Below are 129,293 nucleotides of genomic sequence, written 5' to 3'. Positions count from 1 at the left end.
AGTGGGATGGGAATACCTTTTCAGTGACAGTAAACAGATCAGCTGAGCTGCAGGATGAATTCATGTTCAAAGGGAAAAATACACAAAGAACCCCAACAGATTCTGGAATGCATTTCCTAACAGAAACAACTTCTAAAGAGTCCAGATTTCGGCCACCTACTTCAATCAAAAGGGATAACATTGCTTTTAATATGATGTGAGGAATGGAATGCTGTTTATCCTGGTGTGTGGTTTTTAGATTTTAGTGAAACTTTATTAAATGGGGGATATCACTGAAATTTGATAAATTAGCTTTAAGCACCTCACTTGCAGAGGCACTGAAAGTAAGGAGAGTTTTAAACTACTTGATGTTGCTTGTTATTTTAAATTATGTTCCTTATCATAAATTTTTATATGTGAACTATATTCAATTGAGGTATGTAAATAATATAACCCTAGGACTTTTTGAAATTAGAATGTAGATGACAGAAATAATATTTAAATATGTGAAAGTAGTGGAAAATAAAAGGCTATAAGGAAGTATGATAATAAAAGCTTGCTGCTTTGTGTTGAGTTAGGAACATATTGATGTTGAGAAAAGATGGTGCAATTTTCCTGGTTTTTCACTGTTATAGAGGCTAATATTGCTATCTGGGAAAAAAAAATAAAAATCTGTAAGTAAAAATCTTAAGTAATTATAAAGCTACCAAGGATTATTCCCAGTCAAAGAGAGACAACCTCTTCTTTTCCTCCCCTCCTCCTTCCCCTGACATCCGTTCATTCTGGAGTCTTTTTACGGTGGCTTTCACTGCTTCATCCTCTTGTGGAGAATTTTGCTGTGTACCTGTGATGGAATGTGTATAGTTAAAATTCCCTGAAGATTCATTTACCAGATTGTCACACATGAAGTTTTGATGATGGTTGTGTGGTGTGTTTTCTACCTTTAGCAGAAGGCTCCCCCTCCCACGCTCCCATTCTGCCCCCTCTCCATTTTATTTCTGTCTCGGGAGCTGCAGAGGAGAAAGTGAAAATGGAAATGCTTGGTCATCATGCTTTCAGGTTAGATTACAAAAAAATCAGGATGGAAGCAAAAACGTTGAGAGGATCAAGCCTTCATCAACTGCAGTGTGCTGAAAGAGTATCCCAGTTAAATTATTCATAGAATTAGCTGTACAGCATGATAGGAAGAGGAAATTTAGGAAAGCTGTAATGAAGCAACCATAGAAAAGCAGGAGGGAAATCGGTAATACATTTTTTCCTTTCCTACCCTGTGAAATAAGTTTATGTCTGCCAAAACGATCTTGTAAATGTATAGGAAAAGCCACTCCATATAGCATTTTCCAAAACATAGCTGTGAACAGGAACGGATATTAATGCCTAGCAAACATTAAAGCCTCATTTTCTCCTGCCTCGCCCAACCTGTAGCTATTTAGCCAAGGACATAAAATATAAGGTCTTCCCTACTATCAAATTGTAATTTTTGAAGTTAAGGTTTTTATTTGATACTGTGTTATACTCGGTGGCTGTTACACTTGCAGAGATAGGTATGACTATACAATACAACGGTAATAAAGAAGCGGGTTCTTCAGCTGTGGTGAGAAATAACATTTTTTCAGCTGATGATTGTTACAACCATTCTAACTGGAAGCAGCAGCACTGCCAACAGCTTAACTACACACATGTACAAGAGTAAACTGCAGCAGCATCTCACTGGTGAAATAATGTAATTTTCTAATACAGACAAGCTCTTCATCCCTTTGTGAGCTGCCCTGGGGTAATGCCAAAGAGCAGATTCTGGGAGGGAGTCAGCTGTGCTGTGCTGACCAAGGAGGCATCAACAGGGAAAGACATCTCCTGTGCACAGCTGGCTGGTGATCCTGGGAGTGGAGCCTTGGTTTCTCTCACGTTATGTGCCTTTTCACTTTCTCATGTGTTTTGACTATACTGTGCTTGTTCTTAACAGGGAGCTCCTTGTTGCTTGTCTCTTTTCACATAAAAACTTTTGTCTGAGTTAGCAGTGTATGAAATTCAAGAAGTAATGGTCCAGCTTCCCTGTCTACATCTATTGTCAGTGGCCAAATGCTATAAAAATGGTTGCAAATTTAGAAGGCTTTTTTTTCATAAGCCTATGGAAATGAATTATTATAGTTCAATTACATTGAAAACATCCAGTTTAGGTTCTTAGAGAGACTTTTGCCTTAAAGGCAAAACCAGCTTCTTAGCAACGTTGACCCTGTTGTTGAAATCAAAATTACAGAGGTCACTGTGTTCAGTACGTACTTGTAGTTTGCTGTGCAAAAAGCTTCCCTTTGAAAAGGCAGCAATAAAGAAGCAGAATACATAATATTACAAAAAAAAAAAAAAAGTTTTGTTGCCTTTGACTGTAACATATTCAAAAATATAAAACTAGGCCTTCAAAAGAGAAAGACAGGGTAATTTGTCATTATTTGCTGATCGGAATTTGTGGGCAGTTAATATTCAGAAAGCATCCAAGAAGTTGGTAATGATTTTTGAAAGTGGCTTTTTTGTAATATTAACTGCCAGTCATCTGAAAATTAAACTTGAAAGTGAGTTACTAATCTTGTTTGCAACATTCAAATTATTCTGTCAAGAAATGAAAAAAACACTGTATGACTTACCTCAATAGTTGCAATAGCGCAAATTGCAAGTGGATTACTTTAGTACAGAATTAATATTTCAATCTGTATGCTGAAATTTGTTAATATAAACTGTATATATAATAATTAAGAATAACAAACCTGTCTCAGGAGCCTTAGTCTGGGATTAATCCTAAGAAATACTAGACTGACCAGTTTTGTGGATCACATTTCTATTTTTCATTTGACCAATATAAATCTTGTTATTCACCCAGTTATGGTTTGTGCTGGTTGGTAATATAAGCTCTGCAGACCATGCAGCTATACACCACTTACTGCTAAATTTATTTTCTACACACTGCACTGTAAATTTTTAGGGATGGTCAGGACTAGCTAACTGTGAAACAGTATATTACAGTCTGCTGCAAAGGAGACAAAAACTGGTTTATTTCACATGGACAATGTTTGATTTCTTGAATCTGAATTTGTTACCAGAGTATCTTAAATATATGTGTAAGTGCACCCTTAAATTTACTTGGAATCAGTGGGATTTAAAATGTGCTTTACATGTCTCATTGATGATTAAAAATATGTACTTACTGTGAATTTATAGAAGATAACTATGGAGGGTCTAATCAACCAAGATCTGAGTGCCTTTGTTTTCCATTGGGAGGCCTCTCAAGGTGTCTCTATTCTCTCTCAAGGCACATTCAGCTCTTTCAGGGCCACATGGTGTAAATACAATTGTTCTATTTGTTTGAGCAGGATAATTTCTTCCAAGAGAGAAATGTCTCAGGTTGGTTTGTTTTGTTTCTTTAATACAATACTCTTTATTCAGAAAAAAAAAAATATAAATGAATGAATAATTTCTCAGATTACTGTCGAGGCAGTCAGCAGCAGGTACTTCCTTGTATTTTATTAACAATTCTGCTTTTTCAGTGAGCTCTTTACCTCAGGGAGCTGAATGGCTGTTTCTCACGTAGCTGGTTTTCTTTATAGTGGCTTTTTGGTTGCCAGATGGCATGGATACTTGGATAGGCTAGCATAAAACAAGGAAGGATCTGTGTTTGTGTTGTGGCAGCTACTTCATGCTTGTTGTCTCAAGGTATCCTTAAGGATTTTGTGTTTGCTCTGCCTTCAGGAGGAGTAATAAGGTAAAATATCTTCCATTTGCTGCAAAATAAGTGATACATGTGATTTCCTCATTTTTTCCCTTTCACAGCCTAGTCTTTGAAGCCCTACAGGGTTCAAAAATATATATGTGTACTTCCTTAAACTACTGGGTTAGAAATCACAATTTTAACTAAGTGGCATGTTGTTTCACATGTTGGAGGAGGATATTCTCTTCTATATTACTCTTGATGTGAATGATATCTTTGGTGAGGATGATGTACTTTTCAATAAAATCACCTAAATGATTCCACAAAATCATCCTCCTCCTCAGAACTGCATAAATGGATGACTTTAGTTAATATAATCAAGTTATGAGTGTATGACTAAGCTGTACTGTACTCTCTGTGAATTGGTAGAATAACATAGCCCAAACAGAAAAAAAACCAAAAAGTGACAATATGAGGAACTGCCTTAGAATAGCTCTAAAATGCCTTAGGATGTCTAACCAAAAAATGGTTATTAATATGATAAGAGGTGAAATACTGGTGATGAGAGTTGAGAGTTCTCACTTGAAAGCAAAACTAAAAGAAATAATATTTTCTGTAAACAGAATTATGAAGGTTTTTTTTCATGGAAGGAGGCCTGATTGTTTTGGGGTTTTTTTGACTTTTATTTAAGTCCTGGCGAGATCTATCCTTATGTTGTATTGAGAGATGTGATGCACAAAAACAAGAAGCAGAACTGCCTGCAGAGTGCCAAGAATGTGTTATTGAGACACATTTTTAACACATAAGGCAACATTTGAAGATTAGGGAGGGGGATACCATGGCATGAGGGGAGAACATCACATCTCAGCACAAGGCATTTGTAGCTGTCCTTGAGATAAACAGAGCAATGGGACAGAGCCATCATGGCCCTTTGCCTGACTGGTTAAAAATAAGCGCCGTACACACTTTAGATGCAGCTCTCCCTTTAATGTGTGGGAGGAGAGAAAAATCCCCACAGGAACAGATGCTCTGTTCTTGTCCTGCCCATGGCACCCTCCCAGGTTCTTATCCCTGCCCTTCGCTCAGTGATGCCACACTTGAGGGAAAGGCCTCTGCTTGATTCTTAATCCCTGTGTGATGGGAGCAGCTCTATGGATATAGCTGAGGATTAACTGTTTTTTTAATAAATTTATTTACTCATAATAAAGGAATAAATCATGTCGTGGAACGTAAAAACAATTTCTCATTACTTAGGTAAGAATCTTGACAGGCTAAAGAGAAAGGATCAGATCTTAATTCAGGGAAGTACTGGTCTATGAAACTGATTCCCAGCAAATACACCTGAGTGGGTAAAAGTACCAAAGAAAAGTAAGGGAAGAAAAAATCTTGATTAATTCAACATTACATGTTTTCTAAGAAAATCAGTGCAGTTTTGTTTTTGTTTTTTTTCCCCAAAAAAAACCTTTATACTTGTCCAGCATTCTGTTTGTCACTGGGGCTTCCTGTGTTTGGTTTAATTTCATTCTCAAAATTCTTTGCAAACTCCCAACACAGCATCTATCTTTAAGATGAAAATTTGCTAACACTTAACTGTATGACTATGATGAAAGTACTTTAGCTAAGTACTCTGAAGGTTTTGAAATAAGTATTGATATTTATTAATGCAGTGTTCCATGCTTTGGAAAGAGATCAAGATCAGTTGAAGCATCTGTCTGGCTCACATCACATTGTATTCAGATTGCATCTGAAATCTCCAGTTGCTTTGCCTTTGGACAGGCATTCAGAAGATTAGTCAGGAATGTTAAGGCCATGTTGGATAGGTATATGGGCTGATTCTTCCCTTGACTTGAGCTAAATCAAGTGAAACCCCTATTAAGCCAGAGGTATTGCCACAAAGCAAAATGGGCATGAAAGGATGATCAAACACAGACTGTTTTCCTGCAGGCTTTTTCCTCATATTCATTCATTTCTTCAATGTGTGAGGAACACAGAAGCCAGGTACAGTGGCAATAGGACATTAGGATGGCAGAAAGGGAATGAGGAGGTGCCACTGTCCTGCTTTTCTTGCTAAGCAAACACAGATCTTTCTAATTACATAGTCTGATTTGAGATATGTGTAACAGATTTTCCAAATATATATTAGAGTATAAATTACTGCAAGGTAAAAATATGGTTTCATATTGGGGTAAATACATATAACTATATTCAACTTCAGTAGTATTTTACTTGCTTTCATCAGAATAAATATGCATACACAGCTATTATGTAGTGATGATATTCAATATATTTCTGCAGAAGGCCACACTTTTTTTAAAAAAAGAAATCTTCATTTTAAGTGTTTTTCAGTGTGTCCTTTCTCTTAAGCTACTTTGTCTTTCACAGCCCCTTTCTTACTCATCTATAAAACATGAATGCCTCTCATTCTCTCACCCACCAAGTCACTCTGGACCATTAAGGTCCTGGAGCTTCTGATGTTGTGACGCCTGGGGACATGATTTAGTGTCATCAGTGTTAGGTAAATGGTTGGACTCAATGATCTTGGTGATCTTTTCCCACCCAAAAGTGATTCTATGATACTATGTTTCATTTGCTCTGTGATAAAGCTCTTCTTATGGTATCCCCTTGTTTTGGAGCCCTTTTATGTCCTCAAATAGTTTTTTGGTTGTTTTTTTTGTTTGTTTTGAGGTTTATGTTAATCTTTATGCTGATCTTTCCTTCATGCTTGTGTCAGGATAGAATCCACTGTCTAAGCAATTTCCCTCATTCCCACTCCAGGACCCCTGCCCTTCCTGAATTCAGAAAAAGTGCTGATATGACAGTGAAGCACTCAGTGAGATAAGTGGTAGACTTCCTGGAACTGTGTTCTCTGTGCAGTCAGTGTCTGTTAGTAGGAGTGACTTGCAGCAACAAATCTGCAGTGTGGAATGGAGCCAGAGAAACCATGAGGAGTGAAAGATGTCCAGGTTACCTAAGCAAACTGGATTGTACAGGAGAAAGATTGGAACGTGTGAGATAGACTGCTCTTAAAAAGTGAAGAACCATTGTCAAGTGTTCTGTCAATCTTGATTTCCTGCTGGTTTAACTGCATTTCTTCCCTTCTCGGACATCTCTTAGGAGCTCGGTGATGTCAGTTACCTGCCACTACTATATAAATATGTTTCTCCCAAAATGATAAGAAGTGATGTCATTCTCAGAATTGTCACTAAGCTTCAGAGTCATTGCAGTGACTTGCAGGGCTCAGCATTCCAGCAAAGCCCTTAGTGCAAATGCTGAAAATCTTTTCAGTTTGTGTGTCAAAGATTATCATAGACTTTGAGATTTATGGAAAAACTGGAGTCTGTTCCATAGAAATTCTGCATTCCAGAAAGGCAAATCAGTACAGAGTCAGTGAGGAGAAAGAGCTTCGTGATCCATAGGATTGGAAGTGTACAATGGGAAACTAGGTGCATAAGTACACTACACAGTGAAGTACAGTATGTAACTAATTGACCTAACCACCATTAAACTATTTTCAGAAGTGAATTGGTGCAGCCACTTTAGTTTGGCTCTGAACACATGCTGAGGAAGACTGTCTGTCTCAGTGACAGGGGACATTGGCCTGAAAGGAATGTGCTAACCTATCTGCACAACTCTTGGGAGCAGGGGCATGTGGGTGTAGAATGCCTGCAGTGTCTGCTCTGACAGGCCTGGTGTCACAGACAGCTGGGACCTCTTCACATTGCATGCCATGGCAGGAGAGATGTGCTGTAAAAGAGCCAAGCTAAATGAGTATTAACAGATGATATAATGTCCTTCTCTGAATGTACCATCACAGAGGTAAAGTTCTCTTTAAGCCAAGGAACTGTGTTAGTAGAAGAGCATAAGTCATCAACTGACTAGGAATACACAGACTCTAAAAATCAGACAGAATTTTTGGTCAGGGAAGAGACACTTTGAGACTGCCATCTGATAGAATAGTTACAAAAGGGACTTTGGTCAGTTTCCGAAATAAATTAAGTGATACAACTGCAAGTGTAAGAGTTGAGTATTTGCAGTGATTCAGGAGTTCCCCTCTAGTTTTATGTTCCAAAGTCTCACAATTCTGTTCAAGCATCAGAGTCAACAATACATCCCACTATTGAATCATCTGGGAAGAGCAGGGTCCTAATTATAACTTTGTGGAGTAATATTCTGCTCTTATCTTTCATGTATCGCTTATCTACATATATGCCAACTTTATTTCAGTTAACACAGTTGAGGCATGAAAGCTGTGGTTTGTCTGGTAGCCAGAGTATATAACCATAAAAACATGTAGGGAATTAGGCTGCTTCAGTCAGGCAGTTAATGAAGCTATTTTGTTTTATCACCATTCTTTTTAAGTAGCAGTGATAGAAGCAGGGAGCTCTTGGCCAAATTTCTTGTAGCAATATGCCAAACAATATAAATAATGATTTCAGTCATTCTAGTCATGAGGATGTGAGGACTGCTGAATTCAGCCAGATGAAAAGTCTACCTAACCTGCTAAGTAGATACTTATGGAAAAAAAATGTCTGGAGGCAGTCATGCTTACAGTGATTTTTCCATCATGCTCTTCAGGCCTTCAGTGACTAGGACACTCTTTTGTTTAACAGTTAGTGCTGACCTACTGAATAGAACTGCTGAATCAATGAAGTAATGATTTTTCTGATCCATGTACAGTTTGTGCCTCACAATATCTAATGAAAGTTTTATTATTGCAAAAACCCCAAACAAACAAAAACACAAACAAACAAAACCCCACAACCAAAAAAACATGCCTTTCAATGTTTTTATTGTGAAAACTAGTGAATAACTATTTATTACCGGGTCACCTTTGAATAAGTTCATTACTTAACACATCACTCTTGTATTCTTCTCTAGATATTTTTCTTATTCTATTATAACCTTTTTGATAATGGAATGACAAAAGCTCCATATAGTATTCATAACGTGTTTGTGGTCTGAGTGTTTACAGGGAAGATTTTTCATGTTTTTCTCTGCTGATTTTTAAATAAATCCCAGTTACGTTTGTTCCTTTAAGCATCAAATGTTTTCAGATTTCTTTCCTGGTAATACTAACACCCCATATATATACACACATATATGTGTATTTTCTCGTCCCTTCTTGATGTGCATTGCACTTAATGACACTGAATAGCCTCTGGCATTTTATCACCCATTCACTATTGAACTGCCTCCAGAGCTTTTTCATAGCTAGCCTTAGATTTCCTCAGCCTAATAATTTTACATCATCTGATTTTTTTTTTTTTCCTTTGTCTTATTATGTATGTTTTTTTCCACATTGTTTATGAATATATTGGAGGCCCACATCTGTTAGCTGAGCCTAAGTCAGTGAATCCTGAAAAAGAACACAAGCAATAAAAAATGTGACCTTTAAAAATAATTTGGCCTTTTTTCTTCTTACTAAAATGAATGTTACCATTTTAGTTTTATTACTTATTTATTACATAAAGTAAGTACATCTACATAAGTGGATGGATTTTTATTTGTTTGTTTTCATTGTTTTCACAATGCAGTTCTGCATTTTTGCTTGTCAAACCACTTTATAGGGTAATGGAAATAGAAGATAACAGAAATTCACTGCTTTCTGATAACTTAAATATCACACATGTTGACATTAATGACTAACATTTTTATTTCATATTTCACTGTATGGGATTCTGGCATGTACTTGACAATTGAGGGTGTTTGTCAAGAAAGAACTATATAAAAGAAATTGTTCTTTTTATTCTTTTAATGTTAGTATGTAAAGGTTGTCTTTGAATGTCTACAATCTCCTATTGGCTTAATCCACTATACTTACTTATTAAGCTATGAATACCTGCAAATCCTTTAAAGGATTAACTGTATCTGCCTGCTAAGCTTTCCAAGGCAGTTAAAAATAACTACAGGCTGATTCTACTGACACACTAGAAACTGGACCTGCTCTACATTTTACGTTGTATTTGCTGCTGCTTTGACAGATGTGATACAGTCTGGAGGTACTTAAACCTTTTATGAAGTTGGGTTGACCAAGTGCTCTCAATACCCCAGTTCTGACTAGCAGCTGTTTTCTCTTGCAGCCCATAGAGGATCAGCATTTGCTTTGTCTCCTGAAAAATGCCAGTGACCAAGAACATACAAGATGGAGGAAGAAATTCAGCTTAATATCAATTCATGAAATAAAGGTGTCCTTCTCTGAAGAAAAGGCTTTGATGTATACATGTGGTCTGCAGTGCAGTCCTTCCTGTTTGATATGATTTTTTCTAGCTGTGCTCATTGACTTCAGAAAACGTGTCTCTTTTCCACAGTTACAAAATTGTTATATTCTAATACAGTATAAGCATGTATCCTGGATCCTGCTAGGCATTGTTAGGAAGGCAGCCAAACATATGAGATTCATCACAGTGGAAGGCTTACAGGGAATGCACAGTTTATCTCCATGGTCTGGAGGGTGCATGAGACAGCAGCACATTCAAATATGTACTGAATACCTCTATTCCTGGTCAAGGAAGAAGAGTTGAACTTCACCACCTTCCTTGATCAAGGCAGTTAAATAATGCAATATATAAAATGGAAACTTTGAGACAAGACTTTGCACTTTCTGTTGTCTTTTGCCAGATATTTTCTCTCAGAAGTCTTGTACAACAGAAATTTCTGGCTGCAAAAGGATACCATAAACACTGGTGTTTTCTTGCTGTCAGAGGACAGAATGGGACAGTGACTCTCTGCTAAAGTGATTCCTACCTTCATTAACAGGTTGTTTAGGTTCCTGCACAAAAAAAAATATAAGAGCGGAAGTTCAAGTGCACATAACAGCTGAAACTGATTCTCACACTTACATGAGCTGAAAGAATGTAACACAGCCTAAGTTTTTTTCCCCCCAAGTGACAGGGATCAGGCTAATTAATACTTAGCTGGGTGCATGAAGCCTGGGGTTTTTTTTGGTTGGTTGGCTTTTTTGTGTGTGTGTGTGTGGTTTTGTTGTTGTTGTTTGTTTTTGTGGGGTTTTTTTGTTTGTTTTGTGGGGTTTTTTTTGGTGTTTTTTTTTTGTTTGTTTGTTGGTTTGTTTTTTTGTTTGTTTGTTTTTTGGTTTTTGGTTTTTTTTTTCCTTTGAAAGCTGAAGGGGGAATATTGAAAACCAAATTCAGTGAGATGTAGGTACTCACAAGGGACAACTCTGTCAGCATTCCTTATAGCAAACTCTTGACTGTAAAACAATATATGAATATTGAATAATATGAACTTGGATTGGGGTTTGCCGGCCATCCTGTCTGAGTCTATAGCACTGACACAAGTGCAGAAGGAATACTGGATCCAGCAGTGTGGATTCAGCCTTCAATCCCCCAAATATGGCTGCTAGAATTCTTTAGCTTAGCTAGTCCAAGAGCTAAGTAGTTGCTGATTAATTACTTAATTATTATGCTATTTGGCACTAGGAGGGTTGTAGATTTTTCTGCTCTTCTAAATGTGTAAGCAAACTGCATAACCCAGGCTGAAGGTTCTAGCTCAGACAATAAACAATATAACTCCATTAACATTAATATATGCTAATTTATGTCTAAAATACGGATTAAAAATTGTGCTGAGACAACTTCATTATGCCTTTACTATTTCTAGCTAAGGAAAGTCAACAAAAACTTGGGAGAGTTACATTTTAACCCTTGTTCCAGTCAATGTCTGCCTGCGTGTGGCCCTGGTCTGCCTGAGGAAGCACCATGGGTAAGCAGATACATTGCTTGTGATAGTTGTGTTTCTTAGAACTAATTGCAGAATTTTTACTATTTTACTACTGTTTATACTATTTACTATTTTCACAGTGCCCTGTATTGCACTACTCAAGCAACAGGCATACCAGGTAGATTGTATGGTTCTATTTATTTCAATGCTAATTTTTCTAATTAGGCATATATTCCTTAATGTTTGGTTTTATCTGAACTTCACCACAAACTGTCAAGTTAAATTTTACTCAACGCGTCTTTTTGGAGGGAGGAAATGGACTTGTACAAAATGCACTTCCTAACATAAGCTATTTAATAATTTGTTGTGAAGAGAAAGTAGCATTCTTATGTTTTAAAAGAGAAATCTTGTGGAACCCAAGCTTGTCAATTTTTTTTGCCAGAAACTTGCTGGTTGCCTGCCAGCTCTCTCCCCATCCATGAACTTGGCAGGTGGCCCAGCCTTCCAAGAGTGGCAGCTGCCTCTGCGTCAGGGCTGGCAGCGCTTGCAGGGCTGCAGGTCCCTGAGCAGGTGTCCAGATGGACTCCCTCCCAAAGGGTCCCCGTCACCCTGGGGTGATGTGCTGGGCCTCCTGGCGGGGCTGGAAGCTAAGGAACTTCCAGGCCTGGAAATGTTTTATCTCCTGCCAGCTTTCAGTTGTTCTTCAAGGAATTGTTTCATAAGTGGATACCTTCTTTCTGTCACTAAGGAAGGCCTCGTACCTGGGAACAGGGATGGATGCCTTTAACACATCACTTTGTAGAAGTCCTGCGTCTGAGGAAGGTTCATGAAGTAATGACACAAAATGCAACAGCACGTCTAGAGGAATGTTACTTTTTAAGTTGAAATTTGGCTGCTGACATTAGCCTTGGGTTTTGTTGAGGTTTTGTGCTTTCCTTTTATCTTAACAGATATCCCCCCCCCCCCCAATATCTAATCTTATTTGAGATTCAATCAGACATCAGCATTATCTTGTGGACTACCATGCAATTTTTTAATCAGTTAAAAATTCAAGGTAGTTGATACAACCTTGGTATTAATAATGTATTGTGAAAGAACTGTAAGAATGAATAGAAGCTGATAAGCTTTATCTAGGTGTGTACATGGTTGTTGACCTTAGTAATTTTTATCCTATCTTTTTAGGGCTGAGAAAAGTACAATTTAAGAGCATGGAGCATTCTGGGGTGTGTAACTCTTTGTATAAAAGTAAGTGCCAACTCAGGTTAATAAATAATTAAAGTACGCAAAGCAATTTTTCTTCCTTTGCCTGATTATTCTTTAATATCTTGCTGCATTTTGAATAGCTTGCTAGAAAACTTATCTTTCCTAGCGGAGCTCTACTCCAAAAATAAGTCAATTCCACAATAATAGGCAGGGTTGGAGAAGAATTACATTTTCTGCTCCAGCTTGTAGATTGCTACTAAATGCCATGTAAATAAATAAATAAACAAACTTCATTTTTATTCAAGCTAAATCATGATATTGAAAAACGTGTGTGAATATAATGAAGCCAACTGTGATACACCAAGTTTATAGACTGTTGTCTGGAGATGATACCTTTTTTATGACTGCCCTCAAGGAAATGTAATGAAGAATTTTTGATAAGCATAATACAGTAGAGCATAAGAAAATCTTGTAATTAATTTGGCAAATAGAAACAGTGATACAATAGAAGATGACATTCTGATAAAATTTCTCTCAGTAACTTTTCCAGCAGATTTTCCTCGTGATTTTAGTTCAGACCTTGCCCCACTAAAGGCAATAAATCTATTCCTGAAGTTCCTAGGGAGGTAGAGTAACAGTTTCAGAGTCTAGGTGGATATTACGGGCTTATACAATGTTACCTCACAGTGCAAGATGTAAAGGACTAAACACAACTTTATTTAAAGAACCAATGGCCTGTCAAATCAGTACAAGTAGTACAATCAGCACAAAATCAGTATAGTGTTTCAGCTGGAAGCACTATAATTAAAAAAAAAAAAAAAAAAATCCTTTTCCTGTTTCTCAGCTAGTACAATATGTTGGAGTGGAGGTTAGTCTTGTGCATTTTGTAGAAGTTTCCAAATAGCTGCCCAAAATGAAACCAAGCTTGATTGAGTTGCCCCTGTGCTACTGCAGCTTTATGTGTACTGAAAGCACTGGGGGTCAGTTAATAATAAAATTAGAGTGAAATAGAAATAAATTGTACACACTCTTTCTTGCTGATATGATGACAAGTAGTTTCTCTTTGTTTTATTATTCTCTTGCACTAGTCAATATAAACATTTTGCCAATATGTTTTTCACAACACTTACAGATTACCAGTAACTGCCTAACTCCATTTCTGGTTACAAACTTAATAACAACATGCTTATGTAAAGTAGACTGTCTGTAAAGATGGTCACATCTTCAGCTACATCCTGGCATAGCTCCAATGGCATAGCTGTTGACTTCATGAGGATTTGGAAACAAACTTAAAGTTAAGCCCATGCTTAACTGCTTTGTCAATCTGTCTCTCTCTCTCTCTCTCCTCCTGCTGTACTATCATATAACATCTATGAAATTTAGCTCATGCTGAATGAATGAATGATTGTTCAGGTATTTCTATGCACTCTTTTTACACAAAGCTGTGGTTGATTTACTCTTGTTTCAAGCCTGAAGAAAAGGCTGCACCCACGGTGACTTCCAGAGCGTTGTGAGTGTGTGTGTGTTTATCTGTTCTCTAAGGTCACATGTGGGTCTCGCATCCAACCAAAACTCCTGTAAGAATGGAGACTGCATTTCAGAATAAGACCTTCTCTGGGATTCCATGCCAAAATTCATGCTTTTTGTAGTTGTAAATTAAGTCCTCTCCTTTTTTTTTTTTTTTTTTTATTTTTATTTATTTCAATATTTTAGAGGTATCAATAACTTGATAAACATTTTTTCATTGTATTTTAAAATATTTACAGCAAAATACTGCATCAGTAATAGTAGCAAATATTTAGAAAGTGACTACTATTATATATAATCTCACATACAAAAAAAAAGTTATTACACAAATGAAGGTATAATAAAATTATGACTGTAGGCACTGGCTTTCATGAAAAGTGTAAGCTTTTGAAAAACTTAATAAACTAAGAGATTTTACCAGAAGTGTAACCTTGTGTTTATGTGATTTATGTGCATTCTTCCCCAAAATATCATTCAGCTACAATAAGGTTGAGTTGGGCTTTTATACAAGGCAACATTAATGAATATGATATTTGACTGTCTAGAGAGCTGTGGATATATTTAAACAAAAGGTTTAATAACTGCTTTAATTATTGTGATAAATCAGAGCTAAGTGATAATATTGTCATAAATCAGAGGGAAAAAATATTTTAAGCACACATTTCCTTAGATTTTATCTCCTAAAAAGTTGGAAAGCATTTCTATCTATCTATTCACAGTTTAGGTTTGCTAGATGTACTGCTGTTTCCCCTGGCATATGTGTTCTGTAAGGCAAGGGACAACAGAATCAGGAAATAAACATCTGACCATGTCACAAATCCAATTAACTCTGACAAGGGCTAGTAAAGTCAAGTGAATAACAAAGCACTGCTGTCTGGAAGCAGCTTTGCAGACAGTAGGACACCAGCTGGACAAAGCAAAAGTACTTCAGGCAGCTGAATTTTCTGCCTCCACTAAGACCATCATATACTCCAGTGAGGTCATAGTGCTATAGTATTTTCAAGTGTCAGATTTCATCTCTTCACTGTTTCTAAGCAGCAGGGAGGAGGAGGAGGGAAGTGTTCCCCTCACAGAATGTAAAATATGTGCTGATGTCATGACAAGGTAATGCAGCGAAGCAGAAACTGCAGTTACCATTGCACAGCCTCTCCTCAGCCACCACCACAGCTTTGGGTTATGATAGAAACATCCAAGAGATTTCAGTGCAACAATCCTTGGGCAGAAATCGTGGTGGTTTTCTGATCCCAAGGCCTGTGCATGTTCAAAGTAGCTCTCCTTTCTCTAGCTTTTGACACATGTAGCTACCCTATGTCCCATTTAATGGAACTGAATGATTAAATGATTGCTTCACTGGTCTGCTGCGTTCATCCATGCTTGAGACTCAGAAATATGGGGGAATTTTTCATCTGGAGTATAGCAGTATCAACCTAGAGACAGTCCTCTGGCAAAGTTATTTTGGCTTTATCTTGAGAGGAGAATCCACTCCCTGCTTGTCTGACTGGAAATAGAAATTCTTCACTGTGTGTTTCCAGATAGAAAGGAAACACGTGCTCAGTTTACTTTATCTGTGTAACCCAAACAACACAATGTTACCCTTGGAATCTTTTCTTGCTTTAGCTTATTTCCCTTTCATGCAGCATCCTTAAGTGTAATGCTTTCCATTTACACTGTAGTAATGGAAGGAAACCTAGACCCATATACAATACTTAGTAGTTTTACTGTTAATTGTTAGCATTTTTTGCAGCTCCTAATAACCTATTTTCCTAGTACCCAGAAGAGTCAAATATGTAGTTTGTCAGCTTTAACGTGGGTTATAAAACTGAAATAAACAGACATCCTCAACTTCGGGATGGAGGAAGGAATATTTCTTAGGAAACAGCATGAGAATTGGGGTTAGCTCATAACTCACAGCTAGTATGCAGCTGAAATTTCTCAGCACATTTTTAATATTTCTATTTAATTGAAACTAAAATTATATTAAATTCAGCAAAAATTTCCAAAGGGAAATTTCTTTAGTTCAGAATAGGATTTCTGGGTTCCAGAAACCAGAAACAAATATACACAATGACTCAGTGATTAGGTTATTAAATTACTAGATTTAGAGCAGGAAATGGAAACTGTTTCCCCTCTTCTAATTCTTCATGCTTCTATACCACATCTTTTGAATCTTTCTCCTCCTGCAACATAAAGAAGTATTTGTTAATCTCGGAGTTGGTCCCAGTTTTCCTGATACTGAGAATTTAACATGGGGTGAGATGGGTAAATTGAAGCATCAACATGGCCTCTGAAATCAGAAAAAGGAGCAAGGAAAGAATAAAAATATACAGGATTGCTTCTACAGAAAATTAAAAATTAAACATGTCATCACGCTTGTACATTTTTCTAGCTGCATTGAAACTTGATCTTGCTACGACTCTGGACACAAATAGAATTTAGCAAATGGAGATATGCTGTAGAAGCAGCACAGGCATATGCTGACATACGATTACCATATGTCAGTCCACAGTGATTCTTGAGCTCCTGAGACATGTTTTGTTCTTTAAATAGTTTTCCATCTTTTTAACATTTTGGAGCACATTGACTGTTTTCATTATGCTTTTTTCCTCCTTCCTTTGAAGCCACATACATTTACAACTGACTTAGATTAGGCAGGAAGGACAGACAGAAAGAAGCTAAAATAGCTTTCAGAAATTGCTACTACAGTCAAATATATTTGGAACTTCTAGAGTCAACACAAACTATTGAAATAAAATAAAGTCTACATTAATCTTTATAAATGAAAAAAAATATGGGTTAGGATTTTTGTCCTGCTTTCATCCAGGATCACATGCAGTATTTTGTTCCTGGGATGTAACACAGCAAATAAAAATTTAATTAAAAAACAAACAAACAATCCACACACAAAAACAAACAAACAAAACCCAACCAACCAAACAACAACAACAACAAAACACAAAGCCACCCCCCCCACCTCTTTGTATTTAATCATTTATCATTAAAATCTGAAGTTTTGACTTGAACTGGAGACTGAGTCAGAACCTAACAGACTCACACAGAGAACAACAGTAGCTGCCAACAGGGTATTTCCCCTTGCTTTTCACAACAAACAAATATGGGATATCTGTATGATCTGCAGATGTGCAGCATGAAGGCATTTCAATGCAAGTTTTACAGAAGCCTACAATTTTAGGCATATAATTGGTAAAACCTCCTCCTATTTCTTAAAAAACAAAAACCAGAAAACAGAAAACCCCGCTCCATCACTATAGGCTTAACATCTTTCAATAAATTGTATGGCAGTCTTATGCTTCTAAAGTTTTGGAGGAAAAAATACTAAAAGTTTTGGAGGAAAAATACTTCAAATTTACTCAAATGCCTGTGAGAGCTTAAAAAATAAGGAAGAATAATGAGAACATACATAAAAATTCTACTGCACACTTAGGCAGAATTAAGATTAAAAAAAATTACTGAATGTATTTTTTGGCTTTTGCAACATCTCATATAGGCTTTATCAGCAAAATCATTTGTTTCTTTAGTGAAAAAAAAAAATTGCTTTATACTTCTCAAGAGAAAAATAATCTATTTCTGAATGTCTGGAGAAATGCTGAGAGTAATAACTACAACAAACAAGTCATTAGTAAGAATTTACTTTTTCACTGCCTGGAGACATAACATAATTTCCCAATAAGCTCCTAGCTGTTGCAAACCAAAGACATCCAGTATTAGACTTTCCTACTAAGTGTGCAAATCAGCTTGGGCCAGCACAGGAAGAATTCTTAAGGCTGGGCTGAACTAATGATTCCTCAAAGCCTCTGATTCAACACAGGTACATTTGTTTTCTAGTTCTGTGTCTTAAAAAGGGTCAAAGCTCTGCAATGTTGAAGGGCATAAACTAGTGCTTGGCCTATTGGACATAAGCACATATGTCATGCAGATATCCTCCTGCTAGGAATAAATCAATTCCTGCATGTATTAAAGGGCACTGATGTAATCACAAAATGTTTTAGAGACCTTTTACTCCTAACTGGGTAACACTGGAAATTTTGCCCCTCTGCATGTTATGGGTTGGGTCTTAGCATACTTTTGTTGAAAGAAAGGTAATCCTGTCAATTTGAGAGTTGAACTGGAAACCAAAGCTCTGTATGTAAGATTTATGTAAGATTTGTGCTGGCTTTCTCTACAGGAAAATAAACAAGCCAAAATGTTTGGTGATATGTAAATAGTTCTACTCCCACAACATCTTTGTTTGCCAAACTAATTGTAATTGGGTGGGCACATTTCTTCTGGATGACACCAGAAGAGAAAAAAGAATAAGATTATGCAAAACCATATTTTGTTTCTTATCCTAGGAAGGACTTACATGGCACAATTTGGATGGTCTCTGGACTTAAACACATTCCCACAAAAAGATAATGATGCTATTGCAAGAGCCAAATGATGGGAGAACACATAATACCACACACAAGGAAAATCAGAGATCTTGAATGAACAAAGAGGAGGTAAATGATGGAGTTATTCATCAGGTGTTATAACATGAAGAAAAACAGAGCACCTCTTCTCAGAAGGGAATTACAGAAATTTACTGAGGATATTGTGGCATCATTCCTCTAAATCCCTTATGCTCCACAGTTCCCTGTTTCTCAGTGGTACCCCCTTGCTCTCAGAAGTTTTGCACCCACTTGTTCTCTTTCCACATACTAACATACTGTCTAAGCTTGTCTCCTAGGCTCAGCATCTCTATCTGACTGTGAACAAAGCTGTCACAGTGGTAAACACTGTCAGAAAAATATCATGTCTTTTTTTTTTTTTTTTTTGTATATGAAAGCAAGGGGTGAGAAGGGTATACTCAAGGTGTTTTCCTGGCACTTTACTCTGAAAGTAAAAATACTGTATTTAAATGAAATTCACTGCAGTATGTTTTATTGACTTTGAGAGACAGATTCAGAAAAAGAGGATTACCAAGCTGAGACTAATAGCTACATTCAGCATACTTACACTAGTTTACATTGTAAACAAGAGCTCCACCAGCCCAGCAGAAAAGGCCCTGGGGGTGTTGGTTGACATCCAGCTGAACGGGAGCCAGCAGTGTTCCCAGGTGGCCAAGAGGGCCAATGGCATCCTGGCCTGTAAAAGAAATAATGTGGCCAGCAGGACCAGGGCAGGGATTGTCCTTCTGTACTCAGCACCTCAAGTTTTGTGTTTAGCCTTCGGCCCCTCACTGCAAGAAGGACATTGAGGTGCTGGAATGAGTCCAGAGAAGGGCAACAAAGCTGGTGAAGGGCCTGGAGCACAAGTCCTGTGAGGAGCAGATGAAGAAGCTGAGGGTGTTTAGCACGGAAAAGAGGAGGCTCGGGGGAGACCTTATCACTCTCTACAACCACCTGAAAGGAGGGTGTAGCCAGGTGGAGGTCCATCTCTTCTCCCAGGCAGCTGATGACAGGGCACCATAGGAGGTTCAGGATGGATATCAGGAAGAATTTTTTCACTGAGAGGGTTGTCAAGCATTGGTACAACCTGTCACTCCAGGTATTGGAGTCACCATCCCTGGAAGTGTTCAAAAAACGACTGGATGTGGCACTAAGTGCTATGGTTTAGTTGACATGGTGGTGTTTGGCCACAGGTTAATCTTGGAGGTCTTTTCCATCCTTACTGAGTCTTTATTAATGATCATTCTATATTTAAACATGCCTTGCCTTATTGTACAGTGCCACCTAGGGGGTAAAGGCTGTTAAACTGGAGTGGCAAAGGAGACGGAGCTTTATTAATAACATAGAAAGCATTCCTTCTATTAAATTCTCGTTTAGAATATACTAGGCAAACAAAGTGCTGCTGAGATTTTCATACTGTGGAATCTGGCCAAAGAATTGTAACTTTCACAGGTCCCTTTGGAGCTGGCCTTACTCTTTCCTCTCTTCCATAGCCTGGCAGTGATTGGGGATGACACAAATCCTGATTTTTTTCCTCTGCTAGTCAGGTCTTGCTGGTTGATCAGTGGAGAGGTTATCTACACCTCATTACAGCTGTAGGGCTGGGTAGGAGATTGCTGTATTGCTGGGTTTGGGTCTCCGAGGACTTGAAATAGAACCTTGAAAAGTTTGGGTTTTGAGGCCAAAAGCAGAGAGAAAACCCTGTTCTGCTTCTACTTAACCTAGTCTGCTAAAGGAAGGTAGTGTACAAGGAAGGAATGAGATGCTGAGACTACTCTTTCTGAGAGCAGATAGGTTTTATTCCTCCTGAAGCTTCCCCCACTCACCTCGAAATTACAAATTACAGTTGACTCCTCTGGGCTTCTAAGTTTAGCCTAGAAATAAGCAAAAGAAACCTAGAGAAACTGCATCTCCTGTACCATGTTTATTTTCTTCAGAATGAGGTTTCTTTTAAAAGCCTGAATTGTGGTAATTTCTTTCCTGAAAAACCAAAATTCCAGGAGAGGTAATATTTTAGGAGTGGTTTTTTGTTTTCTTTTTCCCCACAGAGTTGTTTTATTCTCTCAAATGGTATTTGATTTTATTCTGTATCTTTCACAGCAGATGGCGTGCCTGCCTCCCTGAGACCAGAGATCCCAAGCAGAATGCAAATGATAAAAGAAAGGTGTATAACATAGAAACAATTGTATAATATAAGAAACAATTATACAAGAAACTTGCCCCTCATTCCTCAGAGGAAAGTAATGATCCTATCACAATATTTTTGAAGGAAAAATGTCAACATTTTTGATTGTATGACTGTGTGTTTGAATTGTAATACAGGGCAGGTCCCTTCCTCCACTAACTGCCACACACATAAGCAATTGAGTATCCTCCACTAACTGCCACACACATAAGCAATTGAGTATTAATAAGAAGAGATTTTATTTAAGTTCCTTTTAAAAATAATCCACACTGGGGGAAAAAAAAAGGCCAGCTGACAAAAGCTGCTTTGTCTGTCCCCTAGAAATGGAAAAAGAGAAATTATTTTAGAACTACAAACCACAGACATGGCAAAATGATGATGGAAGTTATACCAAAGCTTGCTGTGTGTACCCCTCAGGTAAACAAGTCCTGTGGTAAAATCACGGCGTTATGGACAAAGCAAACTCTTACTGCTGGCCTCTAGATGTCATGATGTGGAGAGGAGCAGCTGGATACCAAGGCTGCCACACTTGAAGCTAAACAGGTTTTGACATGATTGTTAAAGAAAAGCTACAGTAGGGCACAGCAAATTCACCATGGTGCCCATCCTGATGTGACAGGCTCTGGAGCAAGCCGGCTCCTGCTCAGGTGCTGGCAATAAACACTGGACCAAGCCTGGGAGACAGGGATATGGGCATCCACGTCACGTTCACATTGGCCATTCTGGCTTGGTCACTCAGCAGGGATTTTTGGTGACTTCCTTGTTTTGATAAAATCAGAGAGAATATGCAGTTACACTTGTGCACAAGACCACAGTGCTCTTCCCATTACAGGTCTTATTTCTTACCAAAACGGCATGGGTTTTACACATATATGCACATATAAATAAATAGAATGGCAATATAAATTAATAATTAGAGTGTTAAGTATATACACACATTAGGAGGATTTGCTATTTCAACTTTACTTGATATTTGCAAATACATGCAGGTCTTGTCCAACAGCTTTTTCTTACAAAAGAAGATACAACAGATTAAGAGACTTGGAATAAGATACTTAAGAATAAGGATTGTATGATGCTTTCACATATATGTCTCTAGACATATAGAAAGAAAGCCTGAAGATCAGAGATGAGTGAAGATGAATTGGAAAAGCAGTGACAAATAGTACATTATTGGACATAATTTGGAATATTCAGAACTTACAAACTAGAAAGAATCTTCCTGCTCCTCAAATTCCTGAAATAAACCTGTTCCTTTTCAGAACCCTTCATGTTACAGGGCCTGTCTCATTAAAAGCTGTGATTTAAAGGTGTTCAGAGCTGGTGTGTGTTAGACTATGTTTCTTTACAACTGTATCCCTGTGTTAAATCTCTACTTACCTACAAACCTGACCTCTCTGAGGGGCCTGACAGCAGAGTTAGGGAGGACACTGTCACTGAAGGCCACTGCAAGAAGACTGCTAAGAAATCCTGCTTCCACTAAAGTTGTTGACTTCCCCAAGGACAACATTCCTCCTTAAACCTTTCATTAATGTACAAGAGGCACGCCATAGGTGCAGTGTGCATGAGACGCTCTGGGCTGTCTCGACAAGTGTTGTCTGCTGGCAACGAGGCAAAAACCATACAAGCTAAAATCTCTTAATCAGAACTGAGTGTATCTACACTTGCTTTCACAAGGTGATGTTTAACAGGAATAAATGAGGAAGGAGTGGGGGGAGGGGGAAATCTTGGAGAACCATGTCTGGAGAAATAGTAGGAGAAAGTGTTCCCATATCAACAGATGACTGTTGACTATCACTGTGGAAGAAGGGTCTGACAGGAACCCCACAGGGACACAGAAGAAGCACACAGGGCACGTAGATGATGGCCATTAAGGGTAACTGTTCCTGTGTCTCTAGAGCTTGACTCCAAGGGACAGACACAGGGAGGAGCCTTTTGGTGCTTGAAGGGGACACCTCTGGAGTGCCTTCTAACCTCATCCCACTTCCTGCTGTAAATGTAACTATGAGGGTTCAAAAGAGAACCCTCTACCTCCTCTGCACTTCAACCACAGAGCCCATGCTGGAGAATCAGAACAAGAAGTGGCAGCTGAGCCTACCAAGATACATCGTAGCAAAGGTGAATGCTTAAATACTATGTATAGCATATCCAAGTAATCACAGAAACACAGAATCCATTACCTCGGAAAAGCCCTTGAAATCAGCAAGTCGAGCCTAGTCTGTGACTGAACACCACCGTGTCAACCAGACCATGGCACTAAGTGCCATGTCCAGTCTTTCCTTAAACACTTCTGGGGCAGCAACTCCACCACCTCCCTGAGCAACCCATTAGAATGTTTAATTGCTCTTTCCATGAAGAAATTCCTTCTGATGCCCAACCTCCCCTGGCACAGCTTGAGGCTAGTCCTGTCACAGGTTTCCCAGGAGAAGAGCCTGACCTCCACTTCACTACACCCTCCTTTCAGGCAGTTGTAGAGAGTGGTAAGGTCACCCCTGAGCGTCCTTTTCTCCAGGCTAAACAGCCCTGGCTCCCTCGGCTGCTCCTCGTTATCCTCTAGACCCTTCTCCAGCTTCACTGACCTTTGCTGGACTCACTCCAGCACCTTTACATCCTTACAGAATTGAGGGGCCTTGAACTGGACACAAACACTTAAGAATCTTTAATACTCATGACTATGCCAGTACCATTTATCCCATGCCTGTTACTTTGATGAGAAATATAATAACGACCATCAAAAAGGCTAATTGGGGTCTTCAGTCTATGTGGGTTTTGTTTCCCCACCCAGGCTTTGGGTGTTCAGTGCCCAAACAGCCACTTAGGAAGGAATGTGGGCTGCAGATATCAAACCTGCACCGGGCACTTATTGCCATTAATTATCGTGGTGAGAAACACCTTAACAACACTTTAGATGGTCCACCCGATAAACCACATAAACTAGAGAATATATTGAACGGAAGCCTCCAGGTCACCACTACTGCTCCGGAGGGGATGACAGAACACATCGGGCTGGAAGGGACCACGATGGGTCAGCTGGTCCAACCTCTCTGCTCAAGCAAGACCACCCTAGACATTGCACAGGATTGTGTCTATTGTGTTCTTCAATATCCCTGGTGATGGAGACTCCTCAACCTCTCTGGACAATCTGTTCCAGTGCTCGGTCACCCACACAGTGAAGAAATTCATCTTCACGTTCAGGTGAAATTTCCCATGGATGAGTTTCTGAGCGTTGCCTCTTGTCTCATTGCTTGGCACAACCGAGCAGAGCCTGTCTCCATCCTCACCTTTAGATATTACTTACCACCCCACCTTTAGATATTTATACACATTGACGAGAGGCGGCACGTCTGAACGGAGCAGAAAGGACAAAACCCGTTCGAGACAGCGGCCGGCAGCTGCCAGCGAGCTCCGTGCCGCGGGAGGCCCGGGCACCGCCGCACCCCCGGCCCTCACACGCCAACATGGCGGCCCCGCCTCGCTCACCTCCCGCTCCCCCCGCCGCGTCCTGGCGTCACATCCGCGGTGCCCCGGCAACGGCCGGACGTGGCGGGCGCGCCGGGAACCCGGAAGCGGCGGGCGAATCGGGGCGGGCGGCGCAACCGGCGGGGCGGGCCCGGCGCGCGCAGGGCAGCGGCCAAGTGGTGCCGGGGGGCAGCGGCCGGTCGGTGGCGGCGGACGGACAGCGCTTGTGGCGCAGCGAGCGGGGGACTCTCGGCAACTACCGGCGAGCTCGGGCTGCGCGGTCCCGCACGGAGCTCCGGCCGAGGCGGAGATGGCGGCGGACAAGGCTGCGGGTGAGTGCGGGGGGCGGGCGGCCGCGGCCCCGCCGTGCCCGCCTCGGGCCTGCGCCGCCCGGCGCGGAGGGACGCGGGCCCCCGCCGGCGGCGACGAGCGCCGGGAAAAACGGTGGGGCCGTGTGCCGCGTCCTTCCGCCGAGAAGGCAGTGCCCCGCTGCCCGGCGGGCGCCGCGCCGCTGTGAGGGGCCCCTGTGACAGCTGCGGGTCACCGGCGGGGCCGTGTGCGCGGGGCCCTCCGTGCCCTCGGCAAGCCGCGCTGAGCTGTTGCCCCCTCCTGGCCGGGAAAGGCTCGGCGGGAAGGGCCCTGAGGACGTATCGCCGGGAGGGGTTCGTGTGTGTGTGTGTGTTTGCGTGTGTGTGTACGCGCGTGTGTCTTCCAGAGCTTAATAACCCCTACAGAAGTCGAGCTGCTGTGTTAATTTGTTAAACTGGGGCATGCGGAAGGTACGAGGGAGGTTATAACTCTTGGTGGTGCCGCTTAATCGCTGGAGTTCAGTCTGATTGCCTCAGGGATGCTGCTTTGGTTTCAGGGGATGAGTGCGTCCTCACTGAACTCGGACCTGAAAAGACACTGCAGAGAGAAATCACCGAGACTAAAAATTAAGCCATGTTCTGGTAAACAGACAGAATAAATCTGAAATACAGTTGCTGTGTAACATTGATAAGCTACTGCTCATCCATCTCCCCATCATGCAAGAAGTCTTCATTGCAGGAAAGGTCATTCTATCAGATGGCAACTTATGGGGGGACGGAGAAGAGGCTGATGTGGAGGAAAGCTGTACTTACAGAATTGTATGAGTCTACATAACAGAAGTGTAGGATTTCCTGAGTTAGAAGGGACTGATAGAGATTAGCCCATTCCAGTTCCTCACCCTGCACAGGACATCTCTAAGAATCACAGCACGTGCCTGTGAGTGTTTTCCAAACACTTCTTGAACTCTGTCAGCTTGGTGCCAAGTGGGGAATCCATTCCAGTGCCCAAAGACCCTCTGAATGAAGAGCCCTTTCCTAATATCCAGCCTAAACCTCACTGACACAGCTTCATGCTGTTTCCTTGGGTCCTGTTTCTGGTCACCTTTTTTTTTTTTTCTAGTTGTTTTTACATGTTGGGAGCATTATTTAAAATCACTGTAAGCATTTTTGTCTCTGGATGCTAAATATGAAATGCCTCACTACTTGGAAAAAATTACTGGGAAAAAAAGTATACTGTACAGAGTGGTATTTTCTAAACTCTTGTGTTTATTTATAAGAACTGTAAGTGACTGCTAAACTACAAGAACAAAAGATTGGCATTGAGTTTTTCATATTTTTTGCTGATGTTCTTTGGAGTGTTGAAGGAACTTTTCAGCTTTACTTTCTTAAAAGTATGTGCCAAATGAATCAAAGGTGTGAGCTGTGGCAAGATACTCTACATGCTGCACTTGTTCATAGTAGCGAGCTACAGGTAGCTTTCCACGGAGAAGTGTTTGCTTTTTATTGCACAGAACTGAAGAAGCCAATTGTACTGGTATTCAAGGGCTTCATACAAAAATTAAAATTAAGTCTTGGTGCCACAAACTGTTATCTCGTAACGGCTGAACACTGGCTGGCCTTCATACCCTTCAGAATTGTTTTGGAACAAGAGTAATGTGATAGATTCCTCCCCTTTCAAGAAAGAGATTATCCCTCTGCCTTCTGGAAATTAAAAATATCTCCCGAGATGCTCTGGTGCTCAACAGCGCAGTTCCTGCAAGATGTAATCTGCAGTGTTTAGGAACAAGAGAGCTCAGACCAGCAGTCCTTGGAGAAACGGAGAGCAGGTATGAGAAGGATAATGATTGCAGTCGCTCTCAGGTCTGTGTATGTGGGAGATGTGACTTCTTGTTGCTTTTATGAAATTCTGGCAGCAAGCCCACAAGGAGAGCAATGTTCCTTTTCAGGTGGCAGTCTTGTACTTTTCCTTGCTCTCCTCTCACAGAGCCAGTTTTCCTGAAGTTCTGCTGTCCACCATGATGTACCTCCTCCAGCAGGAGCAGCTTCCTGCTTGTACAAAGCAAACTAGCCTCCGTGACGTAGCGTTGGTGCTGCTCAGCCACAGGATCGATAGCTAGGAGGATAATTTCTGGCTTGATTCTTTAACTTAGTGCAGCAGCTTCCTCCAGATCAAAATCTGAGTGGTTGATTTTTGCATCCTTTTCTAGGCTGCCCCTTTGCCCCTCATCATGAGCCTACACAAGTTTTAGTTTTAGAGGTGGTCTGTGCACATGAAGGTTGGACAAATGAAAAATTTAACAAACAGGTCCATATTTAAATACAAATTACAGAGATAAATCAAGTTCTCTCACTTGTGAAGTAGAGAATCTGCACTGCTGTGGATATTTCAGCTGATAATTGTGGCTGCTGTACAGATGGGAGCATGTTGGAGATGATTGGTGTGCCCTGTGTTAGCCACACCCGGTGCTTCTGCAAGAATGCCAGAAGTCACAGGGGCCAAGTGAGCAAGGCGTGCTGTTTCTTTTGCCAGGGAACATGTTTTGCTTTCAAATGCTTCGAGGAAGATGGAAGTAACAGTTTTATTTGCAAGCACTGAGATAGCCTTTTGCAGCCAAGGGAACAGGCCCCTCCCCACCACCCCTGCCATTTCAGTGGAATTGGTGGGTTCTGTTCAGTATCTTGTGCCAGCCAGCTTTCAGGTGATTCCTCTTGGAGGATTCTCTGATAGTAAAGATCAGCTGAAGCAGTAGATCCCAGTTGAAACAAGAATGGCAGTTATCACATTAGACTAGAGTGGCTTTTAGGTCTCTAACCAGTTTCAGGTGTGTTGGGACAAAAAAGTGGTTTGTTGACCTTTTTTTCAAAGGAAGGAGTTGTGCTGTGAACCACATCAGCTGGATTTTAGTTTTTTCTTGATAAGCTTCCAGTTCAGATTTCACAAACCTGCTTTATTTACTAAGTAGTAGTAAGTGCAGTTGATTGGATTACAAAGACAGCTCTAGTTTTGCTTAAAGTAGTCCCCAGTTTCATTTTATGTTTCAGGTTTTTTTAATGTACCAACAAGCTTAGAGAGACAGTGATATTTGTAGACCTGTTCTGATTTTTCCTTAGGGATTACATTAACCAAGCTATATAAGTGTAGTTTTTATTGCAGACCGTAGACAAATGTCTCTTGGTTTATCTGTCACTTCACTGAAGGCATTTTACTTCAGAATTCAGACTTTGTTTGCTGGTCTTACAAACCTGCGTACAAAGGCAGTAATCAGTGATGTACGTGGTAGTTGACAGCTCTCTGCTAGGTGACCCCATATGTGAGGAACCTGATCAGATTGAGTTATCAGCTTCAAAAGCTTTAGAGTTTCCAGGCTCTACACTGTGGTTACCTTTACCAGCACAATCTGACAGGCATGCTGAGCAAGTAAAGCAGATAATGCCACTGTTAGTGTGAAAGTTTGAGGGAAGATGCATTTGTTTATTTGGTGCTGTTCTAGAGATCCTTGGAGGGTGAGAGCTTTCAGTTCATCTGTATAATCACAAGGTTTAGAGCTGGAATCAGATCTATGCTATATTTAGGCTGAAGCAGAGGTACTTCCTGTTCTTTTCCTCTTTCACTGTGGAAAGCTTTTGGCACATCACAAATGTTCTGAGCTTTTTTGTGGTTTAAATGTTTCTTTTGCCTTTCCTTTTGAAGGACAAGGCAGTGAAGTGGTGTTGATCAATGCATTATGCAGTCAGATTTCGTAGCAGGTGTAGCCCTTTGAGGATCCATCCCTCCAGAGTACTGAATCCTAAATTCTTCTGCTGGTGTAAGATTTGTTGAGATTTCAAAATAACTACTTTGTTGACATCTTAATGCAGGATGAATGTCCCAACCAAATATTTACAATTCTTTCTCAAATGCAGGGGTCAATAGTGTTAGTGCAGGTGGAAGGAATCTCACTATTTCCCAGCAACAGGCACAAACTTAATAGATTACTAAGTCTGTTTTGTTCTTACTGAGGATATTATTTGATGAATCTTCTGAGGTTTGGCTGCCCCTTACAGTTGTCATTTGTCCTTTATTTGTAAATTTTCATGGTCAATAGAAAATCCAGATACATTGGTGATGATGGGGAATGGATTTTGCAGAGGAGCTCACAGCTAAGTGTTTTCATCTGTTCAAAATGAAAACAAAATTAGTGGAGTTTGCATTGTGTCTCTAAATTATAGGGAAGAGAAAGCAGACACTGAGTTTACAAAGCCTACATAGTCTATTAAGATAGCAAAACATGTGTTAGAGCACATCTTCCACTGTGAAATTCAGGAAATAATTTTCTTCAGAAGCAGAAACCATTGCTGGTTTGTAAAGTCTTTGTTTCAAAAACGTGAACTTTTTTTGTATGTTCTAGCGCATTAATTAATGCTCCTAGAAATACTCTCTCCAGTGTGGTGTTTGTGTGGTTCTTTTATTTTTTCTTTGTAGTTTGTGTTCAGCACAAGGAAGGGCTTAGTGTTTTGGGGTTTTTTTGTGGTTTTTTTTTTTTTCAGGTTCTTTGACATGACTGTGCTTTTTAATGCAACTTCACTGAATTCTTAATTACATGATGACAAAAGGATTTAGTAGACTTTTTTTTTTCTGAAAAATATGCTCAATAGTGACTGAAACATAAATCATTAGAAATTCCCTGTTAAAAATTGAAGGCAATTAAGACCTTCTTACATTGCTATATAAATGCAAAAAGGGACCATCATTATAGTTGCTACATGTTGTTTTTGTCTTAATCTGGAAAAGGATATAATAGAACTGGAGAAGATTCTGGGGAAAAAATGTGAGGAAGATGGAGAATAAACTGCTCCTGCTCCCGTTGGAAGAGAGGTGAATCGAAGGAAGATCTGTAATATCTGGAATGAGGCTGAAAAAGTGAACAGGCAGCATGTGCTTGTGCCTTGCAATATAATCACCGGACAGCATTTGATGGAGTATATTGAAGAATACAAAAGTATACAGAGGTTTTTTAAAAAATATATTAGCTCTCAATGATTATTGCCAACAATGGTTCAAGTGCATTCTGTTATTTGGGGAGATACTCTTCCAAAGTAGGGAGCTGTGGGGAAGTTCCAGAGTTTACTCTGGTTTTTGTTGCACCCTGGAGTATCTCTTGCTTGCTGTTTAGGAAGCATTTTACAGGATTTTGTGTGGGTTTTCATCTAACCCACTGTGGTACGTACTTCATGATGCATGGCCTTCACTGCTGACTTTTGAGCAAAATAGGACAAACCTAGTGTATGGTTGCAGCTTTAAAGAGAAATCTAAAATATATGGCTTGTCAGTTAACTTGCAGCGCCTTGGTTATTTGTTGAGCACCTTAATTTACATTTTGTGGAGAGGAATTCACTAGGAGTATAGGACAACTTGATATATTGTGGTGGGAGATGTAACTTGGGATATAGATAGTGTAGTAGGGACACTGCTACAGTTATCTGGAAAATTACTTGGGTTGGCAGGAGGACCTTGAGAACTGGAAGAAACAAAGGTTTTAAACTGCACAGCTGTCGTCACGCTTGCAAGCTTTGTTGTAATCTTCTGTCCACTTTACAGATCAAGGTACTGAAAAACATGAAGGAGCAGGTACTTCTGGGATTACTGATCAGGAAAAGGAATTGTCAAGCAGTGCATTACAAGCTTTTCAGGTAAGACAAAGTCAAACTCTGAGACTTCTAAGTTACCACGTTACTGCTAAATGGGCTTGTGTAATTGTTTTTCCTGTTTTCTTAATACTGTTGCAAATACATTAAGAGACTGTTAAGTAGTGCTAGTTGTGTTATAAAGACAGCACATGCGTTTTCTGTCTGCTGTGATGTGAGAAGACTGAACAGGATACTTGAACAAGAGCACTTTAAAACTTGATTCTCAAAACTTAGTAATTCACCATATAGCTTTTAAGGTTACTTAGAAGAAGCAGGCTTCTCTTCTGCATCAGCATTAGAAATGCATGATCTCTTGGAAGAATTAATCACATCAAGCTAAAAAGGGTGTGTTAGTGTTTAAAAGAACCTCATGTATTTAAAAAACAGCAATGAAACAAACACTTGTGTTTTAGCATCGTGCTATATTCTTTCACAAAAAGTGTTGTATAATGCCCCATCACTTTGCATTAAAACATATTTCTGAATGTGTAACACCTACAGTCAGTACCTACTACTTGTTTTGTGTTTCTTGGAAGATTTTTTTTCTCCTGTGTTAGAGTTCAGGTACTGGATCTTTCAGTTTATTTCTTTCTTTGTATTGTCTTCTAATCTTATGTAGTGTGACAGGAAGTATAATTGCTTTTCCTTTCAATTGTATCTCTGTCTCCAAAATGCATTGCTTTAAATTCAGTTTTAGATTCTTGAAATAGTTCAGGGAAGAATTTAAGTGTTGAGTTTTGAGGTCCTTGCTTCAATGTTTCACTCAGTACTTCTATGTTTCACTCATTTTGTTACATGAAGTGCATGCAGTTGATTCTTAACACTGTGTTCTTCACTGATTTCTTGAACTCTAACTCACTCTTTTTCGTTAACATTTTAATTAGTGGCATTTGATCCTGAGAACCAGACACACATGAGAGAGTCATTTGTTTTCCACCTTGCTCACACATCTACATGCCTAAAATACTTTTGATCTGCTAATAATTTCACCTTTACTTTCATCCTGGTCCAGTGTATCTGGTTTATCTCATCAAATTTTTTCTTGCTTTAAGAAATCTCTGAATTCATGGAGTGAGGTGGCAACAGATGTGAGCAGAGTTAATTTGATGCCTTCTTTGCTAATTTCTTGCTATTGAGTAGCTCCACATAGCATTGTGGACTGCCTTGCATGCTGCTTTATCATGTTACACATCCAGTTTCAGTCTTGACAGAATTCCTATCAAATTGGGCATTATATTCCAGATCCTATCTAGTAGAGTGGCACAAAGGACTATTAGCTGATGAAAAACATCACAAAATAAGCTGAGCATTTAAAGGTTCAAGGTTTGTAGTCCAGCCACAGTTAGAAGCCTTGTTGCAGTGATCTGAAAGCTCCTACTGAAGAGAAGCCCCAAGTGTGAGCACGATGAGAGGGAGATGAACTGTCTCAAATAAAGAGCATGCCAGCAGCTGAGTTGCAAGTTCCTGTGTTTGTACACATGATCACAAGGCAATCCATGCTGTTGGTGCTTACAGCTGTGAAATGTGTCAATGTCCTGCTACATCTCATGTTGTATAACTGTGCCTACCTGGGAGACTGAAGGAACTGGAATGGTTCCATGGACAGGAGCTGCAGATTGGCAACTTTCTTGGGAAGAGCAGAAGGACCCCAGAGCTCTTCTCTGTTGCATTCTGCCCTTAATATATGACTCAGGAGTCTAGGAGGAGCCCTGTGGAACAGCACCTGAAAAGGAGGAGTAAGTGGAGGGTGGTACTCGAGAGCTTAGCTTTTGGCTGTGAACCACTGACAGAGATGGAAATGCGTTTGCTTATTTGCCTGACCACATGGGAAGTAACTCTTGACATAGGAAGAGGTGGAGTGTGATTATTATTGTGTAGGAATTGAGCAGTTGAAAAGGAAGCATCATTTAAGCCTAATGTAGTTGAAAGAGTGGGGAGTTCTCTTTCATTCCTTGATGACACCAAAGTCCTCCTGTACCAACACAGAAAAGACCAAAACTGAAAGCAGGCAGTGGTGCATGAATCTGAAGTCCTTATTTATTCCTGTGGTCAAAGAAAGTGATTTTTCCATTAAATCACACATGAGTGGAGAATCATGCTTGGCTCCTACTTTTTGTTTAAACATGCCTAGGTGATTTAATACTTCATCCAACAGCTAAACTTGTAAAAATGTTTTTTAAATCTATTCTGGGAAAGTGACACTTTTTTTACTATATATTTAGATGAACTGAACATAAAGACTGAACATAAAGTGTTGGGCTGGAACTTGTGTAAGCAACTGTAGCTGCTCACTAGTCATGAAATGGGGAAAGATTATGAAAACTGAGGAAACAGAGTCTTGAAACTTAATACGATAAAAAAAATGAGAATAACTCTTTTCATGGAAACATCTGTTAATAATAGTTAGCTACTTAGTTTGTCCCTACTCAGCCAAATTATTTTTGAAGTTTGAATATGGCTTCAACATTTAGACTTGCTTCTCATCCATGTTAATCTGCATAAATAACGATGTATGTAGTCCTTTAGTTCACTTGTATTGATAAAGGAAAGACTGTATCTTCTAATGCATGCTTCTGGTATGTGTGCAATTTACAGGCTGGAAACTATGATGCTTGTTTGCAACACCTAAATACCCTTCAAGACATAAACAAAGATGACTACAAAATAACTTTGAATACTGCTGTTGCAGAGTTCTGTAAAAGTAATCAGACTACCACAGACAATTTGAGACAAACCCTTAACCAGCTGAAAAACCAGGTAATGTAACTGTACTGACATGGTACTTGATTTTGTGTACTATTAATGGTGGTGGGATCTTTCAGTGAAGTAGGAGTTAAACTTCTGCCCCTTGTCCCATAGATTTAATAAAATAAGAAAGTAACATTACTTTAAAAATCTGAGTCAGTTTAATCTTGTAGGACAGTTTTTGTAGTTGAGTTTTTAACTATTGTTGAAATTGGTCTGAGATTATAACAGTAGAAGGACCTGCTATGTTCTTTCAGTAGGAAGTTCCTTAACATGGAATAGCTTGTGAAATAATAAAAAAATGAAAAAACTACTTTACTAATCAATGGACTAATTTCTATTTCATTGTATGTTTTTTTCTGTGTTAATGTGCAACAACAGTGAAGTTTATTAGGTCAGTAAGTTATAATTTACCATTGGAGAAATTCATAGGTTTGGAGGTTTTGTTTTTTTTAAATACTTGGTACTTTAAAATCATAGATCACAGGTACTGAAAGTTTAATGAAATGAGTGGGATTTTTTCAGGTACACTCTGTTGTTGAAGAAATGGATGGTTTGGATGATGTTGAGAACAGTATGCTGTACTACAATCAAGCTGTAATCCTGTACCATCTGCGTCAGTATACTGAAGCTATATCTGTTGGGGAGAAGCTGTACCAGTTCATAGAGCCTTTTGGTATGTAGGCAGAAAGAGGAATCTTGTTCATTCAAGAACTGCAGAGAGACAATTCAGTCTTTTTCACTATCAGACAAGTGATTTGTAATCTGTCTAATATGGTTTTAAGAAAATAGGTAGGGTTTGGAATGAAGAACATGTTTCACTTATATCAAGGACAACAAACAAATTTGGGGAAAGGTGCTTCAGAGCTTTAGCAGGCGAGTGCTATGAAACTGAAAGGGATTTTTTCAACTTGATAAGGTATTTATGTAAACTGTATGTATAAATGAATTAAATTGTTTTAAATCTAATGTTTTGAGTCATCATGCAGTTTCACAGGTGGGTGTCTGTTTTTCAGGGCGCTTATTTTTAAATACCTTTATGAGGTAATACATAATTGTATGTACTTATATCTGAGTACGAAGTCTGCAACTTTTATGAGCTATGATACTTTGTGTAGTGGAATTGCCATACTTGTATGAAATAATTTCATAATCCTTGTTAAATTTTAGAAGTGAGAAGGCTGAAGGATGTGTGTGTGGGTCTCAGTAAATTAAGTAATTGCTACTGTGTTTGTGCTTCAATTCCTCCCAGTTTTCAGTATGCATAATTGGGACTTACTCTGTGAAATCAGTTAGAGATGTGTTTGTACAGAATCTTTTTGAGTTCTGTGGGATTTTACATCTGAATATGGCTCTGTTTAGATGCTGCATCTTTGGTGCTGATCTGTTTAGATCAGTTCTTAGGACCTGTGAACATGGAATACTTGTTAAGCTGTCTCTAGTCTGTGCTTTTATGCTGATGCCATTTGAATGAATGAGCTTTCTTTTCAGTCTATGTATTTAACTGTGGGTTGGACATGGCTGCATTCTTTTTTTCTTATGTAATATATTGATTTTTCTCATCATGTTGCCTAGGTGGCGCTTTATAGTAATTTTTTTTTTCCATCCGTGTTTGGAGGGATTGGCATTACAGATGTAAAACATTTTTTTTCTTCTTTGCTTTTTGCAGAAGAGAAGTTTGCACAGGCTGTGTGCTTCTTGCTTGTAGACTTATACCTGTTAACTTACCAAGCTGAGAAAGCCTTGCATCTGCTAGCTGTTCTGGAAAAAATGATTTCACAGGGCAACAATAACAGTAAGAATGGAAAAAATGAGGTAAGCTTAAAATCACACAAATCTTAAATCTTTATCAGAAGTGTGCTTTAGCTTAATCCAAAATTAGTATCTTAAAAGACTTTTGAATTATAAAACTAGGTTAGATCACCTGTAAGTTAAGACAGCAGCTGAAATATGTTAGCAACTGAGTTAATTGTGTACAGCAGCTATTTATTCCCTCTCTTTTACCCTTTTCTCTTACTCCAGGGTGCTAAGATGTCTTTCTTCAGTCAGAGAATTGCATTGGAAAGACAATTGTCTCCAGGGTCAAATATTGTTTGTCTTTGTTTATGACTATATGAGACCCTAAGTTTGAAAGTGAAATCAGTGTCAGAGGAACTGCAGTTACATAGCATAGGATGGGAAATTAAGTATCTTTTTTACATAGTGTCTGAAAGTATGAGGCACACTTTCAAATGAAATCTTTCATGTGCCTTTTGGAAAAATCAGTAGAAACAGTGGTGGCTTAGAAGTGAAGAGAGGGCATTTCAGTGTTTTCCTGTTGATGGAATGTCACATTTAAGGTAAAATATTTTCTCCTTAAGTGTAGTAATCCTACTGAAGGAAGTATCAAAGAGGTACTCTAGAATGTGCATGACATCCTTTTAGGCAAACAAATTCTTCTTAACTGCAGAGCAACATAGTGTAACACTAATGTTAGTACAGAATTCAGGTCTTCATAGGCTGGTGTGGTTCAGGGATTTTGATTGTTAAACTCAAGTTAGTTTCTGGTGGGATGTGTATATTTTGATATTAAATACTCAGAACTATATTATTGTTAATTCTATTAAGTACTTGCTTTTCTTCATGTGAGTTGAATCTGTCAACTGAATTTAAAAGGTGACTAACAGTAACACTTCCTTTTTTTTTTTTGTTTGACAGTCAGGTAATAATACTAATAAAGATTCCTCGAATCAAAAAACTGAAAGTGGAGCTTTAATAGAAGTTGCTAAATCTAAGATACATCAGGTAAGGGTCTGCATGATTTTTGTACAAGAACATTACTTCAGGGCTTTTCTAAATCTGAGTGTTACCTTCAAATTTTAGTTCAACCCAAATTATGATGCTTTCTCTCTCCTTCTTATGAAACAAAACAATGAATTTATCTAAGTCTTCCATTTTGTAAGATCCATGTACAGGAAAAACTGACCCAACATCCTGCTCACCACCATCATTTCAGTCCCTGTGTGTTACAGTAATTTCTTTACATGGCAGTTCAATGCATTGAATTTGTCTTTTCAACCTCCAACAGTCTAAATCAGCTGAGGTTTTATTTCACTGTACTGTTCTGTTGAAAAATATGTGAAGAATCAGAGTTCTTCTTTATTAACATTCACTTACTGGTGTTTTCAGTTTAGTAGGTAAATGTCTGAGTTTAAGATACTAGATTATTTTAATTAGTTTGTCATTTTAAGTGCTCATATCTGTGTTTGAATATAGAGCAACTGTTGGCCATTGAACAAAATGTTCATCTGCTTATTGTAAATACAAATCCTATAAATGTGGTGTTTAAAGTCTGAGTAGAATTTTTTTTTGTGAATACTTTTTGAATAGCTTTTTGTTACTTATTTTAAAGACGTATGTAGTATATTCTGCAGTATGTATCTACATGCAGTTTTTCTTGCAAATCTGCAGAAATTATTGTATATTATTTAACAAACTTTTTTTTAACAGTATAAGGTGAGAGCCTATATCCAGATGAAGTCATTAAAAGCATGCAAAAGAGAGATCAAGTCTGTTATGAATACAGCTGGGAATGTAAGTATTCTTAAGACTGTTTTTCAACTCTAGATGTCATCTCTATCTTAAAACTGAATTTGCTAATGTTCTTTACAAAAAAAGTCTTGTTCAGGGCAGATGTTTGAAATAATTCTTTATGCAGTTGGGTTTGTAATCTCTTTGCAAATGTAATTAATGTAGAATTTTCTTACTTGTGCTGTTTTCAGTTGTTAAAAAAAGACTGCTTTGTGGTGCCAAAATAACAGTGAAACATTAGGTAATAAACAGGCTCAGCATTCTTTGTAATTGAAATAAATTTTAGTTTACTATAGATGTTATGCATATTACAAATTTGGTGTAATTGGTAGTTTAAACCCATTTATGAAAGATTAATTCTGGGATATGTGGGCATTTTATGGGGCTTTTTTTTTTTTCTTTCTGTTGGCATTTTTTGGAGGCTTATATCTTGCTGGAAGGCAAGTTTAACAGAAAACCTGGATCATGAGGTTTCTGTTGGCAGCCCAGGAAGATCACAGCCTATGAGGAACTCTGCAGCGAGGGGAAGTGTGGGGAGGAAGGTATTAGAAGACAGGTTAAAGATCCTCTGCCCATAGCCATTTCCATGACAGGGTTCTCTAAAGTTCATGACAGCTCTTGAAAGTATTGTGGCCTAAACGCAATTATTTTTAAACGGCAGCAGAGGCAAGTTTGTGAAGTGATGTAACACTAGTAGTAGAAATCATCACTGTTGTTTTCTCTTTCACAGTCAGCTCCTTCTCTCTTTCTTAAGAGTAATTTTGAGTATTTGAGAGGCAATTACCGTAAAGCTGTCAAACTTTTGAACAGTGCCAACATTGCTGAACATCCGGGCTTCATGAAAACAGGTAAAATAAAAACCCCTTCCTCCTGCAGGTGCTTCAATGTCTAGTACAATAGGACTACTTGTTGGTATCAGTTTTAAGGATATTAATGATTACTTAACAGTGTCATCTCTGAAAGTCATTGGTTTATATGCTAGATGTGTTTCATCTTTCTTCTTGTACTCTTTCACATAACACTGTGATGATTTTCATTGAACATTCTTCTAAAGAAGACTGTGATTGTCCATGAAAATGGATTTATGAAGCTGGGTTATATTTGCAAGGCCCATAATTGAGTCTCTTAATCAAGAAATGAAACAAAAGGCAACTTATTAGATCTAGAACTGAGACTTCTTGGGCAGTACTTAAAGTTCTCTTTATGATTTAAAATTTTTTTGAAAACTTTACCATCATATAATTCTTTGCGTTAGCTTTTTTGCACAGTATAATGTTCACTTAGTAGTCTTCCTAGGCTATGAGTAAAATAATGTCTGTTTAATTTGCTAAGGGTCTGATTATTTGAATTTTTAGGGTGGTTTTGGGTTTTGGGGTTTTTTTGCTTTTGCTTTATTATCCATGTTCACCCTGGAAAACTTTAATCACCAGCAGATAAGTGAAAAGTTGAATTTTTTTTGTCCTTTATTATTTAGAAAGAACTTCTCAGTGTTACCTAAACATATATTTAGGAAGAAGAGTGCATTTCCTGCTTGTATGGTTAGGTTGGCATAAATATATATGTATATTGGATATAACACCATCATCCATGAACATCTCACTGAAAAACATGTTTAATAGACTGCCATAATATGGTCACCCATGAGAAAGTGGTTGGAGCATTTCGTGGGCTTAGCAACAACTTTCACTTTCTGAAAATGGTCTTTTGTTGTTTTCTCAGGTGAATGCTTAAGGTGTATGTTCTGGAACAATCTTGGCTGCATCCACTTTGCAATGGGAAAGCACAATTTAGGAATTTTTTACTTTAAAAAAGCCTTGCAAGAAAATGATAATGCATGTGCACAGCTGGGAACGGGCAGCTCGGATCCAGGTAAGCAAGAGATTAAAACAGATGGTGGAAGAAGGGTTGGCAAATCTAGGGAATAGAGAACAGAAGGTTTCAGTAATTATCAGCAAAATTCCCCTTCCATCTCTCTGTGGAGGGCAGGGTAAGAGGGGTGAGAATTTTGATGACAATCTGATGTAAGAATATAGTTGCTGTTGCCAGAAATACATGATGATGATTAAATATGCTCTTTATTTTTTCGTTTTTCTTGATGTACCGTGGTACTGGGACAATTACTTCTCTCGTTTATAGACTTTGTCCATCAGTTAGGGAAGTATGACCAAAAAAAAGGTTTTGTGACCTATTTTGCATAGGTTATTTATAGTCCTGCTCACAATGTGTGGAATCATCAGGCATGAAGGATGCCTTCTCCATATTCTAGGTAACCAGCTCTTCTGTTTCCTTGTGTAGGGGGCTCACACTTTCCCTAGTCTTCCTTTTATCACCAACATACCTGTAGAAGATTTTGTTGTTGTCCTTGTTGTTGTCCCTGGTCAGATTTAATCCTGTTAGGACTTTAGCTTTCCAACCAGATTCCTGGTTGCTTGGTTTCTCTGTATTCCTTGCAGGCTACTGGTCCTTGCTTCCACCCTTTGTAGGCTTTCTTTTTGTATTTGAGTTTGTCAAGGAGCATCTTGTTCAGGAGGCCTCCTGGCATTTTTTGCCCGACTTCTTTGTTGGGATGCATCACTCCTGAGTTTGGGAGAGGTGATCCTTGAATATTAATCAGCTTTCTTAGGCTTCCGTTCAGGGCTTTATCCCATGGTATTGTACCAATCAGACCCCCAAAGATGCCAGAGTCTACTCGCCTGAAGTCCAGTGTAGTGAGCTGGCTGTGCATACTTCTTGCTGTCCTAAGGATCTTTAACTCCACTGTGTCATGGTCCCAACCAGTCTCTCCTTGTTGGTGAGAATGAGGTCCAGTATAGGACCTGTCCTCACTGGCTCCTTCAACATTTGGAGAAGGAAGTTATTAACACATTCCAGGAATCTCCTGGGTGTTTATGCCCCTCTGTGTTGTCCCGGAGAATGGGACCGGGGCTTGTGAATGTGAGACCTATCCTATCTGACTTTAGTGGGCCTCTTCACACAGTCTTCATCATTTCATGATGAACTTACAATTGTTTTCATTTCTTGTTTTCTTTAAAATATACTCACTATCGGGCATTTTGTTTTTTCCTATTCCTCCCCTAGGCCTAAGTGCAGCCTTAGGTATTAATGTGAAGACAGAAAGCGAAGTGGTTTTCTTCTCAAATCTGTGTTTTCTGGAATGTGTGCAGATGTGTATTCTCACAAATCTGGGATTCAGTATTATTGTATAACGCTTAGTTTGTGTGATAAGGTACATATGAGGTTAGCATTTAATGCACTTCAATCTTTATTAAGAATACAATCAGTTTTGAAATCAGTTTTGGTATGAAAGAAATTTACGGAGGGAGGCTAGTGGATTTCAGCAATGGGAGAGGGGGTTTTGGTAGCTTTAGGGTGTTTCTCACACCTTCCCTCTTCCTTTTAGAGTGTTGTGCTCTCTTGAACTGCTCATCCAATATGATGTAACCCTTTTCTGCAGGTAAAAAATTTTCAGGGAGACCCATGTGTACACTACTGACTAACAAACGATATGAGTTGCTCTATAACTGTGGAATTCAGCTCTTGCATATTGGCAGGCCCTTAGCTGCCTTTGAATGCCTGATTGAGGCAGTCCAGGTTTATCACTCAAACCCTCGTCTGTGGCTGAGAATAGCAGAATGCTGCATTGCTGCCAATAAAGGGGTAAGTAGCTTTGGAAAATTCTTCTAAAGAATGGCACGTGGTTACAGAAAAGTAGAACTAGTACCTAGAGTTAAGAGGTGTATTTTGAAGGCCTGATATTGTAACACCTCTGTAAATCCAGATTAATTATTGCTTGTGTATATGTATTTTTATGTGTTTAATCTGAAGCTGCAACAGGTGAAGGGAGCTCTTTGCATGTGGTCTTTTTCTCTTCATGCAGCCAAAGTTCACTTCAAGTTTCATGGTTTCCTCACTCATTGTCCACTGGAGATTAAGTGGGCTGAAACTTCGTAGTGTGGGTAGCCTGAAAGTGACAGAGGCTGAGGAAGCAGAGATCAGCCCTCTCCATCCTGAAGCTGTTGGGATCACACCTGCTGGGAAACTGAATCTCTAGTTGCTAAGTCTTCACTTTCTTCTCCTGGCAAAGTTGGTGGAAACCTGCTGATGCCAGGCATATTGCATGTCCTCTGGGACATCCTGTTCTCAACCTGTTGATCCCTGTATGTTCAGGAAAAACCCATATGATAAAATTCAGAGGGCTGAGGACAGGATCATTTGCTCTTACAAGAAAAAACTACACCTAAATAGTACATCTGTGAATTAAGATACACTGTACTTGATTCCTTGTAAAACTGTAATTCAGCCCTTGAGTGTGGGGGAACGATGATGTAATCTGTAATTGCATGATCCTATGCAGTTATTCCCACAGTATTGCCCATTTCACTCCATACACAGGATGTGTGGGATGAATTGAACAAATAGCTATATTCACTCTATTTTCCCCCCACCCCTGAATTCTGTTTTTCCACTCTGGGTGGCCTCTGTGCATTTATTTACTGCCCACTATCCAAATACAAAATTAATAACTTTTCCCTTGGGATTTTGAGTAGTACTCAGTATTTTGGTACCTCTATTTTAGAGAACTTAAGAAAGATACAACTTTATAGCTGAGGTTTGCTTGTATACTGCTTTCAGAGGCAGAGCACTAAAGATTGAAGGCTGTTGGGTCAAAACTGGACTGACTGTGATTTTGTATGTGCTACATACAAAATTGCCTGAGTTTTATAAAGCACAGCAAATGCAGGAAGAGCAGCTTTCTTCATACTTATTTTGCAATTTTCTGTATCAGTGCTACTGGGCTCAAGTCACACATAGATGAAGAGGACACATCTGATCATCTCTAGTGAAAAGTATGAGAGTGGATTAGCTTAGGTTTTGTGGCAAAAATCAAGAGATAGGATTGCATTTACAAGGACGGTGCTTAGCAGTCTGGAAAAGGGAAAGGATACTCTGGATACTGCAGAGTATCCAAAGTAGTAGATTATGCCAGGTTCCTGAGACTTTCTTCTTGTACAGTTATGATGATGTGTGGTGTACCAGAGAGCTTGAATTCATGTCAAAAAACCAGCTTGTTGTTCCCTAAATTTGTAATCTTTAAAAAAAATAAAACCAACTTTGGAGGCTATTAATATTACAGGCAAAGAGAAAGTGTCTTTGAATTGTTAGATTTGCAACATGACAAGTGAGGCCCTAAAGTCAATAATATGTTAAATTTGACCTTGTAACTCAATTTGCAGTAATATTCCTATATATCTAAGGATTCATATTTATACTAAGGATTCATATTTGTACTCTGAACACCATTGCAGAAAAGCAATTTCACTGAAGCTAATTTTCACCAGCTCTAGTATTTTAGTTTATAAAATATAAATAGAAGAAGATTCCCTTTTAAACACCTGCATTTCAAACACCTTTTATAAAATATGTGCTTCATATCCAAACCCAGTGTATGTATTTTTTATTTGGTGGTAAATGCTACTATGTCAATATTTTTTGCAATAGATTCTGATAAATTTTTTGAAAAGTGTTAACTGTTGAAAGTGCAGATTTAGGACAAGTTTTTTCCTAAAACTGCAACTCTTCATCACTCACTAAACTTACTAATGAAGTAAGTTAAGATGGCACATGGTAAAGCAGCCGAACAAACCCCAGTAAACATGGTGTAGAGATAATTCTTGGGACTGACAATTAGGGTCCTTTAAGTTCATTTGTCCCCCAGAATGTGTCTGCATACTCAACAATCCATTAAACAAGTTAATTTGATGTATCTTTGCATATATTGTTGTTCAGCTTTGTGCTCCCCATGGAACAGTTTGGGAGCAGCTTTTCCAAAGAGCATTTTGAGTGCTGTGTAAGCAGGGAGAGAAGATGGCAAGCGTTACAGTGCCAAGTCTGAATGTTATTTGGCAGATCAAATTATTTCTTCTTAGATATCCTGTCAGTTCTTTTAATATGACTTGGTTCATTGTTCTTTTGCTTTCAAAACAGAGGAGAAACTAGGTCAGTAGGCTATCAGACAAGCTGTCAGAACTAATCTGTGCTTACACTGTGTGCAGTAAAACCCCTCTGCAACACAAAGACAATAGAAGGTGCCTGATCCTTCATTGTGCTTTAGATTTAAAACGGTATCCATTATTCCTATATTTTAGCAGGGTTCAAGGTCTTCTTTCAGCCTTCACTTATTTTGTCAAGCTTTCATGCAATAGCCTTGATATTTAAGCTCTTTTTTTTTTCCCCTTTTCCTTTTAGACATCAGAACAAGAGACTAAAGGTCTTCCCAGCAAAAAGGGAATTGTGCAATCAATAGTAGGTCAAGGCTACCACCGTAAGATAGTCCTAGCATCCCAGTCCATACAGAATGTTGTCTATAAGTGAGTATGTTTCCCATGGGTTATGTATTTTGTTTTTATAGCTTTGTTAAGGCTATATATCTGTTTATGAGAGATTGTAAAACTGTTGTGAAATAACTGTTCATTGATGCAGTGAAGAGAGAGGTATGCTAAAATGCTTGGTGAGCCTTAAACATCATTTTGTGCCTTCTCTGTGATAGCCAGCAGAGGGCTGAACCGTGTGTTTATTGTAAGTAAGATGAGCATTATAGCTTAAAATTTCTTTATCTGAATTTTTTATTTTCAGATAGCTAAATATGTCCTCTCTTTCTCACTTATATAAAAATATATAGTTTCAGTAATCCACTTTAGAAAAATGCAGGAAGAGTCTAGTTGCTCTGCCATAGAACTTCAGTAAGTGAAATCAAGAAATTATGTAGTTGAATCTATTTGGGCATTGTGATGTAGTTTCAGTATGTAAAAATAACAAGATACTAGGTGCTCATAAATTAAATTTGGTCTATTAAAATGTTATTTAACATTTTTAGGGTGAAGTTCTCTCTGCATTCAGGTATTTCTGGAGCTCTGCTTTTATTTTTAATTTAGTAGGATTGCTACTTATTGGTCAACTTCTGTGTCTCTTTAAGTGACGGGCAATCCTCAGCAATACCTGTAGCCAGCATGGAGTTTGCAGCGATTTGTCTAAGAAATGCCTTGCTGCTACTGCCAGAAGATCAACAGGAGCCCAAGCAGGAAAATGGATCTAAAACTAGTAATCAGCTGGGGGGAAATACAGAAAACACTGAAAGCAGTGAAGCATGCAGGTAAACAGAATTGAATATAAACCTTTCTTTTTGTCCACAGTAACTCTGGGCCCACAGTCTGTGTCTGCTACTTATCTTGTTTGGCCAGCAGAAAAAGAGAACATATTTGTAAATTCTCTTAATAGTGCTGGACTGTTCAAGGAAATTGTTTAGCTGCTTGTTGTTTTAATGTAAGAATAAAATACTGAGTTGATTCCTCCTGTCCCTAACAACTTTTATTAAATTAGACAGTGAAATTATTTTTTCTCTTGGCCATCATTTTTTTTCCTGTGCTGCAAATGTTATGTTTTCCCACACCCTCCTGCTGTGCATATTGGTATTTCTCTAATTGTAAGTGAAGTTTCACATGTTCCAGTGATTTTGTGTGTGTGTGCACGTGCGCCGTGTACTTGATTCAATATATATATATATATATATATATATGAATGTCTGGAAACTCAGTTGTAAACATTTCCCCATGATCAGATTTGACATTCATCAGTCCTAGTATGCTTTGTTGTGTTTGCATTAAAATGTGAAACTAGATTTAGAAAGTAAGGAGGAAAGCAGCATGGAGCTATTGCTTAACAAATCATATTTTGCAGAAAAGAATTTAAGAAAAATTTTTTTTTGTCAATAAAGTTTCAGAAAAACTAATTTGTAGACAGGGTGTCTTAAAGGAAGTTAGTTTAATTTATTGCATCACCTCCTACAGTCTGGACTTCCTTTCGAAGAACAATTTTTGAGACCATTTTGAAGGGAAATGTTACAATAACTCATCTGGAAAAAGTGTCTGTGGTAGAACTTGAACTACTTAGACAGTAATTAAAAAAACACACTGGTTTTGCCAGACCTGAGTACAGATAAATGTTAAGAAGATAAGATCCGTTTGTCACAAGGCAGGATTTACTGCACACATACTGTGTTGTGTGGGTACAAGGTGCATCCTCATGTTCTCAGGCTGTCTGCAGATAGACTGGCTGGGAGTCAGTGGCTGTTACTGTTACAGCAATATCTGAAAGCTGTTCTCTATAATCCCGTTTTTCCAATTACAATCTATCTTGTCAAGTGACCAAATGATTTATAAGAGTCGGAGGGGGTAGGGGATGGTTGTAGGTTTTTATTTTTTGTTTGGTTGTTTGTTGTAGGCTTTCTTTTCTTTTTCTCTTTGCTAAGGTTCTCTGGCAAGTATACATACAGCCCATTGAGTGAAGCTTCTCTGGTTTAAATGGGACTTCAATTTTAAGCTTTTGGGGTTCACTAAGGGGCAGTGATGAAAACAAAATGGTGGCCCTTACTCAGACAAGACATCCTTTTTGTTTTCTATTGGGGTGGTTTTTGTTTATTTTTGTAGGAGTGAGGAAAGGAAAACATGCCCTGTATGGGAAGATCCTTTGCTACCTTCTGCTTTCAAAACCAGATGCTTCTTCAGCTGAAAAAAAGCTAAAGAAAGGACTCCCTCATATCTCCCAGTAGTCATTGCCAATTTCAAAATATCCAACAAAGGAGGCTGTTCTTGAATTTCTATGTCACATTCTGAAAGGTTCTCTAAGGATTTGTTCCTTCTGACAAGGGAACCTCTGTGAGAGAACAGTAAAACATACAGGGCATTTGAAGAAAATCACACTAATTGAACAGGATGGTTTTAAAGCAAATCCCACTAATTGAGCAAGCTGACTCTTAAGGCAGATTCTTCTCTTATTCACAAGAAAACAGTGAATACTTTTAGTGGTTAAGGGTATTTTTTAAAATTAGTTTTTGGTAAAGGCATGAAGCATATACTCTACAGCAGTATTGAGTATGGATTTCCTTGGAGTTTTCTGGTCTGTGTTTTGAATGTTGGAGTTATCTTACCTATTTGTAACAGACATGAAACTCATAAATTAAGTTCTTGCTAAGTGGACAGATTCAATTTCAATTCTGAATTTTCTTTTCAATCTTCTTCTAGACCTTGGTGTCTCTCTCTGCCAAGATACAGCCATTAGCTGTCTCTTCAATTCTCGTTCCAGAAGGAGGTTCTTTCAGCTTATGGGAGGGTGAAGTTTCATACTTCTTAAATAGAATGAATACTCCCCAAATGCTTGCCCCAAAAAAGCAAGGTGTAATTTTATTTGAAAAAAGGAGGAAAAAAGCAAAAAAAGAGACATTTTGTAATAAAGGGTAGCTAGAAGTCTAAAGGAAGCTGTAGTACTTTGTGGGTTATCTTTCTAGAATATTTATGTAACTAGTTTTTAAAGTGTCTAGGGAGAAAACTACTTTACTGCTTTTCTTACAGGCTAAAAGAAGAAAAGCTACAAATGCAGCAAATTCTGTGTCCCTCCAGTTAAAAATGTTTATCCTACACTGAACTTTAGAAATAGCTCAAGGCTGTGAAGAATTGTGTGGGTTGTTTGGTCTGTCAGTCAAATCCTTTCCAGCAAGTGTCCCACTTCTTCCTTCTCAAATAGAATGGTTAGGATAAGAGCATGTGCCTCAATAGCTGCATAACTTCAATTCCCTCCCTTTTAGGCTGCAGAATTTTTAATGTTCTTTTAAATGGACTAAATAAATACACTGAGAATTTTTAAACTGCTTATTATAATAATACTCTGTTTTTATTCTAGCAATAAAAGTCATGAAGGGGATAAATTCATTGCAGCTCCTCCTTCTTCGCCTTTGAAGAAACAGGAATTGGAGAATTTAAGGCAAGTAAATAATATAAAATATCCACCATTAAACAAGCCCCTTCCTTAACTGTTGGGTTTTTTTTTTTTTTTGGTAGGCATCTGTGATGTTGAATTGTAGCTGGTAATCTTTTTTTCAAATGTGTCTGCTTCCTTTCTTCTGGGCTTTGAATCTGAACAAATAGAAACCATCCAGAATGTCAGCTTACGTAGATCAGTCTGTTTGATCCCAGTATTGTAAGTTTGGCATTACATATTGGGCAAAGCTGAAAATATGAAGTCCCGTAAGGACAAATCTAAAAACCTGAGAATGGCTGTTGACCTTGGTGGAAGGGGATGGAAACTGCTGTATGTACCTTTTCCCTTGGAAGCCATTATAAGGCTAGTTTGGAATCCAGTCCCCACATTATATGTTTGTTGGATGGGAAAAAATGGAAGTGGAAAACAGCATAGCTGCTTTTACCAATGAGAATGGTGTTTGTTTCAGCAGGAATAAGTCCAGTTTGCATAAAGTAGAAAGCAAAAATGCCTCTGTCTAGGCATTTGACTTTCTCACAATGGAAAAACAGGTAAAATTTCACTGTAGATTTCTTATGTGTTCTCAAAGATCCTTAAACTGCTTGTTTAGGAGTCTGAGTGTTCTCCAGATAGAATAACTCGTGTGTGTAAATAAATCTCCTGTTATCTGGAGCCTCTTTACTTTTCCCCATCAAGATTGCCGTTTACTGGCAATGTTAATTATTTCAGGTGGCTTCCAGTCTGTTGAAAATCTCTTCCTATAAAGCTTGCACCTATTTAGAAAAAAGCAATCTGTTTTAGGTTTCCATTATGGACCAAGCATACAGTCATTTCCCACTTGAACTCTTAGGTAAACATTCTGTTTCAGCCTCACCCCAGGTAACCTATGTTTTATAACGACCAGCTTAACCTTTCCTTTGCTCCTACACGTAGCAAATCTTCTTGTACTCATTTAAAAGCACTTCAGGAGGAATCTGAGGCACCGTCGATTATTTATTCTGAAGTGGTACAAGAGTGCGCTACTCGAAATAGAATATGCTGGATTAAAAACAGTGATGTGGGTTGCTTGTGGGTTTTGTGGGTTTTTTCTCCTCCTGGCTGTTGGAAATGTGGCTGCCACATGTCAGAATTACACAGTGTCACTTTGTGATTTTTTTTTTTTAATATGTAATCTTATCTTTCACAATCAGCTGTTGTTATCTACTGATGAAATCTGACAACATGTCAGGAAAAACTTAGCAGTTCAGCAAGAAGTGAGCTGCTTCTAGTAAAGAACTTCATATAAGGAAAAGCATTGATTTTTTTTTTTTTTTTTTTTTTTTTTCACTACATGTTTTGGGTTGATCTAGAAGACTACACATTCCTAGAAAGTGATTCTGCTGAAACTGTTTCTAAGCTTCTGGAGATGTGAATAGCAAGATATCTTACACTCAAATAGTAGTCTTGTATATTTATATTGTAAATAGTAAATTCCTGTAGCCTTGCTCACTAAGGAGCTAAGTAAGAAAATTGAAATTCTTCTGGAGTTGGGGAAAACTAAGAAAAAAAAATCTGGATGTTGTCAAGGATTATCCTAAGGAATAGGTATCTGTTCAGTTTTTTCTTGGTAAGTCGCTGAGTTGAAAAACCTCTATTGCTTCTAGAACTGGAAGAGAACTGTGAATGCTTTTTTTGGATGATTTTATATAGTTGCTCATCCTTGTAAGAGTTCAAAATGCTTGACTTACCTTTGGCCCCAAACCGTTTTTAAAAGCTAAAAATATCATCTAGAAAAGGTTTACATGTCCCACATATTGCTTGATACTTCTGCGCAAATTGATTGAGTGGACTGTTCTCATAATAAGCAGTAATTCAATTGCAAGGTTTTAATAGCAACAAGCAGAAGTCTGAGGACACCAATCATTGCTAAGAATTTATGCATTGGAAGTAGAGACTCCAAGTTTTTCTTCTGAGTTTCTTCTAAACAATTTTCCTTGCTGCTTCTCATCTTTGGACAAGCCAATTCCCCTGCTCTGTATGTTCCACATACCACAACCACCTAACATTGTTTGGATACATCAAGAGAAAAGAAGTTCTGGTAGACCACAGTGCTACATTTGGAAAATTTTGTGGATTTTATTGTAAAAGTTGAGATGGAGGGCAACAGACCTTGTTGAAGTCTTTCTCCTTAGATTGAAGGTCTTTGTGTGAGTACATTAATTTCCCCCCTCAAAGCAGATAAAGGAATAATTTTGTCATTTGCTTTCTCCACACTTACCCAGTTTTGCCTCAGTTACCCATTTAAAGGTTGCAGTGGCCCTGTCACGATACTAGAAGCATATGGTGATCATCACCCATAGCTGATTCACTCTCTTCTTCCTCACTCTTAGCCATTGTGTAGTTCTTCCCCATCTCCCCTTTGCTGGTGCTGATTTTCCCCACGGAGTAAGCACAGTCTGCATTCTGTGTATTTCTTAATATTTTGTATCATTTGCCTGTGTTGAAACATAAAATGTTTGATAGTGTGTATCCATTGTTGGGCTTAGCTGTTTGAAATTATTTCAGATTAGTGAGGTTCTCAACAGTTTAGAAGTGTCATTTTTGGTGCTGTCGTACTAAGTTTGGAAGAACTGGATTTGCTCTGGCTTGCCATTTCCCTGAGAAATAAGGCAAGTCAGACGTGGAGTTTGGGTTCCATAAACTTACAGTCTGTGTGGGCTGACAAATCCTGTTGCCTAGACCTACGCAAGAGGCTGTTTGACATAATCTGGCAGTTTAAAAAAACATTTTTCTTTTTCCTAGTGCAAAGGCAGTTTTATTTAGGGCACGCGGAGGCTCGGTGATGCTGGAAGTCTGCCGTGCTCAAAGGCGACCTGTGGAGTTTTGTCAGAATCCTGACCAGGGTGAAAAACTAGTTTGTCTTTTCCCTTGTGGTGCAATTCTTCTGCTCCGCTTGGCTGTCAGCTCTCCTGAGCGTTTGCTTCAGCCAACTCAACAGTGGATCCAAGTGCAAGAACACAACTGCAGGGAAGGAACCCTGAATGTTTTCCTCCTTAGATGGCTGTTGCTGAAGGCTTTTGCCAGCTCTTACGTGGCCCAAACAGGGACTAGTGCTTAGAGCAGAGGAGTCGGTTTCATCCTGCTGTGTGATTGGAGTATGTGTTGTGTTTGAATTGACACTTGCAGAAATAAAAGCAGGTTTTTAAAAAGTTGTGGGAAATGTAAGACACACTGATGGGAAGGGCAGTAGCAACCAACTCTGCAGGCCCTAACCTGCGTCTAAGGGCATTTTGCTGGTGACAGCATCTCTGCCAGTTTAAAAGCTGTACTTCCTTGAGGCAGAGACAAAAAGAGGTTAGTTAGAAGCAGGCTGTTATCGCAGAGATTTTGTTTCTCCATTCCATCCCCCTCCCCAGTCGCAACCTTTCAGAAATATTTTAGGTTTGGGACTTGAGTTGGGGAAGCTTTCCTCTCCCTCTCTCAAGCTTTTGTATGTGTTCAGATTTGATGTGACATCTGGGCACGGTGGAGAGGAAGTGGGGGGTAGGGGGAAACACTGGAGAAGTTTCTTATCCTGCTTGTGCATAATTAAGGAGCATGCCTCCTGGGAAAGGGGAATAAAGGCACCCCAGGTCCTGCCATGAATTACATGACTTACTGCTGGACCGAAAGCGGGCTTGACAGTTGCCAGAAGGTTGGCGCAATAATAGCCCGCCTACCAGCGGGAGAGCCGACGGCTCTCCTCCCATCGCTCCCGACGTGAGACCCCACTCAGAGCATCCACTTGTCCTCCCTGGAGAAGAACAGAGTCCTGCTCACAGCAGGGCATCGTGGGCAGAGGCTTGCGCCCCGAGGACAAGGCAGCCTGCGCTGAATGATGTTTTACCAAGTGGAAAATATCCCCAAGAACGGTGCTTGGAGAGGGGGGTGGTTATTACAAAGTGTGAAGCTTGGCCTAATGATGGCGTCCTGATGTGGGGTTATTGTTTGAAGATGGAAAATGTGAGTAGTTCAGATTTCATTAAATGAACTGCCAGAGATTTTCTGGTTTTGGAAAGATAAGCAAGTCTGTGATGGCAACAAAATGCCATGGATCAATTAGAGTCTTGGCACTGGGTTACAGTCTTCAATTGAGCACAAAACTGGAAAGGCCAAATTCTCCAGCGTTTGTCTCCCTGTGTGCAGACATTGTGCAATAGAAGAGTGAAATATGTTACAGCTTAATTGATAGCTACTGTGTGTCTTGTAGCAATCTACAAATCTGCTGCTCTTCTCTGCAACAGAAGGTGAGGGCAGAGGAGTAAAAAATGAGAGTCCAAGGCAAGACCAGTAACAAGAGTGTGAGAAACTGAAACTGTCCATGAGAAAAATGACACATGGTGATGTCAGTCTTTTTTTAGTCTATTCTTTATTATGAAAACTGCCGAATTTTACTGAGTGCACCATGGTGATCCCTGTTTTATATTGGTAGGACAATTGAGCCCATAAATAAAGAAAACTAATTCTTTTACTTCGTTAGATGGGAAGTCATTGAAAGATTGATTTATTTCTTTAGCACTAAACAAGAAAGAAAATTTTAACAGGTGTGTTTGGAATCACAGAATTCTCCATTTCACATATTGTCTCTCTCCCGTCCCCCTTTTTTTTTCCTTTTTCGTCTGTTCCTTCCAGGTGCTCGATCCTTGCATGTAGTGCTTACGTGGCTCTGGCTTTGGGGGATAACCTTATGGCACTGAATCATGCAGATAAACTTCTGCAACAACCAAAGCTCTCAGGGTCTCTGAAGTAAGTCTGATGTGATTATTTCTTCTTTCTCAGTCCTGTTTTTTGCTGGAGAGTTCAGCGTTGAAGCTTCCAATGTCTAGTTGCTTGCCAAATCTGTGTCTGATGCAAAGAATTGCGTGGCCTGCTCCTGTTCTTTTTGAAGTCTTTTAAGAGGACTAAATGTCCATTGACACACGGGAACATGAATTCCCTCCTTTGTGTACGAATTCCTCATAATTTGGAATCAATTGCTGCTTTTATTGCTGTTTCTCCAGCTCTGGGTTCCATGCAGCAGCAGGACCATCAGGTCTCTGTCGTGATTCACAGTGGGGTTGCACATGCTTGGCACAGCACTAGGGGCAGGGATGTGCAGCTGTGGGTAGCCAACATCAGCCCAAATCCACACAGCTGAAAGGTTACTTATGAAACTACAGCCTCAGAGGGGAAGGTTTGTTCAATCACTCAGGGTAACAGATCTTGTGTGTGCAGGACTTTCACTTCACCTGCTACTGCTGCTTATGTAGGTTCCTTTCGTCAGTTTCTCTTGTCCACCTCTCATTTGGCACTGTATTTTTTTGAAAGATATTCAAAGCACATGCTTTTTCTATCCACTAGTTCTCATACAGGTCTACAAATTCAAAAAAGGCAACTTCAGTCCTATCCTTCTGACACTGTGCATTTAATGCACAGGATAAAGTATAGCAAAGGTTTTTACAGTAGTAATATTTTTCAAAACTGGTAATGTACTTGTGGAAGGCAAGTGCTTATCTTGTGCTTATCTTTATATGCCACCACCATGCTCTAAACAGGTCCATGCCAATTAAATTCTTTGGCTCCTGTTCTTCACACTACTGCAGGAGCTCATCCTTTTGCACAGCCATTGTATTAGCAAGATCTTTGAGGAGTTTGCAAGTAACACAATAATTTTGTGTTACTGTTATGTAATGAAGGAAATGGTAAATAACAGGTTTTTTGCAAAAACAGAGGTGTGTATCTTGGTCCCAAGAAAACAGGTGTTTAATTTTTATTCAATGTAAAATAATGTAACACTTTAAACTGTAGTCATATCCATATTCTGGGGTGGCTTTTCTGAATTCTTTGAATAAAGTCTCACCAAGGTACTTTCTCTGTAGAATGGCAACTACTGTGCATGGATGAATTGTCATTTTTCAGGTGTGGATTTTTTTAATAACTTTGGTGCCTAAAAGCAGTAACTGATAGAACTGTATTAAGACAATACCTTATGAGCCAGTTAACTTCCATGCAAGTGTTCCCAGTCAGTTCCCATGTGCTCACATTAAAGACTGCATTGTTTGTCTCACATAACACACTGTGGGGATTGTTGTGCTGACATTTGTACCCTGACCCTTTGCTGTTGTAGGTTTCTTGGACATTTGTATGCAGCAGAAGCTCTCATCTCTCTAGACAGAATATCTGATGCCATCACTCACTTGAACCCCGAGAATGTCACTGATGTTTCCCTTGGGATCTCTTCAAATGAGCAGGATCAAGGTTAATGCCTCCACACTTCATTATAACTGCTTATGCTTTCAACTGCTTTCCTGCTGTAACTTTGTAGACACAAATATAATGATGATTAAGACATCTTGTTTTAAGACCTGTAGGTTATTGCAGGATGGGGGAGGGTGTTGTTTGTATTTTTATTTTCCTGGCTTCAGTTCCTACTTTACGTTTGGTGTCTTTTCCATGTTTGTCATTCCTATGAGGTGGTTAATTCTGTAGCATTAATAGGGCTGTACATTGTAATATTCTGACTTGTTTGAAGGAAACTTTTGAAAGCTGCTTTTGTTAAATGTGCTATTATGGTCAAGTTTGTGTCTTATACCATCACTTCCAGCTTTTTGGTCTTTAAACCAGGCTTTGTCATACCACCGGAGTCTAGTGAGATATAGGAGTGGGGACAACTTAGTTAATCTGTGTCTTAGTGTTCTTGTTGGGAGTGTGTATTCTGTAAGAGAAAAGTACTTCAGAGCCATCTGTATAGTGAAGTCTACAGCAGCTCTGATTCCAGTGACATACCTGCAGTTTAAAATTCACTGTACTCATCTGCAAATCTAAAACCACAGCACTGAAGACAGGACGTCTTAAATGATGTAAACCCTTGAGCAAACTGATCTGTTTTCCCCTTTAATGTCAAACTGTGAAGAAAGCAGAAAATTTGTATCTTTATATTATTTTTGTAATAACTTTTAAAAAAGGTCACAGAACATGATGGGCTTGTGTTTGTTTTTGTTTTTTCTTTGCAGGGTCTGACAAAGGAGAGAATGAAGCAATGGAATCTTGTAAGTACCAGCCACTGAATTCAGCAGAGTATTAGAACTTATTTGGTCAGTTGGAACAAAAGTGTAAGTAAAAAAGCATAATTTTTTTTTTTTTTTTTTTAAATTGTAGCTGGCAAGCAGACACCACAGTGTTACCCCAGTTCAGTCACGTCTGCACGAACTATGATGTTATTTAACCTTGGAAGTGCTTACTGCTTGAGGAGTGAATATGACAAAGCTCGAAAGTGTCTTCATCAGGTATGTAAAACAAATCTCAAGGCAGCTTTAGGGACAAATGTACTTCCTCCAAAGTGCCATTCAGACCACAGTGAAATCTGGTGATTTCACAGCCCAGGCTTATTTGCAGACCCTGCTGAGATGGTGTCTTTCTTTTGTCTTTGTGAACAAAATAAAGACATTTTTCTTTATGTCTTTTCTCTATCAGAAACAAAATGAATTTGAAATTTCTTACTTGTGTAAAAAGTTCAGTATCACTATATATAGGCAGCATTTTATTTTCCTTAGGTCATATGAGAACAGTGGAAGATGGCTGGGAAGCCTTTTCACATTTTCTAAGTTTACTTGTTTGTTTGGGGTTTTGTATGGTCTTTTTAGTGATCTCATAGTAATTGTTATAATTCAAAGAAGGTCTTCTCCCTAGTCATTTAATAACTCGCCATCAGAACTATTATCTTTAGGGCTGTGAGAACAAACTGCATTTCTGCTGGAGGTATGCTCCTTGTCTGCCTCTTCTCCCAAGAATTCTCAAGTACTGCTTTTGAAATGCTGTCTCCACTTAGCTTGTGTCACATCACTTGGTCTTGCTCATGGCTGGGACCCATCTCTTTCAGTCGTGATGTTTCTCTTTTTGCAGCCACTGCTGTCTGTCAGGAAGACTGCTTGGATGCATTGTTGAGCTGCAAACTGAAACAGCAGCTTCCAAATTACTTCACAGTCATGTGTGTGAACAGATTCAAATCCTATGAGGCTCTCAGCTACTTAAGGCAGCTGTCTGGCTCTTTTTCCTCCTGAGGCTTCTTAGGACAGGTGTCTGTGCTTGGGCTCTGTAACACCTGTGTAAAGCCCAAAGGAGTGCAAGGCTATAGGCTCTGCATCTACAATAAATTCATTGACTTCATAGCTGAAAAATGAAAAAAAGGAAAAGCTAATGAACGATCCTTGTTAACTTTGTATTCTGAACTTTGGAGCAGTGGAGGTTACCTTCTTCACCTGTCACCTCACCAGCAAACCACGCTAGGCTGGCCCAAGAAATTCAGATCCATATGAACATAAGCACACAGCAGATGGTCCTGCTAATTAGCGTGAAACAATCTTGCTATGTTGACAATCTTGCAGTCTCTCCTTGCATGCTTAACCCTGGTGGAATGTATGAGTTTGAAAAAATCTGGTCTGAGTTGATGAATTGTTTAGTTTTGTTACCTAAGATGGTGGTAGCAATCTTGTCAAGGGACACTTTCTTTGTGCTGCATCTTTCTCTTAAGCACTCCTTCTCTCCACCCCCTTCTTTTTCCATCAGGCCGCTTCACTGATCCACCCCAAAGAGATCCCTCCAGAGGCCATCCTGCTGGCAGTGTACCTTGAATTGCAGAATGGTAAGTTGGGAAATGTTCCATCAACCTAAGTTTGGGATACAAAGGGAGGACGGCCATAGTCATCATTCCTACTCTATACAGAGTTGTGCCAGTATTTTGAATGATACCCTTTAGGCCCTGCCTCCATTTTACACTGCTGTGGATCCATGTATGTGCACCTTCACTTCCACAGTTTATTGCCATGCTGTTCTTACGCACTCCAGACCTCTTAAACATTCATTTCCGGAGCTGAAGTTTTCTATCCTGGTGCAGAAGTCAGCAGTCTTGGATAGTCTTAGTAAAACCCTTGATGAAGTTTATACTATAAAGAGGGTTTGAAAAGTTTTCTACATTAAAAGGCAGCCACAGTCCAAGTTTCCCAAAGAAGCTGTGTCAAGGCCTGTGTAGCAAGTATGGCAGCAAAGCTTGCAATACTGATAACTGTCTCTTCCACAATGCTTTCTTTTGAAAGTTCACTTGGTTTGTATGAGGGGAAAGCTGTACATAATGGGAAACTGGAAAGGTTGCACTTGAATTCTGCAGTGTGAGCAGACTGGAGCAGCTGCTGCTTGAAGCTGTCATGGTTGCAGACCTGTGCCCCTTGGGGGGGCACTTCATAATCAAGTGTTGTGAAATGTCTGTGTGTCCGTTCCCCTTCAGTGATGTTGCACTGCAGGCAGGCAAAGGATTTGAGCATTTGCATTTGAAATTGAGACTTCTACAAAGCTTTTCTTACAAAGATGCTTCTAAATTGGAATTTTGGAAACCTTTAATTCTGCAACAAAGATGTACAGAGCAGAAAAGAGTATAAAGTGGGATTTACATCCCTCACTCTCTTCTAAGTCTGTAACTAAAAGAGGCTAAAGACATTTTCTGTTCTATAAATGACAACAAAATGGTGCATCCCTTCTGAAACTTAAAGTATGAGGGAGAACTACTATCCTCAGAACTCAGTGTCTTTTCTCCTGTAATTTTACAAGTTTAATTTTTAACAAATAGTAAGTTTTCCGTGTATATTGGTGGTTATTTGATGGACCATGCATACAGCTGAAAATCAGATTTCTTCTTTTAAAAACGTCTTTCATCCCCTTGGCCTATACATTACTGTCTGCAATGTCATTGTGTGAGGGCATTTTGTGCGAGATCTAGCATCTCATTGTGCACCTGGGAGAGAGGAGAGGTGACTTTTGGGAAATGAGAAGGTGCTTTGGCATCTTCCAGCTCTAAGGTAAAAGCTTGATGTTTTTCAGACTCAATCAAAACTTTTTTTTTTTTTTTTTTTTTCCCAAATTTCCTGTTGTCTACTGCTCTTCTTCTACATGCCAGCATTTCACTGGAGAGGAAGGACTGCTGGTGTACCTGGTCTGGGCCCAAGGCTGGCTCATCAGCTCTGTCTCTGAACACTAATTATGTCATAAAATGGTATTTGGGGTTTTTAAAGTGAAACTTGTCTTACAGGTAACACGCAGCTGGCGCTGCAGATCATCAAGAGGAACCAGCTGCTCCCTTCTGTGAAAACACTCTCTGACATGCGGAAAAAGCCTGTTTTCCAGCCAGTCCACTCAATCCAGCCCATTCAGATGCCAGCTTTCACCACTGTTCAAAGGAAGTGATGGTTGTGCTTTAACCTGCTGCTGCCCTCATCACGGGGGCTTGGAATTTTGTATATTTTTTTAACCTAGGACACCTGAATACCCCAATTGCTGGAGTGTGTTTGTTTATGTAAATTTTTAATAAAAGATGTAAACCAAAAGATTTCTTTTGTAAAGGTTATTTCATAAATGGTGGGAGGTTGGTACCTGCTTTCAATGGGAGAAGGAGTTTATTTACAAAAACACCCCAAGGTTATCCAAGTGTGTAATTCAGTTCTTTTTGAAGAGAATAGAGGGGAGAGCAGTGAGTGGTAAGAAGCATTTACCTGAACTAAAGTCCTGTTGAAAGACCAGTGGAGCTGGTGTTGGCTGCTGTTTTGACACATATGAGCCATGCTCTTCCTCAAAGAAGAGGGAATCTGTTTCGTTTGTTTGGGATTTGATAATCAAGGACCTGCCGGTTATTTACTGTGAGCACAGGAGGGGAGGAGGCCTCCTGCCTTGCCACCTAATGCAGGTATAAGATAATTGGAGGCCAGCACTCCTTTCACAGTCCCTCCAGGGCTGTTTTGTGCCATTTCAGCTATCCTGATAATCTCCAGGGTAGAGCTGAGCCACCACCCCTTATCTCCCTGTGCTGCTGGCATTGTACTTTGCCTCCAGCCAGCCCCAGGTCACTTCTCCAAGCAGCACCTTGGATTCTGGGCCTGGCATGTCTGCTCTCACTAAGGTGAGTGTGAGGGAATGCAGATGGACCCAGGAGAGGAAGGGTTTGTATCCATCATCTTGAAGAAACTAGCTAACAGAAACAGAACAGCAGGTGTGGCAAACAATGTGCAAGTTGTGGTGTGAGCACAGGTGTGTCTCCAGCAGAAAGCTTGAGACCTGCTACTCTCTCTCGTGTCAGATACCTGCCTGCCCTGCTTTTCAGTCCTTTCAGAATACAACCCAATAGCTGCCTTTTCCAATAACTTTTCTATCACTGCAAGAGCTGCAGTGCACCTTGTCCTCAGGTAGAGGCAAAGGGTTTAGGAACACTAGGAATAAAAAAAGTAACAGGAAAAAGTAGGTAGCGATCACCTTTCTGAAAGAAGAAGGAAAGGGAGCTGATACATCCTTCACAGAGTAGATTAAATACAAAAAGGTTCAAGATGCTTCCTGTGTGGTCCCGGGCCCTGAATAGAGAAGATTCTTCCCCACCCCCCCAGGAATGCGGGGCATTCACATGCAAAAGATGCTCTGGCCGTGCCCGGGCTGGGTGAAGGATGCAGTTGTTTCCCAGATAAGGCACAGCTTATCGCAGCCCCAGCGCTCCCTGCTCCTGTGCCCTGGGGCGGGGCTCGGCCCCCACAGAGGCATGGATGAGCGGTGGCGACGGCTTTTGTCTTTACTATTAAAGGAAAGGAAAAAATAAATAGCAAAACACATCAAGTGGGGCAGCAGCCAAGGACCCGGCTTCTCCCTTCAATCCTTTTCCCTCTGCTGCTTTTAGTCTCCGGTAGGAAAGAGTGCCGGTCACATGAAACTGTGAGCTGTCCTTTGGTAGAAAAACGGGGAGCACGAGCAGGCCAGGCTCAGCAGTGTAAGTCAGTAAACCCAATGATGCTCAGCAGTTTGGTTTGGGTCACTTCTGAAGGAAAGGGTGCCGGTCCCTCTCCCCTCACCTCCAGATCTCCCTGCAGCCATGAACTGGCTCATATTCCCACAGCAGGAGAAAGGGGGTTGCATTCCCTTTTCCCCCACCACACCACAAGCCTTGCTGCTGCCTCAGGGCTGTTCCTGCACCATGGCCACTGCTGTTTCCTTCATCAGAACCTTTAGCTGTGCCCATGGGCCCGGTGCAAGGACTGGACAGCACTCACTCAGCAGTGTCCTGAGCCAGCTCCTGATGTTCAGAGAGCTTCTGGGTTCCAGTTGTCTTCCTGAAGAGGGCACAGAGAGCCAAGGGAATAGTGAGTAACAGAGAAAGCTGGGAAAACTCACCTGGGCAGCCTTTGTCCCCACCTCCCCTGGGCCTCCTCCCCTCCCTCCCCTCTCACTTGCTCTCTGTACTCCTGACATGTTGCCAGCTCCTCCAGCAGGAAGAAAGCAATGGCCTGGTCAAGGATTTTGATGAATAGAGCACAGCATGGTGCTGAGTGCCCTACAGTTGTACAGAAAGCATCTTGGCTTCAAAAAGCTAAAGTAGCCAGCACTTCCAAAGCCTAGAATCCACCTCCACTGCTACCCATGCTGGGAATTCATCTGGCTTTAATTCTCAAACCTTACTTGAAGAGCATCTCATCATTTCTTTTCAAACCTTTTCCAAGGTAGTGAGGAAAAACGGCAGCTTTCCACTCAGACAATTTTTGTTGACAGCCTGCCCTGTAAGGTGTCAGAGAGACTCATTAAATGTTCTGGTGGCTTTGCTTTACACTGCCATGCAGAAGAGGCATTCTTTCAGTGACCAAGGTGAAGGAATAGAAACCTAGAAATGGACTTAAAAAAGTAAAACCAGAAACTTTCTGTCATAATATTGGGAAAAAAGCATGGAGTTTGCAGCAGCAGTGAGTTCAATATCACAACTCTCTCCTCCAGTCATGACAAAGAGGAATTTTTCTAATAGCACAGACAACTAGGAGGGCTTTTCCTTTTTTGCATCCTGATAAAAGAGAAGGCCTTTTCTGGGTAGTACAGAAACACACACACACAAAGAGTTGCCGTGAAAAAACCCTCACATTTATTTGATTAAACAAAAATAAAATAAACTGCATAGGAACATTTTAAAGTCCAGAGAGACACTGACTTTGTTTTAAGGCTGCCAGTAGCTGATACATCGTCTCCTTGCTACATCTTTCAGCCTTCCCTATGGACCACAAAGATACATTCAGAAGCCTCCATTAACACAAGGGTTCTAACATTTTGTTCACTTATTCTATGTAAAAGTTTGCACATAACCTGTCATGCTTTTTTTTTCTCTGCAGTACTCAACATGTGACGAGTAAAACATATCACTTTTTGTCCAAGTAGAAATGTGATGCCCTTTTTGGAGCACAGCAATTCTTGTCACAGCCTGACTCATTTTCAATTAGGTACAAAAGCTCCGAGCAGCTCATTAGAAGCAGAGCACTGTCTGTCCTCCTGAGATATTTTATTGTTATTAGGAGAGCATGGTTAGTTACTAAAGTAGAAAACAAATAACAGAAGAGGAAATTAAGAAAATTAAAATAAATCAAGACGCCCAACATCCAAAGACTGACAAGATCAGCCTGGATCCTGATGCAAACCTGCATGGAGGCAACGCTACTTATGAATCAGTAGTGAACATTTTGTAAGATGGAGAATACATCTACAGCCAGTTAAAGGGCTGGAGGGGAAGAAAAACGCATGTTTGACATTTGGTTTAATGGGGCTTGAGCTTCATTTTGTCCAAGGCTTGCAATTTCTACTTGAGTTAAATCGCAGGCATGTGTTTCACACCCCCAACTCCTCCAAGGACCTGTGCACAAAGCGAGCAGGGCATGACAGGTAATGCACAGTACAAACGAGAGTCACAGACATAAGAAACCCCCAACAACTCAGGTGACTAAGCAAACCTTACAAACTAGTTAAAAACCTCTTAGTCATTTTAGAGAGAGAAAAAAAAAAGAAAACAAAAAAAACCAACAAACCAAAAAAAACCCCAACCCAACTAAAAACAAAACTCAGAAACAGACATGTCTCCCTCCGAAGGAAAACTACTACATTGTCTGAAAAGTACGCTACAAACCTAAAAAAGGACTTTTTTTTTTTAACTAGTCTGGTAGTTCAAAAGGAAGTTACTTAACTACATCAGTACACAGACACTTAACATTCAGTCAGTAAGGCTCTATGAAAAGAGCTTAAAAAATTATCTACCTGAGTTTGTAAGTTGATACAATCATTAATAGAAGGTCTAAGACCATGCAGGTACACAAAGCATTTTTAGAACCATTATTGGTTGAACAATGATGGAAAAGATGCCAGTCTGGCTTGTTAACCCGTAAGATCACTTAAAGACATCAATGTACATTTCCCACCACAACACTTACCAAACCCAACACAATCTATTGTTATTAGGGGGTCTCCTGTACCCACTTCTGCCACCCCTTAATATGAGCTGGGGAGGAAAAAGGACTTTTTTTTATCCCTCCAGTAGAGTAGTCTGAAAATGTGCTTCTGCAACTTAACTCCACAGGCAAAACGGGGTATGTTGCATGTCACTACTTAACTTGCCTAAAACCCCAAGACACTGGTTTTAAACTGCCTCTCCTGAGTATGTCTGAACCTAAGCTGCCCTCCAGGAATAGGAACTTGATTGCTTTGTCATGGTGGAAAAAATCCCATTGAGTCAAGCAAGCTACTAATACAATCACCAAGTCAATATAATAAAAAACCAGGACCTTATTCCCTTCAAGCATTTGGTATAGCATCACATTTACAGCAATCGTAACACCAGTCCTCCCAAACAGGACGCATTGGTAGGCATGCATTAAAGTTTTTCTCTTGCAGAGAGAAGACCTAAAGGTCTTAAGGACATAAGAACACTGCAAATGAACATGAAGTATGTCACGTCAGCCAGTAGTGTCATAATACTGAACATAAGTTTGCACCTCCATACCTCGTAGTGAAACCAGAACAAACTCAAAAGCGTTTTAGGTCTCAGTCCAATTTGCCTGAACACTTGGTTTTATTTACAGATTCTCTAGCAAGGGCAGCTTAATATCTCCATAGGCAGGCAGTAAAAACAAAAGCAAACAAAAGCAAGAGTCGCCACTCAGTATCTCCGTTTCAATAAAAATGCTTTTCCAACAGGCAGGATGAATCCTTCCCCCTGGCAGAATCTCAACTATTTCCCAAACCTGTCTGATGCTAAATTGAGGTAGACGATTTACTTCTGCAAAGTGAGGTAGAACTTCAAGCAAAACATAGTGGCATCTCTAGTTGTGCATTTTGTACCACAGCAAACTGGGTTTCAAACTCCCAAGGACTCAAAGACCAAAGGTACAATATTTGTCTAACGCAAGTACCAGTGTTCCTTTTTTATACAGTTCCAAACTGTTTGTCTAAATATCTCTACTTTTAAATACCCTATTACCTTTTGGCACCATTTGGCTTACACTCCTTTAAAAAATAAACAAAACTTTGGCACAATATTTTTTCAAACTAGAACTGAACAAAGAAATCTTATGATCAAAGTTATGGCAAGATGAGCCTATAAACCTGCTCTCTTCAGAAATCAATTTTGGTTTAACTATAACATAACAGACCGGGCCCATTTTCTTTCATTTCCAAGGGAATGCCACATCCAAGTGACTTGCTCTTTCTCCCAGGCAGGTTATGTCTGGCCCTAACTTGCATTAGTTTTCAGGTGTTATCTTCTTTTTCCTTACTTCCTTCAAAAGTTTCAGGCTTATGGGCTTCCTTAAATAAGTTATATTTAAAAGGTACTAAATGAAAAGGAGTGAGTTATGAAGGACCTGCATTATCAAGTACTGAATCTGCTTCAGTTTGCTACTAAAGTTTCTGCTTAAATAATTCTGAGAAAAGACAAGATCGCTTTATATGCTGAACACCCAAACCAGCCACACTGATTGCTGATAACATTTTGTCAAGCAAAAGCTTTACAGAGAGCCACTGGTTTAACCTGGCATAGAGAAAATCCTTTGGGAGTTCGAGCAGACAGCTCTGCTCCCCACATTTGCTGTTCCCCAACGAAGAGGCACACACTCACTTTACCCTTCTTCAGGCCATTTCCCCTAGTTAAGAAGGTTACTCTGAACGCTTGTTTGGTTTACAATCCAGCTTCCAAGCCTTGCTTTTCCTCTCTGCATGCATGTATGTTATGATACTGGGGCATTAACCTGAGAACACGCATGGAAAAGCAGGGCAGGGTTTGAATTTCGTTTAAGTATATTACTTTTTAATAAGCCTCCATGGGGCATCTGATGTTGGCATTGTATATTAGCACTATTTTCATTGCATATAAAACACTCCATTTTATAAGCTACAACTACCACTTCTCAATGAGACCAAGTGTGCTTAGCACTATCCATCACAAAGATAAGGAATTCTTTTGGGTAGCTAAATAGTAGTGTTTTTAAAACGAAAAAGCTTCCCAACACATGAGGTCAAACACTCAAGGTTCGGTTTGCAAGCAAATCCCACTGAGTTAAATAGACAGCAACTTAGAAAGAGTTCAAGTCGTTCCTCTTCCTGACTGAGCTGGGCTTGGGGGTTGTGCAATGGCTCCATTCAAAACAGCAAAGGGTAACTTCAGTGTCTGTCACCTTCCACACGGTGCAGGCTGGGGGGGCAAAACATTCCTCCAGTTCAACACAATCTTGACTGCACACTTCACTTCTCTTTTTTAATGCCTGGAAAAACAACTCCCTTCTAGCCCCAGAGAAGGGCAAACCCCACAGGCATTTAAGCACAAGAGCATTTCTAGGACACTTCAACACTGTCAGCCACTCTGGTCAAAGTATTTAGAGACCTGGCATTTTCATTAAGACATGATAGGATAAATGCAAGGACACTGCAGACTAAACATTAAAGCTTTTAAAACCAGTTTTCTTTGGTATCTAGATCTTGCAGGCTATTAATTTTCACAGCCCAAGTTGCAAATGATTCTTGGGCTGAATAATACAAGACAACCATGGACATCTGTCACAACTGTAGGCCACTCCCAAGAAGGGAGGCGTGTACACAGGCAGAACTTGCAAAACTTGAAGGTAGACTAGCTCTCTCTCATACACATTTTTTGTGGCCACAGAAGTTTAATGACAGGCATCTGTATAAAAGATTATCCTTTCAAGACTGTTTTTAAACCATGCCATCCCAGGATTAAGCCTAACTGAAACACACTGCTTTGAAGAGTTTGCTTCCTTGAGGCTTTGGCTGAAAGGCAGCACAGTTGTTTTATCCAACTTAATTTAGGTGTTTTTCCTCACCCTTCTTTTGAAAGAGGTTTTTCCATCTCATGAATCTTTCTTGTCTCTTTCTGGTCCTTTAGTTTAAGCCTCCTCTAAAATGGCAGCTCTCTCTGTCTGCACACACCATCGGTATTTCCACGAAACCCAGAAAGTTAACACTCCTTGGAGGGGAAAAGCAGCAAGAAGGAAAGTGCACCTTGTGATTTCTCACGAACTTGTAAAGAGCCTTTCAACCTCAGGTCACTTTTGTGCATGGTGGCTGGCAGAGAGATGAAACCTTTCCTTGCAGGATGGTTAAGGCTCGTCAGACTTTTTGACAACGACCATATTTACATTTCAGAGATCTTCTCTTGCAAACAGTAAGGTAAATCCCATGGCATTTCCAAACCCAAGAGTACTGACACAAGGTTTTCCACTGCAGAGAGACAGAAGAGCCCTCTGTTCCCCACTTTAAACAATTCTTGTTTGCCAACACCATAGGATGAAGCTACAGGTCTGTAGAGACCACATCTGCATGAACAGCTAAACCGGAATGCAAGAAATTGAAGAATAAAACCAAATCCCTTCCAGGGACTCAAAGTCACGTTTTGCTAAAGAGATCTCTATTCTCCCCAGAAGTTTCTGCTTCTCAGAATACCTGTTTCTATATCCCCGAAAGGGCAAACTTCCCCCTGCCTCCAAGCTTTTAAGTATCACATACGTTAATTTTACACAGGATTCTTTGGTACTGCCCTGGGAAAAAAGCAGCAAAGTTTCACCTCGATGCAGTTTGCCTTAAGCTGATACTGGTAACTCTTCACTTGGATCTGTAGCCAGAGATCCTGCAGCAGGGAGCTACAGGCCCACCCCACCCACCCTAAAAGCTACAGTAGATATTCCCAAAATCTTCAGTCCAGCTCTTTGGGGAAGCCAGAAGATGAAAAAAAAAAAAAAAAAAAAAATTGTCACTAACAGAGTTATTGCAATCCTCTCTGAACAAAATAAAACTAAAACAAAGCAAAACAACTGTTGACTTCTCCAAAACACACCCTGAATCTCCAAAGCTGTGCTTATTTCTTACTTTTGGAAAAAAGGTACCACTTCTGTTCTAACAAATTCAAACGTTATTCCCTTAAAGTTTCTCTATGGGGAGGGGCAAAACATGCTAAATCATTTCACAAGAAAGTAAATCAAAAGGGTTTGATTCTCCCTGTTTCGATGCTCCTCCTAACCTCTTCTGTTACGTAGATTAGGGGCACCAATAAAAAGAAAGAGTAAGTTTTTTCAAACTAATTTAGCTTTCAGGTGAAAAGGGGTAAAAATGAAATTCTCAATGACAGGATACTTTAAAGGAAGCCTTGCTTTTTATCTAAACTTTACAATGACCACACTAAGCCAACTAAAATGAACAATTTGGTTTAAACTTAAAGAATTTTTGTGCATTTTCATCAGCTTCACTTTGTGCTGTTAAATTACTGTGTTTCAATAAAAAAAACACACAGAAATGCCAAAAAAGATGCAAACTTGCTCTTCCTGGCGAGTGAATCCCACTCACTTTCATAAAACGTTCTAAGTTGTCTGGGAACAAGATGCTGTGCTCACCAGTAAATCAAACACACTGAGGTATAAAAAGGAGAACAGGAAAAAGTTCTCTGCTGCAGCAGCAATTAAAAAAAAAAAAAAAATCAACCCCCCCCCCAAAAAAAAAACCAAAACAAACAAAAAGCAAAAAAACCCCCAACAACAACAAATGCCCCTCCCTCCCATGTCCCCGCCCACAGAACTGCAGAATGGTCAAGAACACAAATTCTCTACAAACACCTACTAGCATTTTCTCCATTTAAAAAGTTACATAGCGCCTTTCTTGGCTTAATCTAACAGAACTCACCACACAAACCACCTAATGTGCACAGCAACACTTGTTTGTGCATGAAACCCCATCGGGGGGAAAGAGGTAAAACGTTCTGAACTATGAATATGTGGGGACGGGGAGAGGGTGAGAAACCGGGGAGGGAAGGGAGGACAATGAGGTAGATAGAATTCAATTTTACAGGCTCACTCCCTGCAGAAAAGGTAAGTACATTCATCTGTAAAAAAATTAAAGATGAGGTAGGTTTGAATTAACGTTGTATTTTTTCATTTTCTCTTAGAAGAATTTCCCTGAGACAGTTTCTTCCTAATTCAAACACAGATCAGAAGACGAGAATTCGATTGTTTCCGAAGTCGACCACAACAATCATGCCATCAGGGGTGACAGCTATACCTGAAGGACGGTCCATCTGACCAAAGCCGCTTCCCTGAGTGCCAAACTTGCATAAAAAGCTACCATTGGACTCGAATATCTGCACCCGGTGGTTCCTGGAGTCGGCCACGATGATGCGCCCTTCCTGATCCACCGCCACTCCCTGCGGGCGCAGGAACTGGCCGTTGCCGGTGCCCTCGGAGCCCAGGAAGCGCGCTGACTGGCAATCCGGATGGATGACCAGGAGGCGATGGTTGTTGAAGTCCGTCACTACCAAGTGGCCCTCGTGATTGAACGTCACACCTCTGGGGGAATCAAAGTGCTTCCAGAGCGCCCCTTCGAAGCCGTACTTGTTCAGGAACGCGCCGTCGGGCCCGAACAGCTGCACGCGATGGTTCCTCGTGTCAGAGACCAGGATCTTGCCCTCTGCATTGACAGCCACGTCCCACGGGTAATTGAACTGCCCGTTCTTCGTTCCTTTCTCCCCAAACTTCAGGATGAACTGCCCCTCGAACGTGAAGATCTGGATGCGATGATTGTCCTTGTCGGCCACGACGATCCTACGCGAAACGTCACAGGCCACGCCGGCGGGACGATCGAACTGGCCCGGCCGGGAGCCCAGCGTGCCAAACTTGTGATGGAAGGTCCCGCACGGCTTGAACACCTGGATGCGGTTGTTGCTGCGGTCGGCGACGATGATGAAGCCTTCTTTGTCGACGCTGACCCCCCAGGGGCGGCAGAGCTTGCCGTCGCTGTCTCCCTCGCTGCCGAAGGACAGCCCCGGCAGCCCGATGCCGATATAGCTGCGCCCGGACTTCACCACCACTTTGAAGGGGCTGTTCTCAATGTGCTGGTTGCACATCATCACGGACACCAGGTGCTCCCCCTCCAGCTGGGGACGATAGCTGACCAGGTAGGTCCCGTTCTGCTGATCGCTGACGTCTGCCCCGAAGAGGTTTCCATCTGGGCCCATGACCACTGCGGAGATCATGTCACCCCCCGAGAGGCGAGGCTCCCCGTCGTGGTCGTAGCCCATCACGGTGAAGGAGGCCACCTTTCCCTGCAGCGCACGTTTGAGACCTTCCCCCGTGGCTTTGGTCAAGGGAGCAAAAGCCCCGCTGCTGACAAAGCCCATTGATTTAATGGCCATATACAATGCCTGGTCAGGGGGGGTGAACATGATCCTGTCATCTTCCTGTGGCTGGAGAAGGCCCCTGACGTTCTTCAGCTCCTGTACCTGAGCCAGCATGCGGTCCCGAGCCAGGAGAATATCCATGGTACGACCCTCCTCCAGGACCTGCTGAACAGCACTAATGGTGTTATCCAGCTTGTTGAGGTTCTGACGTAACTTTTCAACTTGCAAGTAGAGTGACTTGGCCTTGACTTGGCGAATCTTTTCCACCTTGTGGGAAGCAAGGGGGAGAGAAAAGCACGCTTACATCAGGGAAGACACACCACCACACAGATTTCCTTCTGTCTCCCTTCTACATAAAAGCCAGTTGGACAGTTGTTATAGCACGCCGACGCACAGCTGCGGAACAAACCTCTAAAAATCTTGAAGTAGACAAGAAGAAACAAGGAAAACTAATTACTTATCCAAGTTTAGGATTATTAGTCTCTCCTACCCTCCAGGCAAAACCATACATTCCTACCCCGAAGGTCTGCTGCATCAGAGTGACATTTGAAAGTGAGAGTCACTTGCTTACTAGTAATTATTTGCTTCCTCAAATGCTGTTCTGTTGTCTAGTTGCGAGGTACTTGACAGATCGTCCAAAGGCACATCTCATTCAGCCCCCAGGGAGGACAGAAGTTATTGCAGCTTCTCAAGAAGAGCAGAAGCTGAGGCTTCACTAACCAGAACTGAGACCAATTTCAGAGGGTGAGTTGTCCCACGGAGCTGAGGCTGGGAGTCAGCTTCAGCTAATGCACGTGGGCTCCTGTCATTCCCCAGCCAGAACTGTTTTCGTGTGACTGCATAATACCAGACATCTATCTCCAGAGATTTTAGGGTCCAATTATTTTAATATTTTCTTGTAAATACTGGCAGTCATGCTGAGCTTGTGCTTTAAAACAGGATGCTTTGTAAACATCACTTCAAATAACACAGAAGGTTGCTGCCAGTCCCTGCTTGATGGACTGAAGTACATCAAAAATGTCTGTTTTGTAACTCATCTATATAAGCCTGTGCCTACCTTTACTTGTGAAAAACCACTTTGGACCATCTGGCAAAGACACCCGAGTTATAAAACTAATGTAACATGTCTTTGCTTTATTGCTGCAAAAGTACATTTCCTGAATACCAGCTTGGCCAAAGAACAATCTCTGGAATGCATTTTAGTGAAGGGAGACTCAATGTCTGAAGACTCCTTGGTTAGACACTGACTAGACAACATACGTACAAACATGCTATAAGTTGAGGTATGTTGATTTTACCAAGCTGTAAAAAAAAAACCAAAAACTGAAGATGCTTCTTCCAGTAGTTGTCCAAAACAAATTACTGATCTTAGGTCTCAGCTTATTCCTTAAGACTCAGCTCTGGTATACAAAATTGTTTATTAGCATGCTTGATACAAGAGCTTGATAGACTGAGTTTGTTTTGCTTAAATCATTTACCACCACGATTCCTTCTTAAAATAATGTTTTCCAACTTGAACAGAACTTGCTCTCAGTGCAGATATTCCAACAAGAGTGCACTTGTAGAGCACCATAGGATAAAAAGAGCTTAGGAGCAAATCTTACTCCTCCTCAAGAGAAAGCTGCCAAGCTTCCTGCAGAAGGTTAACAGTGAAAAGTGTACTCATCTCCCTCAATCCAAAACCTCAAAAAAGCAGCATTCGAAGTATGTTAAGTATATAAAGTGCAATTTTAATCTTTCTACTGGCACTTACAAAAGAAAACAAAACCTCTCTTGCAGGGACCATGACCACTGAATTACTTTTCTGGAATAAGAAACTTGCCTGTTACTTCCTTTTCTTCTCTCAAAATACCATTGTGGCTGAAATGAGCCCATCAGCTCAGAATTGTGCCGTACTCTCTTGCTGGAGAGCACTCTTTTCTTATACTAGTTTTTTTAAAAAAAATATTAGAGGGAGGATGCTACTTTGATTGACAGTAAAGGTTTTTAACAATGGGGACAGTGAAAGTTGGTCTCACAGAATTTCTACTAGCCTTTCTAAAAACAAAAAAAAGACAGGGTAGTATATACACCTTTGTTCCTGCTCTCTATGAGGTGTGGCTCAGAAAACCAATTATACCACGTACCTAATCCTAGAGCAGCGCATTAACGACGTTTTGCAGACATTGTCTAGAGGGGATCTCCTCTCGGGGCAGCTGCTGGGCCAGCAGGGGGAGTGCCCAGCCTGCGTGTGGGGCTGCGCTGCCCTGAGGATCCAGCACCCCCTGCAAAAACCCCACCAGCAGCTCTGGGTAAGGAAACCTACACTTTTCCTTGGATATCAGAATCTGGCTGTGCAGTAGTTTGTATTTTTTTAGTTTGAAAAGCACTCGTCAGCAGCACAAACCTCAAATATAAGGGCGCATACCTTCCAGAGCAGCTCACACTCCCGCTCTTCCAAGGCTTTCTTGTGTCTAGTGGTCACCACTTTGACTTCAGACTGTACCACCTTCGCTTTCATCTCCACTTGCTCTGCCACAGCCTGGGCCTGCTCAATACTCAGCTGGGGAGGAAAAAAAAGACAAACACACTTAAGCCTCAGACAAACCAATTAAAAATGCATCAGAGCACTGCTGCTTACATTTCACTACACCTTCAGGCAAAGGCACAAAGTGGCAACTCTTGGTTTCTTACAACTTCTTAGTTTGGATGAACCTGTGACCCTCAAAGAGGTTGAAAAGATAGTAACTTATTAGTTACAAAATTCTAGAACACAACAATGGCCTCTGAAGTTACTGAGCCTAAAAAAGAGAGAGGTTCTTACAAGTATACATATACTTGAGAGGAGGGCACTGAGAGGGCACAGCCAGGCTCTTTCCAGCAGTGCCCTGTGACAGGAGCAGAGACAACAGGCACAAACCAAACAGAGGCTCCCTCTGAACATTAAGAAACACTATTTTTCTTCAGAAATGCAGGCTCATTGAAATCAGGTAAAAAGGAATTTAAAGGCTTTACCGTACGTTCAGAACCTTCAGGAAGATACGCCCATTATAATTGTGTGTATGAGGACGTACCAAACTAAAAACCACCTGTTGCAACAATCTGTGAACTACCCAAATGTGATCCAGCATCACCTAGAAAGTCAGACAGTACGTTGTCATCTTCCACTGAATAGTTGTTAGTATTTTTGAACTCTCAGTTCAGTAGCATCTAGTTTATGCTAACAACAGAAACATAAAAACTTAAATATAATGCTACTTGGACATTTTCATTCCAGGTAAGTTATTTTAAGACAACTAGTCTGAACTAGATTTATTCTTCCAGGTCACATAGGAGATCCTTCTCTGAAAGAAAAAGGAAGACTGACTTGGCCAGGTGATTTCTCTCTGGAGACAAGTTGAAGACTACCTGACAAAAGCAGACAAGACAACATTTCTGTCTTTACTCCAAGGAATTCTCCTGCAAACTATCAGGGGAAAACATGAGTGTGACTTGACAGCCAGCCGGTAGCCCAAGGCTCACTAAGAGGAACAGGTCTTTCAGATCTTCCTCCTTTGTGAATGCCTAGAGCCTCCTTCACTACAGTTTTAACAGGGAATGTCTTCAAACTCACAGACAGCCTATATACCCCAGTCCCCCTGGAGGCTGACCTGCCCTGCTCTCTCACAAAGCTTTTGCTTCTGGCAGGCAAATTAGACAAAAAATGAAAATCTCATTACAAGATTTAGCAAAGCAGACATGAAGTCACAACTGGCCATGGATTAAGACTTCATAAAAGCCAACAGGCCTCAGACCTAGCTAGAAGAGGCCACACGTAAGAATACTGTGCCTCTATCGCCGCTTTGCCATTCAAATACAGAAGCTGCCCTACTGCAGGGAAAAAGCATGAATTTCTCCCAAAACAGACCTGGATTCCCAGCAAGTACAGCAAAACAGTTTCCTTCTCTTGCAAAGAGAAAGAGGTATCACCTTGAGAAGGGTCAGGGAAACTATCCACTCGCATTCCAATTTTAACAATTATGTCTGTGAAAGCGTAAAAATCTTGATTTACTTATTTTGGCTTTTTGTACTCAGTACCCATTCAGAACCGTTATCTATATATATGCATCCCTTATTATACCTTAGGCTTAAGAGCAATCCCACCTTCCCTCATGAATCTCCACCAAAACCAGAGTCCACCTTTGAAGAACTCCACCATAGCAGGAGAGGCAGTAATTCCCTGTGGATGCTGTGACGCTTCAGCTATAGGAACCAGTTATGCACAACTGGTCGTCTACCAACTACTCATGTCATCATCTGGACTTATTTTTACTTGCCCATGTATGAACAGCTCAGATCAGTGGGGGATGCCCTAAATGCCAAGATTCTAATATCATCCAGGATATTGGTGAAGCTTTGGTAAAATTCAGAGGGTCCTGCATTCTGCCCAAATAAGCTAGAACAGACTAGAAAGGCTGACCAGCATCAAACATGGAGAAGTACAATGTGGGGAACAGCAATAGTAAGTTATCTATATCTGAAGCAACAGCCAAGAGCATTAAGCACAGCTTTTGGGAGTCATCTTCACACACACAAAAAGGAAACCCCTTTTTCACCTTGATTACAGTAGGAGTTCTGCCGTGAAAACTCACTCTTGCTGTTCTGCAGGCATTTTCTGTGCAGAACTTGTCTTGGAGAGGTCGACTTTTTAGAAAGCGCGTTAAGCAGCAGTGTTTCTTGTTCTAGTCAGACACCACACAAACTTTTTAACAATAAATACTTGTAAAGAAAAATAGCATTTATGATGCTCTCTACTCATGGCATGTCATAATTTTTCCAGTGCTAGTGAATTAAATGGTCAACCAGTTCACACACTTGGGAGACAGAAGACAAGGCCTGTGTTTACCCAAGAATTGTGCTGGGTCACTGAATGTGAGATGGAGAGCAACTGTTTTGTTTCCTGCTGTTGGCCAATAAAGTAAATCATCTATTTGCAGCTGTACCTCTCCACCTGTGGCTTCTCAGAGCTCTAAAGGTGGCCAATACCACTCCCCATCCTATTAGAGATGTCAGCAGAGCCTCATGTTTATTAAAAACAAGTAAAACACTGCTTTGCAGTGTATCTTGTAAAACTTTAGGGTTGAAACTGGTACTTCCAATTCCTCAAGAGTAAAATTGAAGGACTGAAGCACAGTCCTTGTGCTGGTGACATGTTCCGGGGGGGGCACCACACAAGGAAACTGCACACAGGCTTCCAGTGAGGCAGACAAATGTGTTTGCATGAAGGAAAGCAATGCAGACATCCGTCACTAGCTATTGCTGCCAGCACATTTCAGTCTTGAGTAAGAGGTGAGGGGCAAAGTTGTATTGGAACCTGGGTGTGCTTGGCAAGCTTCCATTTAGGTGGACACCTCTGTGAGCTTCCCTTTATCTACCTTTCACCACCGGAGGGAAAAAACAGTGATGATCTTGCTCCAGTGGCAACTGATGGTACAACACAAACCTAGGAAGAAACCAACTGCAAGAGTCAGAAGCAGCAGGGTAACATTATTTGCCATGCTTCTGAATATCCACGCACAGAGGTGCCCAAGTCAGGACTTGCCATTTTGTAGAGTGGCAGCATTCAGTAATTTTTTGCATTTCCTGTCTTCTGTTGAACAGTTGGAACTAGAGCCTAAAGTTATATATTAAAAAAAAAAAAAAAATTGTATGATTTCATGTTTACTAAATATTCCTATGGAATATTTAATGTTCTAGACTCCCAAGTTTTCACTAGTGCTGCTTCTTTTAAATAAAAAAAAAGTACAACCAGAAGCAGAAAATGCTCCAGGAAAGAAAAACTGTTACAAAGCTTGTGTTCTCAAGAGCTATGACAGAGGTGCTGATGCCCTCACTGTGTGGTTTCTGCTGTCTGATACTCAAATTAAATCAGTATGCCCACAGTTATGTCCACACAGCACACAGTTATTTGAAGAGGCTAACCCAGGTCCCTGAAACAGCAGGGCCTGTTAATCCAGATTCTGAGCCATGATGTTAGATCACAACAACTTAGTCCAGGAATTTATCCAGTTGAGCAAAATGCAGCACAACACACCACAGTGGCAGCACCATAAGATAAATAAAGGCTGCTTATGGTAACTGTATTGCAATCCATCAATGCTGGCTTGCGTGAACATATTTGAAAAAGTCTCTAGGATTTTTTTATTCCATCCATCTATCCAAAGATAGGAGGGAGGGGCAATTTTTCAGGCATTAATTCTGACATTTAAGTTTCCCAATCTCAAGTTTTCCAATGAAGGTGCAAACCTCTGGAGAGAAAATTCAAAAGCAGATTTTGGTTCTACTGAGGAATTCAGTATTTGAGGGGTAAATGGACCACAGGTGTTGAATAAAGAATATTAAATATACACTTTCCTACCTCAGTATGGAGGATTTGCTGTTTAACCATTAAGGAATTTAAGTTAACCCTGCTCAGAGGGGAACAAACAGCTGAGATGCTTCTTCTCTGACAAACTCCCTTCTGGATTTTAAAAGCACATTAAAAACAAAAAATCCTGAAGGAAACTTTTTGGTATGTCTCAAGCCAGCCCTCTTCCACCAAATGGAAGGTGCTCCAGCCATAAGTGGTTTGTTTTCAGTTCCTGAAGGCACAAAAGGATACAGTGGGCTTGTTTCACTGAACTCCAATTACTGTGTCAAAGCAGGATAAAACAACCAGGACGTAACAGTTGGCTTCCTCCAGCATCAAGAACAGGATACAAACTTCCTAATGTTCTTACACTAGAAAAAATTAACTGGAAGATCCTACATAATTGCAGTGAAAGGCACCAGGATTAACAAGCTTAGCAGTGAATTTACAGTAAAACTGCTGCAGCTATAGCACAAATCACAGTAGCTGGACCAATTTAAAGGTTTCAGTCTAATACATCTAAAACATTAAAACATCCTCACTTGAAGTTCCTCACAAAGATAATTTTAAAAGAAACTTCGACGGAGGGAGGGCTAGAGGCCAGGTTAACTCATGCCAGATACAGCTAAACTATCATTTTGGTTTGTACTGCAAGAACAGACTCCTTGCCTACATTTTAGGCAGATCAATAGATTGGACAGTGACACATGTCAAATCCATCTACCCCAATAGCCATCTGCTCATATGCTGCACTAAGGAACTCACTGAAATACCACACAAAACAGTGACTAAAAGCACGAAGGAATTCAGCCTCTTGATATAAATCCCAGCTTTAGAAAAGCACAGTTGACTCCATTTTGTTGACAAAGCTTCATTTCAGATTCTCAAACCTGCAAGCCTGTCTTCAAAGCCGTGCACAAGGCGGCCTGAGCTAACTCAATGTGACAAGCCCCAAACGATCCCTTGCAGCACAGCAGTGCCATCCTTCTCAGGTATCGACCTCCCAGCAGCACAGATCCATATGGCAACCCACAGGGAAGCTCCCACCGAAGGGCAGAGGCTCAAGGCAACAGATCAGCTTCCTCCTCTAGCCAGCTGAGTTTCTTACAGTACCCCCCTCACCCCCTGCAAAGGTGTCAAATCTATTTCATACCACTGCCCCCACAAATTTGGGAGGGAAGCTGCTAAGCCTTTCATGATGGATAAGAGAGCAGCTCCCGCTATGTTCTGCACATGACCAGTCTCACCGGCCAGTGAGAAGCTTGCGTGGTCAAGCACCCCAAGCAAAACCAATCATGGGCTCAGCTAAGAAATAATTTGTTTTGTTTGCCAATAAACCCACTTTTTAAGACATCTGGGATGAACAAATTAAAGTGTCTTTCAACATGTTCACCTGGAAATTGACCCTAAACGAACATGAGCACTCAGTGCTTCAGTGTTATGCAAGTGCATTAGATTACATGCATACATCCATACGTATATACAGTTACACATGTATAGATGTATTTTAAGAAGGTGACATTTTGAAGAAGCCATCTATCTTTCACCATAACAGATTTACGTTCGGTTTGTGACCTAGTCCTTGGAAAAAATTCTGAAAGAAGACAGCTAAGTGTGCACTTTCATGAGGTAAAACAAGGCAGCGGGACACGCACCCCATATAGAAAGGCAGCAGTCCTGATTCCTCCCACACCATTTATACAGTGTCAACTTTGGCTTTCGTATCACCCTGCGAATCAATCTGAGCCTCTGAAAAGGCTGGAAAAGTATCCCAGCTAGCAGTGTAGCTTTCTGCTGAAATAAGGAAGAGTCCTACCAGCAACCCAGTTGGATGCTGCTGCTCTTCGTTCCCTGGCAGCATCAACAGTCCTTGCAGCACTGCAGTGAACCGGCCAGGGCGCTGACCCAGCCAAAAAGTAAACCCACAGAAAGGCTACCCTTTCAGCTGGATCAGTTCACCACACAGGCACAAGTTCTCATGTTAGAGACAGGCTTAGGAATGCAGGCCAGGACCATCATAGCACAAGGAAGCACGGAAGGCTTTCCACTGCTGCAGAAATTTCGTGGACGAAAAAATGGCAAGCTTCTTGCTCTCAGGCTTGCTCTTCCTTAGAGGATTTCAACTTCCCAGAAAAGTGAGGTTTGGACTCTTCTGGAGTGACAGACTACATCAGGCTTCAGTGGATCAAGAGGTTGAAATGTATCCCAACTCACAGCATTTTTTTTTTAAGTCTGAAAAACAATCTTTCCTCCAAAGCCACAGGAAGAGCTTAAATAAACATTTCTTCCTAAAAGCCTTCAACTTTGGTTAACCAGATACTCTCCAGCCAGTCGACTCATGGCTTGATTTCCTCTCTCCTGCAACGCCCTTCAAATTCCACCTTTTCCCATTTACTCCCAACTACCCCTCCACATCCATCCTCAACATCTCCTGTCAGGGGAGCTATCACTTTCAGAGCCTGTTAAGAAAGAGTTCATGGTACAGCAGTATGTATCAGTCCCACTAAGAAGTGTTACTACAACGGATTACCTTTCAAACCTCTTAGAGCTCCAGTCTTGTGTTCCTCATATTACAGCTTGTACTGGTATTTAATTCTCTGTTGACTATTTCCATACTTTTAAGAAAGTCACTCAAGCCAATTTCTTTTAATTTAGAGACTACTTATTTTAGAGTTTGTTTTGAATTCATGCTGGCATGCTGTCTCCTCCCTAGGATAAACATATAGCTTCACAGCCATACTGTCCCAAGAAGGAGAGCTCTGCTCCATGAGAACTTTGAGTTGAGCATCTCTGCTTTTAACAGTATCACATGCTCTTCTGGATGCTGCTGATGTTGGTGCAGCTGGCGTGGGCTGAACAATTTTCCCACTCCTGCACGTGCACACACAGATTTCCACCCTGTTAACTTTACCACTGATCTGTTTGCTCACTAACTCTTCTTCTGTGCAGTGGTCCAGATTAAAAAACCCCACTAAACTAATGAAACGACTCAAGTTGTTGAAAACATGGTTCATTTTACAGATCTTCACACAAGCTGCTCAGCTAATACTTCCAAGACAGCCTCTTAAGCTGGATGGGCTGTAGCCAGACCAGAGCAAAGCTGCATGAGCTTAGTTCAGTAGAGTTGCTTGTTCAAGTTACATGACCATAGCCAGTACCACACAACTTTTACCTGCACCATCAAGTAACAGTCAGCTCATCACAATGGCAGGAGCCTTCAGCACAAAAGCCAGAAAAAGATAAGGGAGGAATGAGTAAAGTAAACTCAGTGGGAAGAAAATCAGGCACAAAAGCATTCATGCTATAGTAGCAGAGTGGTGCTCCATGATCTCCTGCTAGTTTCTACTCCAAAACCCAGTCTTTAGATGATTTAGCTGTACCAGTTAGATGATTAAGAGCCCTGGAGGTCAAAAGCAGTAATTTAATTACTAACAGGCAAGGCCTTGTCTAGGACAGCCTGGAGAAATTCAGAAAACCATACCAGTGATGGTCTTTAAACTAGTATAATTCCCTCCTTCTTGTAATTTTGGGGATGTGTGAAATATTTCAGTATGGATACTGCTGAAGAGCTACTTTATAACCCAGTTTAAAACAAATCTTGGAAGATGCCATGTTTTCCAGGATTCTGCCTGAAGCTGGAGTTTAAAGCTAGACATCCAGCTCCAAAAACTTGTTGTTTAACTGTGCTGGTGTAACAAGTTAACATCAGAAGCTGAAGGAAAATGTCAACAACTGATTACTATCTATACCAATATAAACCATGATCATTCCATTGGTGCAAAGAGTTAATGAGAGACCAATTAGTTGCTCTTGTCTCACAGAACAAGCTTAATTCCCTCACTTACTAGAAACAAGCAGCGAAGGGAAGACAATGAGCTTTGGGTTATTTTAATTATTGTTTATACCTCGCATGTGGGCCAGGAAAGATCACCCAATTTGGAAAGAAAGTTAACTCCCTATCCATGACATTCTACAAATGTTTACTCAAAAAAAATTTCCCTCTCTAGTTTGAAGCACTGTGTTACCTTTTTTCTGGCCCTTGCCAGGTATTTATATTTGTGCTATAAAATACAGCTGAGGTAGAGCGAAGCAATAAGCAGACTGTGCATCTGTGTGTGCAGAGCAATCCTCACATGGAGATAGATGTAGATCCTCTGCACGTGCAGGTTAAGGAATTTCTCACCAATCCAGCGACTGATTAGTATTTCATATTTGGTGGCAACACTCAAGACATAACGAGAGTCAAAGGTAGGCAGAGTGCTAGAAGCAATACAGGAAGATGCTCAAAGAAAGTCACAGTCGTAAAAACAAAACCAGGTTTGGCATTGCCACATAAGATCTGAGCTTTCTTGAAATGCTTCACACTCGAGTGCATTTGTACTAGAGCTTCGTATATATTGTGATTTACGTGACAGGATTATGCTGCAAGAATGCAAAACTCATATAACAGCACTTTATTTTCAGCTCCACCGCCACTTCTGTCAGAGATCTGAGAAAACAGAAGGGGTGAGAAGACTGACAGCAGAAGCAGAGAGCTTTTTGCCTTGACACCTTGCCCTGTAACAGACAAGCTCGAGGGAGAGGGGGGAGAAGAAGGATGGGGAAATAAAGTACTCAAGTTGGGAGTATCTTACTTGAATAGCCTGTCGTCCCTGCTGAGCATCTGCCAGGAGCTGAATGGTGAGAGTCCTGGAGTCCTGTAGGGCATCTTGGAGGTAGATAAAGCTGTGACCCACATGTCGTCCCATGGTACATTCCCGACATATGGGGACAGAACAGGTATCACAGTAGAAATGCAGTACCTGGAAGCAGGGGGAAAAAAAAATGTCACTACATAAAGAAGAATTGAAAAGAAAACAGAGTCAGGATGTGTTAAAAAAAAAAAAAAAAAAAAAAAAAAAAAAAAAATCCAAAAGCCCTATAAAGGAGATGGTTAGCTGCAGTAGCAACAGGCAAAGACTTCCCAGTAGTTCCTCCACAGCTATCCTTCCCAGTAAACTCCAAATCATGCCCTAACAGTTAAATGGAAGTGTCATTGTTTTCTTTGCAATACAATACTAGGAAGAGTGTCCACATCAGCTTCTCTTAAAGAGCGGAAGCCATCTGCCAACACTTACAGATTGGAGATGGCATCTATGGCAAGTTTCAGGTGAAGACTTTTCCTGCAAATACAAACACCAAATTCTCTTAAGTGGGCCATTCAATAATCAATGCACTGCGGAGTTGCAACACCAGCAGACCCACTGCTCACAAGGGGAAAACCAACCATGCACGCCAAAAACCATCCTCTCTTTTCAAAATATGCAAATTCCTTACATTCAGGAGAGCAACAATATTAGGCAAAACTCCCCCCTGCCACTTCCATCAACAAAGCAAAAAACCTTTGCCATGACAGTGTTTCCTGTGCTAGTGATGCTTTGAGATGCTTGAGTTGGAAAACAAGACTTGAACTTTATCATGCCCATCAGAGCCTTTGAATGCTAGAGTGACTAAATCCCTTCTGTTCACAAAGCACTTCCAAAGCCGATATTCAAATCGCAACTTAGACCAAGATGTCAGCCTAGAAAGCTGGATCCATTCATCAGCTGTAGCCGCTCCCATTCCATCCAGTAGAGGGAAGTAACACACAGAAATAGTAACTTCCATGGAAGCCTGTTTCCTTAGAGGGAAGCAGAAATCAGCTCTCCCAAGTTTTTGTTTCCAAAGATGCAAATGAAGGAGCACAACACCTCAACACAAGCAAGTTCTGCATTCAAGTCTTGCTCTTAACTTACACACACTATTTTTCTTAGAGTGTAATAACAGAAAATCTGTATTACCATGGAACAGTACAATGGCACGAGGTTTCATACCATGAACAACTTTCCCATCACCAGATATTTGAAGCCTACCTCACAGAAAGGAGCGAGAGCAGAACAAAGATTGGACAAGTGTTTGATATGCCTGTCTTCTCCCAGCTGTCATCCAGCCACTCCTGACTCCAGCTAACAGCTCGTGCTATGGTGCATAACATCCCCCTTTCCCTTCTCCCTCAAAAGCAAGGGGAAGGACAGGACAGGTGATTCCCTTGAATTGCCTGGGTTGCATAAAGTGACATTTTAAGCTCCTATAAGTGCAACAGCTGTAGTGGTATATGGATTAACTTCTCAAAGGGGTATGTGTTCATGTGCACAAGTCAGATTTTACTAAAACCTGACCTTTTTTTTTTTTTTTTTTTCCTCCTGAAATTTAGTTTTGCTGTAGGGAAACTGGGACAAACCTATGTTTGCTTCTGTTCAAATACTAAATCCTCAAGCAGTGTCTCAGATTCCCATTTTTCCAAGTAAAAAAATGCCTTAAGTCTGAAATGCATTGTTCAAACACATCATCTTCCTCAACTAGAGGGATCCTTGTCTTTACACTGCGGTTGTCTAAGTATGTATACAATGTTCACTTGCACACGAAGTTCTATAATTTTTCTGTTGAAATTACAGGGAATGTTTATTACATGTTGCTGAATAACTCCACTTAAACAACTGAGAAGTTGAGGGAGAATGAAAACCAATACAAGGTATCAAGTTAACTCATATGAATCTGATAGACTTTAAAAACATACAGCAGGGATTTGGGGCCTCAGTCAAGCAGAGCAGCTGAAAAGAAAATGGTGACCATATGAACAGAAGACCAGAAGCAAGTTAAATCTATTACTAGTCCTTCACAATAGTCAATACCAGAAGCAAAAGCTTGGTCCACTCCGGCTGCAAGGTAACAGCATCCATTGGGTAAAAGTCACCCAGCTGTTCAAACCAAAGAAAAAAAACATGCTTAAACTGTTCAGTTGCCTCTTGCCCCCCACTAAAATGTGGTGGGAAACATCACTCCTGAATTTAGAATGAAGAATGACAAGAGCCATAGTCTCATTTAGGAAAAAGGCAGATTACACAGGACACGGTATGGAAAGGTCTTGGGTAAATACTACAGAGCCATTGATAAGGCCTTATTTATTTCTTAGTCAAACGAACAAATAAAACCAAAAAAGTATTAACAACCTGGATTTAAAACAGAGAGCAAAAGAGTTAGCAAGCTTGGGCAAAAAAGAAGTAGCTATGCTGGTCTGATCTCCATCACTACGCTTTACCTTAAGTACACAGAAGGGAAAATCACAAATGCACTATCCCTACTGCTCTCTGTGGGGAGGGGAGCTAGCCAACTAACCACCAGAAGAGCACTGAAGGAGTCCGCTTCAAGGTGAACCAGCAACTCCCTCAAACTCCTTTCTGGTCACAAAGACCGCAAGAGAACCCCCAAACTTGGCGGGGGCACAAGGGCAGTTCTCCTCCTGTGGCCAGCGTCGCACTCACTTGTCAGGAGCACCCAGCAGGCCGTACATCAGCTCTACCCAGCAAAGGGGGCACGCTCTGAGAATAAAGCTGTGCAGGACACAAACGGTGAGGGGGGGTTGTGCCAGCTGGGCCGATGGGGCTTGGGCACAGCATCCAACTTGCCTGTGCTTGCAGCCACAGCCAGGAGTTTATTGTTGAGCTCAAGCCTGCTCACATCCCAGTCCCTAGGTCATGGCCACAAAGGTCACGTACTGCTAGATTAAGTTTCTATGCCTGGTTCTAAATAGAGGGGGGTGGGGGGAGGCAGAGCTCCTTTCCCTCCTTTCCCCCCATCCCCCAAACAAGCAGCTCCCTGGAGAAAAAAAAAAAAAAAAAAAAAAAAAAAAAAAAAAAAAAAAAAAAAGATGATCATAGTTAGGATAGGTGTAGGACAATGCACAGCTGTGTTCTCATTCAGAACTGATCACACACAGCACCCCCAAAGAGCTGGCAGAGCCCCCCTGCTTCCAGTTTCAGCAATGTGAGACACCCTCCCCACATCTCAGTGCCACTGCAGCACTGCAGTGCCCCTGCCCTGCTCATTACAGGACAAATAACAAGACTGGTCTTGAAATGTGGATGGGCAGGAGAAGTAGGAGGGAAGGGAAGAGGATGACTAAGTCTTCCTTAGTGGACATCAGTTTACACTCAGTTAAAAAACAAATTCCACACCACCTCAAAAACAAAAAACAAAAACAAACAAAAAAAAAACCCACAAAAAACCACCAAAAAAACCACCACCCCACCAAAACAAAACAAAACCCCACAACAGTACCTATAGGAAAGTCCTAAAAATTTTCCCCCCTCCCTATCTGAAGAGGCAGAGAGTATATAGCCAAAAGATCCATCAAGCTGTAAATTAACTACTGTCCTGTTAATTTCACTGTTTACCCACATAGGAAAAACTGGTTTATAAGCAAACACCTTCAAACACTGCCGGTTTTTCCAAACCACATGAATGGTCTGATGGGCGGCATGGAAAGAAGTATGAAAGCAGAGACAGATTTCTTCTTTCAAAGAAATTTATAATCTGTGTAAATTGCATTTAATGAATTGTTTCTTTCTGTAGTAATTATTAAGTAATTAAGTAAAATACCATTTTTAAGATTAAAACCGGTGCCCCACAACACTCTATCCAGTAAAGGAAAAAGATTAATAAGCAAGTTTAGGAGCTTTTTTCCCTTTTTTTAAAAAAACTGTTCTACTACATTAATTAGTATTTTAGAATTTCCACAGGAATTAAGCAGAGAGAAATCAGAAGGAAAAGGGGACGAGTTTTAGAGATAGTTAGAAGTGATTTATTTTAAAATAAATCAGCTATGGGTTGATTATTTCCCAAACAGGAAATATTTCCTGAATTGGTGGCATACAATTTTAGACACAAAACAATAAAGGGAGCCTACCTCAATTTAAACAGAATCAGTGAACCATGTTACAGGGCTATTCATCTTTTACAGCCACAGCAGCCCAAGAAATACAACAGCAAGGCCATAAATGTGATTGCTTCAGGAAAGGCTGTACAGTGCACCGTAAAAACATTTTACAACAGCAGGAATTCCTGGGTGTCGCTCTCCCCATTTTTTGGTCCATCTGCTTTCAAAGGGGGCAGGGGGATGGGCAGAGATGTTGTTAAACGTCCCCCGGGACTGCACAGCAATCAATCATCATCTGATGAATGGCCACTAAAGTTAAACCCTGACCCCACTCCACAATTCCCACACCAGCCCTTCTCTCCTTACCGCTGACCAGCTTCCAGCGTGCCCCCCCACCCTCCAGCCCTCACCAAAATTTCCCAAATACCAAGCCCAGACAAAAGCAATGGAATGTAGTAGGCACCACGACAGAGGAGGATTCAGCAGAAACAGCATCTGAGGAGGCTTATCCTCACGCTGTGTTTAAATAAATGTTCTTTCAGCAATGCTCACGGCGCCCTTCTCCTCCCGGCTTGCAAACACTCCAGTTCTCTCATTTTTCAGAGCACACGTGCATGCAAATAAAGCACAAGGAATCTAATCACGTTAAAAATTTAGTTTCTGTCGTGGTGTTTCAGTATCTTGCAAGGATTTTATTTAAGCCTACAGTGCTAAGAATTTGTACAAGGCAGCAACACGTAAGGCCACGTTATTTTTAAAATGCAAGTCTGATGCTCTAAAAAGCTACCCTGCAATCTTAATCAACAATTAAAGAAGTCTACAGACAAAACAGCAGCCTCTTGGTTTCCACTTCTAGAAAAGCTGCAGTATGGTACTCGTAAGTTAACTTAGGTTGATTTTATGATTTAAAAAAATCTTACTGTAAGTTTAAAGTTTTCCATTACTAAAGGTGTTTTATTATCAAGTTCCCTTGACAGTAACTCAAACACCAGCGGCTTTGTTAGGTAGTGTGTAAGGCTTAGACAACCAATTTTAGTATAAAGTGATTTTCCAAGGAATTTTGGTCCTACTTCCTCAGCACTGCGGGGTTTTTTTTTTCCTTTTTTTCGCTTCACTCCCTTCCTGAAGAAAAAGCTGCTTCCCCGCATGCAGCAATTTATTTATTTTTTTTAAACAGTATACATATGAACTAGTCCTCCTGAGTGGTGTAACGTTTGATACAAATAATTGTTGTGGGTTTAAGCAAAAATGGGTAATATTTTTATTCTGTAGGAAACTAGTCCTTAGTTTCCACCTCAAAGGCAATTTGCGACAATTAACTTGATTCACACCATGATGAAAGTAGTATTTTAGGAACCTTAATTTGAAATTCAAGTGCTAAATATAAAGACTGAAGACATGATACACATCAGAACTACGGGCAATTTCCCAGTACACCTTAAACATTTGGCATTCAGAGATACAAGTTAATGATCAAATTGCTCCTAGAACTTGTATTTTAACTTGATGCTCTGGAGAAGAAGAGACTGGCTTGACACCAATCTTCCTCTCTGCACACAGCAGTAATGGGAAATTGCACACCAGCTCCAGAAGGTCTCCACAGCAGACAAGAGAGTTACTTCTTCAACTTAGCTCAATATTCTAATAACAAAATTTCCACAAAAGCATGGGCACCCTGAAGTGTTACAGCCCTACCCTGTCCTACACAGGGCACGCAGCACGCACAGGTAGCTGCACCGAGTGTCAACAGTGAAATTAGTTCACTGTTACCTTCCTTTTGAACAGAGGTGGGTTTTGGTCCATTTAGAAATTCATCAAGTGCAAGAGGATCATTCAGCCCTTCTGTTAAATTCACCTTGATTTCCTCACCCCACCTGGAATAATAAAAGCCCAGCTAACAGATGACATGGCTCATGCAAGTCTGTTTATAGGAAATAAAGCTGTAACTCCACACGCTTTTTTTTCCCAGCACTACTGTTAATACCCTCCCCTCCCCACAGGCTCCAGTGGGTTCTGTCCTCGTTTCTCAGCCACACAGGTATCTCTTGGGCCAGCACATGAAGGGGAAGGAAGCTCACAAATAAAACCCCAAATGTGAAACCACACACAGCTCAAGGCTGTCATTTCACTCCACAGTTAAACTGACAGCTACTCTGTGAGGAAGCCTTAAATCTCCCCTGCCTTGCTCCTATCTCTCTCCCTTTACTGATCCAGTCTCAGTGAAAAGATTTGGGTAACTTTACAAAAAGCATAAAATTCCCTTTTGAATAAACTATTTTTATCAGCTGAGCCTGGGATCAGAAGATCAGTAGGACCAGCACAAGGAAGGGGGAAGAATCCATAATTAAGGGCATAGAGACATTTGATGACAACTATCTGGTACTTTGCCAACCTCACAGCTGGAAATCAGTGTAAATCTTCTCATTGATAGCATTCGTCTCAAGTTCTAACTGGAAGAGAACAGTATCTAGCTGGAGTTGAGTTAAACAGGCTGGTAAATCAAACAGACTACTATACTCTTAAAATTCCTAATGTTTACTTTCTTCAATCCTCCTGTGATGTCATGAAGCCAGTGAAAACAGCTACATATTTTAGAGTGGTGACAGCACTGAGTCAGTCAAACCAGCCAGGTTAAAAGCAAAGGTTTTTGAAAGAAGCACAGCCCATTAATCACTTTTAGAACACCCAGTAGGTATTAACAGTCAGCTGGGAGCGGGAGCAGAGACCATTTCAATTGCCTCTGCCAACACAAACAGCATTTGCAAATTTAAATGGATTTGGGGTAGAACTGACAATCAAGTGCCACTTCACTCTGAAGGCCACATGATCACTGGAATGGTGTGACAACAGGCTGCCAACTGGGCCAGGAGACAGGAAGTCACACCTTCGACAGAGCTGTTTTAAGGGCTGGCTGCAGCCTACTATGAAATTGCATCCTCTGCGTTTTAAGTTAAAATCTGACAAATGAAACTTCACGTGATGACTGCAGCTCCTGGTTCTAGGCACTCACCTGGCACTGCAGCTTTCCAAGCATTCCTCCTGGCAGCACCTCTGCCAGATGCACTACGCCCCCATTGATCCACTCTGACTATGGAGGGAGCACCACACACCAGTCACTGGACTTTGCCCATCTCATCAGCTAACCTTCTAAAAGCTCTTGGGTGCAAAGTAACTCAGCCGATCTAACTCACCGCCTCAGAGGTTCCAGTTATTGATCGACTGGAAAGGGCACCTTGCTTCCAACTTAACTTACTCGTCCAGTTCTTCTTAAATAGGGATAAGCAAGGCTAAATACTATTTTAATGTTAATACTGAGGTGATGCAGGTATAACTATCCCACAGCGTACTATTGTTTAATTATTACAATATGGCAAGTGGACATTCAGCAATTTTTCTTTTAAATAAGTTGCCTGGAGTTAAAAAAAAAACAACTGTATTTTGTTTTTAAAAAGTCACAATATCTGTTTCAACGTTGAAGCAGGTAAAGTCGCCAGTCTAGGGGAAGATGCAATGGTATCAGTAGCTAGTAGATTACTCAGCCCAAAATAAGTCACAGCTCTTTCACGGATTTCAATAGGGGAGACCAGCCTGTCCCTCAACATGCAACTCATTAGCTGTTTAAATGCAGCTTCTGTGCCAAATCTGCATGACATGAGTAGCAGCAGGGTGGTCTTGGCACAGGGGACAGTGGGTGGATCTAAATATTCAACAGTTCAAGCCTGCAAGCTAATAAATAGCCTGCTTCGGCAGCTGACAAGAGTGGGTCAGGACAGTTCTACTTTCAAGCCCATCTGTCCAAGGCATTGCTGCTGTGAGTCCCTGCAGATCCTCCACCGAGACTCAGTAAATTCTTCAGCTTTCTGAAAACCAGAGTGTCTTAAAGTTCTCATCCAAAGCTTGGGCTTGGCCATGACTTCAGTGATGCTGTAAACAGCAACAGGTTGACAAGTTCTTTGCTACTGCACAAGGTGTTTTCTATTTCACAGAGAACCAAATGTTAACATCTCTGCAAACTCCTTGTGTAACATGTTCCGCCCTTTCTCGCACAGCTTAGTGTAAGAGCTTTTGAAAATTTTCCTTCTATGCGCAGAAAGGGTTGGACTAAGAGACAGGATACACACAAGGCTCCTGTGTCATCTCTGTGACTATCACCAGTACAGACTGCACCTCTCAAAATCCATATTCCTCAAACCCGTGCTGTTCCCACACCACTGCAGAGAACACTTTGTCTGTTCAGGACCTTGGCAACTGCTGATCCTCACATGGAAAAGTGACAGCAAGGGTGCCATTATACATCTTGCAAACAAACAAGAAGTTTTTGTCTCTTAATATACTGGAGACAAACCTTATGATTTTTTTGACTTAACAGGGGAAGGGAGTGGGAAGCGACAAACAACCAACCCTTAAATTCCCAGATTTCACTCAAGGGCAGCTAGTCTTCATGCTGAGGACAAACCAATTGAGAAACATGTTTAGCAGATGGGTTGTGTGCAGTTTGACAGAGAGACTTTCCTGATCCCAACACAAACAGGTCTTGATTTTCTTATTGATTTTCTTCTACAGCTAGTCTCTAGTCAATCCACCACTACCTAACAAAATTCACTTTAACGCAACTGATTCCCATTAATATTGTTAGAGGGCTTCTCTGGGGGGTCAGAAAGCCTATCAGGCTAGACATCTTAAATTCATAATGTTCAACTGCTAGGGAAAAACTAGTATGAGAAGTAAGCACACATTCATCCAGACAAACTTCTGATTTATCTATTTGAACTTTGTGATAGGTTCTATTTTAGGGTTTTTGTTTGTTTGTTTGGGGTTTTTTTGTTGGTTTTTTGTTTGTTTGTTTGTTTGTTTTAATTTTATTTCATGTGAGGTTGGGGGGAGTGTCTTGTGATGTTTTTTCCTTTTTTGTTATTGTTTTTTAAGCAGTACTAGAAATCTTGGTTCATGTTCTACGGAACATGAGTTTGGACTTACTCTTTCACACTGTTTAATAATTCAACTACATCATCTAGTACTCATTTGCTACAAGAAAAAAGATAAATTGAAAGCATGTATTTGCAAACTCCCACAGCTGAAGCACCACCATGAATAACCTCTAAGTCAAACTGCAGAAGCTGGAAAATACTGAAATACTAAGTACTAGAAAACTTAGCAAGCGTGAATTCTGAGCCCACTTTGTCTCCTTGCTCCCCCTTGCTTATGTGGCCCTGCTGACAATCACAGAGGAAAAGCACAAGAACCCAGTCAAAACAATTAATAGAGAACGGTGCTCAAAATTTTGTACATTTTAGATAAAGTAGTTTTTACGTGAACGTAATGTGAACATAAAATCAGCAGTAGGCATCAGCTCAAGATGTTTAATCTCCAATCTTCAAGTGCATACATTGCGGGGGGGGGTGGGTTTGTCTCTGTATTGATTATTCATTTAAAGTAATTTTAATAACATCATCTCTGCATGATTTCAAAAAAGCTTCTCCCCTTCTACTTTTTAAAAGGAGCATTTGTGTATCTCAAAGCCCTTTTAACAAAGTGGATTGTTGGCGCGCATTTAGCAAAGTGAAGCGATTCTGGTACCTAACACCACCACTACTGGACTCTGGTAACTCCAGCTTGAGTAACAGCCTGGTATGCACAATCAGTCCACATAACTTGTACAAGACACTGCCCCTGCTTCCCAATGCCAGCTCTCCACAGAGTTTTTTTTAATATATATATAAATTATATATAACACTCAGTATTCTGAGAGTGAATATCCCCACAGAGATAGCACAGCAATTACCAAAGAATGATTAGGCTACTTGCATTGAGAACTAGACTTTTACATATGCAAAACATTAAATATCCCTATCAGGTTTAAATTTAGTTTAAACTTCCATAGGATCGCTATGTTTCAGTTTTTATGTGGAGTAAAAGCAAATAACAATAAAAGCAATTTACCCATTAGGGCATAAGCCGACCACCTGGGATACTACAGGAAGGAATTCCTCCTGCCTACATTTTCTCAGTAGTAAACCACCCGGTTGGCCAAGCGCGCAAGCAGACTGGGGAAGGGGTAGAAAGTGGCATCCTTTTCTCCTCTCCTTCACCCCATCCCAGGATTAGGCTCTGGGTACTGCGGCAGCCCCGATATCTAAAGGGAACAGCACAGTTCTGCTGCTCCTCCCACTCCTGCCTTGAATCTCTGTCCTCAGAGAAAAGCTGTAACAGGAACAGCCACGGTACTGAACCCCCACAGCAGGAACTGTTAAATTTTTTCTTCTTTAATTGTGAAACAATCCATTCCTATTAAACAAGTCCAGTTACTACCAGTGCCATATGCACATCAAACTCAGGTCAAAGCGAATATGACCGACTACAGCCTTTTATTAGGAAATACAGGCAAGACGGTTGTCTGGGAAAACCGATATATAAACCCATTCCAAGTGTTTTAATACTGCTATGTTTTTAGTTACTGCTTATGTGGAACAGCTTTTTTGGAAAGCACAGAGGCAGCCCCGAATTGGCTCTGTTCTTTGCCTTACCTCCTCTGCCTTACTCTGTCCCAAACACTATTTTTACAACAACTCTATACCCACATATGAAGTCCTTATAGAATCGGGCATTTATGGGGACTTCTTTCTTCACCAAAACAGCCAGTATCAACATTTGGAAGGCATCTTCAAAAAACATTTGAGTTCTACCCCTATATATCTTTATCCTTTTAAAGACTAACACACCAAAAATACGTGAGCGTAGAATTTTTACTAGCTTAAGTGCACATGTTTCAGAGCAGGAAAAAAAAAATTACAACATGTTGAGGTTTCATTTGGGATTCCTCATAAATGAGGAATCTTAATTAAGCAAAACCAAATTTGGATGGCATTAAAAGAAGAGACAAAATCGGTTTGCTCCAAATCCAGGCAGTAGTTTCTGGAAGCATATTATTTTAGGCTTCCTTAGCTAACACCATCAAATTGTACCATCCATGTAAAAAATAATCATTGTCTGCTCCCAGCATAGCGTTTGGCACATACACTGGAGTATCTTATTCAGAGAAACAATGTTGTCCTTGAGGACCAAAGCCAGGCTGCTTGTAATAGAATGTCAGACTGCATTTGTCAGATTAATACACTTGTTACAACTCCTCTTAATTTTAAGGAGGATTATACAAATCACATTTTATGAAAGACTCCTCATGCAAGTGTTATCCTATGGGTGCTAGTGCACTATTACTTCCAACTAAACTCCAGTATTTAATGTTTGTTTTGGAAGACCTAGCTGTCTTAACAGCCACGGGGCATTTCAATAATCATGTAACAAACACTACTGCAGGTTACTCTTTAATCCCTTGTGAGTGAATGAGTAAATTCTTGTCCATCTATCATATAATTACACAGCTCTCTAGTTACAGCCAAAAAAGGTACTGTAAATCATAAAAGAAAGACATCTAAGAATAAGAAGAGCTGTTTTGGGAAGTCAAAAGTGTTTGCACAGAATAAATTTTTTCTACATCACCATGAACACAAACAAACAACAGAAATTTTCTGTTAACAAGCCATTAACGTAAAGTGAGAGAATATTTATATATGAAAACTTAAATTGTCCACCAGGACTTAAGTGTGTCTTTATTTATCCCCCTTTACCTCTCTGACAACAGAGCAAAAGCAAAACCTCTACATTTCAGAACTCTGAAAGAATTACCGACCCACCGCATGCTTATTTCCAAGTGGCTACAATACAGGTACAAACAAGTTTAAAGCCCCTCATCCCCCCAGTGGTCCTTGTTGATTGTGGGAAGGTTGTTTTTTTAAAAACCCCTGAAAATGTACTTTCAGCGTTTCTGTCATAGATTTAAGAGCTGCACAGTGTGCTATTCTAATAGCCTTTTTACTCATGGAGAGGACTTCAGATTAATTTCCTTCTGAATTTGGGGATGTTGGAAAGTGATAAAGCTTTCCTGGATGAATATTCAAGTAAATGGAAACTGACAGCACGGTTACTACTCCTTCAAACTGCAGGACAGATGTGAGGTGCTTACAGATAATAACACTTGGTAATAAGTACACTTTGTCACTGTGCCATAGATGCCATCATTGAGCAGTAGCTTCAGTTTTGGGAGAATGAGGACAATCTTCTACCACAGTCAAGGTTTAAGTTATGATTGATAGGCATTACTCTTAATCCATTCCATGGTGCTCCCACGGGGCAAGTGCACAGTGTGGCGTTCCTACAAGCACCAGAACGATTCTGCTACAGAGCATTACAGCTTTGGTCCAACCAAACTTCAATGGCTTGATGATACCCTGTCATGGTTCAGCACTATATTTCAAGGACCCTTTTAAGAATTTAAAAATATTCTGAATTTTTAAAATGCTGAAATACTTTGAATCCCTCAGCGAAATCACCAGCCTTTTCAACAGCAGCATCCACTGTTTCACATTCCACTAGCTTTAGATTCCTTCTTCATTGTGTAAGCAAGTTAAGTCAGCTTTATCCTAAACTTTAACTGTAGCCTTGTTTAAGCTTTAAATCAGGATAAATGTAAGATAGAAAACTCACTCAATCATCAGTGAAGGGAAGAAAAGCTATCCAGACTGAACTAGAGGGGAAGATTTGAATGTGATTTGCTCTACCAAAGGAAGAAAGAAGAGGGAAGGGATGGCTAAGAAGGTTAAACCTTTGTCCAGCTCTTGAAAAGAAAAACACAAATTAGTCTTAGTACAAAACAACAAAAAAATCCCTATCTACACCTTCTTGTGACATAAAATTTTAAGAAAGACAACATTCTTACAGTTAAAGCGCACCATAAACACCTGAATTAGAAACAAGCCATTTCTGACAAGGATCAGCAGGACTTTGATGCAGTTTAGGTACATGAACTAGCCAAAAGGCTGGGTTAACACAAGGTATGGTCTCATACACCACACACATATCCTGGGGGAGGAAGTAGGCAGGCAAGGCAGAAGAAATTTTATTATCTCTGCGCAATCAGCAGGTTGTGCTTTTATGAACGCTCTTGCGTACCCAAGTCTCGCGTGTTATGCCACGATCATTAATTTTTTATGTATTGCCAAACTAGTCCTACGTGTCCCCTGTTTACTAAGAAGAAAGTATGAGGAGGTCATAGATTAGGTTCATTCTCGCTGAAGAGGAAGAAGCCTTTCTGCAATCCAGGCACAAAACATGCTTAACCAGATTTCCAAGCACAGGACAATTAGACAAGAGCCAACCCTGCCTGGTCAAATAAGTTTCAATTAAGCTACCCGCCTTCCTCCAGAAGATTCTCTTATGTACTGTTTTCTCCCAAAGACTGTTACGCTGAATTAAAAACTAGGAAGAAGGTCAGGCTTTTGGACAGTGCTGTCATGCAGTTCTCTCAGCAACTGTGCACAGCATTTATAAGCACCATGCCGGTTTCCTAAATTACCAGTTGTTAATTTATTTTAAGACACAAATGAGCACCGGGGCAGTGCAATGGGTGTGCGTGATTAAGAACGCAAGGGAGAATTTAAACTCCGGAAACTAGCCCGATCACCGCTCCAGGGAAAGCTGCATTTCTACCTTTGTGCTGTACCAAAAGGTTAACTTGTTACACCCCACATACCACCTTTGCTATCAAAGTAAGGGAACAGCTTCAAGAGCCACACACAGGCAAGTACCTCTGGTAGCTTAGCGCCAAGACAGACCTACTGCATCAGGAACATCACTTCCTGTAACACTGCTTTCAAGTAATAACCAGACCCACTGATTCACTTAAGATTTAATGAGATTACAGCTTGAGGTGATTTGACTGGAAACCATAAAAGTTTTAGGAGCCCATCTGCTCTGCAAAACTAACCTCTCACACACAGGCCCGGGTATGAGCTGACCCTTGAGAGCTGCAGTGTAGTAAAGGCAGGAATCAGTCCAATCGCTGCTTGTGGTGGGCACACAGACCAGGCAAAACAAGAGATTGGCACTTTCAGGCAAAGAGGGGCTTCCATATGCATCAGTGCTCAAGGGGGAGCTTCCCAAACAATCAGCAGTCTTTTCATAAAGAAAAGAAGAGTCACCTCAGGGTGCTTTCCCCACCATTAGCACACCATTAACAGCAAATGCAAGTTGTACTGGCAATGGTCGCAAAATTACCAGTATTGCAAAAACCTAATGCATTATTCACCTTGTGTATACACCAAAAATCCATGACAAAATACTCTCTACAAGTGCTTTTTCTTCCTTTTTTTTTTTTTTTTTGGGGGGGGGGGGGGGGGGGGAGGTGCGGGGGGGAGAACTTCCCAGTCACAATAAAGGGGTTCTGTCACCACTGGTTTCCATCTCACTTTACACTTCTTTCAATTCCCTAACCCAGAGCAAGCACGGTTGGTTTTTTTGTATTTCCCAGTATCAGAACAAACATTGACTTTTATTCCAGTGAAAAAAAGAAATACTGATTTTGAGAGATTGAGGGCACAACGGAGGGGAAGCAGCTACGTTTTTTCCTCTGTTACTTTTTACAGACAAGTGAAAAAGCAGCATTTCACTAAAGACTGCTGCTAACATACTTTAGATGCGAATGTTGGGACAAATATTCACATTTTGTTATTCTAAACCTGACCTTGGTTAGTTGTGGAAGCATCAGTGTCATCAGACAGCTGTATTTTGTAGCATAAGAAGTAGGTGCTGTTATTTTTCCTTCCCCTTGTAGGCTGAGATGTTTTGTTGTTTTGTTCTCACTTCAGCAACAGGCCTCAATATGCAAGTTACATCTGGAAACAGACAAAAGCCAACTGCCCAGCAGTATTGGAAAATTAAAACATTGGGTCAGACTCAAACGGACTAGGAAGCCAAAGGTCAAAGCAGCATTAAATCATTAGTTTCCCAGCTGCCACCAAGGCATGGAGTTGACCTTTGATTTTGTAAGAAGTGGTCCAAGCAATTTTCTGGTGGCAATATGGGCAATCTGGCACAGTGGAATATTATCCTTTAAAGGGCTGGGTGGGAAGGAGGAGCTTAAGGTCTTGCAGATTAAACTAACTTTAATCTCTCTAAACCAAATTTGCACCATGAATCTGTAAGTGCAAATAATGAATATTAAATTATCACACTTTAAAGAAAAGACACTTCAGCATTTGAATCATTCAAGTATCTTTTAATCATATAGCAGTGAGAACAAGCAGAATTTAAGAACATCATGAATTCACCGCAGAGAATACTAGAATATTGTATTTCTTTCCTGGAATGAGGTCAGTCTTTAGAAATTGCACTTTAAAGCAGTCTACTTTGTTTGTTTGTTTGTTTTTTAATACATCTGAGATAGAGCTCACACTTCTTCAGATGAAGGACTCAGAACAACACTTTTAGTCTACCTGTACCCCGCCCCCCACCACTTTTTTAATGAGGTAGAAAAGACAAAGTAAAAAACTAGCCTCCACTTTCTTTCTCTAGCTTTCCTGATCTTAAAAATCATCTATGACTGCCCTCTGTTTCAGCCTGGTCCTTATAAACTGCTCAGCTGAATGCTGGCATTGTACGTGCAGAGTTCTGGGCTGGCTGCTTCCAAGTTCCTAGAAAGGATTTGGTTTTATTGCTGCTTGGCAAAGGGCAGCACAGGTATCAAAGGACTCTCCGACCAACCAAGGGACATTTGAAGAGTATGTCTGAGCCTCCATTAGCAGCTGAGCTCACGAACACACAGGGAAAAACAGTTTGCATGCAATCAGCTGTTAAGGTATTTCTAGGTGGATTTAAGACATTTCTATGCACATTTAAGCAACTTCAAGAAGTTTCTTTAGTCTGAAAGGGTCACACAACTCATGCTTTATTGCCAGGGCAGTACAATTATAAGCTGTTGCTTTCCTTTGTGACAACAGCACAAGTTTTCCAAAACAGAACATAAAGAGTTCCTCTCCCCATCCCATGTCAGTATCCCAGGATCACTCACGGCCATTTCTTCACGTGCAAAACCAAACTACAGCAGAGACTTTAGGTGTGGACTGAGTTGTATATCCACAACCTCTGATGAGGTAAGGGGGAAGAATAATATTTTCAGAGAACTGTAATTTGGCACTAACAACTTCGGTAACATACCCTTCTGTGCTGTAAGCCACATGGTAAACTGTAAGCCAGCTGGTCAGGGTTCTTTCATATGCAATCACTATTTTCACCAGCAAGGTGAAAAGCACACCACCTTAAACACATACCTTCGTGAATAAGGATGAGCAGAACCACCTCTCTTCCCACATCCTTTCTTTCTACGAAAGGTCTGTGATCACAAACACAACACAAACAGGACATTCTGAATAAAGACTTCACATACAGGCCACTGAGCTAAACCACTCTGTTTAAGCTTCTCTCTTCAAAAGAATGTAACAATTTAATGCTCAGATAAGTGAAAGAATATTAGAATCTATTTTAATAACAGATTCTAACAATAGAACACTGAAAGACCACACTGGCAATTGCTTTGAGAAAGCAACCTCAATCTTAATCTATTTGCCAAATCAGCACATACAGATGGCACCAATCTTAATCCTCTCTGCACCAATCCAGGGAGCACCACGGGAGTAAAACAAGTAACCAGAAGCCTTCTGTAACAGAAGACATACATTTCCCATCAAGACCATTCTGAGAAAAATACAATTAATTTTTTTTCTTGGTTAGTGTTCTGCTTAGCTCACAATCCCAAATTCACTGCTGAGACACTACGGAAGTATCACCCCCACTTCATGCAGCCTGAATGTGCCCACTGTTTCCTAGACAGAGGATAGGTTCTACCACTGTACATCTTCCCTCCAAAAGAGAAAAATCAAAGCTTGCATCAGGTCTGTAAGCTACTCCAGTTAGCTCTCATGGTTGTTGCTGTACTACCTTCCACAGTTCCAAGAGGAGTATAAGACCATAGAATCATAGAATGGTTTGGGCTGGAAGGAACCTTAAAGACTAACTCCAACCCCCCTGCCACAAGCAGGGACACCTTCCACCAGACCAGGCTGCTCAGGGCCCCATCCAACCTGGTCTTAAACACTCTCAGGGATGGGACACCCACAGCTTCTCTGGGCAACTGTCCCAGTGCACCACCACACTGAGTAAAGATAAACAAAGCTTAAAAGCCTTGCTAGAAATAGCTATTCCTCACATCTCTAGTTTTAATAAAATAATTCTCATACAGACAGGACAGTTACCAAATTACATTAGTTTCAGGCTGGATAATAAGGCTATTTCTGGAGTTGGGATACTGCACTGACACAGCTTCTGCCACAAAAACTTATAAAGTCCAGCTACTTGGACACCTTCTTTCCTGAAAAGGGAGTTCTGTTTCTTGTTTGAGCTAGAAACTAGACTTGAAAATGCCCTAGAGTTGTTTGGGGGTTCAAGTGTACTACTCCCTGGACCAGAATGAGCAGCCAAATGCTGGACTAGCACTGCAGGTAGCCAGTTGTGTGCTCCTCAGCAGAAGATGGCATGTGAGTGGAATAAGATGTGAATCATGCAGGTGTGACTGACTGATTGGCCCTGATCCTACCTCAGCCCTATTCTGACTGCCACGTGAAACTGAAAAATACCTTCTCTGCTTATACTGGAAAAAAAAAATCTTCCATGAGATCTCAGTTTTCATCTGTGTAAATGAAACTGGAGGCAGGACTTTGAATTTACAGTGGAAAGACATTTTGTATCTTGAAACCATTCACAAGAAACTCCTGGAGAACCACCATTGTAGTTTTTTCTGCAAGCCTGTAGTCTCAATGCTGAAAACCACTGTATGCATGTCCACATAGCTGAAGCCTTAGAAACAAGTCAATAGACTTTTTTGTCCTGATCGAACAGGCTAATAACTGCCAAGACAGTCCATCAAGATAGCACATGAAAAGAGAAGCGTGTTATGCAACTGCCCCCTTCCACACCCCAACTGAAGGGGCCCCTCCGATATCAACCAATGGCAGTAAGGGACCTTGTAGCCCTCTACAAGGAAGCTCGGGGAAAAGGAAGACAGACCTTTGGAGCTGGACCAGGGGCAAATAAGAGGCCCCCTTCTGTGGCTGTACATTCCTCCACATCTTCACTACTGTGTCCCTTATCACCAGAGCCAGATGCTGGGGGAGCACAACAGCCAGCAGCAGCAGTCAGGGACAATAGCCTAGATGTTCTGGTGTGGTGGCCAAGAGCAGCTATAAAAACAACTACTTAATGCAAGGTCTTGGGCATGGCTGAAAGCACCACCAGCCCACAGGAATTTCTGAGAGGAGAAGCAGGAAAGATGCTCAGCTCCCTCCACCGAGCTCCAGCCACCACAGGCATAGTGCCAGAGCTATCAGCCTGAACCCACCTTCAAGTGCAGGCGATTTGTTCTCGTTTTGTCTATTACCAAGCGGACAACAGGCCCACTTCCACCTCCACCGAGGTGTTCTTATGAAAGGCCTTGCCTAACAACACAACAAAAATGATGCCTGTAAAGACAAACATGGAGCTTTCTCTGCTAGGAAGTATCCTGTATTATCTCAGAATTCTTGCTCCCAATTTCTTTGTGACATCAAAATGCTGCTTTGTGATGCAGCTATTTTTTTTGCTTGGTCTTAACATGCAGCTCTGGGAAGTAAGAAGACATTACATGCCATCATAGATTTTCTTACTGGGAGTACAATCTCACAACCCTACTTCGGGGCAGGAAACAAACTGGAATTTGGAGATTCCTCCAAAAGCAGCAGTCAACAAAAGCTAGTAATTCCCACAGCTTCAGGAACAAAGGGCTGTTGTGTCTCATGCTCAGGTGCCATGGGCTTAGTGGACGGGCTAAGTCAGATCTCTCAATCCACAGGACTATGAATTTATCACTAGATAGAGCTTCCAATCTGTTTGCTTTTGATAGGACAACTACACCCAGTTTTACTTTTCAGCTCATAGTCTACTTCTATCTTTGTCATTTCTGCTGCTCAGTAATCTGTGCACTGTTGGGCACACGGCTCAGTGCCCTTTGGAGCCATTCTGAGCCTCGGCTGCAGTACAAAGATGAATCCCCAGGTAGCCCAGAGTAGCACAAAGTACACCAGGGAAGGGGTACAGACATCTAGCATTCCTCTGGCCTGAGCTAGGTCATTGCACCTAGAACAGCTTATCAGCCAGCATCACCGTTCAGAGACACAAGGCAAGTTAAACAATCTATTTCCAGGAGATGAAATCTTAAGCAAGGGCTAAGAGTGGAGGACTACTTCTGACATGCAGCCTCACAGAAAGAGGTTCTTTCTATGAGAACAGGAAACAGACCTCTGCTTTTATCCCACTGCCTTTCTTCAGCTTAACTCTCTCCCTTGGAGCTGCTGTTAACACCTTAGAAAAGGAAACACAAGCCACAGCAGCCTTCTCAAAACCTGACCACACTTGGACACAAGTGGGCTGGAACAATTAGGTCATGAAAAAGTAAAATTTGAAGTCTAAGAGAGGTCTGCTCCTGTGAAGTCTGCCAGCAACAGGTAGTAGGGGAATACAGGGACCCACGGGTGATTTGAACAGAACAAGTCCTCCTTTCCACTACTGATATAATCTGGGACTGGCTGGCAGCAGACCCTTGCGCCTTAAAGTCAACAGCTCCCTTAAAGGTGTAACGAAGATGCTGTCAGTAAAGACAAACACGGAGCTTTCTCTACTAGGAGGTGCCCCATATGATCCCATAAATATTTTCCCCTCTGCTGGCATTAAAAAAACTAGAGGGAAATGAGAGTCACATGCAGTATTCTTGATGCTGCCTTACCTACGATGGAAATACTGCAGATTAGTATTAAGATTAATAAAGTGCTCTAATGTGGTAGATCAGTGGCCTGTGAAAGCCTCGGCTAGGTAAAGCTTTAAATGTGACCTTTCTAAGCAGAGCTGATCTTGCAGGAAGTTGCATGCTCAAAAAAAAGTAATTCCAGTGAAACAGAGGCACTCAAGATGCTTGAGATCTGGAGCTAATACATACCAGGAAGGGATTTCTTTTCTTGGGAGAAGGGAGGAGTCAAGCAGGAAAAAAGGAATAAAGCTTACTAAGAATGTTAACAGCAGACATTATATCTAATTTCTTTGCATTCCTTCCCCCCTCCTTTTCCTCCCGTTCTTTAAAAAACAGGAGCAAACTTGTGAGTTAAGGATTCTGATCAATGCAACATGTTAGGAAAAGAGAGCAGGAGGTCAAGAGGAAATGATTAATCCTGTGCAGAAGACTGGCAGGATGGGTCCTGGAATGGCTTACCAGAACAATGCCCCCACTAATAAGCAGGTCAAAAGACCCTTACAGTGAACAGAAGCCCCAGTTACACTGTACATTAATATTCTTCCCTTAACCCAAAGTTATATTTGTTCATTAAAGCCACATTCAAAAAATCCCCCAAGTACTGAATTAGCAGACAGGTGAAAAATTGTGGTTCCAGACACAAGCAGGAAATCTGAAAGATAAAGGATTATAATTTAACAAGTCAAAGTGTAAAGAGCTCGACTGTAAGATAGTATTTGCAGAAGGCTTTGGTAAACTGAGGAACAAGGCACGAGCCCTCTATTACAGATTTTACACTGACTTTTGCATTCAACTCATGCAGTAGACCAGTAAGTCTTCTGATAAAGACTGCTCTTCTGTTAGTGGCATGGTTTAATGTGGTGAAGATAAAAAAAAGAGCAAATTCACTGCAGGCAATACTTTGGACCTGAAGGCGCATCTGGTTCAAGGTTTATTGCAAGAGATAGCTGTTGAATACTGTGGTTTCATGGTATCAAACAGAAGCTATTTCAATCCCAAGAGGCTCCAAGTTTCAGGCAATTATCCCAATCCCACACCACTTCTCCAGTTTGGGCAGAATTACAAGTACCCAGGGCTGTATTGTGGATCCTGTCAGGGGAAGTGAGCTCTGTGCCCAAACAGATTCTGAACTTACACGAAGCATTTATCTACTCCATGATGCAGCACCCAGTACTGGCACACAACCTCAGACTTGCATTCACAAATACGCAGCAGAGGTTTCACAAAGGCTTCAAGGCTAACCCAAGCAAACCCACCTCTTCCAGAACCACCACCCTTTCAAACACCCTTCCCAAGTTCAGACAAGCAAGCATCAGCACCTTGCAGTGCCACCACAGAACCGATGTGAAGGCTACCCTGCAAACTCATCCATAGTCTATAAAGGGTGAAGCTGCTCATCCATCAGCTCGGTTTGCTAACAGAGCCTGTTGTACTGACGATGGGAAAGCGACAGGGCTACTACCACAGGTGTAAAAGCTGGCGCTGGTGTACAGGCCAGCGGTGGGAAGGAGGAGCCGGGAGGGAGGAGAGGAGAGGGGCCGGCCTGCCCCTCCTCCCCGGCACAGCAGCAGCAGCAGCATTGCCCTTCGCTCGCTGGGGCCACCGCAGAACCAGCGCCTGAAGGAGCCAAGTGTGGGGAGGGAACGCCCTCCGGCAACAGCAGCAGCATCGCGATTGCCTTTGTATCGGCAAATGCCTCCATTTTGAGGAGCTGGAGGCACTCGGCCCAGGCTGGAGGTGGCCAAACTTCAGCTTCTAATGGTGAGGAATAAAAATCGGGAGAATGGTATTAGCGCTGACACAGTATTGTTAATGGCCTCAGTGTTCCCCCAGTTGTACACTACTCTGCGTGCAGCTTCATCCTCCCACCCCACACAGAGCTAAATATGGGCCAAGTGCAGGGGTTTTGCAGTGAGACCAATCCTCACAGGATAATATAACAAACTCAAAAGTTCCTCAGCTTTTAACAAACTGAAAATTAAAGGCTGATCATTAGTACATTAATCTCCATCCCTATACCCCAGCCCTCCAATTTTCTGCAGGGGAAAAGGCACAGGATGTAAAATGGGACATGGGTGTCAAATCGTAGAGGTCTTTGGGCATTAACAGTTCGTTTCAGACAGGGAACTCCTCACCTCTCAAGAGAAGTCTAAAAAAAAAGCTACAGCTTACTTGCAGGAGTGTTTGGACTCAAAGGGCTCCACAGTTCTCGTGGCTGAGGACAAAATCTAGCTAGTGTACATCACTTTGTGCCAGTGCTGTTAAACCCACCAGTATAGGCACAGCCTGTTCCAGTTTGTGACCTCTCTCAGGTCTGCTGAGAGCCAGCAGATGTCAGGCCACTAATTTCTATTACATCAGTGAATTAAATTGGAATCTACTCTTTCAAGTCTGGAAGAAACTGAGTCAGAATTATTAAATTCAATTTTTGCAAGTCTGTTTTCCTATTTAATCCAGCTTTTCACAAGGAAACACATTTTTAAAGTACTTCTTTTGTTCTAGGAGTAAGCTACCCATTCTACACCAAATCATGCAGCATGCCTTAAGAGGGACTGCCTTGAGGTAGAGACTGTCCTTAGCAATGCATCTAAGAACCAAACGTCAGAGTCTTTGTTCCAGAACACAAGCTGAAACCATCTCAGAGCTGGGTAAAGTTATACATCTGCACAGAACCACGAGTTCAGCAACACAAGGTTAGTGGAAATTAAAGCTCCAGAGAGCTGACCTGCTCCTTGTGTGTGAATTCACAGGACAACCCCACGTGGCTGGCTCAACATGCCAAATATAAGGATGTTAAAAAGCCAAATAATTGTTATCTGAAGCTCAGTGCACGTGCTGAGCTCAGCGCAAACATCCATTTTGCTCTGCTTCCCCACACAAAAGCCAGGAAAGTGGATTCCAAAGTTCAAGCACTCTAACTACAGAGGACATGCTGAAATAAAACACAGTTTCACTCTAGCAACATTACCACAAAATTTAAAGGATAAAGTTCTCGGTAATCCAAGTCACACCATAACATGCCAACTATTTAGGGTGCATCTCCTACATACTTATTTTTCATGGCAAAAACCATCACAGCTAGCAATAAAATAGAGCTCATACATAGAACTATTCGCTGCAGTATAAGCCTGTTAAAAATGAAATGTCTAAAAAGTTCCTTAACCAATAAAATAGTAGTAACCATTATTCAAGCAAGGGATGATAGGAACTCTTAAGAGTAATTTCTTCTATTTGTTTTGCCTGTTTCCTGTAGTTCGTTGTAAAGACGCATTTTCCAGTGTGGGGGGTGGTAAAGGCACTACTAACCAAAAGTTAGCACCTCCAGCCAGACACACAGGTTGTAATGCAAAAACATCAGCGTGTTCTCATGCATTAATACAGTCTCCTCCTGTTTTTTGTGTAACAAGATATTGTCACAAGGGCAAATCCATTTTGGCTATGGCTGAATTTTATGAACAGGATCAAGTTGCACTGCTTCCCCCCACCCCGCTGATGAACCTTTAAAAAACAGAACCACCACCCCACATTTTTGTAACTCCATTCTTGACTGGCAGAGATTGTCACTGTTCCAGCCCTAATCCTGCACTCCAAAAGTATCAGATGATTCCCCCCAAAATAGGAACTACTCGCTCCTCCATTTGCCCCACATAATTACTCTTTCCCTGACAGTCCCCATCTTTTTCACCACAAAACATCAAGCACCGCTTAGATCCGAAATCAGTTTTTAATGCTGCTCCTTTTAACTCAAGTACAAAAGCCCAGTCTGCCATCAGTGTAAGTATTTATGGACTTGCAAACCTCCAAATTCCACCTAGAGTCACACTATCCTCTTTGAAACGTTCCCCAATGGCTGTCTCAAAGCAAGAGCCCAGAAAGAGTTTATTTCATTAAATTGGAAGCTGTATGAGGGGAAACAGGCTTGTGAACATCACCATATTTAACTCGTTAGACTTTTTTCAAATGTTTTGGATTTCGACCATTTCAGGGAGGGGGGGATTGAAAGCATTCACCAGCAAGAGCCATGATTGATTTAAAAACAGTTTAGAGAAACAGGCAGAAGCAAGTGCAGGGCTTCCTTTCAAATTTGAAAAGAAACATATCTTGTTGTTGGCCCTCCGGTCACATTCAGTGCTGTTTTTTCTTAGGACCATCTAAACAAGACAGATGTAGCCAGTATCCAGGCAGCAGCTGAAGCCTGAGCACTAGAAAGGCTCTCTGGGGTGGGGGATGGAGGGGAAAAGAGGCAGAAGAGAAGGAGGAAGCCATTTGGCTATAAAAAGGATCTTTCTTTCCTGTTGAAATGCAATGGTAAAGAGTGTCAAAATGGCTTAAGGGTGGGGAGGTCAAACATGTTTTGAGATGTTAAAAACTCTTAAGCTTTGTCAAAAAGGCTGAAAAAAAATCCTTAAGGTAGGTTTTTGTTCTTCCATGCAAAATACTTAGCCATCATAATAGCTGCGAGCAATCCTGAAACTTCCATTATCTGTTCACTTTTATCACAAATTAGCCACAACTATTCAGCTAACATTTTATCCTAATAAATCTGCCACTAGAGAAAGACTTCTGAAAATTACTGTTTTCCAGTAATTTTTAGATACAACATATATTTGCCAATCCTTCCTCCCCTCCAGCAAGCTTACATTTTAAAAATCCATCACTACTGCTCATACAGTGCGACTGACTCTGCACTAATAAGGACGCTGAAAAATAGACACTAAACGCTATTTCTGTCAATGCCACAGCACCAGCAAAATACACCTTTAATCTGTATACCATCAAAACAAAACACAGCACAGGATTTTCTGCAAAACAAAATTTATTAACTTCTAGGCACTCAAATTACTTGTCATTTAAATCCAAAAATGAAATTTTGGCTGCTCTAAACCTTGATTCATGAAGCCAGACAAGAAAGCTTAAAAAGCCTGTGAAGTAACTTCCACCCTTTCCTGTTACTTCACTAAAATCTGCGAGAAGAAAGCATATAGCCGGCACAGTGAAGCCTGATTCGCCATGGCTACAGAAGGTCTTTAAAGCTCTGCAGCTTCTTTTTCAGTTTGTACTGCAGTAATACAAGAGCCCATGTCTTTCCTTTTTTTTAATAAGTAATTTATTTATATGAAATAAGAGCCACTGGAGTATTGACTGGCACTCCAGGCCCCCCTCCTCTCCCATGAACAAAGAAGCCAGGCTCTTCCTTTACTCTCCTTCTCAGGCCAGTCACTCTGGTCCTTCTATAAACGTCTCTCCCACAAGAGACTCCAAGCCACCATCTCAGAAGTTAGATTTGAAAGCTCATTCACATGAAATTGCATTTACACCTGCCTCATTTTTGAGATGTGCATAAACCAGGGACACAACATCACAAAGCTGCTTCCCCACCATGACCTCCCACACCTGAAGAGGCTGGAGTAGAGGGTGTAGGAAGACTACCTTTGAGAAAGGGTTTTGAGATGCAACTTATGAACAGATGCTGGAAACCCAGATCCTCTATTACCATTATGGAGCTTAAGTTACACATCAAGAACCTAATTCCAGTTGCTAATATAGGAGTCAGGATGTTGTTAGCATCCCACTCAACCACTGAAGTCCTCTCATGTTCTGTAAGCACCTTTGTCTCTCTCTCAAGTTTCTACATTCCACTAAAACTCACTGCTTGAGGTGAGGATTGCACTAACTGGTATTAACAGCCCTTTGGGCTATGGGTGTCACTGCTTTGCACCAGAATTTTCTATGGGAAAAGTCCTGAGATGTGGCATGCCAGACTTCTCTTTCACATGGGCAGGTTTAAGCAGGCGTTCTCAGCACTCATTGCACTGGCTTGTTAGAATGAAAGCCAGCATTAGGGGTGTTCCTCAAGGCTCAGTTCGTTTGTGGCAGCTTAACTGGACTGAAGAAGTTACCCTTTTCTGCATATTCTTGAGAATTAAGTTCACTGCACAACCAGACAAATTCTTGGCCAACAAAACACTGGATTTTTTACAGAAAATGACCAAGTTGCTTACAGCAACAAAAAGGCTTTTGGGTGGAAGCATAACTTCCCCCCTAACTGGGAAGTGTTCTGGAATTAAGTGCTAACTATAATAACCCCCCACAATACAGAGAATCCTAAAGCTGCAACGTTCTAAACTATTCCTCAAGCCAGCTTCACTAAAACTGATACAAGAAACATGGTCAAAAACTAACACAACCTTCTTTTCCCCTCAGCTGTAGGATTCAGCATCTGATCAACAGAGCTTTGACCAAAATCAAATAAAGATCAGTAGAACATACTTTGTCAATTCCCTTTGAATGGTATAAAGGCATTCTGAATCCCTTTTGTGCCAGACACTACTTTCAGATGCCAGCACTGTTGCCAAATTGTGTGGTCAGCTAATCTAGTGAGGGAAGTAGTCCTTTTTACCTTGCCATATTTTTAAGGGATGCATACTGCAGTGGGTCAGAGTCAAAGATCACTTGACCAAGTAATACTCCACCTTTCTTTCGTTCCAGGGTAGAACCCACAATTATGAGGATGTCCATACAAAAATCTCAAGTCTACAGTATGGTATATTAAGGCTTTCACTACACCACCACCTAATTATTCAGAAACACTGCAGCAGAAAACATCTCAAGAAACAACAAAGTTGTCCAGAAAGGTCAGGATATGGTGAGCAGCCAAGAGGTGGCAGTGTTCCTATCTGGTAAACAGGAAAAAGACTAATTGCTAATAGCATTCTATTTGGGTAGGAGGTCCAGTGGCATCAAAGTGATGGACTGCAAGAGGCACAGTTTTTAAACTGCTTCTCTCCCCCCTTTCAGCTGCAGCCCAGTTAAAACTGAATATCCTCTGCAGGCAGTAGAACCAGCTCCTGGTCAAAGCAATTTACCCTTAGAAGCAACTGTTGTGTACTACTACAAACATTCTAATTAGAATAATTGAATGCACCTAGACAAGAAGGGGGCAATATTTTAGTGCTTTACGGCAATCGTGGAGGTCTTTTTAACTGATAAAGAATTTTCAAATTTATAACATAAACTGTAGCTTAGACTTAGCACCAAAAAAAAAAAAAAAAAAAAAAAAAAAAAAAAAAAAAAAAAAAAAGAAGAGTAACTGTATAAATCGGTACTTAAATTTCACTTGGCATTTAAGCTAGCCTAAGGAAATCCCAAGACTGCCTCACCTCTGAATTTTTAACATGGTTATTGAACACTGGAAGATGAAGTTTCAGTTCACATGTTCAGTGCAAAGGTCACAAGCTCTGCAAGACCATGATCAGAAACATTCCAGGGCAGTGTTGCTTAATTCATGGCAACAGCTTTATTTAACAAAAGCACTCGAGGAATGGTTTCCCTCCGTAACTCCATATGGGATCAAACATGAAACAAGTCAGCTTACTCCAAGAAGTGGCTTATTTGACCACACGAGAGCTGGGTTTTTTGAGAATTTGTTTTGGCTGGTTTTGTATCTTTTTGTTTGTTTAAACTTTTGATTTACAAAGATCTTTTCATTGTGAAAGCATTTCCACCTAGCTGTAGCAGAAGAGCAATGGCACACATATTTGGCAGAAATGACTCCCCTGCCTGGAGAAAAACAGATACATGAAATAGGGAAAAACAACCCACACACCATGATATTCTGACTCTTACAGATCGAGGAAAGTATCTTCCAACAACAGCCATTTGTTCCTACTGAACGACTAGCAACAGTTTTCCTATACTAGACAGGGGTTTCTCAAGAGGGGTTTCCTTTCTTAGATACTAAGTGAAGCATTTTATATCACTTCACATCATGCTGCTCAAAAACTTGTGCTACTTTATTAGAATATGCACAGCCAAAACAAGTTATTAGATTTGGAGCTGTGGCAGTCACCTTGGATTATTTCCCCTTACTACCTCTGTCCTTCGGCAAGGGACTATGTAGCTGTCTGTCAAAGTATCTCTGCCAGGGGAGCCAAATGGAAAACTGCCCATCTACATCCAAAACCTGAATCCACTAACACAGCTGTTGAATATTTCTTTACATGCACCTTAAGGAAAATTCACACCAGGAAGCTTTGGAGCAAAATCATACACCACTACATATAATGAGAAAATTGTTCTCAAAGGGAGGAATAAACTGCAAAAAGCTGACAAGTAGGATAGAGTTATAACGAGGGACGTTACCATTATCCCAAGTAATTTGTCTGATTCCCATCCCCAGATAAGCCATATACAATTGTACCCGAATTCTGCAATGAGGTTAACAATGTTCTCATGTGCTGAGGAATAACTGGATGAAAAAAGATTTCCAAGACAGTGTTCCATGTCAGTGAGTCTTCTCACCTGCTGACAGCACATTTGGGTAGCATACAGTAACCTCAGCTGGGAGGTATCACTATTCTATTTTTTCATTTTGGTCTTTGTTTTGATATGCAACACTTCCTTTTTTCAACCTATCCCCTCCTTGCTGGTGAAAAGTGTTTCCTTTTATGTTTCCTCCCAGGATGGTGTGACAATGAATTTAAAATTCAAATGATAAACACATTGATGAAAATACTGTGTTCTCCGGTATACAAGATCATATTGAATTGCATGCATTATATGGTATTTTCAGTTGAGACTATGATTTTTTTCTGTTGCTTATATTAAAAAACTAATATTCAAATAACATAAGACAGAATATCATCAAGGCTTCCCCATGATAATTTAAAAATTTAAGTGGAAGGACACACTGCAGACCAGTTGCTCTAAAACACATACTAAACAGCTTTCCCCTTTTTATTCTGAAACAGCTGTATTGAACATTGGTGAAGACAAAATAGCAGTTCTGACAGGGTACTGGTTCAATACATTATTCCTAGATTGATTAAATGTCAAGACTTATCTTTCATTTAGGAGAAAATAAGTTCGTCTTACTATGCTAGCCAAACCCTCATACACACTATATAAAAGTGATATCTACATGCATACTGACAATATATAATGAAGAAGAATGGCAGCAGAAAAAGTGTATTACTGAACAGCTGAGAGGAATGAACGCTTATTCCATGTATACACAGTGACTTTCACTACCAAAAACATGACATTTTAAAAGTGAGATGCTTAGTCACAAGAATGATGAAACGCACAACTATGGCTTCCACCAAAAATTTGTTCAAAGCATTCATGTTATTCAACGTCTTTATCAAAGTTTAAGGCAGAGCTGGGAAAGGAAACGAGATGAACAGGTTTGGACAAGAAAAAGAGACCTTCAGCACATCTTCAGTCCACGCGCTTGAGGAGTTTCATCAGCTGAAGCTCCTTAGCAGCTCCTGCTCTCTGATGAATGGCATAGGCTGGCATTAAGAACAGGTGTCAGAAGTGATATCATATACAGAATAAAAATGCTATGAATTGTATTTACAAGGATGTTAATTGAAAGGCATGACTTCAGTCTAAAACTGGTTGCCAGCTGAGGAAGCTGAGTAACTTCTCACAAAGTCTCTGCAGCTAAACAAGCAAATTGGAAACCAATTAAAATAAAGCTATAAGTAGCTTAACACCCTAAATTACTTCTACAACTCTCAAAATTATGGTACTCTCTGAAGAAAAATAAGTTAATTACTTGCATCTAAGGACTGATATATGAAATTATTAACTTTAAAAAACGGCTCAAGTTGGTTTTTTTTGTTGTTGCAGTTTGTGAAAGTAAGCTCATGTCAACACCTGCACTTCTAAATTATTGTTCCCCTATTTGTTCTCACAGTGTATGAAGTTTTTTGGCATCGTTGCCAAGAGACCAAGATAGGAGCACTAGTAAAGACTATCAGTAATCACATACTGTTTGAACTCCCTTCACTGGCTCAGAGGCATAGGAAAAGAAACTAAAGGACTGACACAGGAGTGTTCCAGTGAAAGAAGAGCCTCTGGATCTAAGCCAAGCCCAAGTATGCCACTACAAGCTCAAGTGGTTAGCCACAGAATCCAACTACTCCAGTCTTTGCAAAGACATGCTGACCTTACCTATGTCCAAGTCAATGCCAAAGTCTCCTATGAGGGGGAATGAAATACGCACATTATATTAATTGTAACTGCAGTGCTCCAGAACTTCCACCAAAATCTCTCTAGTAGTTCTCTAGAAGACCTAGATTCCTAAATCATAAAGATTTTTCAGTTGTTACTACAATTTACCAACATGCACTAACCATGTATCAATATGTAACAGCATCAAGGTGTACAACTGCTCCCTGGAAGTATTATTTGAAGAATAAACCACTTGGAATGAGGGGCCCACGGGTACCCCATCAAGTTCAGAACAACATCGCCTTAGAGGCTTTTATATCATTTCACACCATGCTGCTCAAAAACTTGTGCTACTTTATTAGAATATGCACATCCAAACCAAGTTACTAGATTTGGAGCTGTGGCAGTCACCTTGGATTATTTCCCTTTACTACTACCTCTGTCCTTTGGCAAGGGACTATGTAGCTGTCTGTCAAATTATCTCTGCCAGGGGAGCCAAATGGAAAACTGCCCATCTACATCCAAAACCTGAATCCACTAACACAGGTATTGACTATTTCTTTACATGCACTTGTTTTGATAAGAGACAAAGAAATTAGGCCAACTTGACACAGCTGCTCCAGAGGAACAGTTCAGATTGAGAGGCACGTAAGGAACTACTTTTGACAAGATGCAAAGGATTCCACCTTTGCCAGAAGAGCAGTAACATGAAGATAAAGTTGTGTCTGTCTTGGCAAGTCACAATTGGCTAAAACTTAATACGTTTATCAAATTTGTATGCATTGGAAAGTGTATACAAATGGAAAAAAGCACATCTCAAGAGTGGCTGGAGGTTTGTAGTGGACAGCTCTCCAGCAAATTGCCAGCTATATGGTAAAAGTCAGCTCAAGACACTTCAGCCTTGCCTCCACTCAGCCCAGCCTGCTTAGACTGCCCACTATGAACCATCCCACCCATCGCCACACAGGGTAATTCAAGTAAGGGAGCCATGCTTCAGCAACAGAAAGCTAAGGGGCCATACATTAGTTATCTAGCAACAGGCTCAGAGCCCTTGAAAAAATTAGCAATGCTAGAAGAGCACAGGAGCTACCATGCAATGTTATCAATTAAAATGTTGTCTGGAACAGAGACAGCACCTTCACTCTAGGAGAGGGCATGTAGTTACCTTTTGGAACTCTGTCAACAGCCACCATTTATAACTCTAATCCAATTCTCAATTCTAATCTTATCAATGCTTTCATGATATTGGGAGAGGCAGGGATTATTACATGTACCCCCTCACTGACTATTGTATTAAGTACAAGAGGGGAAAAAGCAAGGAGAGCATTAAATCTTACCCCCATTACCATTTTAGTACATACAAGAGAGAGCAACACTAGAAAGACTGGGACCTCAGTGTTCTAGGAATTCTTTTGTACTTCATCCTTTCCAATTCCCTAATGTTTTGTTATTGTTGTTTGGTTTTTATTTCTTTCAGGGTAGAATCCACTCCAGACCACTACCTGATCTTTCCAGTACCAATTTCTTTATTATGATAATTTTGGTTTCATTTTTCTTTTTTTCTTCCATAAACTGTCCCTCCTTTCTTCCCATCCAATATTTGCCCATTTATTTAAAAGCCTTTAACAGAAGTTGACACCAAATGCATCCTATTGGGACACAACTGTAACACTCTAGGTATTCTACAGTAACTAGCCAGAGGAAATTATTTTCCATTACTTCAGTCTAGTATTTACTCAATTCAACTAAATTCTCTTGTACCATTATCTGCACAATAGCATCCACGACTTGCAAGCACTTCAGTGGGAGGAACAACAATTTTCATTTTCCCCTACAAATAACCACTTTTCTGAAGGGAGGCTGCTTGGTTCTCACAACAGCTTTAGCTAGCTTGCTGATCAGTCAGTCATCAGTTGCAGAAAATCTGGTTTCCAGTTTGATCATCTAGCCACAAAAGCTGTATTTGGGACACTCAGCCAGCTCATTCGGCAACCGGTTTCTTAACAGAGAAGCCATGCCTTTCTCAAGTAACATCCTTGTATGGATCAAGTATTCTTGAAATTTGAGTGACTTTGTCTAGCAGGCTGCAGACCCCCTTCACGCTCCAACTTCAATGTATTAAATCTCCAGTGCCTTTGGGCACACCATATATAGCGGTGGGGGCGGGGTGTGCTGCAGGGGGCTGGAATTTAACCCTTTACCAGCACTGCTTTTAAAGGGGAAAAATAAAGGCTTGAAGGCAATGCTGCTCCTTCTTTCTATGCTCTAAGCAAGTTCCTCCTCAAAGCAACAGACTTGCTCTGCCTCGCATACACATACACTTACTAAAACATCCTGGACCTATACAGTTGACTTCCAAAGCACAGCAAGACACAGCAGCAGAAAGACCCCAGGAGCTACCTGATGGCTATCCCTTACACCCCCCCACCTCCTGACACGGCATTATTCAAGGTTACAGAAGATCAGCTGTGAGTAACCTTGTCAGGCAACCAGTACTGAATCACTCACTCACTGGTGCTTCACACTACCAACCTTGACACAAGACAACAGCATTTCTCTAGTCCCTGATGAAGCACTAGTCAGCATTACAAAGCTTAAGGGCACCCATAATGTAGACAGCTTTCAGGCTTTGCTCACACCCAATATTTAAGGCTAGGGATTTTTATTTTGTACACTTAACTGTAACAGTGTGAACTGCTTAGTAAAAAGAACCACTGAAGTGAAAGGAGAGGGAAAAGGAGAGGGTTTGAAGTTTGATAGCTGGCATTTTACCCTAAATAATAGTTTGCCTTTTGTTAACCACGAACAGCTGGACAAAAGGCTGTATAACATTAGTTTTTTAGCATGTGCCAGCCACTCTGGACAGCAAGCATCTAGACATCGAAACAGAATCCACAAAACCCAAGACAACAAAGGATACGGGGAAGTTACAGCAACAAGCTCCAGCACAACCATCTGAGAATCACACTGAAGTTTGATTGCTAAATTTCAGGTCCCTGCCAGCCTTTTAATCCAGCCAAACAAAGCATTTGATGGTCCTGCAGATTCACAATACCATGGCTAGCAAAAGGAAATATTTACAGTAGATGGTAGTTTATAACAACATTGGCTATCCACAAAATATACGGGGTGAGCATGTAATACAAGCAATCAACTGAAAAAGATCAGGTTTAGTAAACTTCACAGAACACCTTTAAATATCTTGGTTATGCGTGGAGACTAACCAAAATTAGATGGAAAACGATGCAAATCAAGTTCAGCTATTACCTTTAGCTCACTAAAGCACCCTTCTCCCCCACAGCGCAGATTCAAGGGCGAGCATTTGCTATTCTCACATCCCTGGAAAGCGCTGGTATGAGAGCAGCCTTGGTGATTGCTTGTGTGATCTTAGGAGAGATAATAATGTAGTAACAAACAGGAGTAAAACATAGCTGCTGAGGCGACAGCAGTCGCCTTTGCTGGGGTTAATTTGTCTACTTCAGAAATGAGTTTAAAGACAAATCATGTGTTTCTTCGGTTTCCGCTGTAGCATTCAAGGCACATCTCACAATCCCCTGAATTTTAAGTACTCAACTCTGAAAAGTGACTCGAACCCACTGCCAGTCCAACAAGTTTAGAGCTTGCCTCAAGTCACCTCCCTGCTGCTGGAAGGTAATCCATTTTCTCCAAGTCAGCACCAGTGCAGAGGCATACAGCACAAAGCATAGAGAAGCATAAAACAATAAGCATTTGAAGTTTCCAGTTCAAGTCTTAGTCACTTCAAAAATATTTCAACCACATATGAAAGAAACTGCTAACTAGTCATCATCCTATCCAACAAGTTCACCATCTGGGGTTTTAGCAATGCATATTACACACTCAAGTGAAATAACAGGAATGGAGCTCTTATTTCTTAGAGCTGAACACATAACTATGAATTAATTCTTGTGTCAGTATTGCACACATATCTGAGATGCCTGAACAACACAGAACATATATTCATGAGCCTCATCCGTGGGTACTGGGTTTTATTCCTTTTCATACTGTGCTATACAACTAGAGCATTCAAAGCTGGCCAACATTTTTAGTAGCTAAAAAAGATAGGCAGCTATGGACTCTATAACTGAAAATAAATTATTTTGTTGAGGGTTGATAGCAGAGAAAGAAACAAATAGCTGAGAATCAAAAGAACTTAAGAAAAGAAGAACGCTACTGTCTTAACCACATGCAATTCCTCTTCTTTAAGATGGTAAAGCAAAGAGGAAAGATAAAATAACGTCTGAGGTGACATAATGTAGCAAAGAAGTTTTTGTTCCCAAGGTAGAAGTTGGCAGATAGTATTGCTCCAATTCCTTAACAAGTTTTTGTTCCATTTCTGTGACTCGATTTGGATTGCACAAGCTTAATTTGTTAAGAGGACCAAACCTATCCCCATCCACAGAGCCCTTCTTCAAGCACAGCCAGGGAAAGAAGAAAACAAGCCATGGAAGGAGCTGCAGCTGAGCCCATGAGAACAGCTGAAACAAAGTCAATATGCCTAATGTATTTTAGGATCAGGGACATCCACTCATTACACTAACCAATACTTGGATAGCCAAGCAGTAGCCAGTCCCATTCCCATCCAGTATTTCTACACTGCAATTAAAGACTTGGAATGATAGGTTAAAAGCATTAGTAAAAATTATGTACTATATAATTATGATCCAAGATTTTATTTGTAACTGCTCTACTGAAAGCGGATTACAGCTGAAGACAATAAACCCCTTCTCTGAAATCTTATCTGTGGTAACATTAGTCTTGCATTCAGTGCATTGTTCGTGCAGCTTAAGATCCATACTCTCAACACATCGTGATTCTTTGTCTGATGGAAAGACACCAACAGCTTTGCAGGAAGGAAGGGAGTATGGGAGGAAAACTAGGAAGAGACTGGGTCAAGACAGTATTGAAAGAGGAATGATACCTCCTTGACTTTAAAACAGAGGAACTAAGTAGTTTTCCTTTAAGGAAGCATGGTCTAGCAAGTGTGTTTACATGCTCTGAAGACTTAGCTGAAAGGAAAAACTGCTACACATGATGCAAGATTTCATCACTAAACTGAAGCAAAAATTCAGGTAGACCTTTTCTCCCAGTTATGGGATATACTTCAAGGCATCAGTTCTAACAAAACCATAATTAAAAAAAAAAAATATAGGTATATAGTACTCTAGTTTCATGCCTATTTATTGTATGCATATCTCCAGTTGTATGTTCAAGAAAAGTCATTATAACCTCAGATCTATGCTGCAGCCTGAAAGCATTAATACCCTCACACACAGCAATACTCTTGGGTTTTCAAAGACACATTCGAAGTAAAAACAGTTCATGAAAGTTGCCTGAACATCCAAGGCATTTCTGCTTCTTCCAATTTTTACTCACTGGAAATTGTCTGAAGTCATGTTTAATTAAGACAGTAGTGTAACCATATCATACTATCACCAAGAAAAAAAACCTGACAACTTTGCTGTATTTACCCTAAAATGGCAAGCAGATTTCATCAACAGTCACTGAAAAGCAGGGGGGGTTGGATTCCATCCAGTACAGTAGTGTTATTAAAGGTATTTAAAACCCAAAGTTTTAATTCTCTTACTAAAGAGAAGGTGTTAATAAAGAGACTTCTGCATGCAGGGAAGAGCCAAGAGCTAAAGATGTGATGGGAAAGAGGCATCTAAAGGGAAGGTAAGGCACAATAATGCCAGAGGTTTAACACCTGATAGCTGAACAGTATTTATAAGTTAAAAAATATTGTGGGGAAAAAAGATTATTCCAACCCCTTATGATCCTAACGATGTTAAATCCACTTTCCATAAATCACGTATGAACAAAATAACTCACTACCCTGCCTTCTTCATCAGGAAAAAGTTAAAAAGAAAAACACAACTGTCAGTAACCTAATCTGAAGCACTGTCTTCAGATGGGCACCTGTATGTGCATTTGATATCAGAAGAGAAAATACACAGTAAGTATGATAAATGAAAGCTGCGTGAGTACAAAGAACAATATGCAGTTTCTTATGTATGCTGGAAGTATGAATTTCTCTAACCCATGTGCATACTTTTCTCTTAAGATGAAGCTCTAGCAGTCACAACACCAGCAACACAAAGTATTGCATTTTAAGACCACTTCATCAGGATGCACTCCTAAAATTCTTAATCATTTTGTTAGGTGGCAAAAAACTTCATTACAAAGACGAACAGCAAAAGCCTGTACCATACACTGCAGTTGCACATAAATGACCCTTGAGCAAGAGATGCAGAACTGGAACCGGGAACTCGGGCATACTCTCTCTTCATCAGCCAACGGCTTTGGCGAGATGTGTGGGATGGCATTGGGAGCACCACGGAACAAAGCTCAGCTTTTGGCAGTATGGAAAACCATTACACAAAAGCAACCACCTTTAACCTACCATTCCTGTCTAACCACTTGATAACTCCCTTCCCCTCATACCAGCTCAGCTTGCAATTAGAATAAACTTATACCAGTGCTAGCAAGAGGGAAAAAAGTTTTCCGTCATGTTAAGTCTCTGAGTAGCCATGAGATGTTAAAACAGCTTGCTCCCTATTGTGAAACCACAGCTTTACCCTACATCAGAGCAGCTTAGACATAAATTCAATCAGCAAATCTAGCCAAGGTATCAGGTAAGTAGCTTTCAGTTCAGCTGACAGCTATGCAGTTGAATGCTTTCCCCTATACACGTACAATCCTCCAAAAATTGCCATCTTTCACCACCTGTAAAACAATAAGAAGGAATGTATTTTATTTATCTAAAAAGGTAAGAAATCCAGGAATATATGCAACCCCAGAATTCAATATAGCAATCTGATTTTAGCAAATGTCATCTACATGCTCCAGTAGCCCCATGAACCATTGCAACTCACTGATACGGCAAAAAACTTAAAGAGTTTGTAAATTAATCTGATCAGTTAAGATCCTGACCAAAGACAGACATGATGCAAGGAAAAGGAAGGAACACTGTGTCTAAGGGCAAGGGGAGAAAGACCTTTAAAATCCTTTCTTGCAATGGAGGGAGCTGTGGTGCTACAGGGTTTTGTCTTGCTTGTCTTGGTAGCCCATGAACCACTTCTAAAATGGAATCTGTAGAGCAATATGAGAATTAGAAGGGTCACACACCATTAAGCTGACTGAATTTGGCAACTCCACACTTCCCCTAGAAAGTGTCAGAAGTCTGCTATTGAAGTGTTTTGACCATTTGCCGCTGTTATCATGAAGTGGTATATTAAAACACACAAGGAGCTGAGCTCCGGCATAAATGAAACCCCTATTATTTAACTTGCAACTTGTGGCATTTTCCACTTTCTGCAAACTCACTTGAATCCATATAGTTTATCAATACAAGCCAAGTGTCCTACAGCTGTTCCAACATTTCCTAAGATCGTGGTTTAGCTTACAGCCTATTAATACTTCCAAGAACAGAAAAAAGGACATGCTCCCTCAATCAGAGATGAAAAAAATCAAGAACACATTGACATATCAGGTAGGTTATTTGATTTAATTATGGGTAAAACTTTTAAGCATTTCCCCTGCTGCCATGATAACATTTTACATCAGACAGTGATGTTTCCAGTAGTAAATCACCAGAGTGGATTTCAACAGCAGCTCTGTGACAAAGAATGGGCTTTTGCTCACACCACAAGAGTTTTATTCACTTTCCTTCACCCACCACTGTAGTATCTGCAGGAACTGTCACCCTGAAAGCAGTGTTCAGGGTTCCACTCTCTTTAATGTTTACCACTGCTGTAACAGTCAGTATTTTCTGCTCCAGAGACTGTTACATACTCATAGCACACAACAGGAGTCAACAGCTCAACTGAGACCAGAACTATCTCAACTAAAAAGAGACTACACCAGACAGCCCAGCTAAGATCTGAAATCCGCATTACTCTGCATTAAGAGGATGAGCAACTACATGATCTTGTCAGGCAAATGTGTGTGTGTAGTCTTGTTTTGAGACTTGGAACACCCAGTAAGTAACCACCCACGGTGCTATTTCCCTTCTCACTCGAGGGAGTCTCAAAAGAGAGGTGGAATGAGGGAAAATTATGGGGAACAGACAGTGATTCCCAGAAGGAGGGGTGGAAAGACCAGAGGGGAACAACACAAAAGGTAACAAATGAGTAGCAATACTAGGACTGGAGTGTCATGTTCTAGGCAAGGAGGCACAAAATAAGAGAGCCAGCAACTTTCATGCAGAAAACCCTCAGGGATGGGGTCAAACTCCTTATAGCAGGGTAAGGAGGATGTAAAAACTCCGTATTTAAGAGAACTACTATTCCAGCAGCTTCCAGATGAGATCTGTCTATGCCCAAATCTTACTTGCATTAATTACTCTGAGGGAATACCCTGCTCATCAGCTTTTCTCATATACTGAACAGAACCAGTGTTTTTTAACTACTAACATTAAGGTTTCAGGCTACAATTCCTGCCTTGCATTTTAGGTTTGTTTTTACACTATTAGCCAAACAACGTGCTTAAGTGATGCACTAAGTATTCTCCTGGAAGGCTGCCTTTCTATTATTGCTTCTTTTACGAGGCTGTAAATAGCATTCTTAAACAAGCAATAACCCTCACAGTTTTGCAGCCATCCTTTCTCAGAAAAAAAAAAAAAGTTGTACACCTCACCCATATTTTTCGCCCAAGTGATAAAGATTTACAGGACAAGCTGTTCCCAACAGTCAGTCACTCCCAAACAGTTCCCCTTGAGTGAATAATAAATACTCACAAATACTGATCAGGCACACCCGAATTAAGGAGTCACCAAAACGCACTAAACCAAGAACAGCAGTAGATCATTAATTTGTAGAATAAATGCCTTTCTCAACAAGAGCTGCAGGCTTGAAATACTTACTTGTTTTAAAACAATTTCTAGGTCTACAGGACACGGGAGCACCTAAACCAAATCCTTTAAGAGGTGTACTCTTTACAGAGCACATTGTTGAAAGAAAAATTATTTATTTAAAATAAATTAAGCTTTTTCAGAAATTACTTCTAGAAAAGCCATACAGTTTAAGAAAGGCTAGAATACCTTTGTTCCCTTTGCAATTTAAGCTTTTAAGTTCACAAAATACCTTGGAGCTCCTATCCCAGCCACTCTTTTACCAAGTGATGATGAGTACTTTGCATTAGAAGCTGGATATTCTGTGCTATGGCCAAAAGCCTTCAATTGTTTCATTTTACACACTTCAAAAATAACTAACTTTCATCCTACTGAGAACGCAAAAACTACTAGCTTTCTAGGCTGTACCACATGACCAAAGGTATACTCCAAAATGAATGCAGAAAGATGGCTTTTTCTAGTGTCTTAACAACAACATGCCTCATTTCAGTCTAGCATTCAGTATTACACCGGTGCTTAGGAAGTCCACTCTGAGGGAGATACTGATAAACCACAAAAAGCTGCAAGCAGTCCAGTTGCCATGTTTCTGGGTTGCCTTTTTTTTTTTGTTAAAAACTTGATTGTTCCTCAATCACACTTCATATTCCCCAAATGTCACTTTAAGGTCCTTCTTTTTCCACAGAATTCATATGGTCTGTGCGCTGCCACTAACACAAGAAACACAAAATGCCAGACCTTCCTAGAATTATTTCATAGCTATAGGACCATTAGAGGAGATAGAAAGAATGTCCCCGAAAACTGAAGACAAAGGCATCACCACATTTCCCTAGGCTAAATGCCTTCATGTACCAGCTAAGTAAGCATCTCACAGTACAAACTCTTGTTCTACCCCTGTCCTCGGGCAGGTTTTCCCCTGAAGCCCCTCGTTGTGCTGTCCAACTTCATCCTAGGAGGAAGCTACTTTCAACACCGGTTACTGGAAAATTCCAGCAAAATCCCCACCACGCTGACCCCCAGTGCAAAAGGGGAAAGTCAGCAGATCGCCATTTTCCAGCTTCAAACAAAAAAGCAAGTTTCAAACTATCACAGCAAGAAACAACCCCACTGAAACTTAAGACACTTCCAAGTACATTTTGAAGAAGCCACTGTCTCTCAAGATCTATGAAACAATACTTAGGGTCACCAGAATCAAAACTTGCAAAGCCAAAGCTTTTTAAATTAACACCACATAAAGCAAGTTCCTGTTTTTGCATCAGTATATGTTTGCCACCACAGAAGCAGACAAAATGTTGACCAAGAGCAGTAGATGTAGCAGGCACAAGCAAGCGTAAGGATGGATCCCTGCTAACTTTTTCACTACCTTTTACTTATTCATAATTAAATAACCAAAAAGGTGTCCTTTTCTCAACACAGTTAACTTCCTTCCCTATTTATTCGTTTATCTTTCTCCGGTGGGTTACACGCCGAACACGGCTAAGCAAAGCAGACTCCACAGACCAGTTTAACTCAGCACTGGGGCTCTGGGAGGCCCCCAACTTTCTTCTCTTGCATCTCCACGGCCCCGCCACCCTTCGGTACTCGCCCGACGAGCCCTCTCTGAGGGGCGCGGCGCCCGCAGCAGCCCAACGCCCGCGCTGCGAACCCTTCACGGGCAGACCGGGGCTCCGCCGGCCGCCTCCGGAGAGAGCGCGTCCCGCACTTCGCGGAGGAGCCCCCCCCGGCTCACCTCCTCCTCTTCCCGGACGCCGCCGCCTCTCCGCACGCCCTCCCCCGGTGTGTCAGCGGCTCCCGCGCCCCGCACCGGCCGCTGGCGGAGCGGCCCTGCCCCCTGTCCCCTGCCCAGCGGGGCGGCGGGTGCGCCGCGGCCGGTCCCCGCCGCCCCCCGGCAGCGAGCGACGCAGGCGGGGGCCCTCTGGCGCCGGCCAGGGGCGGGAGCACGGCCGCCCCTTCCCTCCCTCCCGCGCCGCGCACCGCGCTCACCTCGTCGTCGTGGTGCTGGCAGTAGCTGGCCCGGTCGGGGAAGACGGAGAGGATGTTGTATGGCGAGGCAGGGTAGGGCGGGCTGAGGGCGAGCGGCGCGGCAGGGCCGGCGGCGGCGGGGCCGGCGGCGAAGCGCTCGATGAAGTGGTCCTTGGTGAGGCGGACGCGCTGGTGCGCCCGCACGCAGTTGTCGCACAGGTGCTCCTGGCAGTCGAGGCAGCGGGAGCTGGCGGCGTTGCCCTCGTCGCAGGAGCTGCAGCGGGGCTCGCCCTGCCGGCTGTGGGGCCGCCGCAGCAGGAGCGCCGCCGAGCCGCCGCCGCCGCCCGAGGAGGAGGACGAGGACGACGACGACGTCGAGGAGGGCGCGGCCGAGGCGGCGGCGGCGGGCGAGGAGCCGGCGGCGCGGGGCGGCCCCGGCGGCGGGCGGCCGTGGTGCCGGTTGTTGCCGCCGCCGCCCCCGCCCGACCCCGCGGCCGGGCCGGCCCCGGTGGCGCGGCCGTTCTTCTGCTCGTCGGCGGCGGCCGCCACGACGACGTCCAGCAGGTTGCTGAGGAGGAAGTTGGAGGAGGGCAGCGCGTCCATGCCCGAGGGCTCCGAGATCACCACCTTCTGGTCGCAGATGGGGCAGCGCAGCTTGAGCGCGTCCCCCGCGCCGGGGTGCCGCTGCGCCTCCAGGCACTGGCGGCAGAAGGCGTGCAGGCAGGGCAGGACGTGGAGCCGCCGCGGCGGGCCCCCGCAGGAGGAGCCGCCGCCGCCCCCGGAGGAGCTGGAGGTCTGCGAGGAGGACGAGGAGGTGGAGGAGTTGGACGAGAGGGGAGCCGGCGAGCCGCACATCTCCTTGCACAGCGGGCAGATCTGGAAGTCGGACTCGGGAAACGAAGCCATTTGCGATGGGCCTTGACTCCCCGATTGGGGGGGGGGGATCAAAAACGTGTCTCTCCTCCCGCAAAAAAAAGAAAAAAAAAAAAAAAAAAGCGTGGGCGGAAAAGCAGAGGCGCGGGGAGAAGGTAGTTCAGCAAGCAGCTTACGAGCAAGCTGGCATCGATCAGTCGTTTTGCCAAGTGGGATCGATAGGCCGGTTTTGCAAATACGGTGTCATCGATCCGGCGGTCTGCAGGGAGCTGGGTCCTCTCCTCGTACGTCGCTGCTGCCGGGCTGGCTGCTGCGGGGAGGGGGGAGTATTTTTGGTATCAAGGTGTAGCTGTCCCGTTCTCCCTCAGTAAATGGATCCTCTCTTCCCTCTCATGTACTTAATCCCGATACCCCGTTGCATTAGACAAATTGTATCGATTCCCCGAACGGTCAATACCTCACACAGTCTTCTCATCTCCCCCTCGGGTCAGCAGTTTGACAACGTGGTTTGGTTACTTGTCCTCTTCCTAAACGGAAAGTGCATGGGCGCCGACCGCCCGATCCCCGCCGCGTCCAGCAGGGACCGAACTCCGTCCGCCGGGGCTCGGCTCCGGTTCCCACGGCCGCAGAACCGGGTCGGGGCGGCAGTGCAAGTCCTTCTCGGCCGGGCGGGTGGGGGGGCAGCAGGGGCTTAACTCAAGTTTCGCTCTTTCTTCTTGGGGCGTTGGGTTTTTTCCTCTTTTCCTTTAAACCTGTGCTTGTCGGGGGGGAAGGGGAAATTTCGTTTCAGTTCCCCCCTCCACTTTTGCAATCCAGAGCAGCTCTAGGAGAGAGAGAGGCACTGAAACACAGTGGCCAGGCAGACTTCTCCGGCTCCAGTCTTCCCCCGCCGACGCCTGCTCCACCACCGCATGACTGGGGGGGTGGGGATGGAGGGCGGCGTTGGTGCCCACCCCACCGGCAGAGACTCACGCTGGCGGGACGCGGAGGAGGAGATGGGAAGAATAAAAGCGCTCCGAGGACGGCCAAGAAGGGCAGTCCCCCCTCTCGCCTCTCCGAGTCCCGGCTCCCGCCGGACGCCTTCCTTTACGCGGGGCTTCCCGCGGAGGGCAGCGCCGAGCCCGCAGCAGCCCCGGCACACGCGGTACCCGGCGGCCCGGGCGACTGCTCCCGGCCGGTCAGCGCCGCGGGCTCGGCGCGGCTCGCAGAGGCTGCGGCGGCCGGGCAGAGGAGCAGCGGCAGGTCCCCGCCGGCTGCCCTGAATTATTCATGGGGGGTGTATTATATTCGCTCGCACAAATTGGAGCCGCTGTGCAATGCTATCCGAGAGCGCTACGCTCGCCCCCTCCTCCTCCTCCTCCTCTCCGGTTCTCTCTCGCTCTGAGCCCCTGCAGCGCCTAGGATCACATTTCCTTTGTCATCTCGCCTCTTCGCGTGGTGTTTTATTGAGAAAACAAAAATAATATAAAACCCGAAGAAGAGGCGGGCGGAGGGGGGGGGGGGGGGGCGCGGCGGGGGGAAAGCAGCGAAAACCAAAACGCCCGCCTCCCCCGCGATCTGCCGAGCCGGAGCCCACCGGCCCCGGGGGTGAATTAGCAGGAATTACTCACTGATGCGGCAGCACCGTCCCAGGCGGCGTGGGATCCGGGGAGAGCCATCACGCCGGGCGCCTTCCCCGCCTGGCGGGGTGCGGAGGGCGGCCCCGGGGGGGCGCGGGGCTGGCGGCGGCGCTGGCTCCGGCCCCGCTGCGGCCGCCGGCACTGGGGCGGCGCGGCGTGCGGGAGCCTTTTAAGCTCCGACGGCGCGGGCTGACTTCCGCCCGGCTGCGGGGGGCGGCCGGGGGGCGGCGGCGGCGGGCAGGAAACATTCGCCCTCCTCCGGCCCGACCTGCCCCCATCCGCCCGCATCCAGCCCCCTTCGCCCACCCCCCTTTTTTTAATACCGCCGGTTTCAGCGCCGGGGACCCCCCTCCCAGCGTGCGTCTGACGCGCCGCGGCTCGGGCGGTCGCCAGACCCTCGCGCCCTTTTTGGGTTTGGGATGCGTGCGGGGCTTCGAGGCCGTTCTTTGAAAGCACCGAGGCGTTAATGCAGCTTTAAACATTAAAAATGCATTTTTGTCTTCTGATGACCGGTACTAAACACAGCTCAAGCCATGCCTGCGGGGATCTCAACTGGGAAACTCGGGAGTGCTAACACCCTTATGCAAGACCAAGCAATGGGAGTCGCTGATGAAGTCCATGGGGCAGCACAGGTGCATTAAGTTGTAAACAAGTATCAATATTTATTATGCCCCTCAGCAGTATATTCTGCTGAGAACTTGCCTTATGTATCACTAAAGGATTTGGCTCTGGGTCTGTGTTCTTTATATTGCAAATCTATGTTCACATTTGAGCATGCAGGTGAAATCCACCACAGCTTTGACTATCTAGAGGTTAAAAAATCATTGAGCGTTTCCTCAACTCTGTTTATGTCCTGTGGTTGCCGCAGAAAGTTAAGATGCTGCAGAGCTTGTCCTTTCCCCGATGAAGTCAGTTGGGAAGAGCAGGAACTCCCCGAACAACAAGCACACAGTTGATCGGTTTGGATTTCCCAGATAACGCTTTGCACCAGCTCTCTCAATGGAAATTGTCATGTTTTGTGTTCAGAAATATTTTAATTGGGCAGAAATTCCCACATGTGCATCTCCAGGCTTATCTGACACCCCTGCCTCCCTCAGTGACAGCTGCTTTCTTTCCAGCAAACCAGCTGAAGGGGGCAATTCTGCAGATTGATGCTTCAAATGGTCCTTAACAGGCTCAGATGCTACCTACTCGCTGTGGAAGGTCCTTTTTGCTGACAGGATCCACTGTGTTTGTGCCAAAGCTCCCGAAGCTTGTTTACATCTTACACCCTCCCTGAGCTTGTAAAAGGCTGTAAGAAATTCACTGTCCCCGAACAGAGGGTCCTTATTCTCCCGCTGTCACCCTCGTATTGGAGCACCTCTGTCTTGCTGAATCAAACTCCTCCTTTTCTTCTCTCTCCCCTTCCACCACTGAAGGAATGCAACATTTTGGGGCTTCCTCCAATTATGGATGGCTTTCTGTCTTCACTATGAAAAATGCTGAAATAAAGCTAAAGGGAACACACCAGTATTATAATCCTTCTGAAACATTGGCTGATGGAGCACTTGTGCACTCAACTACACAGCAGATAGCACCGTGCGTTTTTCTGCTTAATTGCATTGACTTGATGGTTTTCGATTCAGTTAAATTGTTCTGCTGTAAAAACACCCTCAGCTCTCCTCAGAGTGGGGCCTCAATATATTTCATTTGTTTTCTAAGCCGACAAACACCTGAGTGAGTAACAGCGCGGGAACGATGGGTGAAGTGCGGGAGGCTTCTCATTCCTTGTTGGACAGCAGGATGAGAACTTATTTTTATGATTTTTCCCTGGGAAGCTAGTGCTTCGCATTTTCCCTTTTTGTTTCTTAAAAACAAAAGAACAATAGCTATCCTGGTTAGCAGGGCTATTGTCCCTCTGTGCCAAATAAATGAAATCTCCCTGCTTACGTGAGCGTCTGAGATATTTCTCTGCATTCTGCTGGTTCTCCTTTGTGTCACTCTGCTGAGGTTTCTCACATTTTATCCCCTTTTTTCCAGTCTTTTTCAACCCACTTCTCTAATCTTTCCTTTTTCTTCCATTCATATGCTGTTGCTGGTCTGAATTTGAAATAATGTGGTTGGTCCTAAAGGCAAGCCCATCTTTTAAACTGCATTGAAATCATAACTCTGTCATGATCATGTCAGAACTGTGTTAAAACATTAACCATTAAAACATTCTAACAATGCTAAAACCTGTGCATGACTGGCCAGATCTTCAGAGACACTTAACAAGAATGGAAATATCTCTGAAGATCTGGGCTAGCTTCTACCTAGAGTTGATAAATCTCTATTTGGCAACACTTGTCTGTCCTTGACTAACTGCCCAGCCACTGCAGCTAAAGGATGCATTAAAAATGCTCCCCCCCCACCCCCCGATTAAATTTTAGTGGAAAATAGGACATTAGGGCAGAAGACTGCACCTGAGTCATTCTCTGGCATCTTCTTAGAATACCAGGATGTGCTTTCCACTTGGAAACTCCATTTTCTTGAAGGAAAGCATCTGGTTTCCACCATCAGCACTACAGGACGAACAGAACTGTGTTCCTGCCAAAAGCAATACAGCTGGAAAACCCAGGGGTCTGGAAGTTAAAAGCTTTGTTAAATAGAACCAGGTAGAGTAACCGTGAGTTTGGGGATATTTTACTGTAATTTTAGAGGCAAACTTTGACAGAAAGAGCTCTCCCCTTTGCCACCTGTGTGAAGTGGTCCAGCAGCCTGATGTGGTTTGCCTTGCTGTGCTGAGCGCCAAGGCAGTGTTGTGAGCTCAGAGCTTAGCAGGTCTTGTGAGCAGGAGTAGCTGAGGAGCTGGTGCAAGTCCCCAGATGTGCACAGGTAATGATAAACAGAGAGGACTGAACTCCTGTTGTCATTGTTGCTGTTTTGTACCTAAGGACCCAGAAAACATTTGCAACTCCAATATTGCTATACCACATTCATAAAAAGCCAATACAGTGGTTCATTTCTTCAAATTCTGCATAGTCTTTCCTAGGGATTACCAAGATCTAAAACTGTCCCTGTCCTGTTACTTCTGAGAATCCCTGTCCTTGTTTATCTGTTAACAAAGAGACGAGACAAGAGACATAGCATTACAACCTGCTTGGATCTTTGGCTCTCCTGCTCAAGAATTCATCCAGTAAATCAATGTACAAAAACATCTATTCCAGCAGGTCTGCTCACAAAGGAAAGTCTTTAGCAAGATCTTGATGCTGGCGTAGCCTTCAGAGATTTCGCATCTGTCAAATGGTGCCAGACAAATGAAAGAGGAAGGTTTTGTGGTTGTTTTTTAGCTCACTATTAGTGACTTATTCATTACACTCAGAGGAATATCCATCTTTTTTTTTGTTTTCACCACAACTGTGCTCCACGGACAACTGTGCCACTTAAGTTCAGCCACTTTAGCTCTGATTTGTGCTGGGTTTTTTTTTTTTTTTCCTCCTTTCCTCATTTTCCCTCTTGCTAGCACAAACTTCTAAATTTGCCTCAGATTCCAAATTTGCCATGCCTGCTCCTGCACACTGACTCTCGCTCAACCATATATCTGTCATTGGATCCATTAGTAAGTACAGTAGTAAGCTCAACTTTCTGCATGTGTTTCTGAGCTTCCTGTAGGGTATGCTGGATCTTGAGCGGGGTGGAGGGTTGGGGAGCAAAGGAGCAGTAAGCGTTGTCCCCATGGTATAAATCACTGGAAACTGGCTTGCTCAGCATATTCATTCAAGCTCTTGACACCCCCTCCTCCACCCATCCATCTCCCCTACAGCAGGGTCACCTTGAGTTTAAAGATGTGCTTGTTAGGGTGTGATGGGATCCAGAGAGGGGCAGAGAGAGCCTTCTCTGTGCGTACTTGCAAGTGAAATCTATAGACCTTGTTGGTGTGCATCTTTGCATCTGTACAGTCTTCAAGGGCTGGCTTTGGGAAGCAGGGATCTCACACTCAAGCAGATGACGTTACTTTTAACCCCAGGTTTAGGCATCAATCCTCTCTTCCTAGAAAGAAGCAGTCACCTACTGTTTTGCTTTACAGCCCTAAGCTCTGCAGGCAGCTGATGCGAAGATGTCATTTTTTGATGTGCTATAGAAAGTTCTGGGTTTTTTCACTTTTACTATAATGTCTCCAAGAACACCTTTACGTATAGGACTTGCTCTAGCTTTCTACTGCACAGTATGCATTTGAGATGAAACTAAATGACCTTTTTTTTTTCTTTTTTTTTTTTCCTTCCACAGTGCATTCTGACAAATTCCTTCTTATTTTCAGAAATTCTGCCTGAAAATCATCCATTTCTAACTACTGTAGTAGGATTTAGCATCACAAGGACTTTTAACACCTTTACCTCCCAATGACTGTATCTCTAAAACCAGTTTCCTCTTCCAGACTCCTCAAATCTCTCTCTATTTACCATCTGTTCAATCAGATTTCTTGTTAGGCTAAGTACCTGTGTTGGCTTTAATCTTTGATGATGACAGCTCAACTGTTGCCCCCCAAGGATGGGCTCAAGGCCAGAAGATGCAAATGTCTGGTTCTTCTCACCCTGATTCTGTTCTAAACAGCTTTCAAATGCAATGCCTACCATTAAGAATGGTCTAAATCCATGTCTCAGTCACAAGAAGTGACTTCACTGACTGGGAGTGAAAACTGATGCTGGAGTAGTCTTGAAGATTCTCAAACTCACCTTCAACAAAATGTCCCATCAGATCACTTTTCGCTTTCAGGAAAAGCTGGGCAAAATAGAAATACTTTGCAAACCTGCTCTGTGGATCAAGAAGTGCAAGCTCTGAGCAGCTGGAGGTAGAAATCAGGTGCCAACATTGTGGGCTAATAACTGCAAAAGTTTTGTTATTAGTCTCCTGTTTCCTGACGCCGCTTCTCCTGTGATACCTCACTCTGCATTTATCCTCTCCGCACAATTAACTCGGCTGTAACTCAAAAGTTCTCCTTACTTTCGCTCTCGTTCACATCTGCCAGACCCTTTTACTCGGCTGGGGGAGTGCCTCTAACAGCGAGCAGTGGTGTATGCTGACGCTTAAGGGAGAGTGGCTTGTCAGCTGCTAATGCTTCCCCACAGCTGTGTAAACTCCGGGCGCAGGCAGCTGTTCCCCTCCAGATCTGGCGGCGGGAGCTGGGAAGCCTGGCACCCTCAGCTATTCGTTACCAGCCTCCAAACTGGGACGTGTGAGTGTCCCCTAACGCGCTGCGGCGCTGACCTTGTGCTGGGAATGCTGAAGTGCTTGTGCAGTGTGTCCAGAGGGACAGTAGCGTCTCCCATCCTTTAGCATGGTTGCGAAGGTCACCTACATCTTTCTGCATCTTAAGACTGACTGCATCCAAGCACTGCCTCCCCTTCTGCCTCCTCATCATTATTCCCTGGGGAGTATGGACAGATCTCTTCTCGCTCAGGGCCCTGCAGTGTAATTCCCTGAGCAAACTGGCAAATTGAGGCAGTGGCAGGCTCCCTCAAATGATTTCATGTAACAGACAACACTAATCCTGACCCACATTCAGGTGCTGCTCTCTCCCGCAGCTGCTCTGATCAAGACAGGTCAGTTCCAAAGGTATAAAGTGAATGCTGAGAGGGAAAAGCAGTGCTATTTCTGCATTGTCCTTAGCAGTAAGCATGCTGGGAGCTAATTTGGACCTGAAATTTTTAGGCTTTTAAATGTTAAAACCAACACTGGTCAGGGACAGTACATACAAAGGTAATGTGCTCCTTTACAAGACTGAATGAACAAGCGAGCAGCCAGGCAGGGTGCTAATCAAACTTTCTGGTTCGTGTGTTTATTGTGGTTATAATTGTGTTTCCTGGGAAAGCTGTAGGGTGGACCCAGAGGAAGCCTCTGCTACCTTGCAGCATGCTACTCCTCCAGGCTCAGGTTGCAGATTGAGGCTTTTGTGTACTCACAGACACACAAGAGGTTGGAGTCTCCTGTCTTGGCTGGAGTCTCCTATCTTAGCTTCTCTGCAAAGACTCTGGGAACGAGGAGTGACTTGTGAAGAGGTCTTTCCCCTTCTCACTGCTCCTCCAGGGAGCCTAAAAGGGAGAAGTTTTTGGCCTGGCCAGCAATGTCTGGCAGTGGGAGAAGGCAGCTGCCTCCTCTCCTACATGAGACCCCAATGGCATCCCTACAGTCCTTCATAAAAGTGGACCTGCAAAAACAGCCGATGAGTCACGTCGCAGCCCAAAGCCCCTGTCGCATACCACTGGGAAAAAAAGGCAGCTAAAACCCTTTGGGTGAGAGTCTCCTCCCAGAAAATGAGCCCCAAGGAGCCGCATGTTTCTTGGAGGCTATTAAATGTCCCTTTGCACGTGCCTCCTCTCGGTGCATGGAAGGGCCCCGTGCCTGCTGGTGTAAAGCCCTCCCTGTGTACCTCCACCACAGCAGCTATAAATAGGCTGGGGGATAAGACAAAGGGAAGCTTTCTTAAAATGGAGGATACCACAGGTCCTGCTTGCAGGAGCGGGAACTTTATAGGCATTCAGGGAAGTTTTAAAGCTGTTGGTTTAGCTGACGCTGTGGGTCTTAGAGAGGGGAACGCTGTCACTCTGAGGATCTTTTCCCTTTTTTGCCATACTAATGCAGGGAGGGTGTTGTCTCTTCTTTCAAATAAAACCCATGTACATTTACGGTGATGAATGTCTGCTGGGAAGAGAAGTTTGTGTATCTTCTGTTCTCTGCTAGCTGCAGAGCAGTGGAGTTGTGCTGAGCCTGACAGCCCCTTTTGTGAACCACTGCCTGGCAGTACAGATGCTCCTTTATGTAAATAAAAGCAGCCAGGGGGCTTGTGTGGTCTCTGCATGCAGACCCTACCCTTCCAGGGTGTTTCACAACTACAGGCCTTTGGATGCTACTGCAAGCTGGAGAAGTAAAAATAAGGAGGGAGCAAGCCTCAGGAAGCCAAATCGAATGGTGGTAGCAGCATCTCAGGAAGCTCGGCCAAGGTGGTGGGGTGCAGGGCAGGTGAAGAAGATCAGAAGAGTAGGAAATCAGGGAAACAGATGTGGCTATGCCAGGCTTTGGGGAGGGAGCTCCTGAGATGCAGGGCCGGCATTCCCATGCATTCCCATCTGGTGGTGAAGGAAATTATGTAAAGTGGAGGGGCCAGGGGCCCCCTTTCTTATTTTTTTTTTCTTCCAATTCTTTTCTCCCTTCACTTCCCATGATGCAATTAAACAGCCATTGCTGACATCATCATGTATGCATGCTGAATGCAGGCATTGTGTCTCAGCTGCAGTGCTGTACTATATATAGATTAGTTGCCAATCTCTGCTATGTATCAGCAGGGAAGACACCCAAGGAATTAAGAGAGCAGTTGCACTGTAGGACTCCTGGCTTTTGTCCCGTGGCCTCAAGACACTGTGGACTATACAGTGGCACTAGAAATAATCAAAGATAAGTGTTTGGAGACCAAGCCAGGAAACTTTTGACTGATTGATTTGCAGCAGTGGTAGGGAACAGTCTTCCAGGTTGTGATGTACGAAGCAGAAAGACAATCTGACCCACGAATGTTGCTAGCTTCTTTTATGTAAAAAATAAGTGGTTAGTCAGTAATCTCCTCCCGCCAGACCTTATACCAGGCAATATTAGATAGCCTGCTTCCTTGACCTTGGGTAGATGAAGAAAAAGCATCCACCTGGGAATTGTTTCGGCCTCATGGGCACTTGAGGGAACAGAGTCAGTGACCTCCCCTCTGTAAGTGGTAAATGCACGCTGCAATCCCCTGTGCAGAGACCAAGCAGAGCAGCCAGTGCCTGTCCTGCCATTGCCAGTGGCACTTAGAGAGGACCACTGCTTTATCTGCTGCCTCTACATCCCAGGGAATATCTTCCACAATGAGCCTGTTCAAGTGACGTTGCCAGCACTAGGTTAGGGAAATTTGGTCTTGTGCATTTCCAGCGGTAGCATTTTCTTTTGCCACCAGACAGCTCAGTCAACTCCTTCTCCCTCCCACCCAGCCCTTTGGCAGGAGGTGACAGGAGGTTGCTGAGCCAATCTAACAGCTCAACACGTCAGAAAGGGGCAAGTCCTGCTCTTCCCTCCAGCTCCTGCTCTTTGCTGCTCATCTGTGGACACCCCAGGCAGCTGACAGCAGGGTCTGATGAGTGCTGGAGCAGAGGAGGTGATGGAATAGGGAGCTGGAACACGAGGGGGTCGGGGGTCCTTGGAGGTAAGTAAGCCCTCCCTGTTCAGCAGTGAGCTGTTAGATTGACTCAGACAACAGACAGTTTGAGGGTGTAAATTGACCCTGAAAGGAAAGCTTTGATGTTAGAGGCTTTTTTTTTTTTTTTTTCTTGTTGACTTCACTCCAGGCCAAATTCCAACTAAACTGTGGCCATAGCAGCTTTCTCAATCATTTCATGGAGTCCCATACCAAGGTGTTGAGACCCAGTGTTGCCACAGCCCCAGGCACTCACCTTCCTGC

General features: G+C 41.7%; 2 protein-coding genes and 1 long non-coding RNA gene across 6 annotated transcripts; 1 reads left to right on the top strand and 2 right to left on the bottom strand.

Moving 5' to 3' along the window:
- Positions 1–14,349: 14,349 nt before the first annotated feature.
- Positions 14,350–24,128, bottom strand: LOC120757977 (uncharacterized). The gene is made up of 3 exons (XR_005702716.1): positions 23,994–24,128; positions 19,079–19,207; positions 14,350–16,260 (listed from the first exon to the last, which is right to left on the bottom strand). It is a non-coding gene; the product is annotated as an uncharacterized LOC120757977 (long non-coding RNA).
- Positions 24,129–24,344: 216 nt separating this feature from the next.
- On the top strand, positions 24,345–56,624 carry CNOT10 (CCR4-NOT transcription complex subunit 10). The gene is made up of 19 exons (XM_040070212.2): positions 24,345–24,486; positions 30,041–30,132; positions 32,725–32,886; positions 33,400–33,550; positions 34,544–34,689; positions 35,572–35,658; positions 36,364–36,447; positions 37,175–37,292; positions 38,164–38,313; positions 39,899–40,101; positions 42,691–42,812; positions 43,418–43,594; positions 46,177–46,257; positions 50,905–51,018; positions 52,379–52,509; positions 53,265–53,300; positions 53,410–53,537; positions 54,817–54,892; positions 56,330–56,624. The coding sequence occupies exons 1-19, from the start codon at positions 24,465–24,467 to the stop codon at positions 56,482–56,484; spliced, it is 2,235 nt and encodes a 744-aa protein (XP_039926146.1). The 5' UTR covers positions 24,345–24,464; the 3' UTR covers positions 56,485–56,624.
- An 8,574-nt stretch (positions 56,625–65,198) lies between these two features.
- On the bottom strand, positions 65,199–120,917 carry TRIM71 (tripartite motif containing 71). 4 transcript variants are annotated; one of them, XM_058422717.1, is made up of 6 exons: positions 120,848–120,917; positions 119,414–120,060; positions 118,386–119,325; positions 77,753–77,920; positions 69,159–69,293; positions 65,199–67,018 (listed from the first exon to the last, which is right to left on the bottom strand). In XM_058422717.1, the coding sequence occupies exons 2-6, from the start codon at positions 119,425–119,427 to the stop codon at positions 65,567–65,569; spliced, it is 2,709 nt and encodes a 902-aa protein (XP_058278700.1). In that variant the 5' UTR covers positions 119,428–120,060; positions 120,848–120,917; the 3' UTR covers positions 65,199–65,566. The 4 variants fall into 4 exon arrangements, with proteins under 4 accessions (XP_058278700.1, XP_058278701.1, XP_058278702.1 ...); XM_058422718.1 differs by having other exon boundaries at positions 119,414–119,989; positions 120,848–120,912; XM_058422719.1 differs by lacking the exon at positions 120,848–120,917 and having other exon boundaries at positions 119,414–119,547; positions 119,695–120,313.
- Between the last annotated feature and the right edge of the window lie 8,376 nt (positions 120,918–129,293).

This window comes from Hirundo rustica, chromosome 1, assembly GCF_015227805.2.
Source record: "Hirundo rustica isolate bHirRus1 chromosome 1, bHirRus1.pri.v3, whole genome shotgun sequence".
Taxonomy (NCBI): Eukaryota; Metazoa; Chordata; class Aves; order Passeriformes; family Hirundinidae; genus Hirundo; species Hirundo rustica.
This window is presented reverse-complemented; position numbering and strand designations above follow the sequence as displayed.

Excerpts from the sequence above, each read along its gene's own strand:
- TRIM71 (XM_058422717.1), bottom strand. Across the intron at positions 69,294-77,752 it reads AGGGACGACAGGCTATTCAA|CTGAGTATTGAGCAGGCCCA; the intron begins GTAAGATACTCC and ends TTTCCTCCCCAG. Across the intron at positions 67,019-69,158 it reads AGTGTGAGCTGCTCTGGAAG|GTGGAAAAGATTCGCCAAGT; the intron begins GTATGCGCCCTT and ends GCTTCCCACAAG.
- CNOT10 (XM_040070212.2), top strand. The coding sequence starts at position 24,465 with ATGGCGGCGGACAAGGCTGCGG. Across the intron at positions 37,293-38,163 it reads TCCGGGCTTCATGAAAACAG|GTGAATGCTTAAGGTGTATG; the intron begins GTAAAATAAAAA and ends TTGTTTTCTCAG. Across the intron at positions 38,314-39,898 it reads AACGGGCAGCTCGGATCCAG|GTAAAAAATTTTCAGGGAGA; the intron begins GTAAGCAAGAGA and ends CCTTTTCTGCAG.